The 143,533-nt window shown below is 38.0% G+C and overlaps 16 protein-coding genes across 16 annotated transcripts; 8 read left to right on the top strand and 8 right to left on the bottom strand.

Moving 5' to 3' along the window:
• The first annotated feature begins 65,330 nt into the window (after positions 1-65,330).
• K441DRAFT_672087 (uncharacterized protein) lies at positions 65,331-65,785 on the top strand. Its single transcript, XM_067650517.1, has one exon. The coding sequence runs from the start codon at positions 65,385-65,387 to the stop codon at positions 65,622-65,624; it is 240 nt and encodes a 79-aa protein (XP_067496122.1). The 5' UTR covers positions 65,331-65,384; the 3' UTR covers positions 65,625-65,785.
• Positions 65,786-65,788: 3 nt separating this feature from the next.
• K441DRAFT_672086 (orotate phosphoribosyltransferase) lies at positions 65,789-67,202 on the bottom strand. The gene is made up of 3 exons (XM_067650516.1): positions 66,936-67,202; positions 66,714-66,849; positions 65,789-66,569 (listed from the first exon to the last, which is right to left on the bottom strand). Exons 1-3 carry the CDS (start codon positions 67,054-67,056, stop codon positions 66,080-66,082), a joined length of 747 nt encoding a protein of 248 aa, XP_067496121.1. The 5' UTR covers positions 67,057-67,202; the 3' UTR covers positions 65,789-66,079.
• A 28,659-nt stretch (positions 67,203-95,861) lies between these two features.
• K441DRAFT_672084 (uncharacterized protein) lies at positions 95,862-97,624 on the bottom strand. The gene is made up of 2 exons (XM_067650515.1): positions 97,097-97,624; positions 95,862-97,039 (listed from the first exon to the last, which is right to left on the bottom strand). The coding sequence occupies exons 1-2, from the start codon at positions 97,346-97,348 to the stop codon at positions 96,017-96,019; spliced, it is 1,275 nt and encodes a 424-aa protein (XP_067496120.1). The 5' UTR covers positions 97,349-97,624; the 3' UTR covers positions 95,862-96,016.
• Positions 97,625-97,688: 64 nt separating this feature from the next.
• On the top strand, positions 97,689-98,951 carry K441DRAFT_672083 (light chain 3). The gene is made up of 3 exons (XM_067650514.1): positions 97,689-98,225; positions 98,335-98,541; positions 98,594-98,951. Exons 1-3 carry the CDS (start codon positions 98,136-98,138, stop codon positions 98,654-98,656), a joined length of 360 nt encoding a protein of 119 aa, XP_067496119.1. The 5' UTR covers positions 97,689-98,135; the 3' UTR covers positions 98,657-98,951.
• Positions 98,952-100,131: 1,180 nt separating this feature from the next.
• On the bottom strand, positions 100,132-104,168 carry K441DRAFT_649970 (aminopeptidase 2). The gene is made up of 11 exons (XM_067646963.1): positions 103,844-104,168; positions 103,476-103,785; positions 102,961-103,419; positions 102,854-102,910; positions 102,627-102,667; positions 102,399-102,528; positions 102,277-102,340; positions 102,203-102,228; positions 101,414-102,135; positions 101,144-101,356; positions 100,132-101,087 (listed from the first exon to the last, which is right to left on the bottom strand). The coding sequence occupies exons 1-11, from the start codon at positions 103,873-103,875 to the stop codon at positions 100,490-100,492; spliced, it is 2,652 nt and encodes an 883-aa protein (XP_067496118.1). The 5' UTR covers positions 103,876-104,168; the 3' UTR covers positions 100,132-100,489.
• An 83-nt stretch (positions 104,169-104,251) lies between these two features.
• Positions 104,252-105,364, bottom strand: K441DRAFT_672081 (uncharacterized protein). Its single transcript, XM_067650513.1, has 2 exons — positions 105,157-105,364; positions 104,252-105,106 (listed from the first exon to the last, which is right to left on the bottom strand). Exons 1-2 carry the CDS (start codon positions 105,195-105,197, stop codon positions 104,704-104,706), a joined length of 444 nt encoding a protein of 147 aa, XP_067496117.1. The 5' UTR covers positions 105,198-105,364; the 3' UTR covers positions 104,252-104,703.
• Positions 105,365-105,944: 580 nt separating this feature from the next.
• Positions 105,945-107,177, bottom strand: K441DRAFT_35949 (uncharacterized protein). The gene is made up of 2 exons (XM_067641371.1): positions 106,725-107,177; positions 105,945-106,668 (listed from the first exon to the last, which is right to left on the bottom strand). Exons 1-2 carry the CDS (start codon positions 106,919-106,921, stop codon positions 106,149-106,151), a joined length of 717 nt encoding a protein of 238 aa, XP_067496116.1. The 5' UTR covers positions 106,922-107,177; the 3' UTR covers positions 105,945-106,148.
• Positions 107,178-108,436, bottom strand: K441DRAFT_35948 (uncharacterized protein). The gene is made up of 3 exons (XM_067641370.1): positions 108,027-108,436; positions 107,584-107,941; positions 107,178-107,526 (listed from the first exon to the last, which is right to left on the bottom strand). Exons 1-3 carry the CDS (start codon positions 108,233-108,235, stop codon positions 107,434-107,436), a joined length of 660 nt encoding a protein of 219 aa, XP_067496115.1. The 5' UTR covers positions 108,236-108,436; the 3' UTR covers positions 107,178-107,433.
• A 524-nt stretch (positions 108,437-108,960) lies between these two features.
• Positions 108,961-110,506, top strand: K441DRAFT_649963 (peroxisomal membrane protein pex16). Its single transcript, XM_067646962.1, has 4 exons — positions 108,961-109,151; positions 109,207-109,242; positions 109,291-110,125; positions 110,177-110,506. Exons 1-4 carry the CDS (start codon positions 108,998-109,000, stop codon positions 110,298-110,300), a joined length of 1,149 nt encoding a protein of 382 aa, XP_067496114.1. The 5' UTR covers positions 108,961-108,997; the 3' UTR covers positions 110,301-110,506.
• Positions 110,507-110,709: 203 nt separating this feature from the next.
• On the top strand, positions 110,710-112,029 carry K441DRAFT_598516 (26S proteasome-like protein regulatory subunit; the record flags this gene model as incomplete). The annotated part of the gene is made up of 3 exons (XM_067645119.1): positions 110,710-110,893; positions 110,990-111,261; positions 111,400-112,029. 3 exons carry the CDS (start codon positions 110,710-110,712, stop codon positions 112,027-112,029), a joined length of 1,086 nt encoding a protein of 361 aa, XP_067496113.1.
• A 246-nt stretch (positions 112,030-112,275) lies between these two features.
• K441DRAFT_691607 (uncharacterized protein) lies at positions 112,276-113,232 on the bottom strand (the record flags this gene model as incomplete). The annotated part of the gene is made up of 1 exon (XM_067652492.1): positions 112,276-113,232. The coding sequence occupies one exon, from the start codon at positions 113,230-113,232 to the stop codon at positions 112,276-112,278; it is 957 nt and encodes a 318-aa protein (XP_067496112.1).
• A 3,259-nt stretch (positions 113,233-116,491) lies between these two features.
• K441DRAFT_35904 (SWIRM domain-containing protein FUN19) lies at positions 116,492-117,997 on the top strand. The gene is made up of 2 exons (XM_067641365.1): positions 116,492-116,568; positions 116,647-117,997. Exon 2 carries the CDS (start codon positions 116,810-116,812, stop codon positions 117,944-117,946), a length of 1,137 nt encoding a protein of 378 aa, XP_067496111.1. The 5' UTR covers positions 116,492-116,568; positions 116,647-116,809; the 3' UTR covers positions 117,947-117,997.
• Positions 117,998-118,748: 751 nt separating this feature from the next.
• On the top strand, positions 118,749-120,342 carry K441DRAFT_598501 (CDC50 family protein-like protein; the record flags this gene model as incomplete). Its single annotated transcript, XM_067645117.1, has 6 exons — positions 118,749-118,845; positions 118,904-118,940; positions 119,011-119,107; positions 119,186-119,975; positions 120,028-120,190; positions 120,246-120,342. The coding sequence occupies 6 exons, from the start codon at positions 118,749-118,751 to the stop codon at positions 120,340-120,342; spliced, it is 1,281 nt and encodes a 426-aa protein (XP_067496110.1).
• Positions 120,343-120,886: 544 nt separating this feature from the next.
• K441DRAFT_683214 (uncharacterized protein) lies at positions 120,887-121,719 on the top strand (the record flags this gene model as incomplete). Its single annotated transcript, XM_067651669.1, has 2 exons — positions 120,887-121,381; positions 121,519-121,719. The coding sequence occupies 2 exons, from the start codon at positions 120,887-120,889 to the stop codon at positions 121,717-121,719; spliced, it is 696 nt and encodes a 231-aa protein (XP_067496109.1).
• A 1,007-nt stretch (positions 121,720-122,726) lies between these two features.
• On the top strand, positions 122,727-123,299 carry K441DRAFT_683213 (uncharacterized protein; the record flags this gene model as incomplete). Its single annotated transcript, XM_067651668.1, has 2 exons — positions 122,727-123,021; positions 123,142-123,299. The coding sequence occupies 2 exons, from the start codon at positions 122,727-122,729 to the stop codon at positions 123,297-123,299; spliced, it is 453 nt and encodes a 150-aa protein (XP_067496108.1).
• A 294-nt stretch (positions 123,300-123,593) lies between these two features.
• On the bottom strand, positions 123,594-126,989 carry K441DRAFT_598509 (WD40 repeat-like protein; the record flags this gene model as incomplete). Its single annotated transcript, XM_067645118.1, has 2 exons — positions 123,594-124,815; positions 124,867-126,989. 2 exons carry the CDS (start codon positions 126,987-126,989, stop codon positions 123,594-123,596), a joined length of 3,345 nt encoding a protein of 1,114 aa, XP_067496107.1.
• Between the last annotated feature and the right edge of the window lie 16,544 nt (positions 126,990-143,533).

Here is a 143,533-nt window from a genome sequence, read left to right as displayed (position 1 = left end):
AGGATTTGTTAGGAGTATAGTTATGTATTTAAAGGACTATAGTCCCTACCTAGATAGTTCTTCTCTTTATAGTAAATCTTAGAATATAATTAGAGTTAATCTATTAGGCAACTACTCCACTAGTTATTATTATATATTGTTAACTTCTTATTACCTATATACCTAGCCTATTAACAAGTCCACCGTAGTTCTTGCTATAAGGCTTTATTACATTTTAGAAATATTAATAAAATCGCCAAGTTGCAGTAGTATATCACCCTATATAATTACACTAATATTAATCCAATTTATATATATAGGGGCTTATTTTATAGCTCTATTTTAGCCTATAAAATTATAGAGCATATATTAGTAGGGCCATAGGAAGTAGCTATAAGACTTAAATTAAGACTCTTATAAGGGGACTTTATATATAGGGGGCTATAAGGCACGATTGTAGGGAACAGATAGATTGTAAAGGAGATAAATCCTTAAGGAGGTAAGGCCTTTAGGCTTATAGAGACTATATACTATAGGTATATGCCTTTAATACGTAACCGGGACGACTATTTAAGGAGCGCTTAGGGGTTATCCTAAGGGCAACCTAAGGTAACCACAATAATATCCCCTTACATTGCCCCCCCCCCCCCTTCTTATAGTAAAGGGAGATTATAAGGGCTTGTCTGTTACGGGACACCCCTGTGACACCTTATACACGTCCACCTGTTTCCACCGACTTAGCAACTAGAGACTGACCACGAGACGGCAATTTGCGGCAATCTGACGGCAATCTGCCATATTCTGCCATATTCCGCTAAGTTCCACTAAATCCTGCCAAGTTCTGCCAGGACCACCACCTAAATTCTATTCTGCTCCGTGTACGTATTAACTAAGCAACCAAGCTAACAATATATACCCTTTCTTCCTATTTCCCTACCTTCTCTCCTTACGCAACGTCTTGACCTTATCACATAGTTTATATATATAGCTTAATAGTATCTACTTTGCTACATATTATCACCGCTTATACTTACTCCGTAATACTACGTTATGTTAACTACCTATACCACCGTTAAAATGCAGACTAAACCTAAAGCCCCCATAACAACCGCCGGTATTATATTCACACTCTAAGAATAATTAGTAAAAATACAGAAGTCTTTTATAAACGCCCTCGTATAGAATTAAGCCACTTTAAATTAACGATAAGCCAAATAAGAAGCACGACACTAATAATTAATTAAGGACCTCTAAGAAGAAGTCCGCACCCTTAAGATGCCTACGCTAGGACCTTAAGACCGAACGCTGTCTCCGGAAATAAATACGCGGAACGCGAGCCCCGAACCTATAGTAGTTACTTACCCTAAACCAACTACTACACCGCAACAATCTAAACAACTACTAAACCCTCTAATATTTACTAGTAAATAATAAGAACTCTAATTATTTCTAAGCTAGCTTAAAAATAAGCTAACTGGTAATACTAACCGCTACCTAACCAAAGCTAACTAACTCTGCTACGCCCTAAGTTAACTAGGAGGAGACGTAGCTAACCTTATTAAACCCCTTTAACCGAACTTAGTACTAAGTCTAGTTATACTTCTTAAAGCNANNTANGGTAACCNAAACCGNTAAGCTACTNCTTAGANAAAGATAAACTANATAACTTAAGGAANGAAAAGCTTTCTAGTATACTTTTCCGAATTCAACCGTTACGCAAAGGAAATAGGCTAGAACAACTCCGCACTAATTAACAACCTTATTAAATCCTTAAGCTCTAAACTAAAAACCTCCCTAATAGGCGTAGACCTACTAGGAGCCCTTAATGCCTGCGCAAACGTTATTAATAAACGGTATAATGATATACTACGCCTAACACTAAAGCCTACCCCCCGATACAATACGACAACCCTACGAACGTCTACTAAGTCATCGTCTCAGCCTAAGCACCCCGACGCTATAGATATTAACACTAAAATCCTAGATTACGCCCTACTAGGGTCCTCTGAATAAGAACGACGCCTTAAGCTAGGCCTCTACTTTAAATACGGAAGAAAGGATTATATCTTAAAACACTACCTCGTCCCCCTACCTACGCACCAAAACGATTTACAAACAGCCAATACTAATAGCCGTTCACCGCATTAATCTTCCGGTTACCGTCCCCAATCTTCATCTAGTTCCAGCCCTACGTTTAGTAAGCACCATTTATAAGGACAAAGCTCCAACCAACGCTCTATAAGAACCCCGCCCTAATTACCTCTAAAAAAAAGGTCCTAGAGCTAAGTCGCTCTCCAGAACAGCTCTACCTTAGGATTTTGTTAAACGCATTTAATATTACAAACTCCGACTCTTAGGACCGTAGTATAACTATTAACTGCCGTCTTTGGTAGAATAGTTAATAGGCTAATACTCGAATCCTAATTAATATAGGAGCTAGCGGTATAGGATTTATTAACAAGATCTTTGCGTAAGATAATGGTTTTACCCTAACCCCCCTTAACTAGCATATTAATATATTTAGATTTAACGGTAAACGCACCGTCTTAGGCCGTATTACCCACGTAGCAGCCCTAAGACTCTAATACCTAAACCACAAAGAACTAATTAAGCTTTTTGTTACCACCTTAGGTTACCTAGTAATCCTTAGACAACCTTAGATAAAGCTATATAAGGTAACTATTAACTAGGATAACCTTAAGCTTCTATTTACCGCCTCCTATTATAAGCAGAAGTGCCTTATAACTTACTGCCCTAACCCTAAACTAAAACCTAGGAAATCCACTAAGATCCACTAGCCTAAGATTTCTACTAATATCCACCTTACGCCTAAGGAATCCACCAGATTCCACTAACCTAAGAATTCCACCGAATTCTACCGATATAAGATTTCCACCAATATCTACTAAAGATCTGGAAATCCTACTAAACCCCATAAACTAACCCTAACTACTACACCACCCCAAACTAAGTAGAAGCTTAAGCTTAGTATATAGGAGTACTAAAAGAACTAGTACCCTATAATAAAAAGAATACTTAAAGAACCTAAACCTAAATCTAATACTAACTCTATACCTAATACTAAACCTAAACCTAAATAAGAAACTATATAAGAGACTATAGACGATCTAAGAGAGCTTAACACCCTGGATATCCGCATGATTAGAGCTACTCCGCTAGCTTAGCTTACTAAGAAGCCTAAATATACAATTTTCGCTATCATGATGGCTGATATTAAGAAAGCCTTAGTACTAAAGAAGCACACCAACCCTATTACGAAGGTACCAGCAGAGTACCATTACCGCTTAGACGCATTCTCACGAAAGGAAGCTAATAAGCTACTAAAACACCAACTATATAACCACAAGATTGTACTCGAAGAAGGAAAGTAGCCTGGATTTGGACCCCTATATAAAATGTCCCAAAACGAACTCTAAGTGCTATAAAAGTATCTGGACGAGAACCTAAGTAAAGGATTTATTAAAGTAAGCTCTTTACCTATAGCCGCACCAGTAATCTTCGTTAAGAAACCTAGCGACGGTTTATACTTCTGCGTAGATTACCGAGCCCTTAATGCTATTACTATTAAGAACCAATATCCGATCCCGTTAATATAAGAGACACTAAACTAACTAAGTAAGGCTCGCTACTATACAAAGCTTAATATTATCTCTGCATTTAACCGCCTCCGTATAGTAAAGGGAGATAAATAGCTTACCGCATTTCGTACTCGGTATAGATTATTTAAATACTTAGTAACGCTATTTAGCCTCGCAAATGCTCCGAGCTCGTTTCAATATTACGTAAATAACACCCTACGCCCCTACCTAGACATCTTCTGTACTGCTTATATCGACGACATCTTAATATATAGTAATAACCTAACCGAATATTAGAAATATGTTAACCTTGTCCTATAAGCCCTATACGGAGCTAGTCTATAATTAGATATAGATAAATACAAGTTTTATAAAACGGAAGTCCTATACCTTAGGCTTCTTATTTCTATAGACGGCATATAAATAGACCTAAAGAAAATCGAAGCAATTATAAACTAGCAAAAACCTAAGAACGTTAAGGACGTAAGAGCCTTTATAGGATTTACCAATTTCTACTAATGGTTTATTAACAACTTCTCCGCCCTAGTTTTACCCCTTATAGCTCTAACCTAAAAGGATAAAGCCTTTATCTTTAACAAGGAATATAAGAAGGCCTTTACTTATCTAAAGGTTATATTTACTACCGCGCCCGTGCTTTAACACTTTAACCCAAACCGAATAAGTGTTATAGAAGCTAACTTATCTAACTACGTTACTAAAGGCATCCTGTCTTAATATAACGAAGAGGGAGTATTACACCCCGTAGTATACTACTTAAAATAACTAAGCCTAGCTAAATATAACTACGAGATCTACAACAAGAAACTGCTGGCTATTATTAGATGCTTTAAGCAATAGCAACCCAAACTAGAAGGCGCTAGATTCCCAATTAAGGTCCTTAGCAATCATAAAAACCTATAGTACTTTACAACCATAAAACAGCTAAGCCACCGTTAGGCCCGCTAGTTAGAATACCTATCTTATTTCCAATTCTTAATTATATACCGCCCAGGCGTTTAAGGCTAAAAGCCTAATGCCCTAACCCAACGCTCGCAAGACGCGCCAGCACTAGAAGAGGCACGTTCTTACCAAAATCAGACCCTACTTTACCCCAAACTATTCAACCCTTCTACTAAAGATCTTACGGTACAAGTCCTCAAAATAACTAATTAATTAATTAAACAGATTATAACTAATAAATACCCAAATAACGAGTTCATCTAAGAGACGCTTAAGCTAATTTAAGATAGCGTTAGACGCTCTAAGAAGATCTCTCTAAGTGAATATAAAGCTCGCGGAAACCGCTTATATTACCAGAACCGTCTAGTTATCCCTAATTACAATAAACTTAAGCTTAAGCTCCTTAAACACGTATATAACCTACTAGTAGCCGGCCACCCAGGCTAAGAAAAAACCCTAGAGCTACTCTAACGGGAGTACTACTGGCCGAACATATATAACACGATATAAAGGTACGTCTCTAGCTATTATGTCTACTAACGAGCTAAAGCTTTATATAAGACATATAACGGCCTTCTAAAGCCACTACCTATTCCAGACCGAAGATGGAAAGACATCTTAATTAACTTTATTATTAACCTCCCTGTAAGTAAGGGCTGTATAAATATTATAGTAGTTATAGACCAACTATCTAAGATAAGACACTTAATCGCCTGCCCTAATATATTAATACCTACCGTTGCCCAACTGTTCCTGGACCACGTATAGAAACTCCACGGACTCCCTAAAACAATTATCTCCGATAGAGGCAGCTAGTTTATCTCTATATTTTAGAAAGAACTAACTACCCAACTCCGCATTAAAGCACTATTGTTTACGGCATACTACCTAGAAACGGACGGTTAAATAAAACGTGTAAACGCTATAATGGAACAGTATATTCGGATATACACGTTATACTTATAAGATAACTAGATTAACTAGCTTATATTTACTAAGTTTACCATAAATAATTCCGTTTCGGAAACTATAAAGGTCTCCCCATTCCTAGCCAACTACGGCTAGTATCCACAAATAGGTTTCGAACCCTTTAGTAATATTCCTCGCCCTACTCGTTACGCCTTATAAGTTATAGAAGCAAATGAATTCGTAGAGAAGATAGAGGAACTATAACAGTTCCTTACTAACGAAATAATATAGGCTTAATCTGTCTATAAAGCCGCAGTAAATAAGAAACAAACCCTAGCACCAGCCTACTAAATTAGTAACTTCGTCTGGCTAAATATAAGAAATCTAAACACGAAATAACCTGCTAAGAAGCTTAATTAGAAGAACGCTAGCCCTTATAAGGTCGAGAAGGTTATCTTCTCCTACGCCTACCAACTAAAGCTCCCTAATACGGTTAAAATCCACCCCATATTCCACACGTCAGTCCTCCACCCTACTACTCCCGCATTAGACGCCCTACCCAGACAGATATAAGACCCTTCCCTACTAGTTAAAGTAGATGGTGAGAACAAGTACTTTATTAAAAGAATTAACGACATTAAGTATAATAAACGGAAACGTTAATATATGTATCTTATAAAATGGAGAGGCTTTACTAAGCCCTTATAGGAACCTGTTAACTCTATAGGACTTACATAAGCCGCAGAAGACTTTCACGAACTCTATCCAGAACTACCACAGCCCTATCTCGCAGAAGCTCGAGTTTAAAGGGGGGGTACTATTACGGGACACCCCCGTAATACCTTATACACGTCCACCTGTTTCCACCGACTTAGTAACTAGAGACTAACCATAAGATGGCAATTTACGGCAATCTAACGGCAATCTGCCATATTCTGCTATATTCCGCCAAGTTCTACTAAATCCTGCCAAGTTCTGCTAGGACCACCACCTAAATCCTATTCTACTCTGTGTACGTATTAACTAAGCAACCAAGCTAACGATATATACCCTTTCTTCCCGTTTCCCTACCTTTTCTCCTTACGCAACGTCTTAACCTTATTACACAGTTCATATATATAGCTTAATAGTATCTACTTTGCTACATATTATCACCGCTTATACTCACTCCGTGACATTGTCCTAGAAGGGGTTTAGAAAGAGATTAGTATCTTACTATATATTATCTATCTATTTAACCCTTACTTTAAACTCCTAAAAACCTTAATAAGGAAAAAATATAATTAGAGAAAAGACGTGAGGATTACTAGGAGACCTATTAGAAGCCTGTTAGAAATATACTAGTAACTATTTAGGCTAACCTAAGGATTTTTATATAACTCTATATCTAAGCCTTTACGCCAGTTTATAATTAATTATAAGTATTATAAGCAATTTGGTATTCCTAGTATAGTTCTATAGAACCTTTTAGTATAGGATTTAGTATATAGGACCTTAGCTTACCGGCTTATAAGGACGCTTCCCCTATTAGTAATAATAGAGTGTAGCTAATTTACTTTAAGAAAATATTACTCCTTAACTAGGTTGGCGAGCGCTTATATATTAATTATCTTATTAGTAAAAAGGTATTAGATGTTACTTTAAAAACCTATTAATAAGTATAAGGACCGAATTATATATTTATTCTTACCTATTTTTTAAGGGCGGGAGATCCGTAATAAAGTCTATAGTATAATATTGCTATAGCTTACTAGCGGGGGGAATAGATTTAAGTAAACCCCATAGCTTATACCTTTAGATTTTATATACTTAACACTTCTTATAGTAGCTAATATACTCCTTTACTTCCTAATTAAGCTTTAGCCAGTAGTATTTACACTAAAGTAATTCTACTATTTTAGCTTAACTATAGTAGCTATCCAGAGAATTATTATAATTCTTTATAAGAATCTTCTGTCGTAAATTTGCTTTTTATAGTACCTAAACCTTACTATCTTTATATAGTAGGCCTATTAGGTCTAGTTCCTAATAATAGCACCTAGCAGCTTTCTTTCCGTTATATTTCTAGTCTACTTCTATATTAAAGATAGTATAAAAAGCGTCCTTCTATTATACCTTATAGATAAAATCTATTAACCTTTAAGATAGTTTCTAAGTAAAAGCTATTTTATCCTATACTACTCTAAGTATAAGACTAGATAGTACTATAAATGTTATAACTTCTTAGTGTATATATATTAGGAAGGCCGCTATAAAGTTAAAGTCCTTTAGTTATTATAGGGCTCTAAGTTTTAATTACTCTATAGCTTTGCTATTAGTTTAAGGGGATAGCTTAGTAATTAGAGGTAGTATATTACTAGGTTCTAAGAATATATTAGGGATATCCTATCTAGGTATATTTAGACCCTTATTAGCTACAAACTAGGTACTAGCTAGAATATTAGTAAAAGCTAATAAAGTTTATACCGCCTAAGACTTAATATATAGAGCTATAGGTGCTTAAATATCCTATACTTAGAGCTTATTCTATAATATAGGGAGTAAAATATCTATTATCTATTTTCTTTCTCCTATTTTAAAGCCTTTAGTATAATCTAGCTATTATAATAGTCTATTAATAGGGTTATTTTCCCCTAGCTTATATTTAATCTTAAAATTAAATTATATAAGCTCCTCTGCCTATTTAGCTTATTAAGGTATAAGCTCCTTTATAGTTATAAAGTAGCGTAGATTATAATAATCTAAGAGTATATAAGTGGTATAGCTCGCGTACTTAAGGTAATATTACTACTATTTAAAGTAGTTAACTATAGCTAGTAGTTCCTTATTGTGGGTATAATACCTAACTTTAGGTCCCTAGAATTTTCTATTATAGAATACTACTAGTCTCTAGTAGAGCTAGCTAGCATTTAGATTCCTATTAGGTTATAGTAGGATACTAATAAGGGCAAAATTTAATATATTAATAATTATTATTAATAGCTAATTTAGGTTAAAATGCCGTAGTAATAAAGCTTCTATAAACTTTATATATAGTTTTTAAAAGGCCTCCTAAACCTTTTTAGGCTATAACTATAGTTTATAATATTTAGTTAGTTCCTTTTTAGTTTTCTTCCATACTACCTTTAAGCTTTTTACTCCTTAGATTAGGTCTTAAAAAGCTTCTATAATATAATTAAATAGGTATTAGGCGATGTCTAAGTAGTTATAGATAAAGCGCCTATAGAAATTAGTAAAGCCTAAAAATACTTAAATATACTAGTAGCTCTCTAGCTCTAGCTACTCCTAGATTATCTATACCTGTATTAGGTCTATAACTATACCTATAGGCGTTATAATATAACCTAGAAACTTAACCTACTTAGTATTAAAGATATACTTTAACGCCTTAGCGTAGAGGCCCTAATTATCTAAACGTTCCAGCACTTTACGGACGTTTTACTTATATTAATTCTCGTCTTTTAAGTAGATTAAGATATTATTTAAATAGATAACGTATATACGGTTAACTAGTCTCCTTAAGGCTCTATAAATATATAATTGGAATATTATAGGCGTATTAGGTAGCCTAAAAGGCATTACTAAATACTTAAAGTAGCTATATTAGGTCTTAAAAGCAGTCTTTTACTTATCCCCATTTTTAATACGGAGCCTATAATAGGCATCTTATAGATTTAACTTTATAAAGATCTTTGCCCTAGATAGTTAATCTAGTATTTTACTAACTAGTAGTAATAGGTAATAGTTCTTAATTATAATCTTATTAAGACTGTAATAGTCTATGTATAACCTTATAGTTTTATTTAGTTTTAAAATAAAGAGAATAAGTACGCCTACTAGCGACTTACTAGGCTAGATCTACCCCTTTTCTAGTAAACTATTAAGGTACTTCTATAGGATCTTAAGCTCTTTATAAGAGAGATTATAGATAAAAAGGTTTAGCGGCTATATACCTTTTTTTAGATTAATTATATAATCGTATTTTAAGTTCTATATAAGGAATTTAGCCTACCTACCTAAAAATACCCTTAGTAAGTCTCTTAGGCCTAATGGGATATTTAATAGATTAGGGTTGCATTTATTCTCTATATTATTATTAGGTAGGTCTTAAAGCTCCCTTTAAATACTTGCGGGCAGCGTTACGCGCTATAGTAGTTACTTATATATAGCTGTTACTATATATTAAACTGTTTTATACAGTAGCTAATAAAGAGTAGGGAAATCCTTAACATAGTATTTAAGGTGCCGTAGTATACTCTCCGCGTATTGCGTAAGCTAGAGTAACCTATAACGGTTAAAGTATCTTATAAGATCTTTAAGATCGCCGCCTTTTTGTAATATCTCCGCGACCTATTTAGTAGTTTCTTATAGGGTCTCTATTATAAAGGGGTTATTACCTATACTAGGCTCTATACCCATATTACTATTAAATAGGGGTTAGATTTAATACTCCTTTAGGTATAGAGCGTATAGTATTTTACCTAGGGCTATATTCTCTAGAATATCCTTTAGGCTTATTAGTAATATACGCCCTTTTAAATATTTATTATTCTACTATTTAAAAGCTCCTGTTTTAAAGAATATTTTAAAATCTACTTTTATAAGTTAAGGGTATCTAAGGATAAGATTATAACCTATAAAGTTAACTACCTTAGTATGGTTATATATATCAGCTACTAATACTATAAGCTTATAAGTACTATATAGTTTAATTTAATACTTATCTAGAAAGCCTATAATAGGTTTCCGCCACTTTAGTAATAGGATAAATTTATACTCTTTACTAAATTATATTATATAAGATTAATTTTAGCGCCGCTATTATATAGTGCTTAGAACTAATATATCTCGCTTATAAAAAGCACTGCTTCTAGCTTAATAGTAATATAGAGAGTCTCTCCTTCTATATCTTGCCTTAGTTATAGCTAGAAAAGGTCTATAACTAAGGCTTTTCTTTTTTTAGATTATTAGTACGGTTATTACCCTACTTATTTTTCTAATAGAATTTACCTCTAGAGTTTTCTCTTAACTTTTTAGAGTATTTCTATAAAGGTGCTAAATAGGTATTAGGTTAGCCCTAGAAGTCTTTCCTATTACTTAAGGCCCCTAACTTTAATCCTTTTAAAGTTCTCTTTAAGAACAGCTTCTTTAAAGGTTAAATCTGCCCTATATTACTATTAAAGTGCTTACGCTTTTAGTAATCCCTTAGCTTTCTACTAACGTAATCTATAAGCCAGTGGTACCAACAAGCGAGTAGTACTACTTAAAAACTTACTAAAAAACCCAAAAATCGTTCTTTAATATCTTAATAACGGCTTAATAATAATTTATAAAAATTCAAAATTAGACTCTTTTACCTATTTTAAGACCTCTATTAAAGTTTTAAAGTAATTAGTTTAGCCATTATTAGTATATTAAGATTTAGCTTTTAAATTTAAGCCTAAATATTATATCTTAAGAATTACTTATTAAATTACTCTAAAACTTTAATAGAGGTCTTAAAATAGGTAGAAGAGTCTAGTTTTAATTTTTTTAAAATTTATTATTAAGCCGTTGTTAAGATATTAAAAGAACGGTTTTTGGGGTTTTTGGTAAGTTTTTAAAGTGGTGCCACTCGCTTATTGGTACCACTGGCTTATAGATTACGTTAAAAGAGATCTAGTTCCTTATTATATCTTAGTGTTTAAAACCCCTTATTTAAAATCTATATATATAGTAATCCGTAATAGGGCTCTTACGCGCTTTACTTTATTATAAATTACTAGCTTAATTCTAGCCTAGATAAACCTAATCTTCTCCTTCTTATAAGTACTACCGTCCTTATTTTTAAAGGGCTTTAAATTTATTTATTAAGTATAAGTTTCTATAAAGTTTATAAACTAGCAGAAGTTATAGCGGTTAAGCTGTGTCCTATTCTAGAATAGCTCTATATTATTATATTATATAATATACGGATCCTAAGTCTATTTCTTTAGGAAGGTTTATAGCTATAGCTATATAGTAATTTACTCTTTATTAAGCTAATTAAGTATAATCTAGTTTAGTAATTAGTCTTTAATCTTACTAATAATCTAGTATATACGCTCTTTAGTATTATTTTATATTATTAGTATTTTAAAGAAGTTATCTACCTTATAAACCCAATTGTTTGTTACGGAACCCCACCGTAGGGGCCTCCATAGGAGAGCCCCGTGCTCTCGCGTACACCTTACGTATAGCTTATATCAGCTACGCGTAGGTATATCACCTCCTTACGCCCTCGACCCTTACAATCGATCGCGTAACGTCTTATAGACTCCTCGAATACATACGCTCTGTAGCCACTACCCCTGTCCCATAATATTACGTTGCGCCTTTTTACCACTAACGCTTAGCCTATAACCAATTCTATATCTCTGTAATACTACAGGCGCTACTAAAAGCAGCGTATCTATAAATTACCTTACTTTATACTTCTAAGGAACCCATAATAGTAAGACAATATTTTTTATTAGCTACTATATTAAACCTAAAGAACAATCTAATACCTATACTTAACCTATAACGCCAATTAATCCTAGAAGAATTTAATTTATTAGCCTTAGCCTTAACCCCTAAGGAGATAGACACTAATAATGTCTTATTTTTTTATTAACTATATAACTATAGATAAGTAAATAGAAGGGCTACTACCTATTAAAATCGAAATATAAGACGCTAAGACGTTTATAAAAATAGTAACGTAGTTTATAAGCGAGCTGGCAATACAAGCGAGCTAGCAATACAAGCGAGCTGACAATCTCAAAACTCACCAAAAATCGGGAAAATCGCACTTTAATATCTTAACAACCACTAGGTAATAATTAATGCAAATTTAATAGCGGCCTATTAATGCAATAACTAGCTTATATAGGAAGTATTGGAAATCTTATATAAGCGGAAGTAGGTTAAATAGAAAAAGGCAATTCCGCCCTCACTTTCCTATTTAACCTACTTCCGCTTATATAAGATTTCCAATACTTCCTATATAAGCTAGTTATTGCATTAATAGGCCGCTATTAAATGTGTATTAATTATTACCTAGTGGTTGTTGAGATATTAAAGTGCGATTTTCCCGATTTTTGGTAAGTTTTGAGATTGTTAGCTTGCTTGTATTGCCAACTCGCTTATAAACTACGTTAGTATAAGAACCTAATAAATACTACCGCCTTCTATAGAACTACTACCTAAAGCTTATATAAGCTAAGATGCGTACTACCTAAGATTATAATATTATTTAAGACCTATAAGCTTATAAGGCGCTCGCTAATAATATATATTAAAAAATTAAAGATAACCTTTACGTATCTAAACGCGACATCTAATAATTAAAGAAGGTTAAGATTATACTAATTGCTATAGTTACTAAAAAAGAAGGTATAATTAAATACCTATAATCTTAGCTTAATAAGTATATTTATAATAACGTTAAATACCTCTTTACTGTATATAACGCCACTTAAGTCTCTACGCCCCTGGCAACTTTACCTACTTAACACTTAATAGAGGGTTAGCGTTAAGCAGCTTTACCTAATAGGAACCCCTACTAAAGCAGTAATAATAAAAGCTATAATAATTGGACCTAAGCTACTACTATAGGGTCTAATATATATTACTCTAATCCCCTAGTTTTTTAGGGAAACTATAAGGAATATAGCCACTAGAAGATATAAATCCGCAAAAAACTAACTTAAAGCGCCTACCTTTTTCCTATAGAAGATACTAAGATTAGCTATATTATTAGGCGAATAAAGGGTATACTATTTAATAGACTCTTTACCTAATAGGAAACTAGTAGCCCCTAAAAGTAGTAGTTTTATTAAGAAAACCTTAATAATCTTAACCTAATATACCGCAACTATAACCTACTAGCTACTAACCGAGCTAAACTACATGCCCTAGAGATAAGCCCTACTAAATTATTTAATAAGTTTTATATTAAATTTTGGGAATACACTAAAGCCCTCGCCTAAGATAATACTAAAGACTAGAAAGATCTCCTTAAAAAAGTTACTTATCGCCTTAGTTACGTAGCCGCTAGCTATAACTATAATAATATTTATAATATGGTAGCAGCCCTATGGAAGATTAAATAACAACTAAACTAGATTGCTACTACTAACCCTTACTTAAAGATCTCCCTATAAAAGCCCTTTGGACCTATTAAACCTATATATATTAAGCTACTAACGCCTATTACCTTAAATACTACTAGAGTTAATATTAACCTCTCTATACTAACCTTTTTATAAAAACTCCTAAACGGAGAGCGCGAGCTACTCTAAAAACTAGGACGCTGCTATAAATACTATTAAAAAGGCTGCTATTATAATAACCTAAACTGCCTAATAGCTAGGTTTAGTAGCCGCCGCCTAATACTTAACCTAATACCCTAAACACTAAATATATTACTATATACTACTACTATATAAGGTAAAGATATAATAATAGCGGTAGAGTTAAATACGGAAGCAGAAAATGCTAAGTCCTAGCTCTAAGTTATAGGTAAAGACGCCCTAATAACGGAGGGATCTATATATCGGCTTGCTTAATAGATAACTTAGTAAAGATAAATAGACGGAAATATATAGTTTTACCTATAATAGGAACTACTACTAAAAAATAATATAAAAGCCGTTTTATAATTAATTACGGAGCTACTAATAAATTTATAGATATCTAATTTATGTATACTTATAACCTACCTACCTTACCTCTTACTAAAGCCCGCGCCCTATAACTTGCTAATAGTAGTTATACTATATAGAAGATTACCTATATAGTATAACTCCACCTAAATATAAATAGACACTAGGAAGAACTCTAGGCCTATATTATACCACTTACTAACTACCCTATTATTATTAGAATAAACTAGCTTAAATAATACAACCCCGCTATTAACTAGAAGAAGAAAGAAGTAATCTTTAACTCTAAATACTATAGAGAGACTTGCCTAGGATATAGTCTAGCCGCCTCTATTTACTCCCTAGAATATTAACCTAAGGAACCCCTTATTACCCTACTTATAACTAACTACTACTATATAAGTACCCTAGCCTTCTACCGCATAGTATATAGAAAAGGCTAGACCGTTACTATAGCTTCCTAATTATAACTATATAAGCTTAATAAAGAATAGGATTACGTCCTCTATAGTAATAGAATAGATATAGTTAACCTTTTAGAAGATGACGCCCCTATAAAACTCTACGGACTTTTACCTTTAGACTTTAAGAAGTTTATAAAGCTTAAAAAAGGACTTACTAATAAAGAACTCCGTAAGCTCCTCCTTAAGAGGTACTATAACTTTACCAATATATACTTATAAAAGGGCGTAGATATACTCCCCCTATATTAACCTAATAACTATACCATTAATATTAAATAAGGAAAAACGCTACCTTATAAGAGACCCTACTTAATATTAAAAGACGAACTTTTAGTTATAAAAAAGTATATTAATAAGCACCTTAATAAAGGATTTATTCGTCCTAGCATATTACTAGCAGCCGCCCCTATCCTTCTCACTAAAAAGCTAGGAGGAGGTATTTAATTCTACGTTAACTATAGAGGACTTAACGCTATTATAATTAAAAACTAATACCCAGTACCGCTTATACGTAAAACCCTTAAGCGGCTTAATTAAGCTAAAATCTATACTAAGCTTGATATTATTACCGCCTTTAACTATCTCTAAATATAGGAAGGTAATAAATAGAAAACCGCATTTATATTACGCTTTAGCTAATTTAAATATACCGTTATACCCTTTAGCGTATATAACGGCCTATGCACCTTTTAAAGCTATATTAATAACGCCTTATAGAACTACCTTAATTACTTCTACTCTATATACCTAGACGATATACTTATTTATAGTAATAACCCTTCTAAGTATACTAAACATATTTAAAAGGTCCTATAGCGCCTTAGGGACATAGGACTTTATATTAATTTAAAGAAGTGTAAATTCTTAGTTATAGAAGTAAAATACCTTAAACTAATTATTACTACTAAGGGTGTCTGTATAGACCCTAAGAAGGTATATATAATTACTAAATAGCAAGCCCCTAACTGCATTAAGGACGTATAAGCCTTTCTTAGGCGTAGTAGCACTATTTACAGCAATAATATAAATAAAGGGCCTTTATATAAAAGGAAGAAAAACGTACCTACGCTTTACCTAGACGCCTAAATATAAGAAGGTGTTCTAAGACCTTAAAAATACCTTTACTAAAGCACCTATCCTAGCTTACTTTATACTAGGATAACAACTCTATCTTAAAACTAACTCCTTAGACCACGTTAATGTAGGCGTTCTCTCTTAGATAGGTAATAATGGTCTCCTTTACCTAGTCGTATTTTATTTGTCTAAGCTTATACTATAAAAGTATATCTATAAAATCTATAATAAAGAACTCCTTATAATTATATAAGCATTTAAAGAATTCTAACTAGAACTCTCCTTAGTAAAGTCTAATTAGCTAACTAAAGTCCTTATAGACCATTGTAACCTTAAGTACTTTATAACTACAAAGTAGCTAAACTAACGCTAAGTATATTAGAACGAGTTCCTCTCTAGTTTTAACTTTAAAATTATATATAGACTAGAAGTATAAGGTACTAAACCTAATAGCCTAATACGCCGCTTATAAGACCTTCCTTAGTCTAAAAATAACCCCTATAATTAGTTCTAATAATAGACGATCCTAAAAGTATAAAATTTAGCCCTAGGCATACTACCTATAATAAAGCCAACTATACCTTAGCTTTATATCATAGAACTAAAGTTACCTCTTAAAATTAATAAGATTATCACTATAGTATATAATACCTCTATTAACCTATTACTATATTAACTTATTATTTTAAAGACCGCTAGCGCCTATACGCTACCTACTAGCCTCTAAAGATTAGGCTAGATTAATATAGCAGCCTTAAAAGTAAAAGAAAATAGGCTCTATTATAGAGGCCGCCTATTTATCCCTAACTTGGAAAATCTATAATAGTAACTAATCTAAATAGCCTACAACCTCTAATTAAGCGGCTACCTAGGTAGAGAAGGAACCTATAAGCTTCTTTTATTTTTTTATTTTTTATTTTTATATCCGTTGTATTATACTATATACAATACTACGCATGCAGCCTCTAGGCTATGGCGCTATAATTCTATATACATGAATCCTTTCTACGCAGCTTAATATATACTAGTAGTTATATCCTAGTAGTTTATAAACCCCTAAACTAGGAGTTTATAGTTCCTTAGTAAACTAAGTTACTGCAACTACTAGGGAATGAGAAAACGGTAGGAAAAACTATAAGAAATCCTAACACCTGTCCCTATCCTTTTGCAATTTATTTTTATCTCTTTTGCTCTCTAATATCTTTTTAAGAGCCTAGTAGGAGTTGCCTCCTTCTAGAATCCTATCTGTTTTATTCTTCTATAGAATCTTCTTCGCGTACTAGTTTAGCTGCTTTAAGAGTCTCGCAGTCTTTACTATTAGTAAAGTGTTTTTCTTTACAATTAATGTAAAGAGGGGTAGTGTGCTTGCAAGGCTTGCCCATTGCTATATAGGTAGGGTAGCAGTGGTCTTTAGATAAATGTGCAGCCGCACAAAATCTATAGGCCCTAGTAGAGCATCTATCTCCTATATGGCCAAATTTTTAGCAGCTAGTGCACTGCGTAGTAGGAGAGACTTTAAGGTATTTTACTACCTTAGTAGCTGTACCTGCAATTGATATCTCTTTTTGCTTAAGGATTTCTTGTCTTTTTTCTTCGTTCTCTATAGTAAAAACTATAGAACCAAATCTGGTCTATAGATTATGTCTTTTTTTGCTAGATAAGATCTATCTAGGTAGTCCTTATATCCTTATAGGATTAAAGGTCTCAATTTCTTCTTTTAGAAGCCTGGAGCCTCCTTCTCCTAAGAAAGGTAGGGTAGGAACCCTATAGGCTACAATTTAAACCCAAGGTTCTAGTTTTTGTTCTCTTTAAAATATAAAGTAGTTATGCTAGATATCCTTATATTTAACTAGGAAATCTGCATTATACCCTTCTGTAGTTATAAGGAGAATATTTTGTTTTCCTTTAGTTCTAGCTATAGACGCTAGTACTGGCTTTTCTACTTACAGTTTTAATACAAATAGTTGGTTAACTTTATTCCGTATAGAGAAGGTATCTAGAGGTTAGTCCTTTTTGTCTGTAATTAGGACTAGCTTCCTTTCTTATAGCTGCTTTTTCTTACTTTTAGTAGAAGTAGAACTCCTACTAAAAGGTAAAGAGGTAGAAGGTGGTAGTGGTGATAGTAAAGAGGGTAGGGAGGACGAAGAAGGGAGGTCCTTTAGCCTCTCTGCGTAAGTTTCCTTAGTAAGAGCTACCTCCTTACGGAGAGCTCTTACTTCTTCTACTAGTTCTCTTAGGACATCTTTTGCCTTTTCTTTTCCTTGTATAAAGGGGGTTTCTCCTACTAGGATACTCCGTGTGTAGTCCTCTAGCTATTTAACTTATTCTTTTTCTTTTTTTCCTTCTTCTTCTAGCCCTTTATAGGCCTAAGTTAGGCTTTCTAGAGCTTTTTATAGGTGTTGTTTTAGAGAAAGGGAAGGGAAAGGTATACTAGGTATACTATCCGTAGTAGTTATATAAGGCAGTATTGCCAGAGTGTACGGTAGGGAGTAGGTAAGCCGAGCATGAGTCACATAGGGAGTCGATGGAAGAGGACGATATGGTAAAGAGTAGGCAATAGCCTAAGTACAGAGACGAACCAATAGGGGAGGAAGGAGGCTGTAAGCCCGAGGTGCTTATAAGGAGGTGCCAAGCCTAGCCTTCGGCTAGGCCTTGGCTACCCCTTAGAGCTCCTAGGCGATGCAGCCAAGTAAGGGACCAAAAGTACCCTTACAAGTCGTTAGTTTTGTTATCTTTTTTATAGGTTTTTAGTTTTGGTTTTAGTTTTCATTTTTAGGAGAAGACTAAGGATGTCCTCTTTTTTCTCCTGCCCTAAATAGGCTAGAAGAAGAAGAGGGGAGGGAAAAAGTAAATATATTAGACTAATAATCACTTATTTCTAAAGGAGGTTTTTTCTTTAGCCTATTAGGCTTTGGCATTTTATAGGGGGGTTTCCTAGTTTTTACTATCCTTATACCCTTTCTCCTTACTAATCCTACTAGAAGATTTCTAAGGAGATTAGGCTAAAAGGTAGTAAAAAGACTAGCCGCTATTTTATAGTTTTGGTATTGGTATTGGTATTAGTAGTAGTTTTAGTATTCCTGTCCGTGCCTCGCTTATAAGCTAGGGCCACCCTTAGAGAAAAAAAATTTTGTTGGGAAAAGGGGGTAAAACGACAAATAAATCCACCTCTAGCTCGCTAGGCAGTAGGAATTAGGTCTTGAAAGTTGGAAAATCGATTGTTTTTGATAGTAAGATAGGTATGCGTAAGTTTTGGAGTGTGGCGCTACCTTTTGGTAAGGTTGCATATGCGGTGAAGGTTTTATAAGCTTTTTAGCTAATACTACTTCTAGCTAAAAATAATAGACTTAGTTAAACGCTTTATAGGCGCCTACTATAATTATAAGTGCGCTAAGGCCTTTAATATAAAGTACTAAGGACTACTATACCCTCTACTAGTACCTATATAACAATAGGCAGATATTGCTATAGATTTTATTATTAACCTACTACCCTATAAATAATACGGCTATACCTATAAGAACATCCTTATAATAATATACTAACTTATAAAAGAGCGCCACTATGTCCTAACTGTAACGAAGCCTTATAGTAGGAACTACGGTAAACTTATTAATAGGCTAAGTATATAGGTAAATAAAAAGTTAATAATATAATAATAACTAGTAGAGTGATTGCCTAATAGATTAACTCTAATTATATTCTAAGATTTACTACAAAGAAGAGAACTATTTAGGTAGGGACTGTAGTCCTTTAAATACACAACTATACTTTTAAAAAATCCTTCTTTATATATAACGCACGTCTTATATATAAGGTACGTAAGTTTCTCTTATTTCTTTTATTTAATACGTAGTATATTATATAACCTTAGTTACTATTTCTTATTATATAGTTCTATCGGCTCTATTCTAAACTATACTTCTATTAACTAACTAGCTACTTTTAACCCCTCTCTTAGTAGTCGTAATATTGTATTTAACGTGTTTATAATACTATCTCCCTCCTCTTTATCTTCGTCCTTAAAGATTCCTAATATCTCTAAGTTATTTACTAGAGGTGTAATATCCGTCTAATTAATTTAGTTAATATTATTACTTATTATACCTAAAGCCTCTTCTTCTTTATACGCGCAACGTTATGCTCGCACTATTACTACTATATTATTGCTTAGTGAGATTATACTATCTCCGTATTCTTACTGTTTAAAAAAGGGGTTAGTTTATATTGCGTTGGCGAGCCCATCTTCTTAACAACTATCCTCTTATATAGAGTATACTAAAGCAAACGTTTGTTCCTCTTATAATGTTTATTTTACTTCTAACACTAAGTATACACGTCCTATTACTCTTAATAGTTTTTAAGTTCCCTAAGTAATTTATTATAAGGTCTTATATTTAATCTACAGCTATAAAACTTAATAGCGACCTAGCGCAGGCTCTTATTAAGCTTAAGCGCTCTTATAATACGGAGCAAAAAGCCCTAGATACTTATATCGCAGCGTTTACTTAGTTGCTTTGTCTTAAAAAGGTTCGCAAAAAGGTCTATTTTAAGGAGTAGAAACTTATAAAGCAAGGTTTATAAAAACTTAGCAATAAAAAAACGGATTCTCTTCTAGTAGTAGAGGAAACAGTTCCAAGTAGCATGGTAGCTACTCCTCTTAGGTCCCCCGTAGGTAATTTTTTTTTTTAGTAATCCTTCTTTATTAATATTACCTAACCTAATCTCTTCTAATACTCCTATACCCTTCTTATAGCGTTCCTTAGATTCTTTAGTAGTTTCTAGGTAGTCCTATTATAGCCTATCTACTTAACCTTATACTATATTTTATTGTTAATATCCTTATAACTAATAATCTTTAAAACTTGCTATTTGTCTTCTTTTTATCCTCTATACGTGTCTACTTCGTAAACTAGTAGCTTAATATTCCTATATACTGGCTTTAGCATTATAATATATTATATAGGGTAGATATTTATCTTAGCTAGTAGGTTTAACTTAAATATAACTAGTAAAATCCTCTATATAATTTTAAAAGGTCCTAGTCTAACGTAGTTTAACTTCTTATTTAGTCGTTAACTCTTAAAAATTTTGTATAGTAGCCACACTTTACCCCCCTTTTTAAGATCTGGTCCCTTAAATCTCTTAGCATTATAGTACCTTTTTATTCTTTTTTATACCTTTTTCACTAATTCTATAAGGTCTATATAAAGATTTATTAATATCTTTATTCTTTCTTTAGCTATACTACTCGTTTTCTTTACTTATTATAGTAATAATAATAATTTTAGCTTATATCTATAATTTGCCTTAAATAGTAATATACCTATTTCTTTTTATAGTGTTATATTATATATAAACTATATAACTAGTAATAACAATACCTAATTATTCTGTGCGTAATTAATATAATATCTTAGATACTATTCTAGCGTCTAATTTAATTTTTTTTATTTATCTATCCGTCTGCGGATAATACGCTATTAATATTACTACGCAAACCCCTTATTCCGCTAAGAATACCTCCTAAAATACTACTATAAATCTTAGATCTCTATCTAATATAATCTTATTTAGTGCTCTGTGTCTTATAAATACTTCCTTAATATAGATTTTAGCAACATTCTCCACTAAGATTTCTTCTATGCATACTATAAAGTAGCCCTATTTAGTTAACTTATCTACTATTACTAAGATTATATTATACTCTTATCTAATAATAGGATCTTTTAACTTTAGTAACTTAATAATAAAGTCCTATAATATAATTTCCTATAGTCTTTCTAGTATTTTAATAGGTTGTAGCCCTCCGTATAGCTTATACCTTATTAATTTATTCCTTTAGCAATTTAAACGCTCTTTTATTACTTTTCTAGGTATACCCTAGATTCTATTAATAATGTATTCTTCTTAAAGTCTTAACACTAAGCCTATCGCTCCGTTATATCCTTAAGTTATTCCCTTATAGAAATCCTCTATAAAATACTCTACTATGCTTTTTAGGATATACTTTACTTTTTAATTTTTATATATATCCATCTATAGATCTTCTAGCTATGCTTTTAGAATTCTTTATACCTAAAAGCTCTCTAGTATCTTATAGACTCTTTCTAGTTTATTATCCTCTTAAGTTACTACTAGTTTAGGGTAATTATATCTAATTAATCTATCCTTATCTTTACGTAGTATTGCTCTTAATAGCTTCTTATTATTCTATAATTTAGCCTTTCTACTAAATATGTCTGCCCTTGCATTCTCGGTTTCTTTAGTATACTAAATCTTAAAATAGTATTCTATAAGCATTTTTACCTATTTAACTTATCTATAATTAAGTTCTTTTATTATTAGAAACCCTATTAGGTTCTTATAATCTATCTTAACTACAAATAGTTTCTCTACGCCTTATAAGAATACTCTCTATTTTTTTAGTGCTATAACTATACTTAATAACTCCTTATTATAGATATTATAGTTTAACTCTAGTAGTGTTATCTTTTAACTATAATATGCCACTAGATGCTATATATCTTTATACTTTTATAGTAAGTATACTCCTAGTATAAAGTCTAATATATCTATTTCTATAATTATATCTAACCCTAGTTAATAGATCTTAAGGATTAGCTCCTAAGTAAACAATTCCTTAAGTTCCTTAAATAGCTTTTTTTATTTATCTCCCTATACCTATAATTCCTCTTTCTTTATAAGCCTAGTAAATGGTTTAATATTTTTTTAACTACTACGCTATAAACCTTCTATAGTGGTTATAAACCCCTAAAAATAACCTTAACTGCGTTATATTCTTTAGTCCTTACTAACTTACTATAGCTTTAATCTTCTTTAGGTCTATACTTGTCTGTATAAATAGAGGTTATAAATATCTAACGTGGAGCGTATGCGGTAGAGGCTGTATAGCGTAGCGTAGGTCACCTGACTACCTACGGCCCGATAGATAGCCCGACCTTTACTACCCCTTTCTCTCTCCTTAAGTAGACAAAAGAAAGACACGAATAAACTAAGAACCAGTTACCTTATATTGCAATTACAGTACCCCCTAGGTGATACCGACACTAATTAGTAATATTATAGATTAAAATCCGGTGGTATTCGAGGCTCGGCTGATTATTGGTTAGCGAAAAAGTTACGTGTTCAGCTAGCCACCTATAGGATATTCGCGTATGTCCATAGCGCCACTAGCGCCAAGCTATAGACATACGCGTATTAAGGGCCGCCCGCTAATTAAGCCGCTAATCGACGCTAACCATAGGGTAATTAGGGCCATTAGGGCCCCAAATATATATAAAAAAGTCCTCCCTGCGTGATCCTCAATCGCGGCAGTACGTCTACTATTATACCTACTATATAAGATAGCGCTGACTAACCGCGTAGAGATTAATATCGCCAATAATGCCGAATTACGCGCCAACGCGCAGTATGTCCTTACCTTTACGCGTAACGCTAGGCCTAAGAATATATCTTTAGCGTATAACCTAAAGTAGAAAGAGTTTAAGGTAAGAAGAGTATAATACCCCCCCTCCTAAAAGTATCGCGGCCCGCGGCTAACGCGTTATCTAGCTCTAGGCCTTCTATAAACAGAAGCAGTACTATAATAGTAATACCGTTACGGAGAATAAGCTACTTCTTTTCCTTATTAAAGAGGTTGCGGGCTAGCCCTTAAAAGGGAAGAGCCGTAAAGCCGACATTGACGTACCTTAAGAGGAGACGCGGCTCTTATGGCGGTTAGTTTACGGCTATATTACCGCTCTAATAGACCTCTATCGGATGCAGAAAGCTATAGGAATAAATAGCCACCCGTTTCCGCGGGAGGACAGCGTTAGGGAGTACCTAAAGACGCTATAGCGGAGGGATGCGTAGCGTAAGAAAGAGCAGTTCGCTAATAAGGGTAGAGATACCCTCCTTAACGGCTATACCGAGGACGAGTTTTAAAACATCTGCTGTAAGCTTTAGGCTAGGGGCGCCGCCTTATTGCCAGAGTGCTACTTCTATACGCTTGTTAATATCCTACTAGGCCACTATATACTTACTTATAGCGGCGATAGACGCTCCGCCAAGATCTTAGATTTATTTACCTTTAAGTTTAAGGGCGAAGGCCCTATACGCTATATGCCCCTAATATTTACTATATACGCAGGTAAGTAGAACTAGCATAGCCGCCTTAAGACTATTAGAGCCCTACGGAATAGGAAGCCGCTCGTTTATATGCTTAGTAGGCTAGCTTTCTATCTCCTATACTATTAAAATCTTAGTACGGAGCCGTTTCCAGACTTTAGTAGGCGCTTAGTATAGTATAATATACGCCTAATTAAGAGCAGTATAAGGAACCGCGAGGCCGCCCTCTTATATAACTTGTAGCGAGATTAGGTTGCAAAGGCCTTTTAATACGTTAGCGTCTTCTTAAAGAAGAAGACGCATATTAGGCAGAGCGCCGGCGCTAAGACGGCGGAGCTAAAGGGGGTTAGCAAGGACCAGATTTAGCGCGCTAGGAGGTAAAACTAAGAGTAGATAGTAGGCTATTACTTAAACTCTCTCCCGCGAGAGTTTATAAGGTTAATAGTAGGATACCTCTTGCAGATAGGCTGCTTCGAAATTCGCCGTATAGGTATTACGCCGCTTAACGTACTGCTATTAATAATATAGCCCAAACTAGACAAATAAAAGGGCCGTTTTAGCCTATAGCTATACTAGATTAATAATCTTGCCGCTATAGGGGTTATAAACCTTCTCTTTTACCTCCGTAAGGTTATTCTACAGGACTTAGTAGCCCTTTATAAGATGTTCCTAAGCCATCTAATATAGAGCTACCCTATTTTTTAGTATAAAGCGTATAAGGCCTTTACGTGGGAGCTGGAGCCCTACCTATAGGAAGAAGAGGGGAGCCTAAACTAGCTATTAATTCTCTACTAGGCTATACTACTTCTTACTAACTAACTAAAGGCTTTACGCGCCGAAAATAAGTAGATAGCTAGTAAGGTTAAGGGCTTATTAGACTATCTAAATAAGTCCTAGCAGGCCTAGTCTTTATAACTTTAATTACTAACGTCTGGCGGCCTTATATTTTAACTAGAAGCCCCTTTAGCTACAGCTACGACAGTAGTAATAGCAACAGTAGTATAGCCTTAGGGCCGGTCTACTAACCCCCCGCGTTCGCCTATAGAAGCGGCCCTTTTAGCTCTATCTATTACGGGATCTAGTAGATATACGTCCGCCTAGGCAAGCGCTATAGGCTCTCCTTCCCGTATAGCTTCGCCGCTACCGCCGCTACAGCTATAGCTGCAGCTGTAGCCGCAGCTAGAGCCGCAGTCCCAGCTAGAGCTAAGGTCTAAGTTTCTACCTATATACTATATAAGCCGCGCGGTAAACTCCGTATAGGCCCTTTAGCGTAAGTAGACCAAAGGGCTAGGAGGTAACCCCTTTATAGCAGCGCTAAATTCTAAATAGGGTAGTAAATGGCGGGCCAGTCGGCGGAAGGAGGTCTAATAGTACTCCCTACAGCTTAAAGTTATTAAGGAGATTAAGCGGGTTACGCAGGCCTAAAAAGTTAGCGAGAAAGCGGCTATATAGCAGGTTAATCTACGGTAGGAGTAGATAAAGTGCTTACTAAATTAGCTTTATAAACGGCTTTAAGCGGGTAGAAAAGCTTTAAAATAGTTATATATATTATCTATATCTAACTTCTAATAAGATACTAAGGGGTCCTATTATAGCCTTCATCTATAGCCCCCTAGGGGCTTATTTTAGTGCGATATAAGTTTAATAGGGTGCTTTGGGTGCCCGTATAAAAGCGGCGCGTAACTTAAAACGCGAATATCTCCATCAACCCACGGCCGATTCTTACCATTCTAGTGCGAGTAGAAAGCGCTTAGCAGGCTCTACGCATAGCGCTTAACGGGTGTTAAGAGCGCGGTGTCGCTAGCGATCAAAAATTGACTGTAGACATACCATTAATATTATAGATTAGAATCCGGTAGTATTTAAGGCTCGGCTAATTGTTAGTTAGCAAAAAAGTCACGTGTTCAGCCAGCCACCTGTAGGATATTCGCGTATGTCCACAGCGCCACTAGCGCCAAGCTGTGGACATACGTGTATTAAGGGCCGCCCGCTAATTAAGCCGCTAATTAACGCTAACTATAGGGTAATTAGGGCCATTAGGGCCCCAAATATATATAAAAAAGTCCTCCCTACGTGATCCTTAATCGCGGTAGTATGTTTACTATTATACCTACTATATAAGATAGCGCTGACCAACCGCATAGAGATTAATATCGCTAATAATACCAAATTACGCGCTAATACGCAGCATGTCCTTACCCTTACGTGTAACGCTAGGCCTAAGAATATATCTTTAGCGTATAACCTAAAGCAGAAAGAGTTTAAGGTAAAAAGGGTATAATACCCCCCCTCCTAAAAGTATCGCGGCCTGCGGCTAACGCGTTGTCTAGCTTTAGGCCTTCTATAAACGGAAGCAGTACTATAATAGCAATACCGTTACGGAGAATAAGCTACTTCTCTTCCTTGTTAAAAAGGTTGTGGGCCAGCCCTTAAAAGGAAAGAGCCGTAAAGCCAATATTAATATACCTTAAGAGAAGACGCGGCTCTTATAGCGGTTAGTTTACGGCTATATTACCGCTCTAATAGACCTCTATTAGATATAGAAAGCTATAGAAATAAATAGCCACCCGTCTCCACGGAAGGACAGCGTTAAAGAGTACCTAAAGACGCTATAGCGGAGAGACGCGTAGCGTAAGAAAGAGCAGTTCGCCGATAAGGGTAGAGACACCCTCCTTAACGGCTATACTAAGGACGAGTTTTAGAACATCTACCGTAAGCTCTGGGCTAGAGGCGCCGTCTTATTACTAGAGTGCTACTTCCGCACGCTTATTAATATCCTACTAGGCCACTATATGCTTACTTACGGCGGCGATAAACGCTCCGCCAAGATCTTAGATCTATTTACCTTTAAGTTTAAGGGCGAAGGCCCTATACGCTATATGCCCCTAATATTTACTATATACATAGGTAAGCAGAACTAGTATAGCCGCCTTAAGATTATTGGAGCCCTACGGAATAGGAAGCCGCTTATTTATATACTTAGTGGGCTAGCTTTCTATCTCCTATACCGTTAGAATTTTAGTACGGAGCCGTTTCCGGACTTTAGTAGGCGCTTAGTATAGTATAATATACGCCTAATTAAGAGCAGTATAAGGAACCGCGAGGCCGCCTTCTTATATAACTTATAGCAAGATTAGGTTATAAAGGCCTTCTAGTATATCAGCATCTTTTTAGAGAAGAAGACGTATATTAGGCGGAGCGCTAACGCTAAAACGGCGAAGCTAAAGAGGGTTAGCGAGGACCAGATTTAGCGCGCTAGGAGGTAAAACTAAGAGCAGATAGTAGGCTATTACTTAAACTCTCTCCCGCGAGAGTTTATAAGGTTAATAGCAGGATACCCCTTATAGATAGGCTACTTTAAAATCCGCCGTGTGGGTATTACGCCGCCTAACGTACTGCTATTAATAATATGGCCCAAACTGGACAAATAAAAGGGCTGTTTTAGCCCGTAGCTACACTAGATTAATAATCTTGCCGCTATAGGGGTTATAAACCTTCTCTTTTACCTCCGTAAGGTTATTCTATAGAACTTAGTAGCCCTCTATAAGATATTCCCAAGCTATCTAGTATAGAGCCACTCTATTTTTTAGTATAAGGCGTATAAGGCCTTTACGCAAGAGCTAGAGCCCTACCTATAGGAAGAAGAGGGAAGCCTAAACTAGCTATTAATTCTCTACTAGGCTATGCAACTCCTTACTAACTAACTAAAGGCTCTACGCGCTAAAAATAAGTAAACAGCTAGCGAGGTTAAGGGCTTATTAGACTATTTAGATAAGTCCTAGCAGGTCTAGTCTTTGCAGCTTTAATTACTAACATCCAGCGGCCTTACATTTTAACTGGAAGCCCCTTTAGCTGCAGCTACGGCAGCAGCAGCGGCAGCAGCAGTATGGCCTTAGGGCCGGTCTACTAACCCCCTACATCCACCTATAGAAGCGGCCCTTTTAGCTCTATCTATTACGGGATCTAGTAGATATACGTCCGCCCGGGCAAGCGCTATAGGCTCTCCTTCCCGTATAGCTTCGCCGCTACCGCCGCCGCAGCTATAGCTATAGCCGCAGCCGCAGCTAGAGCTGCAGTCCTAGCTAGAGCTAAGGTCCAAGTCTCTACCTATATACTATATAAGCCGCGCGGTAAACTCTATATAGGCCCTTTAGCGTAAGTGGACCGAAGGGCTAGGAGGTAACCCCTCTGTAGTAGCGCTGGATTCTAAATAGGGTAGTAAATGGCGGGCCGGTTGGCAGAAGGAGGTCTAATAGTACTCCCTATAGCTTAAGGTTATTAAGGAGATTAAGTGGGTTATATAGGCCTAGAAAGTTAGCGAGGGAGCGGCTATATAGTAGGTTAATCTACGGTAGAAGTAGATAAAGTACTTACTAGATTAGCTTTGTAAACGGCTTTAAGCGGGTAAAAAAGCTTTAAAATAGTTATATATATTATCTATATCTAACTTCTAATAAGATACTAAGGGGTCCTATTATAGCCTTCGTCTATAGCCCCCTAGGGGCTTATTTTGGTGCGATATAAGTTTAATAGGGTGCTTTGGGTGCCCGTATGATGGCAGCGCGCAACTTAAAACGCGAATATCTCCATCAACCCACGGCCGATTCTTACCATTCTAGTGCGAGTAGAAAGCGCTCAGCAGGCTCTACGCATAGCGCTCGACGGGTGTTAAGAGCGCGGTGTCGCTAGCGATCAAAAATCGACTGTGGATATAGGGTAATATCTACAGTCGCTGAACGCACGGGCCTCATCACCTGCGTAATTGTGACTCAGCCGCTGAATCAGCTATACAAACGTAACTGTGGACATACTATTGTTATTACGAAGAGAGATAACACGCGATCGCTCCTATTAAGGCCCGTTAATTGTGTCGCGTTTGCTAAGAAGAACCCTTTTTACTAAGGCCCTAGGAACTTAAAGAACCGACTCCTACTAAGGCTTCGTTCGGTTCGCGTCTATTATATAAATTAACCACTTAATAAGGAGAGCCCTTCCTACTAAGGCCCTGGGAACTTAAGAACCGACTCCTACTAAGGCTTTATTCGGTTCGCGTCCACCACGTAAATTAATACCTAGTATGACCTCTTTACTAAGCGCCAGTACACCTAGCAGCGTCAGCAGTACCCCTACTTATACCCCTACCTACACTACAACCTACACTACGATTTATACTAGTTAATTATATCCGACACAGGAATCTAACGCCTAGGCTGGGGCAATAGGATTACCCTAACCAATAAGACTACCGTAAAAGACATTACTAACTATATTGACTTTAAAATTAATAAGTATACTAAGCGTAACTTTAAGGATAAAAGCTTATAGGAATTATACTAAGAGGACTTTAATAATTTCGAGGTATAGACATTTAAGGACGCTTATAGGTCCGTAATTAAGGAACTTAAATAACTACTCCGACGTAATAGAGTATGGGTCTTTAATAAAAAGAGTAAGTTAGTACTATAAGCACTATATAACGTTGCCTACGAGGACAACCCTATAGAATAGTTAGATAAAGAAATTAAGCTATACATTAATAATAAAGGACCCTTTAATTTGTACGTTATTAACCGCCGTCTTAAATTACGTTTATTAACCCCCTTAACGTTACTTACCCTAACCCTAGCTATTTTAAATAACCTCCCTACAGCCAAGCCCTCCTTACCTATGAACGTCACGGCTCCCCTAACGAACGTTACGGCTCCCCCTACGAACGCTACGGCTCTCTCTACAAACGTTATAGCTTCTCCTATAAACGCCATAGCTCCTTTTACAAAAGTTATAGCCACTATTAACTACGGCAGAGACTTAGTAACCCTGGTAAAGATATATATAGAGGAAAGTAAATATAGCGGAGAGGATAATAACTTTAACCGTAAGCTTATAATTTTTAACAACCTTTATAATAGAGTTGGTATACCATAAAAGGCAAAGATTAAAGGCTTTCTAATAATGCTACGTGGTATTACTCTTAACTTCTACTATAAGAATAAGGTAACCTATACTACCTTTAATAGTATCTGTAACACTATACGCAACTACTTTAAAGGATTAGAATATAAGCGTGGAGTTCTAATAAAGTGGAACGCTATAACTTTTAAGACAGTAATAATAAAGAGCGAGGGCAAGTCTATAGAGGACTGCCTACAGCTACTGCTTAACGACCTCCGTCATTTATAGCATGGTTTTGACGCTAACCTCCACAACGACGATTTCCTATATAATAAGCTCATTGTCGCTTATTAAGACGTCGCTACTTACTAGGTAGCTTGCTTGAACCCACCTACTACACTTACTAGCCTTATAAACAGCCTACGATTATTAATTGTTACTTATAAGAAGATTAATGGTACTATAGGATAACCTACTAATATGTTTTTATAGCCTATAGAATAGCCTACGGACGTGTTTTTTACTAACCGTTACTACTACCAACTAATATCCCGACTAAGTTTATTAAATAATCGTTACGGTAATAATACTAGGACGTGCTTCGTGTGTAAGAAAGGAGACCGTTAGTTAACTAAGTATACTAAAGAAGAATGTAATAAAGCAAGAGAAGGATTTAAGAGATGTGTTTACTAGTACCTTGCGGATAATAATATTGACGACGATTTTAATAAGGATATAACGGCTATAGTACTTAATATATTAACTCCTAGTAGCAACTTCTTCTATAACGACTACGGTATTAAGCACTTTATGACTTTAAACGGACCAATACTAATTGAAACCGCTAAGAATATAGTTACGTTTATAAATAACGACGCCTTTGCCTATAGCCTTACTGGTAGCGTAGAACCTAGTGGTACTAAACCCAGTATAGTAAGACGCGGTGATAATGGTAATAGGAGTAGCAATGATAAGGGTAAGAGCGCCACCTACCTCTATAATAATAACCCTCCTAACCTTACTGTTGATATTGACTTCCTTAACTGTTATTTTAATGATAACGGATAGGACTTAGCCCTTTTACCTGTTTTCTTCTATGGACACCTTAGTAATACCTTATACGCGCCTACCTGTTTCCACCGCAATATCCGCAATGTTTACAATATCCGCAATATCCATAACGATATCCGTAACGTCTGCAATATCCGTAATATTCGCAATACCCAAAATATCCGCGATTACTGCCCCGAGCACCCGTTGACCTATATACTTCTCCTTTATACTTTCTTACCTTCTTTCCTTTTTATAAATGTTGCCAGTGTCTATATAAATAGAGGTTATAAATATCTGACGTAGAGCGTATGCGGTAGGGGCTGTATGGCGTAGCGTAGGTCACCTAACTACCTACGGCCCGATAGATAGCCCGACCTTTACTACCCCTTTCTCTCTCCTTAAGTAGATAAAAGAAAGACACGAATAAACCAAGAACCAGTTACCTTATATTGCAATTGCAGTACCCCCTAGGTAATACCGACAATACTAATATAACCTAGTTTAATAATAAATCTAACAAAATCGGTCTTTCTAGTAAAAAACTCGCATTTCTTAATTACTACTAGCATTTATTCTTCTTATAGTCTCTTTAAAACCTATTTAATATATTTCCCGTATTCTTCCTTAATTATTAAGTAGATAATAATAATATTAAGGTATACTATAATAAACTTATTAAGGTGTTCTCCTAACACACTATTAATTCGTTTCTGGAATATTACTAGTGCATTTGTTAATCTAAATTATATAACTAATAGTTTATATAGTCCTTCCTTTAATCTAAAGGCTGCCTTTTATTTATTACCTTCCTTAATTCTAATCTAATAGTTCGCCTATCTTAGATCTATCTTTATAAAGATTTACATATTACCTATCTAATCTTAGATTTTGCTAATTAAGGGTAAAGGATACCTATCCTTTTTAGTAATGCTATTTAACTGTCTATAGTTAATATATAGCCTAAGTTTTCCGTTCTTCTTTAGTACAAATAATACTAAATATCCTACTAATAACTATAATGGTTTAATATATCCCTTTTATAAGTTCTCCTAAATAAACTCTTTAAGTGCTCTTAACTCCTCTTATATAAGCTTATAGGTTAAAAAGAACCTATCACGGCACTGACCTAACGCATACTGTTTTATACTGTCTTGTACTATTCCCTACTATTAGCTAGCCCACCACTAGCGACTTGGCGGCCAGCCCTACTATTTATATACAATACCCCCTTTCCACCTTCTTCCCCTCTTTATACCACAACGTAGTTATTTAGTCTACTTTATTGCAGCACTGTGACAGTTTGTGGTATCTTTAATTTACGCCCCGTCGCGATTACTGATTCCCCGTACCCTAGCCAATTAACCTCCACCCTAAAGTAATTGCGACCTACACGCGCCTCTACTAAAACTAATACGTCCCCAGTACAGTCCTAGAACAATCCTTAGTTTTTACCTAGCGCCTAGATAGGCGACACTAACGACGCCAAAATGGCCGAAACCTAGAACCCCCGCGATGTTTTCGCAGACCTATTTATAGAGATATACCCCAATATCGCGTGGACAATCCGCCGCTCCCCACCGTACCCTAAGACTTTTAAGCCCAGCAAAGCTTACCTTACCCTTATTAACTATACCAATAAGTTCCTTAATAACATTAAAGTAGGACTACAGTATATATATAATATAAACACCGCCAATAAGAAAGCTAACGAAAACCTTAGTGCCCTTATCGCTTCCTAAATAGGAACTATTAACTCCTAGGCAGAGACTATTACCGTTCTAAAACAATTAACCCCTATAATAATAGTAGTAACCCAGCAGAAAAAACGGAGATCTAAAGACCCGCCAATATTTAGCGGAAAAGGCACCCTACTAGAATGATAAGCTAATTTTAAAACCTAGTATATTAAGATTAAGGGAGTCTTTAACCGGGACTAGGACTACTTTAACACAGTTTAGTCCCAGATCCTTTACATCTCAAATATACTAGAGGATAAGGCCTATAAGTTTATTAAGTAGGGCCTAGAGCTTATACACAAGAACCTAAATAATATATCTGCGTGGAAATGGCCTACCAAGGAAGATATGCTTAAAGACCTTACTGCCCACTATAAGGTCCTTAATATAACCTAGGTTATAAAGAATAAGCTTAACTATTTCCCCTAAGGCGAGCGTAATTACTAGTCCTAGAAGGGAGAGCTTAATAAGCTAATAGTCCGCGCCAAGAAGACAGACGAATAGAAGGTAGACCTACTCTAAAAGTTTATCTCTCCAAAGATAGAAGAGCTGGTACTTAGACTAGCCTATAAAATTAATAACAGCGACTATACAGGTTAGAGTAAGTAGATAGATATATTTACTAAGAACCTTGTAAACTATACACACTAAGCTAACCTTAAAAAGAACGCTAACCACTACCTACCTACCCAAGCCCCTACCCCTATATTAACCCTAACCCTAGCAGTAACTAAAGAACCTATAGACCTTAATAGAATCTTAGACACGGAGCGTAAGCACCGCATTAATAATAGACTATGCCTTGCCTATAGCCTACCCGGCCACTAAAAGGATACCTATAACCCTACTAAGATAGTAAACCTAGTCCTAATGCCACCCTATTAAATAACGCAAATAAATAACCGCGGACGCGGCAATTGTAGAGTCTATTATAGACGCGGCGACTATAGAGCCTATTATAGCCGCGGCGGATAACCCCCCCCCCTTTAACCCTACGGCTTAGTTACTCTAAACTATGCCCTATATAGGAGCCTAACCCGTTAACAACGCCTAGTATTAGCGACTTCGCGCTAGCGAATATAAATATAGCCACGTCGTTAGCGAGGTATTATTTTCCTATACCCTAACTAAAATAAAGACAGACACTACCAGCCAGACGGACACTAGACCGCCCCGCCAAGACAGCCTTATACCCCAGTTATTAAAAGGTAAACCCTTAAACTAAGTCGCGCCTAAGGGTCTAAACCATATAAGGAGGAAGACGAGAAGATTAGGTCCCTATTACTAGATTAATTAGTCTTTTCTATTAATAAACTACCACTTAATCTTAGATTAGCAAATAGTAACAAGAAATTAATCCTTATTTAAACCCAACTCTCCTTATTACGTAACCTATACCCCTAAGTTTATATTAATANNGTAAGCCTAGTANACTCNNGTAGTACTNNAATAGCATTTACNNACGNAGAGTCTATTNTAANAAAGTATAACGTTATAACTAAGAAGCTGCTAGCACCTAGGCCACTGCGCCTCGCAGATAGTATCCCAACTTCGCTTATTACGGACTACTTTACCGCCTAAATATTAATTAGCCTCTATACTAAAGCTATGCTCTTTTTTATTACTAAACTCTCGCCTACTACCCTAATTATCCTAAGTATGCCCTGGCTTTAGAAGCACGAGCCCCGTCCCAGCTTTAGGAAACTTAAGATCTGCTTTAACTTAGACTACTACTCTAGGCACTACCTCCTGTGGGGAATAGCCGACGTTAGTAGGGACGCCCTATGTGGACACTTAGTACTACTAAGCCTAGTGCCTAGAACTATATATAAAGCCTTAATAGTAAAAGACGTTTCTAATAAAGGGGAGCCTATATAGCTATAAAGAAACGAGATAGTAGAAGACTGGACTAACCTAGTACTTAAGACCAAAATAATAGGCTAGCCAGCCCTACCGAGACTAAGAAAGAAGGTCTGCTTTACGCCGCTACTATTAAGAAACTAACCCTAACCTAGGCACTATTTAAACCCTAGCCGCCTAGCCCAACACCTAGAACTAAGCCATATACTATATACGCATACTATAGCTTACGTTATAGTAAGGACTAGCTATAGAACTACTAAGACCTAGATAATAGAAACCGCGCCACCACAACGCCTAACCTTACACCTATCTCCCGCGCGTACCGTATAGGGCCACCGCCTCGTTTCCGCCCCCTTGGGCCGACTAAGCTATACTAGCCCAGCCGTAGCACCAGAGAGCCAGATACGCCCCAACCTAGACGATATTAAATGCACCTATACTATTAATTTTACCCAGTTCTATAAATAAAAAGACGTAAAGGTAATAAGGATCTATATAGCGGAGCTAATAGAACTAGTTAAATAAAATAAGCACCGATAGCTGCTTAAAGAGCTGCCTATAGGCCTAATAGAAGTACCAAACTTATTAAAAAGGTCTTTCTGCTGGCTGGTAGAAGGCGACTATATAATAAAGGAAGCCTATAAAGCGCTCCCCCCTTATTTCTACAACTTCCTTAAGACAAATCTAAAAACCAAACCTAAGCTTTTACGTCGGAAGATAGTTAACATTAATGTTAAAAAATTCCTAAAAGGCAAACCAGGATTAACCCGTAAAGACATTCTATAATACCTACTAAAGGAGTTTAGTAAATATATTAAGTACTTTCTCCCTAAGAATGTAGATAAGCTGCCCCCTTACCGACCATAGGATTATAAAATTAAGATTACCCCCGGAAACTAGGCCCTATACTATAAAAATAGACCACTCTTACCTGCTAAACTTAGGTGTATAAAGAAGTGGATTGATAAGATACTAGATAAGGGTTTTATTCACGAATTGACCTTACTAGCTACCACACTACTCCTCCTTACTGCTAAGCCTAGCGGCGGTATATAAATATATTATAACTACTAAGGCCTAAACACAGTTACTATTAAGAATTAATACCCACTACTACTAATCCACAAGACACTTGACGCACTTTATAGCGCTAAGTACTTTACTAAACTTAATATAATTGCTGCGTTTAACCGGATCTGGATTATGGAGGGCTATAAATAGCTTATAGTATTTATTACCCAGTTCGGACTCTATAAGATGCTAATTATACTATTTAGCCTCTATAACGCACCCGCTACGTTCTAAAACTATATTAACTATATTCTACACAACGCCCTTAACGACTACTGCACTACCTACCTTAATAACGTCCTTGTCTTTTCTAAAACACGCGCCAAGCATATTAAGTATATAAATGAAGTCATCTAAAGACTCGGCAATGCTAGACTTTAGATTAATATTAATAAGTCTAAGTTCTACTCTACTAAAACAAAATACCTTAGCTTAATTATCTTAACTAATAGCATAACTATAGACCCTAAGAAGATACAGGCCTTATAGAAATGGAAGGACCCAACATCAATTAAAGAACTATAATAATTTCTTAGCTTCGCGAACTTCTACCAACAATTTATCTAAGGCTACTCTGCCATCGCTATACCTATAATAAAACTTCTAAAGAAGGATATCGGATGGCTATAGGGACCAGAACAAGCCAAATTGTTTAAAGCCCTTAAGGGAGCCTTTACTTCAGCACCAGTATTAGCATACTATAACTATATAAAGAAAATAGTGGTAAAAACAGACGTATTAAATTAGGCTTCCGGCGGAGTCCTTTCCTAGTATAACAACAACGGAAAATTAAGACTGGTTACATTCTTCTCCGTAAAGTACTCCGCGCTAAAATATAACTATAAGATCTATAATAAAGAACTCCTAGCTATTATTAAGGCTTTAGAGAAATAGCGTCCTAAGCTATAAGGGACTAAGGAGCCGTTTAAAATTATTACCGACTATAAGAACCTATAGACATTTATAACTACTAAGTAGCTAAACTAGCGCCAAGTCTAGTAGGCAGAGTTCCTTTTATAGTTTAACTTTATAATTATATATAGACCCGGTAGCAAAGCTACGCTCCCTAATACCTTAAGCCGGCTACTAGAAATAAGGCCTAAGAACGCTAATAATAAACGCCTCCGCTACCGAGCCTAAGTCGTTATACCGCCCTAGAAAGTTAACCCTATAATCTTAAAAGAATTACTATATAAGTCCCGTAACTCTAATAACGCGGAGTTTATAGCCGCTCTAGACCCCAAAATAGCCGAAAAGTCACTAGACGAGTTAATCTGGCTAAAATACTAGGAGAACGAACTCGTAAGAGATATAGTGGCAGCCCTATATAATTGGAAAGCTCGCCATTAGCCAAAGAAAATTAGGAAATTACTTTATTACGATAAATTAGAATGCAGTATTATTGACGGATAGATCTACTTCCGCTAACGTCTCTTTATCCCTAACGCCCTAGACCTCCGCCTAGAAGTTACCTATTGCTCTTATAGTAGCGGCCCCGCTAGTTACCCTAGCTGGGTTAAGACTCTTAACCTCTTAAACTAAATATACTAGTAGCCAGGAATCTCCCAGTTCACGGCTACCTTCGTTAAAAACTATGCCCTATACTTTTACACTAAAACCCCCTATTCTACCCCGCCTGGTTTCCTAAAGCTACTAGAATTACCCACCCGCCTATAAACCNATATCTCGATTAACTATATTATAACGCTACTAGTATACTAACGCTACGGCAAGGTATATAAATATATCCTTATTATTATAGACCGCCTAACTAAAATATAATACCTTATTCTAGTAATAGGACTCTTAATAAAGAAGTTAGTTAATAGCTTTATTAATAACGTATATAAGCTCTACGGTGCACCAAGCACAATTATCTCCAATTACGGTATATAATTTGTTAGCAACTTCTAGCAATAACTAAGTAAACGCCTTAAGACAACCTTACAACTAAGCTTAGCCTAGCACCTAAAAACGGACGGCTAAACCGAAATTATTAACGCCGCCGTAAATAAATACCTTTGTGCTTTTATTAGCTTTATATAGGATAATTAGGTTAACTACCTACCGCTCGCCAAGTTTATTATAAATAACTAAGTTAATAAGAATATAGGCATCTCCCCGTTTTTTGTAAACTATAGCTTTAACCCTTACCTCGGAATTAAGCCTACTAGCCCCTATCTACTAACACTATCAGTATAAGTAAAGAAGGAGTTCTTCCGCATAGACTCTATAGCCAACCGCTTTAAGCGGATATTAATATAGCTTAAGGCCCTAGCCTGGATTTTATAGTAACGCTATAAAGACAATACTAATACCCATAGGGATAAGAGCGCGTTATTCTACGAAGGTAATATAGTTATGGTTAGCTTAGAAAATATAAAGATAAATAGACCTAAGAAGAAATGGGACGATAAATAGGACGGCCTGTACCCCGTACTCGCAGTATACTAAGGGGTAGTTATAGTAGACCTCCCGGACTACATCTGAGTAAACAAATCCTTTTATATATTTAAGGTCCGCCTCTAAGCTGCTAAAGAGATCCCTAGCTAAGTAAATATTAATACCGTAGAGCGCCGTAATATATAAGGACGAGTGGCAGAAAGAGATAATAACGGCAATATAGAAGATAAATGGGAGTTTAAGAAAATCCTTAATATACACAACGAAGACCCCTAGGGCCTAACTTATAAGATTAAATGGAAATATTATAAGGATATAACTTAGCAGCTAGAGGAAGACCTAAAGGGTTGTAAATAAGCTATATAGCGCTTTTATAAGCAACACCCTAAAAAGCTAGGACCCCTAGACTGGGCATGAGATAAGGAAAAGTTACGCCGAAGTCACGGCCGACCACCACATTAAAATTTGTAGTGGTTGAGATGTTATAGAACTTTAACCGGCAGTTAAAGTTGTCTAATTAGCTAAATTCTTACTAAAAAACGCCATACGGACCGATTTAGGTGGCGGTATGGAGTTCTACCGACCTTACTTACTAAACTAACTAATTAGGATTTTCCATGCCTGGTATAGAAAATCACCATTAGCTTAGTTAAGGGCGGTAAGCGGAACTAATATCTTTATGGTAGAAAATAGGCAACCCCGTATACTGCCTATTTTTAAGTTATCTATTTAGTTTGGGGACCAAACTATCTAGGGGAGAGGAGTACTATTACGGCACTAACCTGACGTATACTGTTTCATACTATCTTATACTATTCCCTACTATTAGCTAGCCCACCACTAGCGACTTAGCGGCCGGCCCTACTATTTGTATACAATACCCCCTTTCCACCTTCTTCCCCTCTTTATACCATAACGTAGTTATTTAGTCTACTTTATTGCAGCACTGTGACAGAACCTTAAACTTATTCTTAGTTTTAACTCTATCTTATAGTCCTATACTATATAATCTACTAACTTTTTACTTTTTAAACTCTATAGTTTCTTACTATACTTATAGTATCTTTTTAGTATATAACTTAAGCCTTGCTTAGTCTCTTTATATATTGCTTTAACTTAGTACTATACTAACTTAGTCTGTTATTACGTCTTATAGCGTTAAGTATTCCTAATATCGACCTAACCTATAATCTAATTAATCTTTAGATTGTATTCCTATAACTAAGGTATCCCTAATACTGCCTTATCCCGTCCTAATAGTAGGATATTAAAAGACATCTTAATTTGTCTCCCTTTAATGGTTATCTAAATAGGTCCTATTTTAAGATTAATAATCCCTCCTTTATAGGTTATTAGATCTCCTAAAATTATAACTAATAGGTAAGGCTGTTCCTTCTGCCTATAAGGTAATCCTATTTTTTTAACTACTACTAGTAATATATAATTCCGCGTTACTCCACTATCTATTAGTGCAACCTTCACCACACATACAACCTTACTAAAAGGTAGCGCCACACTCCAAAACTTACGTATACCCATCTTACCATCAAAAACAATCGATTTTCTAACTTTTAAGACCTAATTCCTACTGCCTAGCGAGCTAGAGGTGGATTTATTTGTCGTTTTACCCCCTTTCTCCCAACAGAAAAATTTCTCTAAGGGTGGCCCTAGCTTATAAGCGAGGCACGGACAGGAACACCAAAACTACTACCACTACTACCAATACCACTAATACCAAAACTACAAAATAGGGGCTAGTTTCCCTACTACCTCTTAGCCTAATCTCCCCAGAAATCTTCTAGTAGGATTAGTAAGGAGAAAGGGCATAAAGATAGTAAAAACTAGGAAAACCCCCCTATAAGAGACACAATGCCAAGGCCCGGTAGGCCTAAAAAGAAACCTCCTATAGAAATAAGTGATAATAAGTCTACATTCACCTTTTCTGGCCCTTCTCCTTCTCCTGGCCTATTTGGGACAGGAGAAAAAAGAGGACATCCTCAGTTTTCTACTGAAAAAGAAAACCAAAAACCTGCAAAAAAGACAACTAAACTGATGACTTTTACGGCTGGNATACCTAGTATATCTTTCTCTCCCCTTTCTCCAGAACAACACCTATAAAAAGCTCTAGATAGCCTAATCCAGGCCTATAAAGGGCTAGAAGAAGAAGAAGAAGAAGATAAAAAGGAACAAGTTAAATAGCTAGAGGACTATACACGTAGTATCCTAGCAGGAGAAAATCCCTTTATAAAAGGAAAAGAAAAGACAAAAGATGTCCTAAAAGGACTAGTTGAAGAAGTAAGAGCTCTCCGTAAGGAGGTAGCCCCTACTAAAGAAAACCTACGGAGAGAGGCTAAAAAAGACCTCCCTACTTCGTCCTCTCTACCCTCCTCGTCACTACCATTTCCTACTCCTTCTACTTCTACTAGAAGTAAAAAAAGCAGCTACAAGAAAGGAAAGCTAGTCTTAATTACAGACCAAAAGGACCAACCTTTAGATACCTTCTCTATACGAAACAAAGTTAACCACTATTTGCATTAAAACTGTAAGTAGAAAACGGGTTTTAGCATCTATAGCTAGAACTAAAGGAAAACAAAATATTCTCCTTACGACTACGGAAGAGTATAATGCAGATTTCCTAGTTAAATATAAGGAATCTGGCATAACTGCTTTTACTTTTAAAGAGAACAAAAACTAGAACTATTGGGTTTAAATTATAACCTATGGGGTTCCTACCCTACCTTTCTTAGGAGAAGGAAGCTCTAAGCTTCTAAAAGAAGAATTGAGACTTTTAATCCTATAAGGATATAAGGACTACCTAGATGGATCTTATCTTAGTGTAAAAGACACGATTCCATAGACCAGATTTGGGCTCTATAGTTTTTACTATAGAGAACGAAGAAAAAAGACAAGAAATCCTCAAGTAAAAAGAGATATTAATTGCAGGTACGCTACTAAAGGTAGTAAAAATACCTTAAAGTCTCTCTTACTACGCCAGTGTAATAGCTGCCAAAATTTGGCCATATAGGAGACAGATGCTCTACTAGGCCTGTAGATATTGTGCGGCTGCATATCGTATCTAAAGACCACTGCTGTCCTACCTGCTTAATAAGCGGCAGGCCTTGCAAGCATACCACCCTCTTTGCATTAATTATAAAGAAAAACACTTTACTAATAGTAGAGACTGCGAGAGAAATCTTAGAGCAGGCTAAACTAGTACAATAGTTACTAGCCGTAGAAGACTTTATGGAAGATTAAAAAATTAATAGGAGTCTAGAAGGGAGGTAACTCCTACTAGGCTTTTAGGTTAAAAAGATAGTAGAGAGCAAAAGGACAGAAATAAATTGTAAAAGGACAGGGACAGGGGGTTAGGATTTCTTATAGTTTTTCTTACCATTTTCTCATTCCCTAGTAGTTGTAGTATCTTAGTATTTTTACTAGGAAACTATAAACTCCTAATTTAGGGGTTTATAAAACTACTAGGACATAGCTACTAGTATATATTAAGCTGCCTAGAAAGGATTTATGTATATAGAACTATAGCGCCATAGCCCAGAGGCTGCATGCGCAGTATTGTACGTAGTATAATACAACGGATAAAAAATAAATAAAAAAATAAAAAAATCTATTAGTGCTTTAAACTATTAATTTTACTATTTAACTTATAAATTTAGGTGTTATCCTTAAATTCCTTTAAGGGTTTAAGGCTCTACTACTAGCTCCCTCTAATTCTATAGGCCTTTACTTTTTCTAACTATTAGCTACTTAATCCTTATGCACTTAGCTTGCTTTTTAGCTAATACCTAATTTGCTTTTTATCCTTAATATATTATAAACACGTGTTCTCTAGGTATTCCTACTACTATTATTTATCTAAGCATTCTTCTATAAGGAATCTTTTTAGTTAAAGTATTAAGTCGCCTAACTTCTAAACTTCTATTAGATGCTATTTATATATATACTTAGCATTTCTATACTATTACTTATCTAGCGCCCAATATATCCTGATAGGGTATTTCCAATTCTTTTCTTTTGGACTTTTATATATTTTATATATATTGTCTATATATACAATCCATAATAGCGTATAATATACTAGGTGCTTTAGGTTAACTCTTAACTTATCTTTATCCTTAAGTTTAAACCTTTACCATGTTAATCTAAACGTTATAACTTTATTTATAGGTACTAAGATACGCCTTTTACTTCTCTAGTCCTCTAATTATTCCTCTAGATCTTTTAATATTATAATTAAGGCTTCTTTAATATAACTTATTGCCTTTTCTATAATAGGGTGGTCCGGAATAACTCGCTTATCTAACTATATATAGAAATCTTCCTACTTATTGTTATATTATTGCCTATATTACTTTTAGTATATATAACGGAGCCTGGTAGCAAGAACTATGGTAGACTCGTTAATAGGCTAGGTGTATAGGTAAAGTAGAAAGTTAACAACGAGTAATAACTGGTAGAGTGGTTGCCTAATAGATTAACTCTAATTATATTCTAAGAATTACTATAAGGAAGAAACTATCTAGGTAGGGACTATAGTCCTTTAAATACACATCTATACTCCTAAGAAAGTTATTACTCTATCTGCTCTATCTACTCTATTTACTTTATAATAGATCTTATAGATTATATAAATTACACAAATTACATTACATAACTCTGCTTACTATTCCTTATTACATAGCTCTATTAAATCTATCCTAGACCGTGCCTATATTAACTAACTAGCTTCTTCTAACTCTTTTCTAAGTAGTTATAATATTATACTTAAAGCGTCCGTAACACCATCTCCCTTCTCTTTATCTTTGTCCTTAAAAATACCTAGTATCTTTAAGTTGTTTACTAGAGGTATAATATCCGTCTAATTAATTTAGTTAATATTATTACTTATTATACCTAAAGCATTTTCTTCTTCTTCTATAGCTCGCCGGTCCCGTACTATTACTATAATATTATCTCTTAGTAAGATAATACCGTCTCTATATTCTTGTTATATAAAAGAGGGATTAGTTTATATTACGCTAATAAGTCCTTTATCTCGGCAACCCTCTTTATATTTAAAGTATACTAGAGCAAATATCTAATCGTCTTATAATGTTTACTCTATCTTTAACGCTAAGTATACGCGTCCTATTACCCTTAATAGTCTCTAAGTTCCCTAAGTAATTTATTATAGGGTTTTATATTTAATCTACTACTATAAAGCTTAATAATAAGCTCTTAGTTACTCTTACTAAACTTTATTATTCCTATAATGCTAAGAAAGAGGCTACTAATACTTAATAATATACCCTTAATTCTCGTCTTACTATATCTACTTAATTAATTCGTCTTAAGAAAGTTTGTAAAAAGGTTCGTTTTAAGGAGTAGAAACTTATAGAATAAGGTTTATAAAAACTTAGTAATAAAAAAACGGTTTCTCTTCTAATAGAGAAGGAAATAACTCTAAGTAGTTCAGCAATCGTTCTTCCTGCGTCCCCCTTAGGTAGCTTATTCTTTAGTAATCCTTCTTTATTAATATTACATAACCTTTTCTCTTTTAATACTCCTGTACCTTTTCTATAGCGTTTTTTAAATTTTTTAGTAGCTCTTAGGTAGTCTTATTATAGCCTATCTACTTTACTTTATACTATATTTTATCGTCTATATTCTTATAATTAACGATTTTTAAAACTTACTATTTGTCTTCTTTTTATCCTCTATATATATCTGCTTTATAAACTAGTAGCTTAATATTCCTATATACTGGCTTTAGCATCGCGATATACTATATAGGGTAGATCTTTATTTTAGCTAGTAGGTTTAACTTAAANNTAANNNGTNAAATNNTNTNNNTAATTTTAAAANGTCCTAGTCTAANNTNGTNNAACTTCTTACTTAGTTATTAACTCTTAAAATTTTTATATAGTAGCTATACTTTATCTCCCTCCTTAAGATCTAGTCCCTTAGATCTCTTAGCATTATAGTACTTTTTCATTCTCTATTATACTACTTTTACTATTTCCGTAAGGTTTATATAAAGATTTATTAGTATCTTTATTCTTTACCTAGCTATACTACTTATTTTCTTTACTTATTATAGCAATAATAATATTCTTAGCTTATATCTATAATTCGCCTTAAATAGTAATATTCCTATTCCTTCTTAAGGTGTTATATTATATGCAAATTATATAACTAGTAACAATAACACCTAATTATTCTATACGTAATTAATATAGTATTTTAGATACTACTCTAGTGTTTAATTTAATCTTTCTATTTAACCGTCTATCTGCGGATAATATACATAAAAGTTACTACTTAAACTCCTTATTTCGCTAAGAATACCTCTTAAAATACTACTATAAATCTTAGGTCTCTATCTAATATAATCTTACTTAATACTCCATATCTTATAAACACTTCTTTAATATAAATTCTAGTAATATCTTCCACTAAAATTTCTTCTATATATGCTATAAAGTATCCCCACTTTATTAGCTTATTTACTATTACTAAAATTATATTATAATCTTATCCAATAATAGGATCTCTTAATTTTAGTAACTTTATAATAAAGTCCTATAATATAACCTCCTATAGTCTCTCTAGTGTTTTAATAGGTTATAGCCCTCTATATAGTTTATATTTTATTAGTTTATTTCTCTAGCAATCTAGATATTTCTTTATAACTTATCTTACTAGTTTCTAAATTCTATTAATAATATACTTCTCTTAGAGTCTTAACACTAAGCCCGTAGCTCTATTATATCCTTAAGTTAGTTCCTTATAGAATAACTTAATAAATTCTTTTATAATGTTTCTTAGTACGTATATTACTTTTTAGTTTTTGTACTACTCTAAGTCTAAATCCTCTACCTATACGTCTTAGATCTTTTATAATTATATACTCTCTAATATCCTATAGGTCTAACTAATTTCTCTTATTACTATAATTTTCGGATAATTATATCTAATTAATCTATCTATATCCTTTTACAGTAAAGCCCCTAATGGCTTTTTATTATTTTATAATTTAGCCTTTTTACTTAGAGCATCTGCTCGTGCATTATCTATACCTTTAGTATACTAAATCTTAAAATAGTATTCTATAAGCATTTCTACCCATTTAACTTATCTCTAATTAAGTTCTTTTATTATTAAGAACCCCGTTAGATTCTTATAATCTATCTTAACTATAAATAGTTTCTTTATGCCTTATAAAAACGCTCTTTATTCCTAAAGTACTATAACTATACCTAATAACTCCTTATTATAGATGTTATAGTTTAGTTTTAGTAGTATTATGTAAGCTTTGCAGTGTGTGGGAATTGAACGAGCGACTTAATTGTAAATCTATGGAAATCAAGTGGTATAAATACATAAAAGTAGACCCCTAACTCCGGAACCCATGACTCATATCAAACGTATCCGAGACATATGAGGGTAGTGCTGACGCAGGTGAAACAGGGTAATATGCAAGGTCCGCTAGTCGGTTACATATTATCTTCCGGCTATAGTATACCACTAGGTACTATCTATCCTTATATTTCTATAGAAAGTATACCCCTAGTATAAAGTCTAATATATCTATTTTAACCACTATCTCTAGTTTTAGTTAGTAGATTTTAAGGATTAGATCTTAAGTAAATAACTCCTTAACCTCCTTAAATAGTTTCCTCTACTCTTCTCCCTATACCTAAGGTTCTTCTTTCTTTATTAACCTTATAAATAGCTTAATATCCTTTAACTATTAAGCTATAAACCTTCTATAGTAATTATAAAACCCTAAAAATAACCTTAACTACGTAACGTTCTCTAGTTTTTACTAATTCACTATAGCCTTAATCTTCTTTAGATCTATACTAAGTTGGCTTAGTTTAATAATAAATCTAATAAAATCTGTCTTCCTGGTAAAGAACTTATATTTTTTAATTACTACTAGCACCTATTTTTCTTATAGTCTCTTTAAAACCTATTTAACGTGCTCTCCGTGCTCTTCTTTACTTATTAAGTAGAAAATAATAATATTAAGGTATACTATAACAAATTCATCTAAGTATTCTTTTAATATATTATTAATACGTTTTTAGAATATTACTAGTATATTTATAAGCCTAAACTGCATTACTAATAGTATATATAGTCCTTCCTTTAACCTAAAGGCTACCTTTTATTTATTACCTTTTTTAATCCTAATCTAATAGTACGCCTATCTTAGATCTATCTTTATAAAAATTTACGCATTACTAATCCTATCTTAGATTTTGCTAATTAAGGGTAAAGGATACTTATTCTTTCTAGTAATGCTATTTAACTGTCTATAGTTAATATATAACCTAAGTTTTCTATTTTTCTTTAGTATAAATAGTACTAGATAACCTACTAATAATTATAATGGTCTAATATATCCCTTTTATAAGTTCTCCTAGATAAACTCTTTTAGTACTCTCCCTTCTTTTTCGGTAAGCTTATAGATTAGAAAAAACCTTAAACTTATTCCTAGTTCTAATTCTATCTTATAGTCCTATACTATATATTTTAATAGCTTTTTACTTTTTAGTAACTATAGTTTTTTACTATACCTATAGTATCTCTTTAGTATATAACTTGATCCTTTATCTATTTCTTTATAGGTCGCCCCTACTTAGTACTATACTATCTTAGCTTATTATTACATTTTACGGCGTTAAGTATCTTTAATATTAACTTAACCTATAATCTAATTAATCTTTAGATTATATTTCTATAACTAAGGCATTCCTAATACTGCCTTATTATTCCCTAATAGTAATATATTAAAAGACATCTTAATTTATCTCCCTTTAATAGTTATCTAAATAGGTCCTATTTTAAGATTAATAATGCCTCCTCTATAGGCTATTAGATCTCCTAAAATTATAACTAGTAGATAAGGGTGCTCTTTCTATCTACGTGGTAGCTTTATCCGTTTTACTACTACTAGTAAAATATAGTTCCTTATTACTCTACTATCTATTAACGCTTTAAACTGCTAATCTTACCACTTAATTTATAAATTTAGGTGTNGTCCTTAAATTCCTTTAAGGGTCTAAGGCTTTATTACTAGCTCCCTTTAGTTTTATAGGCCTCTACTTTTCCTAGCTATTAGCTATTAGATCCTTATATACTTAACTTACTCTTTAGCTAACACTTTATTTACTTTTTATCCTTAATATACTATAAATATATATTTTCTAGGTATTCCTACCACTATTATCTATTTAAGCATTTTTCTATAAAGAATCTTTTTAGTTAAAGTATTAAGTTTCCTAACTCTTAAACTTTTAATAGATGCCAGCTATATATATACTTAGTATTTCTATACTATCGCTTATCTAGCGCCCAATATATCCTTATAGAGTATTTCCGGTTTTTCTCTTTTAAAATTTTATGTATATTGCATATATTATCCACATATATAATCTATAATAGTATATAGTGCGCTAAGTACTTTAGGTTAACTCTTAACTTATCTTTATCCTTAAGTTTAAACCTCTATTATACTAATCTAAATATTATAACTTTATTTGTAGGTACTAAAATATATCTTTTACTTCTCTAGTCCTCTAATCGTTCCTTTAAATCCTTTAACATTATAATTAAAGCTCCCTTAATATAATTTATTACTTTTTCCGTAATTAGGTAGTCCTAAATAGCCCTCTCGTCTAACTATATATAGAAATCTTCCTACTTATTATTATATCTTTGCCTATACCACCTTTAGTATAGCTATTAGAGTGTATACAGTTTATTTATAAGAAAGTATCTTCTTATTACTACGTTATAATAGCCTTTTATATACTATTCCTTAAACCTAGTTAGGATCCCTAGGTCCTTTTTATTTTTTAATTTAATAAGCCACTTAGCTCTTAACGTGCCTACTTTTGGCCTATTAGTAATTCTTTATACTAGTACTTTGTTCTATATATAACCTAGTATACTAAATCTTATATCTAGTTTCTATTCTTACTATATAAGGATTCTTACTCTAAACTTATCTATAGTTTTTTGTTGTTTACGTCTTATAATTAAATCCTTAAAGTTCTCTTACTTCTTAACTATAATATTAACTTTTTAATCTTTAGGCTAAATACTACGTTCCCCTAGTAAGTTTTCTAGGTCTATATATCTATCTCCTAGTCTAACTACTATTTATATTATAGATTCTCTAATCTATAGTAAAGCCTCTTACCTCTTACTTATAGGTGTCCTTATTTATACTCCAAATTCTTAGTCCCTTAGATTCTTTAATCCTAAGCTCGCTTCTTTTTTAAGCTATACTCTAGCCTTAGTCTAACTAGGCTTTACTAGTATTCTTATCTTATCTTAAGAGTCTTATACCTTTAGGAAACTTTACCCTAAGCTTATTTATATATTACTAAACTAAGCCGTTACTCTACTTTATCGGTTATCGTCTATTATAGGTCCTTAAGCATACCTTATTTTATCTTAAGAATCTTAGTTATCTCTTATCTTATCTTAAGAATTTTAAGCCTTTAGCCTTTTACCTTTATTAAGTAATAAGCTAGCACTAGCAGTTATCTACTTACTTAATCGCCTTTAGATATTATTCCTTTTATCTTATAAAGCGATAGATGCCGTATCTAACGGTATTATAATACCCGTTACTAAACCTTACTCTATAGTGGTTTTAGTCTCTACTTCTATTACATTATTAAAGTTTAGATACCCCCAGTTAGTTCCTTTTTTTTTCTTATCGCTATTAATTAATAAGTACTCTAACTCTATTATTATTATTATTACTAATCTTTATCCGTATATTACTATAATATCTTAATTTAGCTTATAGAGTTAATCTTATTCTTTATCTAACTCTTTAGTTCCTTTAAGTCTTTTTAACTCTAGCTTTTATAGCTAATAGCTTATGCCATACTTAGTATCTTTATAAATTTAGTATGCGTTATTATAATAAAACGTAAAACTTCTAATTAAATACTCTTTTGTTCCTTATAGTATACTATTATTTTTCTATACGTATATATTATATACTATTAGTCTAGTTCCCTTTATTATATAGTAACTCTAACTACTTTTATAGTCTCTAGTAAAATAACCCTATTTTCCGTAATTTATATAAGCTCCGTCTTTAAACCATTGCTTTTGCTATAAAGTTTGCTTAAACGTCTTCTGCTATTAAGATTTTTAGTTTAGCCTATGCTCCCTAGTCCTATAATTACTTAATCCTTAACTTCTAGGTTTTTATAGTTATTTCCTCCATCTTTTATAGGGTTCTTTAGTACTACTTAGGTCTATTAGCTCTACGCCATACCATAGTTTCTAATTTAGCTTTGGTTATTACGTACTCTGTATTTTATATAACTATAAAACTCTATCTTAGCCTCTCTTAGCCTATTCCCTTTAGAAGATCCTATTATTAATTTTAATTACTTAATCTATTAATTCCCTAAGGGTGTCCGCATCTTCCATTAGAATAATTACGTCCTAGACTTTAGCCTTAAGTCCCTATTTATACTGTGTTATAAGCGCCCTATTGTTCCATTTAACCTATATAGCTAATATCTAAAACTGCGTTGTATACTTAATTGCTAAGGTTCGCTATATTAGGTCCTAAAGCTTTCTTTCTACTATAGTTATTGCTTTTAGGTCTCTAAATATTTGTATTAATTGTTCCGCGAATCTAGTCTAGTTTATAAATATATATTATACTTTCTAATTAGTGGTCGTTATACTATTATCTTATATCTCCATAAGGTAGGGTTTAAATCATTTAAGCGCCCTTCTCGTTAGGAATAATCCTACGTACGCTACTTAATCTATAGGTATCGCCAACTTTACTCCTTCCTATATAACTTTAAAGTGCATTTATATAAGGAATCCTTTAAGCTTTGATCTCTCTTCTAAGAATCGTTTAATTAAAGGTAACTTAACCTTAGCTACTCCTATTCCGTTAACCCTATTTTTAAGTGCTATATTATTATCTATTAACTAATCAACTATTACCTATAACTATCCGACTATAACTAGTTACGAGTTAGTATCTACTATACTAGTGTCGTTACCTAACCCTAAGGTCGTTGCTGCCGTTAATGGCGTTATTATAGCTGCTTTTAGTAGCATATTGTTTAACTTCTATTACCGTAACTATGGTAGTAATTATATAATAGAGCCTTATAGCAAGAATTACGGTAGACTCGTTAATAGGCTAAGTATATAAGTAAAGTAGGAAGTTAATAATAAATAATAACTAGTAGAGTGGTTGCCTAATAAATTAACTCTAATTATATTCTAAGAATTACTATAAGGAAGGAACTATCTAGGTAGGGACTATAGTCCTTTAAATACACATCTATACTCCTAAGAAAGTTATTACTCTATCTACTCCGTCTACTCTGTTCGCTCTATAATAGATCTTATAGATTACACAGATTACACAAATCATATCACGTGACTCTGCTTACTATTCCTTGTCACATAGCTCTACCGGATCCATCCTAGACCGTGCCTATATTAACCAACTAGCTTCTTCCAACTCTTCTCTAAGTAGTTATAATATCGTACTTAAAGCGTCCGTAATAGTATAGCTGCTAAAGTATATACAGCTTGTCCGCAAAGAAGTATCTTTTTATTACTATATTATAATAGCCCTTTATATATCGTTCTTTAAACCTAGTAAGGATTTCTAGATCCTCTTCGTTTTCTAGTTTAGTAAGCTACTTAGCTCTTAATATGCCTGCCCTAAACCTATTTATTATTTTTTATATAGGTACTCTGTCCCTTATACGGCCTAATATACTAGATCTCTAGTCTAGTTTCTTTTCTTACTATACGAGGATTCTTTACCTAAACTCCTTTACGGTTTCTTTTAGTTTGCGTCTTATAAGTAAATCCTTAAAGTTCTCTTACTTCTTAATTATGGTATTAACTCTTCGATCCTATTACTAAGCCTTACTTATAATTTCTTTAATAGTCCTTATTCTATTGCTAAAATCTTAGTTTTATAGGATTTTTAGTCCTAAGCTAGCTCCTATTTTAAGCTTAGCTCCAGCCTTAGTCTAACTAGGCTTCTTTAGTGTTCTTATCTTATCTTAAGAATCTTATGCCTTTAGGAAACTTTGTCCTAAGCTTATTCATATATTACTAAACTAAGCCGTTACTCTACTTTATCGGTTATCGTCTGTCGTAGGTCCTTAAGCTTATCTTATCCCATCTTAGGAATCTTAATTATCTCTTATCTCTTCCTAAGAATCTTAAGCCTGTGGCCTTTTGCCTTTATTAAGTGCTAAAGTAGTTTATTATCCTACTTCTCTTGCGTCTTATAAAGCGATAGATATTATATTTAGTAGGGTCTTAATCCCTACTAATATTCCCTATTCTATAGTGGAATTATCCTCTATCTTTTTTATAATATCTCTAAGGTCTATATACTCCTAGTAAGCTACTTTTATTACCTTATTATTACTAAATATTTTACCTACGTCGGATTTATTATCCTTAATGTCCAATCTATAAGATAGTTTATTAGTTCCTCTAAACTTTAATAATTTTAGCTCCTATGGCCAATAGCTTATATTATACTTAGCGTCCTTATAAATTTAGTATATATTATTATAGTAAAACGTAAAACTTTTAATTAAACACTCTTTTATTCCTTATAGTATATTATTATCCCTCTATACGTATATATCGTCTACTAGTCTTATTCCTTTTACTATATAGTAACTTTAACTACTTTTATAGTCTCTAGCAAAATAACCTTATTTCCTACAATTTATATAAGCTCCTTTTTTAAACCTTTTTTCTTACTATAGAGTCCGCCTAAATATCTTCTACTGCTAAGATCCCTAGCTTGGCCTCTACTCCTTAGACCTTTAATTACTTAATCCTTATCCTCTAGGTTATTATAGTCATTTATTCTATTTCTTATTTTCTTTAGTACTGCTTAGGTCTATTAGCTCTACGCTATACTATAGTTTTTAATTTTAACTTTATTATTACGTACCCTACGCTTTATATAACTATAGAACTCTATCCTAACCCTTCTTAGTCTACTCTCTTTAGTAGATTTTATTATTAATCTTAATTACCTAATTAATTAATTCCCTAAGAATATCCGCATCTTCTATTAAGATAATTATATCCTAGACTTTTACCTTAAGTCCTTATTTATACTATACTATAAGCGCTTTATTATTTTATTTAACCTATATTGCTAATATTTAAAACTACGTTGTATATTTAATTGCTAAAGTTCTTTATACTAGGTTTTAAAGCTTTTTTTTTACTATAGTAGTTACTTCTAGGTCTCTGAATATTTATATTAGCGTTTTATAAACCCGTTTTAACTTAAGAATATATACTATACCTTCTAGTTAGTAGTCGTTATGCCGTGCTCCTATACCTCCGTAAGGTAAGGCTTAAACCACTTAAGTGCTCTTCTTATTAAGAATAATCCTGCGTAAGCGACTTAATCTATAGGCGTTCCTAGCTTTACCCCTTCTTACGTAACCTTAAAGTGCATTTATATAAGGAATCCTTTAAGTTTTAACTTCTCCCCTAAGAATTGCTTAATTAATAGTAACTTAACCTTTACTACTCCGATCCTATTAATCCTTTCTTTAAATATTCTATTATTATCTATTAATTAATTAACTATTTCCTATAACTATCTAACGGTAACTAGCTAAGAGTTAGTGTTTACTATACTATTGTTGTTACCTAATCCCAATATAGTTGCTGCTGTTAATGGCGCTATAGCTGCTGCTTTTAGTAGCATGTTATTTAACTTTATTAATACCGTAACCTTAGTAGTAAATATATAATAAAGCCTTATAGCAGAAACTACGGTAGACTTATTAATAGGCTAGGTATATAGGTAAATAAGAAGTTAATAACGTAATAATAACTGGTGGAGTGGTTGCCTAATAGATTAACTTTAATTATATTCTGAGATTTACTATAAAAAAGAGAACTATCTAGGTAGGGACTGTAGTCCTTTAAATACACAACTATACTTTTAAGAAATCCTTCTTTATACGTGACGCACGTCTTATATATAAGGTACGTAAGTTCCTCTTATTTCTTTTATCTAATACGTAGTATGTTATATAACCTTAGTTACCATTCCTCGTTATATAGTTTTATTGGCTCTATCTTAGACCGTACTTTTATTAACTAACTAGCTGCTTCTAACTCCTCTCTTAGTAGTCGTAATATTGTACTTAATGTGTTTATAACACTAACTAAAGGCGTAACTATTAGCGACGTTACTAACGCCTTCCTTTATGAAGTTTACCGACTATATAGGTTACCTAACTTAATTACGTCCAACTAAGGTATATAATTTAATTATAATATATAAAAATAAATCTACTAACACCTTAGCATCTCCGTTAAGATATCTATATCCTTTTACTATAAAACTACTAAGTAACTAGAAAACGCTAATACTAGTATAAAAGCGTACCTACGATAGGTAGTTGCCTATAGTTAAAATAACTGGGTAGATTACCTCCTACTAGGTAAATTTACAGCGAATAACTACGTCTTAACTACTATAGGACTTACCCCGTTCTTCGCGAATAAGGGTTATTACCCCTAATCTAGTATAGAGCTACTAGAACCTATTAATAAGAAACTACTATATAAAAAACGCCTTAAGATACTACTTACTAACTAGTATATAGACTATATAAAAAACCTACTTAACTACTATAAGGGAGAAATGGCCTAGGCTTAAGTAAAGTAGGCCTATTTCGCTAACTATTATAAAACGCCACTACCGGAGATGTATATTAGTAACTGGGTATAGCTAAATATACGTAATATCTCTATATAGAGGCCTATAAAGTTACTTAATTATAAGAACCTTAGCCCCTACCTAATTAAATAAGTTATTAATAGGGGAGCCGTATATAAGCTAGAACTTCTACCTACCCTAGCTACTTATGGGATATAGCCTATATTTTACCTATAGCTACTATACCTTTATTAGCCTAACCCTTTACCGGGGTAGATATAGCCTAAACCCCTACTAGTATCAATCTAAAATAAAAACGAAGATAAGAACTATAAAGAGTAGACCGTTAAACAAATTATTAACTCTAAATACTTTAGCAAAAGTAGAGGATAACGGCTCTACTATAGAGCTATATATATAGGATTCAATATAAATTAGCTAGAATAGTATCTATAGGAAGACTTTAAAAATACAAAGGATTTAATTAGCGACTTTTACTACGCGAACCTAAAGAAACTAGGCTTAAGTAGAGATTTTATACCTAATCCTTTATAGGAGCCCTTATAGAGTTAAACCGTTATATATTACCACGTAAGGGTAAATTACTATTAAATTGCCGTTAGATTATAGTAAAGTGCGATTACGTAACTGGAATATTATTAAAATATCTAGAAACTTTAACCGGCGGTTAAAGTTATCTAATTAGTTAGATTTTTAGATGCCAAGCCTTATTATATAACGTTATTTTAAGCCTTTAGTAATACCCCCCTTTTCTTCTTTTCTATACCTTAAGTGTCCCTTCTATATATATATAGTAACCATAGCGTCGCCAGAGCTCCGCCTCTATAGAAGGGGGGGTAGTATTATAGAACCCCACCGTAGGGGCCTCTATAGGAGAGCCCTGTGCTCTCGCGTATACCTTATATATATCTTATATTAGCTACGCGTAGGTATATTACCTCCTTACGCCCTCGACCCTTATAATTGATTGCGTAACGTCTTATAGACTCCTTAAATACATACGCTCTGTAGCCACTGCCCCTATCCCGTAACATTGTCTAACTATTAGGCGTTAGGTCTATGGCGAAGTTCTAAACTACTAAAGGCCTTAGCTAGTTAGTCTATATCCTTTTTTTTTATAGTGTAGAAAACTCTTTAAGTCTTCTATACCTTCTTAGGTAGGTATTAGGTAGCCCCTAGAAAGCCCTTAGCCTTAGCTAGGTTATAAAAGGTTTTATCTAGCCTAGATTAAGCTTTACTAAATCTAAACCTACCCCTAGAGGTTTCTAATATATTTATTAATAGCTCCTTCCCGTATAGCTTTTAAGAGCCTTATAGCAGCTTCCTAATATCTATTTTAGAGATAATTAGTTTAGAGCTCTTAACTTTCTAACCTTAGCCTTAGGGAAGCTTTGGCTATAGAGGTAGTATTAGTACTAGTGGCCAGTATAGATTTCCTAATAGGGCTTAGGTCTTAAGTTAGTAGTTAGGTTAGATTACCTAAAGGGGTAGGCCTACTTAGCTTATAAGCAGTTTATACACTACTACTATACTAATTATAGGCCGGTAGTCTTTTAGAAGGGTTCCGGTTAGTTTCCTAGTTAAATATATTAATATATTCCTTTAGTATTTTTAAATTAGGGGAAGATCTTAAAGTTATTTCTAGCGCTTAACCTTCTAATTAGCCTAAGTAGGGCTAGGGGGCTCTAGTTGCTTTCTAGTAGCGTTATAACCATTATAAAGGGTATCTACGTTTTTCTTAGCAGTAGCTGTAGTTATATAAGAGTCTTTAAGCTCCTAGCGCATCTAGATATTAGGGCTTATTTAGCCGTCTTACCTAGAGGTTTATATTATCGCAATCTCTTACTAATAGAGAAACCTTTCTACCTTAGCGCGATGGCTTTCTATAAGGTACCTATAGAGTTTCTATTTAGGTTGTTATAAAATTTTAAGGGAGGATAGTAGTGGTAAATAAAAGATATAAATAAATAATCTAGTTCTTAAGCTAACTGTCCTTCTAAATAGAGTAGGAAAGATTTAAATATAAGGGGACTTTATAGATAGGGGGCTATAAGGATATAATTGTGAAATAGAATAGATTAGTAAGCGTAAGCTTTGCAATGTGTGGGAATTAAACAAGTGACTTAATTGTAAATCTATGGAAATCAAGTAGTATAAATACATGAAAGTAGACCCCTAAACTCCGAAGTCTATAACTCATTTTAACCATATCCAAGACATACGAGGGTAGTGCTGACGCTAGTGAAACAGGGTCTAGTAGTCGGTTACAGTAAGAGAGATAAATCCTTAAAAAGGTAAGGCCTTTAGGATTATAGAGACTATATACTATAGGTATATACCTTTAGTACGTAACTGGCGACTATCTAAGGGGCGTTTAGGGGTTGTTCTAAGGGCAACCTAAGGTATCCGTAATAATATCCCTTACAATCTGCTTATATAGCCGTAGTTTTAGTAAAGGGTATTCTAGATAGCTATCTATTAAAGGGCACCTGCTTCTTAATACCTAAGGGCGGTCTCCCTAAGAAAGCATAAAGTCTTTATTATCTGCTATTACTAGGTCTTAATACGTTCGTCCATTTTAGCTTACTATTATTCTATATAGTAGGGTGCTACTAAGCCTAACGCTTTTATTTATATCTACTTCTTTATAGAATACCTTTAAAGCTACTACTAATACAATCCAGACGACTTAAAAAAGATAAAGCTAAGTTAGAATAGGAAGCTTTTAAGGGTACTAGATTTACTATAGGCTTAGTAAAGAATATTAACCTAACTAGATCCTTATCTCTATATTAGGATAATTTTCCTCCTAAACTAAAGAATCTTAAAGAACTAAAAAAGCTTTTATTAACTACTAGCTTCTAAAAGGCTATAGAAAAAGAATATAACGACCCAAAACGCTAAGGTATATTTAAAACTGTACTAAAAAAAGAAGTATATAATAAGCAGATCCTTTTACTAAAATAAATCTTTAAATATAAGCTTAATAGCGGCGGTTACCTATAAAAGCTAAAAGCTTAACCATATATCCGTGAAGACTTATAGATTACTAAAGAAGAGACCTATATAGCAACTTTAGCTACTCGAATATTCCGTGCCCTTATGGCTATGGCAGCCGTATTTAACTTAGAAATCTAATAATATAATACTATAAATGCACTTATAAACGCTAAGCCTATTAAACTAGTCTACTGCTACTCTTTAGAAGAATTTAATTAAAATAGATATATCCTAAAGCTAATTATAGCGCTATACGGATTAAAAATATTAACACTACTTTGGTATAAAGAACTTACTAATACACTAGCTAAATTTAGATTAAAACTAGTCTTAGGTACTAACTACCTATTTATCAATAAACGACTTATTATCTTCTTCTGTATAGATAATATCGCCGTTTTATTTGCTAAAAAGGACATTTAAAAACTTAAGGGATTTAAAGCTAAACTACTATACTAATACAAAATCCGTATACTAGAAGACCTATAATAGTTCCTAGGAATTTAAATTAAATAAGATTAAGTAAGTAGATGTAATGGGACTAGCTTAGTTATAGTAGGAACGTCTTAGTAAAACACTTAACGGATAAATTCTAACGCTTTAACCAAATTTTACTAAATTTTATTAACTTAATTAATTCCTACTAAGTTCTACTAGATTAATTAAATTTTACCAAAGTCTATTAAAGACTGTGTGCGTATATATATACGCATTAACCGCTAAGACCCCTAACTATTTAATTATAAAACCCTTACATTATTCCTTTCTCTTCTTTACGCAATGTCTTGTTCTCTATAAGAGCTATACCCCTAGATTTAGATAGAATATATTTATTCCTTTAAATCTACTCTAAAGTAATCCTATAGCGATTAGTTACTCGTTTAACTACTAAAGCGGAACTTCTCTCCCTATTTATTACTGCTGTTAAAGTTATCTAGTGGCAACGATTCTTTAAGGCAATTGGCTTTAATTTAGAACGCGAATTTACCCTACTATGCGATAATATGCAAACCGTACGCCTACTAAGATGTAATACACTAAAACTTAATACCAAGCTTTGATATATTAACGTCTATTAGTACTAGCTTAGATAGAAAGTCTAAGATTTAAAAAATCGATGTTTAGTAGGTTCCTATAGCTAAAATGCCTACAAACGGCCTTACTAAGATCCTACCCCATTAAAAGCACGAATAATAGATAAAGCAATTGCATTTAGTGGATATTTAACATTAGATTACTATTCTATTAAGTAACTAGCACTATTGCAATATTTGCGATATCTTTAATATTTACAATGTCCGCAATATCCGCAATATTTGTAATATTCGTGATATACCGTCAAAATTACCCTACCCTTTGCTACTACTAAATTGTATCTAAATTTCCTATTATGGTATAGTCTCTACCTTTATTTTTGTTTTCTATAGCTTTAACTACACTGTTAAATTTGGAGGGGTATATAACTAACTACGGGTACTAAAGCTTTCGCTATCTTATAACTTTCTACCCTATCTCTTACCATCGCATATCTTACTACTTATTTCTATTACCTATTTCTATTACCTATTACCAACTAAGTAGCGCTGTCTATAGTAGAGATTGTGGATTATTATCGTTAGCCCCTTACTACCTACCTCGTGTATATATAGAGACTTTAGAGCTACATTTCCAATTAAGTCGCTCGTTTAATTCCCATACTGTAAAAGCTTACAATTACTATATTATAGTAGTTAGCTTTCCGGTATTCCTTTAGGCTTTACTTTAGTTCCTTTCTTTTATTTATTTTTATTCTTATTCTTATTAGCCTTATATATATCTCCTTTACTTCTATACGCCGGCCTAAGCTTTAGTACGGCGCTATTTCTCTTTTACTTTTCCTACCTACTTTACTAGTGCTTCTTCCCTACTTTAGGGTTACTAGGGAGCCCTTTCTTAGGGAGCCCTAGGGCCTTTCTATAGCCTACTTAGGTATATCTTAGGTACTTTATAACACTACAGTTGCGCTCCTTAAGCGCCCTCTGCATTGTGGTAGCCCGGATATATATCTATAGTGGGGAATTTTCGTTTCTTTCTCGAGCAGTGCTGTATCCGTTCGCTTATACCCGCCCGTTATTCTCTAGAGGTAGGCTGCTTAGGCTTTCTAAAGTGGCTTAAGGAGCGACTTAGGGGGGCCCTTTTTGGTTTTTCTAATGGCCCAGATACTAGGGCCGTGTGTCATAGCTATAACCTAATATAATTGGAGCTTTAATAGCGGTAGGATCGTGGGACAAGAAAGGCATAATTAATATAGTAGATAGGCAGTTAAAGCGCCGTATAAGGAAGGTAACTTAATACTATACTAAGACTCGCGATAGGCCTATATTAAGGGCGGGCGCAAAATAAACGATAGAAAACAATATAGGCGTCGCTAGATAGGCCCTTTAGCATTAACACTATGCCAAGACTAGTAATAATTACTAACTACTATACTAGTTAAATTTAATTGCAACCATTAAAATGTTAATTTAATTAATTTAATTAACTAGGCCCTCTACTTCTAAAGCTTTCTATTAGTTATATAGGGTGACTTACTAATAAGTACTACTTAAGTAGGTTATAGTAATATTGGTTAATAAAGCTTGTTATTAGAATAAGGAAGGGTAAGAAGCTTAAGACTCCTCACTACGCTAGTGCCGCGGCGACACATGACGACCGCTTGCCTTATTCCCGACACTAGTAACTCTTTTTTTATGGTTGCCATCTATATATAAATACTACTTGACTAGCGTAGTGTTATAGGACTATCCTATAATACCTTATATACGCCTACCGATTAAGCCTAGTTATAAGACCGCAACTTGCCGTAATCTACCGTAATCTGCTATATTCTGCCACGCTATAGAATTCTACTAAATTCTGCTAAGCTATAAACTTTTGCTAAATTCTGCTAAGCTATAATAGCGTATAGTACGTGCCTATTAACTATTGCTATTATAATATAAGTCTTGCTCCTACTCCCTTTTAACCTAACCTTTAACTTATATATATAGAGTATTTATATTAATAAATATCTCTAGAGCCTTATTTAGGTTTACCTTTATTATTATATTTACTAGGTTGTCTTAGCCGTTAATCTATTAAATCTTAAAGAGTTCTCGCCGTTTATAAGATTGCTAAAGTGCCATAATATTAATTATAAGGCGCTTTTTCTTTGTGGTACTAAGCTTAACTAAATACTTATAGAGGGAGTATAAGTCGGTGTATATAATTATAGGGATAACGGGAAGTTTAAGTCAATCTATAATTATCTTTAGGGTAGTTCCAATTGTAATTACTATATTAACTCCGCTAACTATTTTATATATCTCTAATGCTAGAACGCTTTAAGTAACGCGCTTACTCTTAGTTAAGCTTTAATAAATAAGATTGCCGTAGATTATAAAGTTATTCTCTCTAGTAGATTTATTCGCGATAATAATCTTATATTTTAGCTAGGAGCTAAAATCTTTATTATTTATAAATAATTTATTAATAAATATAAATAGCTTAATAGTGGGAAGATTAATAGGCACGTAGAGTAGTCCCCAGTTAAGATAGTTTATTTATTTAAAAAAAAACGCTTATTTAGGGTAAGAACATTATCCTTAGTTGGTTCCTAGTATTAAGCGGCAATAAAGAGATTAAAGGAAGCCTTAAGTTAATAGATAAAAGTAATATAAGCTTTATAAGCGCGTTGCTCTATATATCCTTGCTTTAGAGAATTAACGTTAATAACGTTAATCTTCTTACCTTAACCCTTCTGGCGTAAAGTAATAGAATCCTTATTTAGGGAGAGGATGCATCTATTAAAAAGTAATAGTGTTGTTAAATTAAGCTTTTCCTTTAGCTTTACTATAAGATTTACCTTTACTAGCTTATCTTCTTTAAGAGCTAAGAATTGGTTGTCTCCTAAGATAATTATATTATTAGTTTATATGCCGACAATTCTAAATAGAGTTCCCGTAGTTATAATAAGGAAGTAGGGATTAAATATAGAAGTAGTTATTAAAAGCTTCTCTTTATAGTACTTGTTATAGGTAGCCTACTAATAAGTTTCTGCCTCTATAATTCTATATAATGGCTTAAGCATAACTATAATCATATCTTTAGGATACTAGTGGCGAATTTACTCCAAAAGGTATGCTAATATTAAGCGCTAAAGGTACGTTTCTAATTAGGTATAGGCTTAAGTAATATTTTATAAATAAACCGCTATTCTATTCTTTATTAAGGAGGGAGCTAGTGTAATAATAACTTGCTAACTAGCTTATTAAATTATAGAAGATTATATAAAAATCACCTCTTTACTATTATTATTATAACCTTAGATAATAAGCCTTAATTTCTTAAATGGGGCGTTAATAGCTTTGCCTTTAATCTTATTAACTATTCTTAACTTAAAGATATAAACTTTATTAAACTTAGTAGGGTTATACTTCTTAAATTTAAAGACTTCTCTTATAATAAGACTATCGATCTCCTACTTATTAAATACTTAGAAAGGAGCTCTAAGAGTTATAATATAACCTTTTTTTAAAGCTATTTTATAAGCTTAAAGTTAGCCTTCTCCTTGGCTATTATAAAGGCCATTAATAACTTAACTTTATTCTTAATGGCGGCAACAAATTGCTCTTTAAAATTAATAAGATGTTAGCGATTTTATAATCCTTTTAGGCGACCTCTACCGCGTTATAGTTATAGCACCTCTACTATAATTATATTAGAATTGTAGTCGCCTTCTAAAGCACGTTAATTGTGGTTCTTCTCTAGGGTATCCTATAAAGGCTTAAAACTATTATCCTTATAGTAAGGCTTAATAATAGTTAAATAGAATTAAGTAGGTCTATAAGGCATCTAAATAGTATAAGTTTAACTATTAATTGTAATGAGTTAATATGGGCCTAACCACCCTCCCTTTTTACACCATATATATACCTTAGACTAAAGTAGTAAATTAAGCGTAGTTAAGGTATTTAGGCCATTTCTTATTCCTAGTACGTTATTAACCTAGTATATAGCGTAGAGACGTCGTACCTCCTTTATTGCCTTACAAATAGCCTTAGCTTATTATATAATAGAGGGAAATAGTAAAGAATTATTAGTTATTTAAGGGTAGGCGCTAAAGACTAGTAATATAGGTATAAGTCTATCTAGGCTAGCGGAATTATTAACGGCTTTAATAGCCATTTATAAGGTAAGTTCTTTGCTAATATCCTCTAGTTTTAAAGAGATAATCTTATATACGCGGCGTAATAGCGCGTGATATCGCTCTACTTTTCTAATACTATTATATGCCTTAATAGGGACTTCCTTAACCTTAATTGCTATTGCCTTTGTTTATTATTAAAACTCTATAAATAAGAAGTTTTTTTCCTATATTATAGATAATTTAATTAGGGGGTTTTAGGTAGATATTAATCTAGTATAATTATAGGGTATCTTATATATTCCCAGCTGATATATCCTTTAAGAAATATGCGGCTTAGAAGGAGGTTAAGAAGTTAATAACTTAGAGTACTAGCTTGCCGCTAAGATATATAACATTAACAATAATATAAAAGTTAAAGTTGTAGTTATCTTTAAGGATGAACTTAAATTAGCTAGGGGACTTCTAGTTTATTTAGTAGTAATAGTAGTACTTTATAAGATACTTAATTGCCTTAACTTTAACTTTATAGCCTACTTACTAAAGAACCCTAAGTAATTAATAAACGGATAGGTAGCTAAAATAATAGTGTAGTTAATATAACTCTAACTTAGTTAGGTGGCTTTAAGTAATACTCTTTTCTAGTTAATAAAGGAGCAACTAAGGGTAACCCTATTTGCGTACAATAGGTACCTAACTATCTCCATACACAAGCATATTCTTAAAGTTATTAAGCTTAACACCTAATTTGTTTATATCTCTAATGCAAAATAGAAATAAAGTATTTGTAGGGATAATATGGAAAGTAATGCACCCTAAGGGGGTTTGGACCCTAATTGTGCTAAGAGAGATTATAGTACCCTTGCCAAAATAAATTGTATATTAGCCTGCCGTTAAATAGTTAATTTAAATAGAGTTATTAAGCTGCTAAAGGGCTTAAACTTGAGGTTCTTTTGCTATAGATACTCCTGCGGCTCTAGTATCTGGCATAATACTATAGAAGATATTTGCCGAGTATTTATTGTTAAAGGAGAACGCGAAGCTCTCCTTTAGCTTATTAAAGATATTTAACTTTGTAATAGAATGGAGCGTAGATTGGTTATTAAGAATAGTAACGGTTTATACGCTATCTACCTTACTATACTTAGTAAAGTATTAGTTAGGTAAGTAGCCCTTAATTTCTATATCTATAAGAAGCTATTTGGCCTTATTAACCTTACCCTTAAGATCTTTTACGCCTTTATATTAAACTAGAAAGCTTTAGAAGTAGGCTATAGTAACCTTATAATTTCTAATATTTCTTATACTCTAGCGAAACTTATTATATACCTCCTTTTATTTATTAAGAGAATACCTAGTTAACTAGTAATTTGGTTTCTTATAAATATAGTACTTTTTCTAGTAATTACTTTAAAATAAACCTCTATAAGGACCTCCACCTTTACCTTATAGTTATTAATTATACCCTTTACTATATTGCCTACTACGACTACTATATGTTTAATTAGTCCAGTTATAATTATATTGGTTAGCCGGGTTGGCTAGGTTAATTAAAGTAGGTTAGAGTTAGGTGTTAAATTGCTATACTTTCTAAGAGCGTAAAGCGGTACTAATAGAGGATCTTAATTAAGTATACGCTTCTTTATAAGTATTTGCAGGATTAAAGAAAGTAAGGTTATATCCTTTAATGCCTTAGTATACGCTAATAACTTAATTATATAGGCTGAAATCCTCTTAATATAATTCGGATAAACCACGCTAAATTGTCTGAAGTTAATTAAAGAGCTTTTAAAGATAATCAAGCCGAGAAACACTTAGGTTTGTAGCAATAATTCTTAAAAAAGTAGTCTCTCTCCACTCCAATATATACTGCTACTTATTCTTTTCTATTTTAAAGTGGCATCTTATCTTATATATTATTTGGTTAAAATTATATCCTTTTCTTACTAAATAATTATAATAGAAGGTACTGGTGTGGCCCTTAAGCATAACGGAATAGGTGTTATAATATTAGTTAGGTTCTAGTTTAACCTTTTAGTAATAGTTATAGAAGATACGCAGCTTTAAATTAAGGATATTATATAGTTCCCTGCTAAACTTCTTCTCTAGGTCTAAATAGAGCTTTATAAGCTCTGTAAGTAACTTTAAGATGCCTTTAAGTAGCGCTAGGCCACGTTAAAATTATATTAGAGATTAAGGAGGTAGGGATTATATTATAGGCTATAGTAGGGATGTAGAGCTTAATAAAATAGGGTATAGTACTTAATTCTACTATGGTAGAGTTTAAAGGTTATTAGGCTGTAAAGCAAGGGGATCTTATACTTGCTTAGGTTAAGGGGTAGTAGTTAAAGTTACGGGTTAAATTAGTAAATACTAAAGAACTAAAGACAGAGGTAGAGGCGATAGATATAGAATGTTAGAACTCGTGCCTAGAGTAATGGAATTAGAATACGTCTCTAGTAGTATATTACTTGGATTCTATTATAAGTTAAGCTTCTTTATAGTGTATAGTTAATACTTAATCTCTTATAGAGTCCATTTATGCTCTTCTTTTATATTAATAATATGCTCCTAAATATTATCTTTAATAACTCCCCTATCTATAGGGACAAATACTCTATACTCCTAAAGGAAGTTATGGAAGTCCTATATAATATCCTTATTTATAGGAACCTATGTTTCCTTTATCTATCTAATAAAGTTCTCCTTTATATAATACTATAGCATAGTATTATTGTATTTACTGTCTTTATAGTATACTATGCGGTATAATAGGAATCCATTTAGGTCCTATTACTTAGCGTTTACGAAGTTAATTATAGCTCTATTCTCTATTTCTGGGTTAATGTTATTCTTATACTTTTTTAGGTAGGTTAACGCTATAATAGCTGTTATTAAAGGTTGTTTAACACATTTTAATAAAAAAAATTAAGGAAAATAAAGGTTGTTTAATATATAGTTAGGTAGTAATTATAATCCTGCGGTCTGCGAAGGTACACTAAAGGTATTAAGATGGTTATTCTAACGCGTTTTAGACGTTAACTTAGGACCCTAGGTTTAGTAACACTTCTAACCTAAAGTACTTAACTAAATCTTTATAAATGTGGTTGTTCTACGTAATAGACGCAACTTAGTATCTCCTAGTACTTAGTGATACTTCTGTTACTAGTTTTCCGCAAGTCTAAGGTAGTATAGTATTGCCGGGATCCATTCCATATAAGCGTATATAGCACTCCTATATAAGACTGTTTCTTCTATTCGAAAACCTAGCTGCTCTATGGTTAACTGTGTATTCAACCACTAATTAGCGTCGGTTATATAGGGTGACTCACCAATAACGACTACTCGAGTAGGTTATAGTGATGTTGGTTAATAAAGCTTGTTGTTGGAATAAGGAAGGGCGAGGAGCTTAAGACTCCTCACCACGCTAGTGCCGCGGCGACACGTGACGACCGCTTGCCTCATTCCCGACACTTTCAATTCAATTAATTCGAGGCGTTAATCGAACCGAATCGATTGATTTGCAAGCCTGATGATCAGAGGCTAATTGAACTACTTCACCGTCGAGCAGTCTACAACAGTGGTTGAAAGAACAATAACGGAGTTTCTGGATGCCCACTCAATCGCCAGGGTGATCCGGGAAAGCGAGATCAAAAGTACAGATATTATGTTTAAGCATGCTTCTTGTCAGTTGGACCTGGAGATGCTGAGGGAATTTCTCGAGTCCTATAGCTGCTATGACCTACTGCCTCCGCTCAGTAACTGCATCCAAACGATCCCAAAACTCAGGAAAAACCTTCCGGTCGGCGTCAGCGCAGCACTAGACATCATCTTCCCGTTGTTATTTCCGAACGATCCCCTCGTGGGACAAAATCATCGCACATGTCCTGACGCTCTGATGTGCTGAAAGATTGTCGGGTTGATAAGAAAATTGATAAAGCCACCAAAGGAATGAAAGTTGGCCGAATATGAGCTAGAAATCATCAGACTGCTGCTTCAAGCCGGAATGGTACGAAGTGGAAAAGACCAAGTAGCTTGATAGCTTCTTTCAAAGTTCTTCTGAAGAATGCCATTAGTTTATGCGTCATCCGAGCTCCAGCTCTTATAGATTATCAGATAAGTTGCCTGCGTGGTACTTTTATCTATTGCCAAATTCGGGGTGCTACTACTTTGCCATGTCCCCTATAATTTTGGTCCTATTGTTCTTGTCGAAGCGGATTTTGCAACGCTATTAGCTTAACTTTTAGGGGTTGTAAGATCGGAAATCTTCACACGATGAAACGTGTAGCTCAAGGTTCAACAGAAGTCTACGACACCAATGCCCTCGTATTTGTGTTTCATCAGTCAAACCGTTTTTAACCTTCAATCACTAGCCAGATATCTCCTCCTATATTCCTCCAACCTCTTTATATCCCCCTCGTCCCCTTTACCCCTCAACACCGCAATCAGATCGTCCGATGTTACAATACTCGCCGTTTGCACGCCAAACTCCCGTTTAATCTGCCCAAGAGCGCTCATTCTCGGCTCCCCATCGTCTACCCCCTCCTCCTCTTCTCTCGGTCCGGGCATTTTCTCTACCCGATCTAGCGCAACTACAAAACCCACTACCTTTCCCCCTTCCTTAGCCACTAGTCTTATTGTCTCCCTTATTGCGGTGCCGGCTGTAATTACATCATCTATGACTAGTACGTTCTTCCCTTTCAACGAGGCACCTACGATACCTCCGCCTTCACCATGGTCTTTGGCTTCTTTGCGGTTGAAGCTGTAGGAGACGGATGACCAAGTTTGGGGGTCGAGGCGGTAGAGTTCGAGTAATGTTGAGCAAGCAAGGGAAATCCCTTTATAAGCCGGGCTCCAAGTTCTCTAGTCAGCGATCTCTCTGAAATAAAAAATGTTTAAGTCATGAGAAATGTCTCAGGAGGAGTAGGGGTTTCTACTCCCGAAAAACATGTACTACGGCTCTGCCAAGGGAAAACAAATGCTAGAGAACTCTTACCCGAAGAGGATGTCTGGTTTTGGGATAGAAGGATGGGAAGAGAGGAAGGAGATGATAGTATGGGCGTAGGCAGTAGAGATGGCGGAGAGGAGGGGGGAGGTGTGGAAGGAGCCGGCGTTGAAGAAGTAGGGGGATTCTGCGGGGTTAGGAACATCAGCAATCATGGGTATAGATGCGAGGACTGGAGTGAAAATCAAGACTTGTAGGAACTAGAGTACGTACGTCGGCCGGATTTGAGGGTGAAGGTACCGAAGGTAAGGACGTTGGCGGAGAGGCAGGATTGGAGGAACGCGGTTTTGTAGGCAGGTATAATGGAGGTGGTAGGCTGGGTCGAAGCAGCCATCGTAGTAACTCGGACCAGATTTCTGGATTGTAGCAAGATTTATAGGGAGCGAAGTCAGCGCCCGAAATCTCTACACGATTCTCATAAGGAATCTCGTTCCCAGACCGTGCACTAAACCGTTTGGGTCAAACCTTCGTTAGAAAACGATCGCGGGGTAATTGAAGGCCAATAATAATCACCCATACACCCCTTCAAGAGGTCCCTTCAACCAACCCTTTCACAAAAATGCAACGCTCTACCTTTTCCCACTTCCCGTTTAATCTTCCAGGCGCTCTAGGAATCAACGGGAATGTGTTCGTTATACATGAGGTCAGGTTTTGGATAGGACTATCTTTTAGCACGATTACGATAAGGTGATCTGTGCGCTAACACTAAAATTAAAACCAGACCTGCGGAGGATAGATTATCCTATCCGGTCGGGCGGATAATAATCCTATCCAAGGATAGCCCGGATATCGGATAATATCCAGATAACATCTAGATATCCGCAAAATTTTAACTATAAAACTAAACCTTTACCGCCTATTGTATAACGCTATAAATATAGCTAGTACTAGTAAAATTTACCCTGAAAACTTTAATAATAATAATTCCTTTAAAGTTAACATACTTTCCGCCCTTTTAAGTGGCGTTAAGACTAAAGCTAATACTAGTTTAATCCTAACTACTTATATAATATAGATCTTAAAATAAGTCTCCTTAATTTATAAATATACTTATACGGTAATAAAGGAAGAAAAGGCTTATATAAAGAAACGCTACTTTTATAAATACTGTCCTCCTTAAGACCTAAAAGGATACTATTCCTTAACCATTAGATTATAAGGCTATTTTAAAAAATATATTATTAAACGGAATCTAGTAGAGAACTAGGAGCGTATAATAGTAAAAGATTAGGGGGAGAGATCTCTTTTAGAACTATATTAAAAGCTTTTAGTAAGAGGAAAAGTTTAAGGTCTTAAGGGCGAGGTTCTAAAGCGTATAGTATATTAAAATACTATAAAGTAAGCACTTCTAGATCTAATTATCGTAAAACGGCTTCCCTTCTTATGTATGAAATGGCTAGAGTTTTATACTTTCGTAAAAGCATTAAATTAAAAAGCACCCTTAATTATTCCTATATACTACTTAACAATTATAGCCTAGATTCTTAAACACTTTACTAAGAGTTAAGATATTATATAAAAAGTACTTTAATCTATAAAAACAAATATTTACCTTACTGTGGATATCTGAACCTCTCTAAGTTATTCCCTTTTTCTTAAAATCTGTGCTAGCTTTATTAATATTTAAAATAAATACCGGAACCCCTTAATTGCCCTTTATATAGTATCTAGTTAGAGTAGTATAGATTAATAGGAGGCGCTTTATTCGGTTCTTATTAAGTATAGCATTAAAATAAAGATTAAAGCTCTTATTAGCGATAATGCCGGATTAAACAATGTTCTCTATTATACGATTAGCTAATGGCTTAGCCTTAAGTATAAAATTAACTGGATTGCAACGTATTAAAGAATTTACTATTAGGGGCACGTTATTAATTTTATTATTTAAGCCTTTTTATTTAGTTTAAAAAAGGATAAGAAGCTTATAAACTTGTATAATAAAGAAAATAAGAAATAGGACGAAAAAGAAGAGAAGAAAGAAGAAGAAGTTATATAATAAGTACTACCGCTAGTTAAAAAAAAAGAAAAAAAAGGATAAAGAATTAGAGCTAGCATTAGACAAAAAGTGTAAAAGAGGTAAAAATATTTAAAATATTATAGGGCTAATAGGAAAGCTTTATAACTATATTGTTTATATCCGCAGCTTAGCTAACTATATAATATGGTTTACTAAATATACTAATAAAATGGTTCCTTTTAATAACTATATAAGATAGAATAGCTGGTTTTTTATGCTATATATAGCTCTAGAGGATAAGGTAAAGGCTAGGCTTTAACTCTATATAAAGCACTATAAGGATAACTTAAAAAATAATATCCTCTTAATAAGCGAATGGATACATCTTTATATAATTTATAATTTCCTTTAATCTTTCTATAAAGCAACTCTATTTCTTTAAGGAGATCGTATAATACTTATAACGGGGTCTAGTAGCAAGAACTACGGTAGACTCGTTAATAGGCTAGGTGTGTAGGTAATGCAAGAAGTCAATAACGTAATAATAACTAGTGGAGTGGTTACCTAATAGATTAACTCTAATTATATTCTAAGAATTACTATAAGGAAGAAACTATCTAGGTAGGGACTAAGGGTCCTTAAATACACAACTATACTCCTATAAAATCCTTTTTATACATAATATACGTATTATACATAAGGTACGTAAGTTCCTTTTATTCCTCTCGTTTAATATATAGCATATTATATAACCTTANTTACTATTCCTCATTATATAGTTCTACGGGTTCTATCCTAGACCGTGCTTATATTAACTAACTAGCTTCTTCTAACTCCTCTCCTAGTAGTCGTAATATTATACTTAAAGCGTTTGTAATACTATCTCTCTCCTCTTTATTTTTATCCTTAAAGATACCTAGTATCTCTAAGTTATTTACTAGAGGTATAATATCCGTCTAATTAATTTAGTTAATATTATTACTTATTATACCTAAAGTATCTTCTTCTTTATATACGCAATGTTATGCTCGCACTATTACCGTAATACTATTACTTAGTAAAATAATACCGTCTCCTTATTCTTATTATGTGAAAAAGGGGTTAGTTTATATTACGCTAGCAAGTCCCTTATCTTAGCAACCCTCTTTATATTTAGAGTGCACTAAAGCAAACGTTTAATTGTCCTATAATATTTACTCTACCTCTAACGCTAAGTATACGCGTCCTATTACTCTTAATAGTCTTTAAGTCCCCTAAGTAACTTATTATAGGGTTTTATATTTAATCTACTGCTATAAAGCTTAATAGTAACCTAGCGTAGGCCCTTACTAAGCTTAAGTGTTCTTATAACGCGGAACAGAAGGCCCTAAATACTTATATTATAGCATTTACCCATCTCCTCCGTCTTAAGAAAGTTCGTAAAAAGGTCTGTTTTAAGGAATAAAAACTTATAGAATAAGGTTTATAGGAACTTAGCAATAAAAAAACGGATTCTCCCCTAATAGAGAAGGAAATAACTCTAAGTAACTCGGTAATTGTTCCTCCTAGGTCCCCCTTAGGTAGTTCGTTCTTTAGTAATCCTTCTTTATTAATACTACCTAACCTTTTCTCTTTTAATACTCCTATACCTTTCCTATAGCGTTTTTTAAATTTTCTAGTAGCTCCTAGGTAGTCTTATTATAGCCTATCTACTTTACTTTATACTATATTTTATCGTCTATATTCTTATAACTAACGATCTTTAAAACTTACTATTTATCTTCCTCTTATCCTTTATACGTATCTGCCTCGTAAACTAGTGGCTTAATATCTTTATATACTAGTTCTAGCATCGCGATATATTATATAGAATAGATTTTTATTTTGGCTAGTAGGTTTAACTTAAATATAACCAGTAAAATCCTTTACGTGATTTTAAAAGGTCCTAGTCTAATATAGTCTAACTTTTTACTTAGTTGTTAACTCTTAAAAATTTTGTATAGTAGCTATACTTTATCTCTCTCCTTAAGATCTAGTCCCTTAGATCTCTTAGCATTATAGTACTTTTTTATTCTTTACTATACTACCTTAGCTATTTCTATAAGGTTCTTATAAAGAATTATTAAAGTTTCTATTCTTTTTTTTAGCTATACTACTCGTCTTCTTTACTTATTATAGTAATAATAATATTCTTAGCTTATATCCGTAATTTGCCTTAAATAGTAATGTACCCATTTCTTCTTATAGTGTGGCATTATATATAAATTATATAACTAGTAGCAACAATACCTAATTATTCTATACATAATTAATATAATGCCTTAGATACTGCTCTAGTATCTAATTTAGTCTTTCCGTTTAACCGTCTATCTGCGGATAATATACAGTAGAAGTTGCTGCTTAAACTCCTTATTCCGCTAAGAATACCTCCTAAAATGCTGCTATAAATCTTAGATCTCTGTCTAATATAATCTTACTTAATACCCCATATCTTATAAATACTTCTTTAATATAGATTCTAGCGACATCTTCCGCTAAGATTTCCTCTATATAGGCTATAAAGTATCCCTACTTTATTAGCTTATCTACTATTACTAAGATTATATTATAATTTTGCCCAGTAATAGGATCTCTTAATTTTAGCAACTTTATAATAAAGTCCTATAATATAACCTCCTATAGTCTCTCTAGTATTTTAATAGGTTATAGCCCTCTATATAGCCTATGCTTTATTAGTTTATTTCTTTAATAATCTAGGCATTCCTTAGTAATTTTCCGTGCTAACCCCTAGATTCTATTAATAATGTATTCCTTTTAGAGTCTTAACACTAAGCCCATAGCTCCGTTATACCCTTAAGTTATTCCCTTATAAAAGTCTTCTATAAAATACTCTGCTATACTTCTTAGAATATACTTAGCTTCTCAATTCTCGTATATATCTACTTATAGATCTTCTAGTTATACTTCTAGAATTCTTTATACCTAAAAGCTTTTTAGTATTTTATAAATTCGTTCTAACTTCTCTTAAGTTGCTATAATCTTTGGATAATTATACCTAATTAATCCATCTGTGTCTTTTTATAGTAAAGCCCCTAATAGCTTCTTATTGTTCTGTAGTTTAGCTCTTCTACTTAGAGTATCTACTCGTATATTGTCTATACCCTTAGTATACTAAATCTTAAAATAGTAATCTATAAGTATTTCCGCCTATCTAACCTGTCTTTAGTTAAGTTCCTTTATTATTAGGAATCCTATTAGGTTCTTATAGTCTATTTTAACTATAAATAGTTTTTCTATTCCTTATAGGAATGCCCTCTATTTCTTTAGTGCTATAACTATACCTAATAACTCCTTATTATAGATGTTATAGTTTAGTTCTAGTAGTATTATCTTTTAACTATAGTACGCCACTAGGTACTAACCGTCTTTATATTTTTATATAAAGCATACTCCTAGTATAAAGTCTAATATATCCATTTCTATAACCGTCTCTAACTTTAGTTAGTAGATCTTAAGGATTAGTTTCTAAATAAATAACTCTTTAAGTTCCCTAAACAACTCTTTTTATTCCTTCTTTCATACCTATAGTTCCTCTTTTTTTTTATTAATTAAGTAAATGGCTTAATATTCTTTAACTACTATACTATAAACCTCCTATAGTAATTGCAAAACCCTAGGAACGATCTTAGCTGCGTAACGTTCTCTAGTTCTTACCAATTCACTATAGCTTTAATTTTCTTTAGGTCTATGCCTAATTTACCTAGTTTAATAATAAATCTAACAAAATCGGTCTTCCTTATAAAGAACTCGCATTTCTTAATTGCTATTAGCATTTGTTCTTCCTATAGTGTAACGGAATCCCCCAAGAGGTACATATCCGATAAGACGGTAGGAGGTTTCATTTATGTCCCATCTATGTTCCAGAAGACACAGTCAGACAGGTTAAGGGCGAAAGGTTTTACTAGCGTCTTAGAAGAAACATATAGGAAGCTAGTTCCCCTCTAGAGAAGAACTAGCGATTAGTCTCTAAATAGAAGTGGTTAAAAGCATTTGTCCTTTAATACATAAAACTTATTCTACCTTTAACTTACCTTTAACTTACCTTCTACTTACCAGTAACACTATTAATTAGATAATTATACGTTCCGGTTAGGCTGGCCTCTTATAATTCTAATTGCTTATAATCCGTTAGGAACGTACGGCTATTAATTAATGATAACGGACTATACTCCTATACCCCACGAAGTAACACCCTTACCACAAGAGGCTTAAAGAGTCTCCCTAGAGGAGCGCATTCCCTTTTCCTATAAAGAAGCTACAGCTAGTCCGTCTAACCTTGCGAAACCCTTAAAAACAATTACCGCTGGGGAGTTATCGGAGCGGTCGCTATACAAAACCCTATAAAAAACAAAGGAGTTAGAGATATAATTAAGATAAGTATATTAAGACTACTAAGAACAATTGCAAGGATAATTGGGGGAAGTATAAACACCCTAGACACAAAGCGGACTTAAAGGGGTAACGCCATACTATGCTATAACGTTAGAAAAACCTAAATTCCGTATAAAGGAACCTAATAAGTACTATGGTAATAGTCTTCAGAACTATAATTGTTTTATCTAATAATATAAAACTAAGTTTCGGCTAGATCCAAAATGTTACTCTAATGAGTATAATCAGATACTAATTGCTTTTACCTTCCTATATAGCACCGTTAAGAGTTTATAGACACGCTATAAGAAGAAACTTACTATACCCCTTAAATTTAGCAAACTTAGGACCTAGTTAGTTAATTAGGTCCAAGACCCTACTAATTAAGGGATAGACTATAACTAGCGATACTATAACGCCAAACAGCGGGATAGTTAGACTATGGTCTAGTTCGTAAACTACTTAGAAGAACTAGAAGACAATATACCCTACTTAAATCTATGGGATAACGCTATATAACTTTACCAGCTACTTACTAAGCTATAACCTAAGATTTAATAGGCCATACAAGAGAAGGGCGAAATTCCTACCTCTTAAAAAAAGCTTATCTTTAAAGCTACTTAGATTAAGAGTACTAAAAGAGACCATCTAGGCAAGTAAAAGGAACGAGACGCCAATAATAAAGAGCGTAGGACTAGACCTAGCTTTAATAACAGGGGCAGATTCCAACCTAACCGCTCTACAGAAGGATAACGTAAGTAGGCCTTATAGCCCCAGAGCAACGCTAATTAACTTTAAAATAATAATAGGCAAAGACCTAATCCACAGAAGGGGAACTAGGAGATACGCACCTATTATAACTGCGGTAAGAAGGGCCACATAAGCCGCTTCTGCTAGTAGAAGAAGTAAGAGTCGGCTTAATCGGGAAAAGAGATAGCCTAGTAGATCTTTACTCCCTTATACTAGGCTAGTAAGAGAAGGAGGGAGTAAACTGCTATATGGTTATTCCTATCTCTATTTAAGTTAATAACAAATAGGTAACATAAGACTGCCTTATAGACAGCGGCGCAAGTATAGGGTTCATTTCTCAATTACTAGTAAAAAAATTAGATTTGGACCTTAGCGGCTTGTAGGTGCGTACCGTTTAAAGCATCGAAGGCTACTAGATTCCATGCTATAGGGAATAGGCTTTTTCCGTGGCTAGCTAGAACCGCAATAGTCTATAGGATATGCAGGAGATGCGCTTCTATGCTGCAGAAATTAAGGGGTATAACCTTATTTTAGGATACCCATAGCTTCGCCAAGTTAATCCGGACATTAATTGGCCTTCGGCCTTATATTAACATCAGAAGTCTTAACCGCGCATTATAGTTAAAAATTAAGAGACTTTCTTAAACCATATATAAGAAGAAGGGTGGGTATATACTATGTATGCCACTCTTAATACCAAGAACGGGGACACAGGATATTTATTTTCGGATATCCGGCTATACACAGTTAAGGAACTAGAGATTCTACAGGAATATACGGACTTAGAGAATATTTCTAGTAAAAAGGCTATATAAATCTTACCTAACCCTATATTAGTTAAGTATAAGATAGATATAGGGGATAAACAACCTCCTTTTAGACTACTATATAACCTATTAGAAAATAAGCTAGCGGTACTGCGTTAATATATAGTAAACAATCTTTAGAGAGGATAAATTTAGCCCTCTATAAGCCCGACAGGGGCACCAATTATATTTATACCTAAGAAAGACGGGACCCTTCGCCTCTATATTAACTATCAGGCGCTAAATAAGATTACTATAAAGAATTGCTACCTATTACCCTTAATAGGGGAGCTTATTAATAGGCTATTAAGCATAAAGATATTCACGAAATTGGATCTAAAAGATATATACTATTAAATCCGGATTAAAGCCGGCGATAAATAGAAAACGGCGTTCTAAATACGGTACGGCCACTTTAAGTACCTAGTAATACCATTTGGGCTCACTAACGCACTAGTGATATTTTAGGCCTATATTAATAAGGCATTATTAGGCCTATTAGACACAATATATATAGTCTACCTTAATAACATTATAGTCTACTTTAATAACTACGAAGTATATACGCACTACATATAAATAATACTAGAAAAACTATGGGAATACAAGCTCTATATAAATCTAAAAAAGTGCACATTCTATACTACTAGCATTAATTTTTTAGACTTTATTATTAGCGTTAACGGAGTATTAATAGAGAAAAGTTGGGTGGACGCCATTAGGGAATAGCCCTACCCTATAACATTTAGAGAAGTACAGGTTTTCTTAGGCACGGCGAACTTCTACTAAACGTTTATTGTTTACTACTTATAAGTAATACTCCTAATTACTAATCTACTAAAAGGATTTAAGAATAGCAAGAAGTTAGGACCCTTTATATTTAGGGAAGCTACTAAGTAGGCTATAGACTGGTTAAAGGATTTGTTTACGTCGGCGTCTATCCTAATACACTTCTACTAGGAGCTACATATACACCTTAAAATAGATACATCTAGCTTTGCCCTAGGGGCAATTATATCTTAATTAAAAGACGGAAAATAGCATCCTGTGGCGTTTTAGTTAAGGAAAATAACCCCTATAGAGCAGCGTTATATAACGCACAACTAGGAACTACTCGCGATAATTACAGTAATAAAGCACTAGCGACATTATTATATAGGAAGCAATTATCCTATTAAAGTCCTTACAGACCATAACAACCTAGAATACTTTATAACTATAAAGGTGTTAAGTAGTCAATAAGCGAGATAGGTAGAGGCACTATTGCAGTACGACTTTAAAATTACGTACCGCCTAGGGAAGACAAATCCTACTAATAGGTTATTAAGACGTCCGGATTATAAGATAGGGAGGATCTAGGACAGTATAGGGGAAATAATCCCTATATTGTAAAATTTGCTTAGGAAGAAAGAAGACTCTTTCTTTAGAACTATAGAATTTCGCGGTAGGGTAGAGGTCCTAGTAATATAGCTACAAAGCGACATAATTATAAAGCTGTAGGATATAGTTATAAACTAGGTTATAGACTAAGCAGATATTATAAAGTTAGCGTACCCTAGAATTAGCGAGAATTCTACAGGATATGCTAGAGGTGCCACAGCACCTTTAACTTAACGGCGCATCAGCTACGAGTTTTCGGATTTAAGGGGGATAGGTAAGATACCTATCTATAGTATAGCACACTGTATAACAGTAGGAGAATCTACTAGCACTAATAGTTTAAAACGTCTCGTGCCACGCCTTAAGTCTATAATGGCGGCAGGCGAAATAGAAGCAAGTGATCTACACAAAACCTTTCTAGATCTTCTTCTTTAAGCTTAATAAAGGGACGCCTTCGCCTCTAGGGAGAGGTAGAAAGATATAGTAAAGACTAACTTAGCCAGAGTTACTAAGAAGCTATAGTAGCAAGACTAAAAGGGTCTGTTGCGCTTTAAGGGTGCTATATATATCCTAAAGGACTAAGCGATTTAAGACGAAATTCTAAAGGTCTTCTATAACGACCCTCTTAGGGGTCACTATGGTGCCAATAGAACCCTTAAGGCCGTTTAAAGGAAATACTTTTGGGATAGAATATCTAAAGAGGTTAAGGACTATATATTAAGGTATAATACGTGCTAAAGGATATAGATATCTAGGCATTGCCTATATGGCGAGTTATTAGTGCTTCCTATTCCATAGGGACCCATATTAGAATTAACAATGGATTTTATTACAGGCTTACCCCTTACTAAGATAAGAACTAGAGAGGTTGCTAACGCTATTCTAGTAATCGTTAATAGGTATACAAAGTTTTTAGGATACTTTACTGTTATAATAATAATTACGGTAGTAGAACTGGCAGACCTATTTTTAAAACAGTGGCTCTTATTTAGCACGCTAAGGGGAATCGTGTCTAATAGAGGTACCATATTTAATAGTGTATTTTAGTCTTTATTCTATCTCTTATTAAAAATACGGTAAAGGATAAGCACTACCTTCTACCTGTAAACAGACGGGCAAATAGAGCGTCTAAATGCGTTGTTAGAACACTACCTCCGCTACTATATTAATTATTAACAGGATAATTAGACATTGTGGTTAGCTTTAGCGCAGTATATATATAATATAAGCATCTACAGCAGCATAAAAATAACCCCTTATAAAGCATTGTTTGGGGTAAAAGTAAATAACCCCTAGAACGTTAAGGACATTATTCCTAAAAAAGAGGCACTAGTAGCGTCTAAAAGAATTAAGTAAATAAGAATTCGCAGAGAGGAACTTAAAAAGCACTTGCTAGACGCCTAGGCCGTGCAAAAAAGGTACTATAACGAAAAATATATACTAAAAGAATTCGAGATAGGAGACGAAGTCTTACTATTTATAAAAAATATTCAAACAAAACGTATTAAAAAGAAGCTGGATCACCGGTAGCTCGGACCCTTTAAGATAGTTAAGAAAACTAAAGGAAACTAAGCTTATAAATTAGAATTACCAAAATCTTATCTAATATATCCTATATTTTATGTTTTCTTGCTAAAGCTATATTAAAAAAGAGATAGTGCAGAACCGCCCCTACCTAGCGAAATTAATAGGGAACTAGAATAGAATATAAAAGATATTTTAGACTAAAGATAGCGCTAGAAGAAGCGCGAATTTTTAGTTTATTAGAAAGGATACTCCTAGGCGTATAACAGTTAGGAACCTAAGGAGTACCTTTAGCCGGGATATAACACTATAATTAAAACCTTCCTAAGAACTAAAGGTAAAGACTTAGAAATAGTTCCGGATATACTATAGGTAAAGCAATAAGGAAGACCCCGTAAATTAAAACTATAGGATTAAGTATAGGCATTAAGAACAGAAACGTTTCGCCATTATAATAGGGATCCTAGAATTCTATAAGAGGAAGCCTATAGGGATCTATAGGAGAACCACTAGGGATACTGTTTAAAGAAGACGCTGTATAAGAAGGAGTAGTAGCACTATAAGAAGTGGCCTTGGGGATTTAGAAAGATCCCTTAGAGATAAAAGGAGAGTATCTAGCCTAGCACCGGAGATACGTAGTAAAGTTAATGGTATAAAGAGGAGCAAAAGAACAGCCTATAAAGAATTAGAAATTTTAAGGAATTATAAGGCACCTATAGGAATACTACCCGTTTATTATATATAGGGATTATAGTAGTGTACTGCGTTTATATAAATTATCACCGAAGCTTAGAATAAAGGCATCCCTAAAGTATAAAGTCAATTCCCAATAATAGGGCATCCTAAAGGCACCCAAGAGGCACTATATAAAGCTATTCTATAAAAAGAAGGAAAGAGCTAGGTAATAACTTAAACACTAGCAGTAGTAATAGGAGTCTCCTCTTCTATCTTAACGTTATTATTAACGGTATTATTAGCTCCTCTATCCCTAGAAGCATTAGCACTTCCATTAATATTCTTCTTAGAACGACGGGTACTAGAAGGACTAGCATAGGTAGGAGACTGGCGAGGAGAATATTTATCTTAACCTTTATCGCTATCCTTAGTATTCCTAGGTTCCAAATTAGCGTCTAAGCAGGGATTAGAGAGATATTAGCTAAAGAAGTTAGCACAGTTCCTAAGTAAGTCACTAAAGAAACTTACCTAGCTAGAGTAGCCCACGTAAGAGTATAAATATTATTATTAATAAGGACGAGCTATTCGTATATACGCTCTTAGATACTATATATCCAAGAATATTACGTCTCTATAGTAGTAGAAACCCTTATAGAATTAAAGAGTCTGTAAGTAAGGGAAGATACCTTCTATCCCTACCTATTACTATTAGGATATTAGCGGAAATCTTAGATAGCGCGTTAGAGCCTATGAGTCTTATGTATATAGATAGCGGGGATTTAGTATAATTAGCGAAATCTAGAATAGGACGGAATGGGAAATACTAGGACGCAGGTCTTTCTCCTACTGCAACAATAGAAGTACTTAGATTTGTTTTTACCGGAGTAAGGCATCTTATAGACGTAGGAAGGATCTTGCGTAAGAGCATAAACGTAGCAATAATAGCATTTTAGGGAAACTGCTGTAGGAGTAATAGACGCTATCTGGGGCGTCACTAAGAGATTAATAATACTGCTACCGGTCTGGGGACGCGTAGAAGGACCATAAGCTATTATAAGAGAATACTTTAAGAAGTTAGCATCGTTATAAGAGATAAGGTAGGGATCCTATTACTTATAGATATATTAAAAAAAGATAACGAGGTAGTAATAGAAGTATGGCTAGAGATATAGAAGCTAAAAGGTAAGATATAATAAAAACAGCCTATTTAAGAACGAGACGAATAGTGTTATTAATAGAAGGACAAAAAAGAGATAACGACTTATAAACAGAAAGAAATTAAAATAAAAGACGTTATTATTAAGGCCTATTTAGGTAAATGGAAATAGTAGTTAGTTAATATATCGCACCAGATAACCTCTAGATCTATTTATAATAAATTCCTAAAATTAAAGAGGTAAATCCCACTAAATTTTTATTATTATTATTGAAACCCTATTACGAAAATACTATAAGAAGCTAGGGTAGGAAAAGAGTAGAGGAATAAAAGATAAAGTAAAGTTCCGCGCTAGTAAAGAGCTAGTAATAAGTCGTATTATAAAGTACCTTTCCACTAAGGGTTTCCCTAGTGGTTTTAGCCGGAACTCTATAAAAGCTTAGTAAAGGCGAAGTCTTAGAGGACCAAGACCCTAGAAAGGAAGGTAATTATAATAGAATCCCCCAAGAGGTACATATCTAATAAGACAGTAGGAGGTTTTATCTATATCCCATCTATGTTCTAGAAGATATAGTTAGATAGGTTAGGGGTAAAAGGTTTTACTAGCGTCTTAGAAGAAATATATAGGAAGCTGGTTCCCCTCTAGAGAAGAACTAGCAATTAGTCTTTAAATAGAAGTGGTTAGAAGCATTTATCCTTTAATACGTAAAACTTATTCTACCTTTAACTTACCTTCTACTTACCGGTGATACTGTTAATTAGATAATCATACGTTCTGGTTAGGCTGGCCTCTTATATATAGTCTCTTTAAAACCTATTTAACGTATTCCCCGTATTCTTCCTTAGTTATTAAATAGATAATATTATTATTAAGGTATACTATAACAAATTTATCTAAGTACTCTCTTAATATATTATTAATACGCTTCTAAAACATTACTAGTGCGTTTATAAGCCCAAATTATATAACTAATAGTTTATATAGTCCTTCTCTTAATCTAAAGGCTGCCTTTTATTCGTTACCTTCCTTAATTCTAATCTAATAGTATACCTATCTTAGATTTATTTTTATAAAGATTTACACATTACTGATCCTATCTTAGATTTCGCTAATTAAGGGTAAAGAATACCTATCCTTTTTAGTAATACTATTTAACTATCTATAGTTAATACATAGCCTAAGTTTTCCGTTTTTCTTTAGTACGAATAGTACTAGATAACCCGCTAATAACTGTAATAGTCTAATATATCCCTTTTATAAGTTCTTCTAGATAAACTCTTTTAATACTTTACCTTCTTCTTTAGTAAGCTTATAGGTTAGGAAAAACTTTAGATTTATTCCTAGTTCTAACTCTATTTTATAGTCCTATACTATATATTCTAATAGCTTTTCACTTTTTAGTAACTATAGCTTCTTACTATATTTATAGTATCTCTTTAGTATATAACCTAACCTTTTCTTAGTTTCCTTATATATTGCTCTAGCTTAGTATTATACTAACTTAGTTTATTATTATATCTTACATTATCGCGTATCTCTAATATTAACTGTCGGGAATGAGGCAAGTTGCCGTCGCATGAAGCATATTGCCGTCACGTGTCGACGTGGCCCTAGCGTGGTGAGGAACCTTAAGTTCCTCACCCCTTTCCTTATTCCTATTAAGAAGAATTAACCAATATTACTATAACCCTACTTAAGTAGTCATTATTAGTAAGTTACCCTATATTTCCAACACTAATTAGTGGTTAAATATACAGTCAACTATAGAGCAGCTAGGTTTTCGAACAGAAGAGACAGTCTCGTATAGGGGTGCTATATACGCTCATATAGAATAGATCCCGGCGATACTATACTACCTTAAACTTACGGAAAACTAGTAACAGAAGTGTTACTAAGTACTAGGAGATACTAAGTTGCGTCTATTATATAGAACAACTACGTTTACGAAGATTTAGTTAAGTACTTTAGGTTAGAAGTATCACTAAACCTATGGTCCCAAAATTAACGTCTGAAACGCGTTAAACAACTACGCATACAAAGATTTGGTTAAGTACTTTAGGTTAAAAGTATTACTAAACCTATAGTCCCAAAGTTAATGTCCAAAACGCGTCAACAACATCTTAATTGCCTACCTTTTAACAGTAAACCTATAAGATTCTACAAAGCTAAAAACCCTACCTACCTTTAACGTACGACACCCCATTAATTCTATACCTACTATAGCGTCAACCTACCCAAAGAAGTACAAGAAAAGCATTAACCTGGAGATATAGGATATAGACATTAACCCTATAAACGCTAAGGAACAGGACCTAAACGGATTCTTAGTATACCGTATAGTATACTATATAGACAGTAAATATAACGATACCGAGCTATGGTGTTATATAAAGGAGGACTTTGTTAGATAGATAAAGGAAATATAAGCTCTTACGAAGAAGGACGTTGTATAAGACTTCTATAACTTCCTTCGGGAGAATAGAGTATTTATTCCTATAGATAGGGGTGCTATTAAAGATAATATTCAGAAGTAAATTATTAACGCAAAAGAAGAGCACGAATAGACTCTATAAGAGGTTAAGCACCAACTATATACTAAGAGGAAGCTTAACTTATAATAGAATCCAAACAATACGCCAATAGAGACGCACTCTAATTCTATTACTCCAGGCACAAGTTCTCACGTTCCACATCCATTGCTTCTACCTTTATCTCCAGCTCCCTAGGATCCACTAATTCAACTAGCAACGTTAACTACTACCCCTTAAAAGCAAGCGCAAGATCCCCTTACTTCGCGATTTAATAACCTTTAAACTCTACTATAGGAAGATTAGGTACCACGCCGTGTTCTACTAAGCTCTATATCTCTACTGCAGCCTATAAAGCAATCCCCATCTTAATCTCTAATACAATTTTAACGTGGTCTAATACTACTTAGAGGCACCTTAAAAATGCTTATAGAGCTTACAAAGCTCTATACGGACCAGGAGAAGAAGTTTAGTAGGAAACTATATAATATCCTTAATTCGAAGCTGCGTATCTTCTATAACTATTACTAAAAGGTTAGATTAGAACCTGACTAATATCATAACGCCTATTCCGTTATGCTTAAGGGCCGCGCTAGTACCTTCTATTATAATCGTTTGGTAGGAAAAGGATATAATTTTAACCAAATAATATATAAGATAAGATGCCACTTTAAATTAAAAGAGAATAAGCAGCAATATATATCGGAGTGGAGAGAGACTACCTTCCTAAGAATCATTGCTATAAACCCAGGTATCTCTCGGCTTAATTATCTTTAAAAGCTCTTTAATTAACTTTAGATAATTTAGCGTGGTTTATCTAAATTATATTAAGAGGACCTTAGCTTACGCGATTAAGTTATTAGCGCATGCTGAGGTATTAAAGAATATAATCTCGCTCTCTTTAACCCTATAAGTACTTATAAAAGAGTATATACTTAATTAAGATCCTCTATTAGTACCGCTCTACGCTCTTAAGAAGTACAGCAATTTAACGCCTAACTCTAACCTACCTTAATTAACCCGGCCGACCAATATAATTATAACTGGACTGATTAAATATATAGTGGACGTGGTAGGGGATACGGTAAAGGGTATAATTAACGTTAACTATAAGGCAATTATAGAGGTCCTTGTGGAGGTTCACTTTAGAGCAATCGTTAGAAGAAGTGCTACGTTTATAAGAAGCCAAATTGCTAGTTAACTAGACACCCTCTTAATAGACAAAAGGAGGCATATAATAGGTTTCGCCAGAGTATACAAAACGTCGGAAACTAAGAGGTTACTATGGCCTACTTCCAAAACTTCCTAGTTTAATATAAAGGCGAAGAAGATCTTAAGGGTAAGGTTGACGAGGCCGAATAGCTTCTTATGGATATAAAAATTAAGGACTACTCTCCCGACCAATACTTTACTAAGTATAGTAAGGTAAATAGCATACAAACCGTTGCTATCCTTAATGACTAATCTACGCTCCATTCTATTATAAAGTTAGATATCTTTAATAAGCTAAAGGAAAGTTCCGTATTCTCCTTTAACAACAGATACTTGGCGAACGTCTTCTATAGCATTATACCAGATACTAGAGCCGCAGGAGTATCTATAGCAGGAGAGCCTTAAGTTTAAGCTCTTTAGTAGCTTAATAGCTCTATTTAAATTAACTAATTAACAGTAGGCTAACATACAATTCGCTTTAGCAAGGGTACTGTAATCTCTCTTAGCATAATTAAGGTCTAAACCCCGTTAGGATATATTACTTTCCACATTATCCCTATAAATACCCCATTTCTATTTTGCATCCAAAATATAGATAAATTAGGTATTAAGCTTAATAACCTTAAGAATATGCTTATCTAGGGAGATAATTGGGTGCCTATTATACGCAAGTGGGGTTACCCTTAGTTACTCCTTTAATAGCCAAAAAGGAGCGTTGCTTGGAGCTACCTAACTAAGTCAAAGTTACGTTAACTACACCATCATTTTGGCCACCCATCTATTCACTAATTGCTTAGGGTCCTTTAGTGAGTAGGTTATAAAGTTAAGGTTAAGGTAATTAAATATCTTATAAAGTACTGCCACCACTACTAAATGAACCAGAAGTCCCCTAGCCGATTTAAGTTTACTCTTAAAGACAACTATAACTTTAACTTCTGCATTATTATAGATGTTATATATCTTAACGGCAAGCCAGTACTCCAAGTTATTAACTTCTTAACCTCCTTTCAAGCCGCACGCTTTTTAAAAGATATATTAGCTAGGAACGTATAGGATACTCTTTAATTATGCTAGATTAATATCTACCTAGGACCCCCTAATTAAATCATTTATAATATAGGAAAGAACTTCTTATCTACAGAGTTTCGATAATAGGTAAAGGCAATAATAATTAAGGTTAAGAAAGTCCCCGTTAAGGCATATAATAGTATCGGAAAAGTAGAATAATATTATACGCCATTACACCGCGCATATAAGATTATTTCTTTAGAACTAGAGGGTACTAGTAAAAAGCTTATCCTATAGATAGCTATTAAGGCTATTAATAATACCGCTAGCCCAGATAGGCTCGTACCTATATTGCTAGTCTTTAGCGCCTACCCTTAAATAACTGATAATTCTCTACTATCTCCCTCTATTGCGTAACGAGCTAAGGCTATTCGTAAGGCAATAAAGGAGGTATAATATCTCTACGCTACGCGCTAGGTTAACAACACACTAGGAATAAGAAATGGCTTAAATATCTTAACTACGCTTAATCTGCCACTTTAATCGGAGGTACGCGTATAGCGTAAAAAGGGAGGATAGTTAGGCCCACATAAACTTATTATAATCGATAGTTAAACTTACACTTTTTAGATGCCCTATAGACCCACTTAATTCCACTTAACTATTATTAAGCCCTATTATAGGGATAATAGCTCTAAGCCTTTATAGGATACCCTAGAGGATACCCCAGAGGAGAACTACGATTAACGTGCTCTAAAAGGCGAAGGCGATTCTAATATAATTATAGTAAACATACCGCAACTATAACGCGGTAGAGGTTGCCCAAAGGGATTACGAAATTGCTAACATCTTATTAATTTTGAAGAGCAATTCGTTACTACTATCGAGAATGGAGATAAGCTATCGATAGCCTTTATAACAGCTAAAAAGAAGGCTAACTTTAAACTCGCAAAACAGCTCTAAAAAAAAGGCCACATTATAACTCTAGGAGCTCCTTTCTAAGCATCTAATAAGTAGGAGATCGACGGTCTTATTATAAGAGGAGTCTTTAAATTTAAGAAATATGACCCTACCAAGTTCAATAGAGTCCGCATATTTAAGTTAAGAATAGTTAATAAGATTAAAGGCAAAGCTACTAATACCCCATTTAAGAAGTTAAGGCTAGTCATTTAAGGTTATAACAATAACGGTAAGAAAGTAATCCTTACGTAATCCCCTATAATTTAACGAGCTAGTTAACGAGTTATTATTACGCTAGCTCCCTCCTTAATAAAGAATAGAATAGCGGTTTACCTATAAGATATTACTTAGGCCTACACCCAATTAGAGACGCGCCTTTAGCGCTTAATACTAGCATACCTTCTAGAGTAAATTCGCCACCAATATCCTGAGGATACGATTATAGTCATACTTAAGCCATTATATGGAATTTCAGAGGTAGGAACTTATTGGTGGGCTACCTACAGCAAGCACTATAAGGAGAAGCTTTTAATAACTACTTCTATATTTAATCCCTGCTTCCTTATTATAACTATAGGAACTTTATTTAGAATCGTCGGCATGCAAACAGATAATATAATTATCTTAGGAGATAACTAATTCTTAGCTCTTAAAGAAGATAAGCTAGTAAAGGTAAACCTTATAGCAAAGCCAAAGAAAAGACTTAACTTAGTAATACTATTACTCTTTAATAGATATATCCTCTCCCTAAATAAGGGCTCCATTACTCTACGCCAGAAGGGTTAAGGTAAGAAGATTAACGTTGTTAATATTAATTCTCTAAAGCAAGGATACGTGGAGTAACGCGCTTATAGAGCTTATGTGGCTTCTATCTGTTAACCTAAGGCTTCCTTTAATCTCTCTGTTGCCACTTAATACCAGGAACTAACTAAGGATGACGTTCTTGCCCTAAATAAGCGTCTTTCTTAGCAAATAAACCATCTTAACAGGGGGCTACTCTATGTGCCTATTAACCTTCCTACTACTAAGCTCTTTATATTTATTAATAAATCGTTTATAAATAATAAAGATTTTAGCTCCTAGCTAGAATATAAGATTATTATTACAAATAAATCTACTAAAGAGAATAACTTTATGATCTACGGCAACCTTATTTATTAAAGCTTAACTAAGAGTAAGCGCGTCACTTAAAGCGTTTTAGCGTTAGAGATATATAGAATAGTCAGCGAAGTTAATATAGTAATTACAATTGAAACTACCCTTAAAATAATTATAGACTGGCTTAAACTTCCTACTATCCCTATAATCGTATACACCGACTTATATTCCCTCTACGAGTGTTTAGTTAAGCTTAGTACTATAAAGGAGAAGCGTCTTATAATTAATATTATAGCACTTCGGCAGTCCTATAAGCGTTAAGAACTCTTTAAGATCTAATAGATTAATGGCTAAGATAACCTAGTAGATATAATAATAAAGGCAAACTTAAACAAGGTACTAGAGACGTTTGTTAATATAAATACTCTACGTATATAAGTTAAAGGTTGGGTTAAGAGGGAAATTTAAAAAAGTTAAAATCTTATAGAACTTTAACCGCCGGTTAAAGTTGTTTAATTAATTAGATCCTTACTAAGAGCGCCATACCTAATTAATTTAAGTGGCGGTGTAGACTTCTGCTAACCAATTAGGATTTTCCATACCCGGCATAGAAAATCGCTATTAGCTTGCTTACTACTAGCATCTTAGCGGCCTACCCGTCTTCACGTTATCTACTAAATTCTGCTAACTACCGCATTATTATATATCGTCTAGTTTTGTTATATATTATCTGGTTTTATTATATATTGTCTAGTATTATTATATACTGTCTGTTTATATATATATATATAGCAACCATAAAAAGAAGAGTTGCTAGTGTTGGGAATAAGGCAAGTTGCTGTCATATGAAGCATATTGCCGTTACGTGTTAACGTGGCCCTAGCGTGGTAAGGAACCTTAAGTTCCTCACCCCTTTCCTTATTCCTATTAAGAAGAATTAACCAACATTACTATAACCCTACTCGAGTAGTCGTTATTAGTAAGTCACCCTGTGTTTCCAACATTAACTTAACCTATAATCTAATTAATCCTTAAATTATATTCCTATAACTAAAGCATTTCTAATACTGCCTTATTATTCCCTAATAGTAATATATTAAAAGACATCTTAATTTATCTCCCTTTAATGGTTATCTAAATAGGTCCTATTTTAAGATTAATAATACCTCCTCTATAGGCTATCGGATCTCCTAAAATTATAACTAATAAATAAGGGTGCTTCTTTTACCTATGCGGTAGCCCCATTCTTTTAACTACTACTAGTAAAATATAGTTCCTTATTGCTCCACTATCTACTAATACTTTAAACTGTTAATCTTACTATTTAACTTATAAATTTAGGTGTTGTCCTTAAATTCCTTTAAGGGTCTAAGGCTCTACTACTAGCTCCCTCTAGTTTTATAGGCCTCTACTTTTCCTAATTATTAGCTGCTAGATCCTTATATACTTAACTTACTCTTTAGCTAATGCTTTATTTACTTTTTATCCTTAATATACTATAGATATATATTCTCTAGATATTCCCACTACTATTATTTATCTAAGTATTTTTTAGTAAAGAATCTTTTTAGTTAAAATATTAAGTTTTCTAACTCCTAAACTTCTACTAGATGCTAGCTATATATATACTTAGTATTTCTATACTATTACTTATCTAGCGCCCAATATATCCTTATAGGGTATTTCTAGTTTTTCTTTTTCGGATTTTTATGCATTTTATATATATTGTCTATATATATAATCTATAATAGCGTATAGTATACTAGGTGCTTTGGGTTAACTCTTAACTTATCTTCGTCCTTAAGTTTAAACCTCTATCGTATTAATCTAAATATTATAACTTTATTTGTAGGTATTAAGATACGTCTTTCGCTTCTTTAGTTCTCTAATTATTACTTTAAATCTTTTAATATTATAATTAAGGCTCTCTTAATATAATTTATTGCTTTTTCCGTAATTAAGTGGTCCTAAATAACTCTCTTATCTAACTATATATAGAAATCTTCCTATTTATTATTATGCCTTTACCTATACTACCTTTAGTATAGCTATTAGAGTATATACGGTTTATCCGTAAGGAAGTATCTTCTTATTACTATATTGTAATAGCTTTTTATATACCGTTCCTTAAACCTAGTTAGAATCCCTAAATCCTCTTTATTTTTTAGTTTAGTAAACTACTTAGCTTTTAGCGTGCCTGCTTTTAGCCTATTAGTAATTATTTATACTAGTGCTCTATTTTATATATAACTTAGTATACTAGATCTTATATCTAGTTTCTATTCTTGCTATATAAAGATTCTTACTCTAAACTTATCTATAGTTTCTCGTTATTTACGTCTTATAATTAGATCTTTAAAGTTCTCTTACTTCTTAATTGTAATATTAACTTTTTAATCTTTAGGCTAAATACTATGTTCCCCTAGTAAGTTTTCTAGGTTTATATATCTATCTCCTAATCTAACTGCTGTTTATATTATAGATTCCCTAATCTATAGCAAAGCCTCTTACCTTTTGCTTATAGGTGTCCTTATTTATACTCTAAATTCTTAGTCCCTTAGATTCTTTAATCCTAAGCTCGCTTCTTTCTTAAGCTATACTCTAGCCTTAGTCTAACTAGGCTTTACTAGTATTTTTATCTTATTTTAAGAGTCTTAAATCTTACTTATCTCGCTTTAAAATTTTTATACCTTTAGGAAACTTCGTCCTAAGCTTATTTATATATCGCTAAACTAAGCCATTACTCTACTCTATCGGTTATCGTCTGTTATAGGTCCCTAAGCGTACCTTATCTTATTTTAAGAATCTTAGTTATCTTTTATCTTATTTTAAAAATCTTAAGCCTTTAGCCTTTTGCCTTTATTAAGTAGTAAGCTAGCACTAGCAGTTATCTACTTACTTAATTACCTTTAGATATTACTCCTTTTATCTTATAAAACGATAGATATCGTATCTAATGGTGTTATAATACCTATTACTAAACCTTGCTTTATAGCGGTTTCGGTCTCTACTTCTATTACATTATTAAGGTTTAGATACCCCTAGTTAGTTCCCTTTTTTACCTTATTACTATTAATTAATAAGTACTCTAACTCTATTATTATTGTTACTAATCTTTATCTATATATTACTGTAATATTTTAATCTAGCTTATAGAGTTAATCTTATTCTTTATTTAACTCTTTAGTTTTTTTAAGTCCTTTTAACTCTAGCTTTTATAGCCAATAGCTTACACTATACTTAGCGTCTTTATAAATTTAGTATATATTATTATAACAAAACGTAAAGCTTTTAATTAAACACTCTTTTATTCCTTATAGTATACTATTATCCCTCTATACGTATATATTATATACTATTAGTCTAGTTCCCTTTACTACATAGTAACTTTAACTACTTTTATAGTTTCTAGTAAAATAACCTTATTTTCCGCAATTTATGTAAGCTCTATTTTTAAACTATTACTTTTACTATAAAGTCCGCTTAAACGTTTTCTACTATTAAGATCCTTAGTTTAGCCTATGCTTTTTAGTCCTATAATTACTTAATCCTTAACTTCTAGGTTTTTATAGTTATTTTCTCTATCTCTTATAGTTTTTTTTGGTACCGCTTAGGTCTATTAGCTCTACGCCATACTATAGTTTCTAATTTAGCTTTAGTTATTACGTACTTTACACCTTATATAACTATAAAACTCTATCCTAACCTTTCTTAGACTATTCCCTTTGGAAGATCCTATTATTAATCTTAATCGCTTAATCTATTAATTCCCTAAGGGTATCTATATCTTCTATTAGAATAATTATATCCTAGACTTTTGCCTTAAGTCCCTATTTATACTATACCATAAGCGCCTTATTATTCCATTTAACTTATATAGCTAATGTCTAAAACTAGGTTATATACTTAATTGCTAAGGTTTGCTATATTAGGTCCTAAAGCTTTCTTTTTACTATAGTTATTACTTCTAGGTCCCTAAATATTTATATTAATTATTCCGCGAATCTAGTCCAGCTTATAAACATATATTATACCTCCTAATTAGTAGTTGTTATACCATTATTCTGTATTTCCGTAAGATAGGGTTTAAACCATTTAAGCGCCCTTTCTATTAGGAATAATCCTGCGTACGCTATTTAATCTATAGTATCGGTATCACCCAGGGGGGTACTGCAATTGCAATATAAGGTAACAGGTTCTTTAATTCATTCGTGTCTTCTTCGTTATCTACTAAAAGAGAAAGAAAGGGGTAGTAAAGGTCGGGCTATCTGTCGGGCCGTAGGTAGTTAGGTGACCTACGCTACGCATACAGCCCCTACCGTATACACTCTACGCCATCCATCTAATACAATATTTATAACCTCTACTTATATAGATACTGGCAACATTTACAAAAAGGAAAGAAGGTAAGAAAGTATAAAGGAGAAGTATATAGGTCAACAGGTGCTTAGGGCAGTAATCGCGGATGTTTTAGGTATTGCGAATATTACGGATATTACAGACGTTGCGGATATCGTTGCGGATATTACGGATATTATAGTGGAAATAGGTAGGCGCGTATAAGGTGTTACTAGGGTGTTTATAGGGGAAAATAGGTAGAAGGGCTGATAACCAAGCATTATATAAGGTTGTTCCTCCTCCTAGGTTTAGTTACTATTGTCAGCTAGGTTGCCAAGGGTCGTACTGCTGCTACTAGGTAGGCTGCTAAAAATTATACTATTACTAGGTAGGTTACTAGGGTATAAGTACAACGGGTGTTTAAGGGTAGTGCTACTGTTAAGTAGCAGTTAGTGCAGCTTACTGGGGTATAGATGCAATAGGTGGTTAAGGTATTATAGGGGTATTTATAGAGGGAGCTGTAACGTTTATTAAGGAAACCGTAACGTTTGTAGACGGAGCCGTGACGTTTATAGGCGGAGCTTGCGCAGACAGAGCTTGTGCGGACGGGGCTTGCGTAGGCGGAGCTTGCGCGGACAGAGCTTATATAGACGGGGCTTGCGTAGGCGGAGGTTTGTGCGAGCTTAGCTGCCATAGATCCTTAGCTTTAGTTAAGGAAGAGGGTAAAACTAGCGGAGCTTACGCGGATAAGGCTTATGTAGGCGGAGCTTATGCAGGCAAAGCTGTAACGTTTATAGGTAAGGGAAGCTCGGCTATAGGAAGGTCATTTAAGACAGCTAAAGCTAGAGCAGTAGACAATATTAAGGGAGTTAATGAACGTGATTTAAGGCGGTAGTTTATGGCATACGAATTAAAGGGTCCTTCGTTATTAATAAATAGTTTAATTTCTTTATCTAACTATTCCGTACGGTTGTCCTTATAAGCGACGTTATATAGTGCTTATAGTACTAACTTGCTCTTTTTATTAAAGACCTATACTCTATTACGTCGGAGTAGCTATTTAAGTCTTTTAATTACAAACCTATTAGCGTCCTTAAATGTTTATACCTTAAAATTATTAAAGTCCTCTTAGTATAAATCCTATAAGCTTTTATCTTTAAAGTTATAGCTAGTATACTTATTAATTTTAAAATTAATATAGTTAGTAATATCTTCCGCAGTAGTCTTATTAGTTAGGGTTATTCCGTTAGCCCAGTTTAGACGTTTAATTAATATAATAACTGGCGTAGATTATAGTGTTCGTGGCTTGCAAAGGCCATAGGAGGGAAGGGGATACGCTAGCGTTTAGGGCGTATTATTAACGTAATTTTTAACGTAGCGGATCTGCAATAAAGGTAGCAAACAGTGTTGGGATTATAGGTAGGTAGGTGCTGCTAACGCTACTAAGGTGTACTAGCTTAGTAAAGAGGTTGTACTAGGTATTAATTTATATAATAAACGCGAACCGGACGAAGCCTTAGTAGGAGCTAGTTCTTTAAGTTCCTAGGGCCTTAGTAGGAAGGGTTCTCCTTAGCAAACGCGACGTAATCGATGGGCCTTAGTAGGAGCGATCGCGTATTGTCTCTTAAGTGGTTATTTTGCGTAATGGACGCAAACCGAACGAAGCCTTGGTAGGAGTCGGTTCTTTAAGTTCCTAGGGCCTATATAGGAAGGGTTCTCCTTAGCAAACGCTACATGATCGACGGGCCTTAGTAGGAGTGATTGCGTATTATCTCTCTTCGTAATAACACCTGGCTAATCTATGATATCAACTAATTAGTGTCGGTATCACCTAGGGGGGTACTGTAATTGCAATATGAGGTAACAGGTTCTTTAATTCATTCGTGTCTTCTTCGTTGTCTACCAAAAGAGAAAGAAAGGGGTAGTAAAGGTCGGGCTATCTGTTGGGCCGTAGGTAGTTAGGTGACCTACGCTACGCATACAGCCCCTACCGTATACGCTCTACGCCATCCATTTAATACAATATTTATAACCTCTACTCGTACAGACACATAGGTATTACTAACTTTACTCCTTCCTGTATAACTTTAAAGTGCATTTATATAAAAAATCCTTTAAGCTTTAATCTTTCTCCTAAGAATTGTTTAATTAAAGGTAACTTAACCTTAGCTACTCCTATTCCATTAACCCTATTTTTAAGTACTGTGTTATTATCTATTAACTAACTAACTATTATCTATAACTATTTAACTGTAACTAGTTGCAAGTTAGTATCTACTATACTAGTGTTATTACCTAACCCTAAGCTCGTTGCTGCCGTTAATGGCGTTATTATGGCTGCTTTTGGTGGTATATTATTTAACTTTTAATACCGTAACTAGGTAGTAATTGTGTAATAGGGTCTAGTAGTAAGAACTACGGTAGACCCGTTAATAGGCTAGGTATATAGGTAATATAGAAAGTTAATAATATAATAATAACTAGTGGAGTAGTTACCTAATAGATTAACTCTAATTGTATTCTAAGAATTACTATAAGGAAGGAACTATCTAGGTAGGGACTAAGGGTCCTTAAATACACAACTATACTCCTATAAAATCCTTCTTATACGTGATATACGTGTTATACGTAAGGTACGTAAGTTCCTCTCGTTCCTCTCGTTTAATACATAGCATGTTATATGACCTCGCTTACTATTTCTCGTTATATAGTTCCACGGGTTCCATCCTAGACTATACTTGTATTAACCAACTAGCTTCTTCCGACTCCTCTCCTAGTAGTCGTAATATCGTACTTAAAGCGTCCGTAATAATACTAGAGAGGGTTCTGGAATTAGTTAATATTCTTAAGGATATAATATAGACCGTATTAGTATATTATATAATACTCTTAATATTTCTTTAGCTAACTTTTCTATAGGTAATAGCTACTAAGGCTAAGGATAAGTTTATAACTCCTTAACTTTAATATACTAAGGAAAGGCTTATAAAGTACATTAAGAAGCTAGATAATTCTCCCTACTATCTAGCGGCACGAGTTCTTAACTTAGAGTGTTATACGGCTTTCTTAAAAGATTAGAACGATTATATTACCGTTAAAGGAAAAAAGAAGCTTTTTAGCGTATAAAAGCTCTAGGAGAGATTCCGTAAGAAAGCAATACTTTTAGGTTTAACTATATTATACATAACTAAGAAAACTTAAAGGTTGCCTTTAGAGTCTAAAGAAAATCTCTCTGCCTTCTATAAGGCTTATCTTTAGTATTATTTAAAATATACTTATCTATAGAGTTTAAATAAGTTTAATAACTACATTAATAAAAATCTAATTCCGCTTAATAGCTATATAATAGCTATATAATAGTAAAACTAGCCTCTTTAGTATATAAGATTTCCATAACTCTTATAGCTTATAATTGAAGTTCTCTTAATACCTAGAATAAGCAATAAGCTAAAGAGAGTATTTTTAGGTTTTTAATGTCGCGTTCTATGGGATCGTACGAGTACTACTCTATAAATACTTAAGGCATTAGAATGCGCGAAGGACTAGGCAGCTTATAAGATTCTAAGTATTCTCTTATAATCGTATAAGGGAAAGTATATAAGGGGTATGTTATATAATACTAAAGGGGGGTAGGGGGGTATATAAATAAAATAATTTTAGGTAAAAGGTAACCATTAAAGGTATATAGGTAGCATAGGTAAATATATGCTAACTTTAAACTTAATAGATTATAAGTTTAAATCCTACTAATATCGTCCTTTATTAAGAATTAGGAAATATAATTATCTAGTATACTTCTTGTCCTACCGTATAATAGATTCTCTGGTAATATTACCATACTATAAGTAAACTCTCCTTTCTATATAATATACTTATATAACTAACTACTCTTAGGATAAGTAAGAGAGGGTAGAAGCTTTACTAGCGATTAATGTAGAGGCTTAGGTTGGGGGTGTGTTAGAGAGGTAGGTATGGATAGGGAGGCCCTTATATATAAATATAATTCTAATTTAGAGCCGTAGGTCTCTAAATATAACTATAAGTAATCTATATTACTTATATAAGGCAGAGAGCTAATTAATACTAGCCTTACGAGGCTTATACGGCGACTTTACGTCGTCTAGTAAGCCCTTACCCCTTTACTGAATGTTAGAGTCTCCTAGGGTTCTATAGTGGGTGCTGTGGAAATTATAAGTGGCGGGATTATAGAGCTCAATATTTGTTATATAATATAAATTCTTAGCCTATAGTGGCGGCAGCGGGAGTATTAGAGGGTAAGGATCGGATTATGGAACTAGGGGATAATAAGAAGTAGAAAAAAGTTACTAAATTTAAACTACTGGGTCTTCTCTCTTTTTTCCTATTTTTATTTTATTTTATAGTATTTTATATAAAGAGAAATATAAATAAAAAGGTAGAAAGAAGATATCTAATTAGTAGGAAAGCTAAAGGTATTTACTAAGGCTCTATATAAAGCTCTATACGAAGCTCTATATACGGAGGCTCTGCACAACAGCTTTACGTATAACAGTTCTATATATAACGGCTCTACTACAAAGGCTTTATATAAAAGCTTTGTGTAGAGCTTTATATAGAGCTTTGTGTAAAGCTTTATGCGGAGCCTCCGTAGAGCTTTAAGCGAAGCCTCCGTAGAGCTTTAAGCGGAGCCTCCGCAGAGCTTCAAGCAGAGCCTCCGCAGAGCTTCGAGCGGAGCCTCCGTAGAGCTTCGTGCGGAGCTTTTGCTAAGCTTTAGTAGAGCTCTGTGCGGGGCTCCCCCGCAGAGCTCTTATAAGCCTTATATCTATATAATATTACTTATCCTTAGGATATTTAGATAAAAGTGGTACCATTTTAAAGCGCTTTATAAGCTCTATAAATCTATACTAATAGAAAAATTATTTATTTAATATTGGGGGGTGCATTACAAGTGTAAGTATATTAGGGGTTTTTACCAAGACTATCCGGAGACTATCCGGATAGTCTCCGGATACTATCAGCTGATAGGTCTATTATCCGAGAGGCCTATCCGGCCTATCCTCCGCAGGTCTGATCAAAACAACGCAGTGTTTGCGAAATACCGTTTTGTAGAAACGACGGCTGCTAGCTACTATATATTAAGCGACTCAACTCTAAAGATTAAACTTATATATTAATTTGTATAAGATTTAAGCAATATTACCGGCCTTAAATTCCTGAGCACGAGTTGTTGATTCTATTTGATTCTATTGATTTGATTAGCTGCCTCTTATCGATAACCGTAGGACCCATTTATCGTGCCAAGGGATAGTTAACCCAAAAGACGACAAAGAATCAAGAAGTTTCAGGAAAGTTTACGCTAATTTTGCGATAGATAATAACATCTGAGGATTAAAATCTATTTGACATCTTCATCTCCTGATCTGTAAATGCATACTTGTACATATATATATATTTCATACACGCCGCGTTTACTATATACATTTTTATTTTTTGATCTCCTTGCGGAGCGTCTCTACACCCACTCCCTTGGGTTTTTTAGTACATCAACGAGCCTCTCCTCACGACTTCCCTTTTCAGGTGAATGCATGTATTGCCACCTCGCGGTAAGCGGCAAGCTCATCAAGATGCTCTCGACACGGCTGCCCGGGGTATTTAGCCCAAAAGCAGTCCCGCGGTCATGCACGAGATTGAACTCAACATAGCGCCCGCGCCGGATCTGCTGCCACTGCTTCTCCTTCTCGGTGAAGGGGAGGTCCTTGCGGCGCTTGATGATGGGGACATAGGACGGCAGGAACGCGGAGAGGCAGTCCTGCACGAAGGCGAACAGCTGCTCCTGGTCCTTCTCCGTCTCGTCCAGGTCGTCGAAGAAGATGCCGCCGACGCCGCGTGTCTCGCCTCGGTGCTTGTTGTTGAAGTATTCGTCGCACCATTTCTTAAAGCGCGGGTAGTACGACTTGTCGTGCTTTTCGCAGGCCGCTTTGATGGTGTTGTGAAAGTGGATTGCGTCTTCGTCGAAAAGGTAGCTCGGCGTGAGGTCGGATCCGCCGCCGTACCACCATGCGTTTGTGTTGCCTGCCTCGTCGGCTGTCTCGAAGTAGCGGTAGTTGAGATGCACAGTCGGTGCCATGGGATTGGAGGGGTGGAGGACCAAGCTCAGGCCTGCGGCGAAGAACGGGAGTGAGTCAACGTCTGGGTCTAGAGCTTTGTGGTCCGCGCGCATCTTAAGAATAGCGGGGCGTGGGAGGCGCCCGTATACGACAGAAGTGTTGACGCCGGCTTTCTCAAACACATTGCCTTCTTGTAGCACGCACGAGATGCCTCCGCCTCCCTGCGGTCGATCCCAGGTATCGATGTGAAACCGCTTGCCATCAATCCCCTCCAGCTCCGCAACGATTTGCTTCTGGTGCTGCTTTATGAATTCTTCCATGCGCAGACGCATTGGCGATTGGTCTGTAATACCGGATTCACGCTTGATGAGGGCGTCCTTTTCCGCCATGCTAGGGCCATCGAGTCGTTCAGGTTTGTCGCCAGTGGCCTGATCGGTGGCATTAGCGCCTGGTGCGGAAGATAGGTTCGGAGTCGGGGGGCTTGCCATTGAGTAGATTAGCAAGCCGATAAATGGGATGCCGATGAAAAGGCGGGTTTTCGGCGCCCATACGGTGCTCTTGCCAAAACCTGAGCGGCCTGAATTAGGAGACTTTGGAGGCACATCGGACATGTGCCTAGCTGTCTGCCCAACTGATCTTGGGGTGAAGAAGTCTACTCTAAGTAGACCCCTCCGTCCATAGTTCTGGCGGAAGAATGGAGGGCGTAAGAGGCGGAATGAGGGCCGAACTGGAGCCATGGTGCATCCAATTGCTGGCGGAGAGGTAATGGGCGCTATAAATTACACATTGGAGGGTGAAGAAGGTCGACTGCAGCTCCGTCGACGTAAGAAATAGTGGTGGGACAATACAGAGATGGGGCAGAAATACGGCTTACATGGACGCCTCATCACACTTACTAGGGCTTCTCACAGGTGCAGACAGAGCAAACAGAGGCCAGGTCACGTGGGATACCTTGGGAACATGATAGAGGAGAAGGACAACTACAGTATGGGATAATCGAGAGGGCGGGAGTGTGACTGCGGCCTGATCGGAGAAGTGATGTCTACCGGAGTGAGTCAGGATAGTCATGTGTGAGAGGGCGTACAAGTGACTTGGATGGTGCGGTGAATGAGCGCTCGCACAGCCTTCCGCGGGAGTCATTGCGGCGATGGGGCAACAGATTAACGGTGAATCAAAGGGCTCAAGTGGCATAATAAAAGCGCATGACCCCGACTGAGAGACAAAGCCCTTCTCTTGTCATCTTCAACGCTCTTTACCTCTGATTACCTCTCAGTTCACTACAGTGTCGCTGACTAAAAAGGTACCGCCTCCGGACAGCGACGACGCCGCCTTGTTGCGCACTTTCACCAGCCTTGCCTTACTCTTAGTTACCCCTCCACTGCTGCCTTCCCGCATCCAACCTCCACCACCTACTTCAACTTCTCTTCCTCACCGCCATCTTCTCCATCCACCACAAACTTTTCAACCACGCCCAAAATCCCTTTAAACACTTCACACACTACTACAAACATCAAATCTATCAATATGCGCTCAAAGTTTAAGGACGAGCACCCCTTCGAGAAGCGCAAGGCGGAAGCTGAGCGGATCCGACAAAAGTACAACGACCGCATCCCAGTACGTCTCACAGTTCCTTTTGCATCTCTATTTTCAACCAGACGCACCTCTCCGGCTCTACCGATATGAAGGTTTCCAAAGGACTTGTGCTAACTGTCGTTGCCTACAGGTAATCTGCGAGAAGGTGGAGAAGAGCGACATTGCGACGATCGACAAGAAGAAATATCTTGTCCCAGCGGATCTCACAGTAGGCCAGTTCGTCTACGTAATCCGGAAACGCATCAAGCTCTCCCCAGAGAAGGCCATCTTCATTTTCGTCGACGAGGTCCTACCTCCGACCGCCGCGCTAATGAGCTCGATCTATGAGGAGCACAAGGTACGAAAATCCAGCCTCTCTTTCAAAGATTATCTGCTAACTATGGCTATAGGACGAGGACGGCTTCCTTTATATCACGTATTCTGGCGAGAACACCTTTGGAGAAGCCCTCTAAATCAATTTTGTAGCTTTTTCCTGATTATTCCGGTTTCATTTTGCTTGCTGCAGAGGGCGCTGTGACGGGCGTTTGTAGGATATAGCTTTGATTGCTTCTTACCAAACACTATAACAACTTATCTGAATGCAACGGAGCGCTAGGGCATGTAAGGGTTCTCTTTGACGTACACCATCCGTTCCCTTTCACGAGAAGCATGATTGAGGACTGAGGGGGCGACCGGTGATGCGGATGAAATGGCTTTCCTTGTCTTTGCATCTGCCCTGCGACTCTACATAGGCTAAATCAGATCGGATTCTCACTCGGCGTTTCTAAACCTGCTCTCGCAAGCTCTGAAGATAGCGCAGCAGACTCCGTGATGCCGTGACTGTGACCTACCAGCATCCCAAGAGCGACTCCAAAAAGCTGTCGTGGCGCCTATCACCCAGCGCGTCCAGCCATGCAGCAGAAACCACCGTGAAGGGCTCGTTGGATCCGATAAGTCCTGCCTAACCCCTCCACTACTCTACCGTCCGAATTCAGTTACGTGCGTGTGCCTGGCCTGGCCTGGCAAACAAGCTCAACCCCAAGCTCCACACCTCGGCAGTTCCCGCGAACGCTCGAGAAAAGTTCCTCTCCACAACCCACTCCCACACTCCCGCACACCCAAAAGTCTTAAAGCGATCCCACTAGCCTGAATACACGTTCTGCAGCCTCCCTGCGGCCACGTCTCGTACCAGCCCAGCCAACCTAGCTGCAGCTCTTCCCTTCTCTGCTCAACGCAAACCATGGCCTACGCCTACCTCATCTCCAAGTCCGTCCCAGCTCCCAACTAAGCTGCCTGCTTGGCTTTCTGCATACTGACCTGTCGTAGGACCCTCGACCCACTCTTCGCCATCGGTGTTGGTGCCGCTGCAGCCGCGGCGCGGATAAAGCGCGAAGAGAAAGCAAAGGGGCGTACGACGGCGGAGACGGCGGAGGTGTTAAAGAAGAGGGTAAGGCTTGCTTTTGGAGAGGGTACGGGAACGGAAAAGAAATGAGGGATCAAGTCTTCAGGAGGATGAATGATAGAGGGGTAGTCGGGGTGGTTACGCGGACGGGAGGATAAAGAGGTGAATGGGATGGGATGGGACTTAGTTCGCTGGAAGGAAGAGACGGGCTTGCGTGGAGGCTACAACCTCTAGAGGACTTGGGTTTCACCGGCCATACTATCATCTAGCTTGCATCTACTTCACCCAAGCCGAATCTAAGAACGGAGCTCCACGCCGCGGGTTCGACCTCATCAAGCGATTCCGGCTCGCCATCCAGACGAATGGAAAGAGAACGGAGGAAGGGACATGCAGGAAAGGCCGCTCCTCTCATGCATGGGCAGAAATGGTCTATCCTACCAGCATTGCGTCCGATCTTGTTGCAATTATGCGTCCAGTCTGGTTTCCAGCGCTTGGATTTATCACATCCGTTCGAAGCATTCGCAGACGGGTTGCTTCCTAACAAGTCTCGCTCTTCCACTTCGCATACTCGCGTCTTTCATTACGCTGCTACCTGAAGACTCGTCGAGTCATGTGCTTATTCTACGGATATTCTAAATGCTCTAGGCAGACATTGGCATGAATAGGACGGGATCATTCACTCGCAACCAGCAGACCTGGCACGATACTTGCGGGTATCGTAGGCAGCCAAAGTCAACCAATGCTTGAAGCCCCTGGGAGCTCGTCCGTCTTGCAGCAAGACGAACAAACAGCAGAACGTAAATAGAACACCGGACATTCAAAACACCGTATCATTTCCACCACTCGTAACACGTCTTTTTCTGTGCACCTCTCTCATGTATCTTATTTTGCACCTTCGTACACCTCACAAATACCCATTCGCGCCCAACCACTCCCTCACAACCGCCTCATCCCGCATGCGATACAGCGCCTGCCCTCTAACCGTATCATCCACAACGCCCAACCCACGATCGAAGCCCCTGCAATCCTTGCCGGCAAAGAACCCCTTAATCTCATCCGCGACCTCCAGACTAGCAAACTTAATCAGGCCCATGCGCAGGAAGCGCTCCAGTACGACCATGTTCCCGCTCAGGATGGGGAAGACGACGTCGTCCCAGCGGTCGCGGACGAACCTCCACAGCTCGTAGCGCACTTTAGAGTTGGTGGCCATAGCGAGGGCGCCCGAGTGCTTGTCCTGCACCGCGACGGCGGGCGAGAAGAGGAAGGCCAGGAACTCGGCGGCCAGCTCGGGCGTCTGCACACGCCCAAGCGCTTGCAGGCAGATCTCCTTGCCGTCGATCGAGCTCGTCGTGCTGTACTCTGTCTTGACGGCGTCGTAGGCCGCTTGCCCGCCTTGCGTCACAGCGATGCGGAAGATGGCGCCACGGAGTGAGGGGTGGACGGCAGATTTGTCGGTGCCCGAGGTGTAGAGCTCGAAGCGGCGGGTGGCCTCTTTGATGACGCTGGAAGGATATATCGGTTAGTTGGAAGGGGATAGGGGATATTGGAGAGGGCTTACCCTTCGTGGCCAGCGACGCCGGCTGCGCCGATGAGCAGGACGCGGAGTTGACCTGTGAGATAGTCTTCACTGTCCTTGAACTCCCAGCCGATCTTCTCGACAGCCGGCGTCACAAGTTTCAACATGAACTTCTTCAAGGCGTTACTGACGTCGTCAACTCCGGAAAAGGTCGTGCGAATATTGCCAAGGTTGGTCAGGATCTGGGACCAGACACTGTTGAGGCGTCAGCACATATAGTTATATTAGTGACTTGCAAACTGCAAGACATACAGGTAGTTGTCCTCCTCCTGGAAGCTCTCGATTAGTGCAAGGAAACCGGTGGTCTTCCCATGGCCAGATACTCCGAGTGCGTAAGCATCACCAACGAGTCCAATCTTGTCTTCAATGCTCAAACGACCCTTTGCCGCACCCAGTTTCCGCAGGCGCTCTGGAGGATAGTTTGTTCGATAAAACCCTGTCTGGTTTACGTTAATCTTATAGAATGATTCATCAACATCTCGAATTGTCTCTTCCTTGCTGGTGATTGCGGTGACTTTATGGGTAGTAGCGTTAGGGCCCGTCTGCAGGCCAAGAGGAATCCACCAGATGGTTTCATCTTCCTCAGGTTTGATATCTCCAGTCAACAAGAAGCGTTCTTGGCGAACGCCGATCTGACCAGGCTCCTCTGCTACTGTCACGACTGGAAATCCAATCTTCCGAATCCAGAAATCCATGAAGCTGTTCACATCTTTCCCGGACGCTTTGCTCAACGCAGACCACAAGTCGTTTGTTGTAGCGTTACCAAACTCGTGGGCGTGGAGGTAATCAGACACACCCTTCAAGAAAATATCGTTAGTAAGGTGAGCGCTCAGCATGCGAATGACGGAGCTGCCTTTCATGTAGCTGATGTGGTCAAATATTTGGTCAACCTCCAGAGCATCCCGAACCGGAACTTCAATTGGATGTGAGTTTCGGAGAGAGTCTAATTGGAAGGCTGCTTGGACAGATTCAGACTACGTTAGAGATTGGTTCGTTAGTAATCTGCGCGGAATATAAGCTACCTCTAGATCTTGAACGTACGACAAACTGTCCCCAGACGTTCCATTCTGTGATATAAATTAGTCACGAGCATATTTAAGCATGAGAGAGCGTACCTGGATAGAAATGGTCAATTGCCAACCATCCGACCCACGTTGCGAAACCCTCGTTCAACCAGAGCTGTATTCAATGTCAGCAAAGCAATAACACCAGCCTCGGTATTCCAGCTGTTACTCACTTCATTCCACCAGTCCATTGTAACTAGGTTTCCGAACCATTGATGGGCAAGCTCATGTGCTACAACATATGCAACACGATTCTTGTAGCCCTGAGCCGACTCTTTTTCGTTGAAGAGCACAGCCGTGGTCCTGCAACATTCGTCTATTAGCATAGTTTATACGAGGGTAGCCCAGCCCATGTTGTTTCGCATAAAGCGACATTGAGCATTGTAATTTCAATAATTTACCTGTAAGTAATGAGGCCCCAGTTTTCCATAGCGCCGTGAGACTAGGAGACAACGGTTAGCTAAAGACATGCAACTTGATGGCACCAATGAGGAAGACGTATAATTGGCTAGGGAATTGGCTCGTATCCTTTTATATAGGTGTATGAGGATTAGAGGGGAAATGGTCTCAAAACCTCACTGACAACGCCTCGTAGGATGGCAATGAGAGACTGAGAGATGCGACCTACAAATTCATGAACAGCTAGCAAATCAACTTTTGGTAGAGGATACTCAATCCGGAAGATCTGGGCGTGTTAGATAACCTGAGTGAAGCTGAGTTCCTGTGACTGCAAACCTCTGAGAAGTAATCAACAATTTGATGGGCGTTCTCTAAAGCAAAGCGACCCTGGTCTTTCAGCCCCTTGGTGGTATAGACTCTCACTGGAAGATTTTTGCCGTTGTACTTGCGCCTTGTGAAATCTTCGACATATTCAAAGTCTCCAACGGCCCAGGCTAGAAGATATGTGCTCATGATGGGGGTACGCTCAAAGGCCACGACCTTCATCCTACTCTTGCTGCTCTTCTTGACCTCCTTCTCAGGCATATTGCTCAACGCAACCTGGTCTTCAGGTATTTCGAGCTCGACATCGAAGGTAGCCTTCAGGTTAGGCTCGTCAAAACATGGGAATGCTCTGCGGGCATCACAGGACTCAAACTGGGTGCTGAACATGTAGTGGAACTCGTCGTCCTTTGCGACGGACGGCGCTGGAGTCACTGTGGGCTTGTATCGCGAGCGGTAGAAGCCTGCCATGAGCTAGGGGTAAGATTAGTCTTATTCTTTAACGTTATAAGTTCTGTTCAACAACGAACATTGTTTATGGTCCCTTGGAATTTGATCACAAGGGAGGCTTTGGACGTGACGGGTAGCTCATCGCCAAATACAAGCGTAGCTCTCTGTTTACCCGCACCGTACGAAATATCTGAAGCCTTGAATGATTGTTCTGTCTTTGTGTGCTCTGTCTTGAGCTCCGCGCTGTGGATTTTGAGCTGGTTCGCATTGAGGACTATCTCTTTGGAGCTCTTCTTGATCTCGAGGTCAATTGTGACGGCCCCTTGGTAACTGAAAGCTCCACCATGCTCGAGGTCATAGAGGGAAATAGCATAGTGAGAAGGCTTGACCCTGAAATGGGGTATACAAGCGTCAGTTTCTGTATCAACTGTGATACGGACTGACTCACGAATCGGGGAGGATATCTCTATCGGAAGCCATGATGGTGCGGTGACGGTTTAACTCAGCAGTATAGAACCTGATTTGAGCGCTAATAGGAGTGTTTCTAGGCTCTAGATAGGGAGCTTTGAGCCGTGATGGGGTTCGTGTGGAGACCCGTTGCCTACTGAAATTCCCCGTGGAGGAACAAAAGCTTCTTCTAAAGCTACCTTTGTTACCTATCCCAGCGCGAAGACAATGCCTCAACAAGAACAATAATGAGGCCAGATTTTAAACGGCTTTTAAAAACTCTAAAAGCGCAAAATATGCAGTTAGCCGGCGAACGTTTTCAGTTGTTTGGCGGTCTACCCGCACCTGCGGCTTGTTGCGGGCCTTAGTATGCTCACGCGACCCCGCTAAGATCATCTCAGCAACCCTGGACGGGATATAAATGCAGTATATAAATTTTTTTAAACTATATGTCTAAAATGTAATGAAGCGGGCGAAGATTATATTTCATAATAGGAAGCTGAGAAGGCCTCATTCGAGCTCTTTCAGGCTTGTCAATCTTGTGTTTCATCCAAAATGGAGTATTGAGAAGCCTTGACCAACTGTACAATATTTGATAGTTGAGAAATTCTCTGTGAAATCGAGTCGAGCTGCCTAAATTACCCAGCGCCTGTGCCAAATAAACCCCAATTATTCCACTCAAAGCCCAGTAAGCCGCAATCATAACGCCGCCCGTGCCCCTTGTTCCCACCGTGCCCGCTCAAATGCATTTGAGAATCCACGTTCGTTGCTAGTAAACCGAGGTCATGAGAACCCTGAAGCAATGCACAGACTTGCTATCGCTGATCTCGAGCCATCTGTAGATAGTAAGGGATTTCAGAGTCATATCCGGACGAGGACATCCAGGCATGGGATTCTCCATTCTTTCTTGCCAACCAAGCCCTTAGCCCATTCAAAGCCCGTTCCTCCGCTCACTTGCGATACCGAGGGAGCCTTCCGACGTACCCCGTCCACTGCAGCCTTGGCTATTATTTCCGCAGTACTATTCACTGCTGACACAATAATAGATGCGGTTTCAAACATACTGTCTCGGACCGGGCTTGTCTCATTTGATGGTAAACTCGAGAACTGATCAGATGAAAGCCGAGGCTCGAACCATGCTGTGTGGAAGTCGAAGAGCGAGACGACGAGAATTGCAAGTAGTAGAGAGCAGTAGACGCAAGGGCGGTTTAAGAAGTACGTAGCGGAGATGAAGAGGACAAGGTAGACGGGAGAGGCATTTGTCCTGGTGCCATAGTTAGCAGTTTCGCTTCTATCGGCAAGGCGGGAACCCACAGGAAAAAGAGGATGGGTATCCAACTTCGAAGACAGAACATCGCAGCCTTACGGTTCGTCCGAAGACGGAGATAATACAACTGCGGATTACGCCGAGTTACTGCCCGTGTTTCGAGTAGAATTAAGTAAAAATATTAGAGAGAACGTAGAGAACAGAAGAAAGTGTGGGTAGGCAGTTGCCTGTAGAAGTAGGTGAAGGTTGTAAATGATGTGAAAGGTGCCGGTTATCCTTGGCCCTTTCGTTGTCCACCAGCAAGGGTCCTAATTGGCGTGACGTCCGAAATCACCGCAAGGCTCAGCAACTTCATTCTTCCATCACTTCTCTAACGTCACGCATAACGAACCTAGTCCTATAGTAGACATCTTCTCAATCCAATCCGTCCGAATTAATGTAGGTATCCTATGTACAGATTCTCAGATGAAACTTCTCTGCTTTGGCCATCTACCAGCATCAATCGAAGAGCTCCAAAAAGTCCTCCAACTTGTATAGAAAGGCCGGGAATTAAGTGCTGAATAGACAGCGGAGGCTTTCAAAGCAGATATCGATAATGAAGACTTTGGACCACATTCCAGATGAGACGCCATCCCTGTACCATTAACGCCTATCAGACACCGAACAGCCACGTTCCGAAAATCTAAAGTAAGGAGAAAACTAGGCTTATATCTGTAGCCTTTTGCGCTCGTTTCCCGTTGTTGGCTTCGTATACTTTAGTCTGTGATAATCTTGTTTTATCTTTGTTAGGTAACGGCGAGCTCCCAATATTGGCTTTGTCAGGTCCCCATCAGTACCATGTAAAGGAAACCTTCGGCGGTCCTCCCATGCGCGGCAAAGGAACTGTCGAGTTTTGACGATATCCTTTCTGAGCTCCTTAATTTGGCCTTCGCGCTCGCTTTCAATGTGCCGTATGTATTCAGTAGGCACTTCGATCGGAGGGACATATCCATCCCGGAGCGCTTCTGCTACAGGTCGGCAACCGATTTCCGAAACGTATCTAGAGTGTCATACCTTGTGAGCGAAAATTAAACTTGAAAGTAGCATAGGGAAGTCCGTCGTCTTCAAGAAGGTCAATGACGTCGTATAAGGCTCTTGGAGCTACCGCGTCACCGTCCTCATTCTCTTCGTCATCACCACCCTGGCGGAGCTCTGGATCTAAGGTGATCAAGTGAGAGAGCTTTTCTTGTGCAACATCGGCTGCAGAGACGCTCGGAGGATCGTCCCACGTGCGCCTGTCTTCGTCCGTTGCTTTTAGTGATCTTTTTTCGGCGAGTTTCCTCAGCCTGCACCGATATACCTTGACCCATATTGTACCACATTGATCATAGCCTTCCCATTCATTATTGTTCAAATCGATTTTGTTAACAGGGGTGAACCGCCATTTACGGATGCATGGCTTTTTGGCCTCATTGTAGTATTCCAGGCTGTCCATCATGACTGATGCCCAAGCTATCCTTTCCCGAGGTAGTAGTTCTTCGTTCCATGCGTTGTGGCTGCGGCCGTCCATCTGAAACTTTCTATGGTCTTAGTGAGTTATTTGGAAAAGGTCTATCGGAATTGGAAACATGCATACATGTGGATGCGTTCGGAAATAAAGTTGGTCCAGAAGAACTTGATGCCAAAGTGTCCGTCTTCGATTGCCACAGTACACTCTTTACCTGATGGCATGGCGATTTCTTCGACTTCGCGAATCGCCCTCCATGGGTTAGAAGGATTGGGTGGAGAGCGCAACTGGAAAATATTGCACTCAACAGATCTAAATTTAGGCATGGCGTGGTGATAGATGGAGGTTTCCGTTTGATGTAGAAAGTTGGAATAAGGTAGAAAGAGGCAGAGGACGCTATTTTTTGGCGCATCGTGGAGAATTGTGACCGTCTGTGGCTTTCGAATTCACCTGTCGGCACCTTATAGTCACGGTAGAATTCATCATCAAAACGTGTGAATGATGAAGACATAGGACTAACGCGACAGAGAGACGCACACACCTAATAAAGAGGTAAAATAGTCGCAAAACATACCATTTTGTACCATTGAAAGACGACATGCTTCTATTCTATTATTATGATATTTTCAAGTTTACATATCCTAGTAGCTCGACAAACCAGACCCTTTCTATTAGTTAATTAACGGTCGACATCATCAGAGTACGCATTTTATCGGTGATGAAATAGTGTATCGTCAGCGGTAACACTCCTCCGTCACAATGTCTGATACTTCTGCTTTGGCCGTCAATATTCGAAGCCCCATGAGAATTTTCGATTGCATGTTATCCAAGAACTCCTTTAGAATGATAAAGCAGTCTCTTCTTCCCACCAAGACTTAAGCGTTTTAAGCCGTTCAGTACGCTCACGAGCCATTTGCTTTCCGGTCCCCGTCTTCAAAAATTAGTATTAGAATGTTAGAATGTTAGAGTGGATAATCGCAGATCACACCTTCATCATATGCTCGAGCTTGAGAAGCTTATCATTATAGTGGTCTATAGCGACCTGCATAGGTTTTCCTTCTTGCTTGGCACCACAATACGTGAAGCATCTACCTACGCCAATGGCACCGATGGCATCGAGCCTGTCCGAGTCCTGAACAATGGCCAGCTCGGGATATCGCTCCAGTGCACCTTTGGTTAGGTGTGGAGTCTTCACTTCCGTGGTATAGGAAACATATTTGGCGATGGTTTGAACCTTCTCTGCTAACTCTTTACTGGCTCCTCTTTCCAGCAAAAGCCCTGAGATCTGGTTCTCGATCTCTTGTCCTGGTGGGGTGTACTTGTGGTCGCCGACGTCATGTAAGAGCCTAGAGAAGCTTCAGTATGCCTGGAACACGCTACAATCCCCTCCTCAGAAGAGAGTATATTAGTTGTAGCAGGGTTTTGACTTACGTTGAGAGGAAGATGGCGGTCAAATCGTATTGTAAACCCGGATTGGCCTTCAGCTCCGAGGATAGAATGCGATTGGCGTTCGAAGTGACACGTAAAATGTGGGAATAATCATGAGAGGCATCATAATGAGACATGTAATCTTTGACGAAGTTATTTACAGATATGAAAAGCTCTTTGCTTTCAGTCGGAATTGGAAGAGAGTTCTCCATTCTACCGAAGATCTTTGTAGTATTGTTGAAGATTCGGTGTTAGGAATTTTACAAGTTTAGAAGTTTAGAAGCTTAGAAATATGAAAAGCAGTGATTTTGAAGAAGAGTCAGTGTGAATGCAGGAATAGGCGGCCCTTGGCGCCAATGCTGGGGACGGCGGTGAAGCTAGAATGAAGTAGTGATTTTTACTAGTCTTTCTAGGAGGCAAGGGGCCATAGGTACATATTGGTGATACTAGCTTTGTAATTCACAGTAATACAGTAGCGGAGCAGAGCAATACAGTGTTGCATTGTACCACTCAATTCAGGGAGCAGTGTTTGTTACGAGAGAGGTGCGATGTCACATTTCGGAAAACGATTGGAGAATTCCCTGGTTCTCTAAGTAACACTTGGTAACAAGTGCATGCCCACGGTTCTCTGGGAAGCATCAGTAGCATCATATCGAAGGCATTGCTGCCTGGGAGCCGGAGAGCCCTCTGGCCCTCAGTTGAAGAGAAAAAAAAACAAACTCATAAAGATTTCTGCGCAGTGGATGTCAATATGGCCATCGATAGAAAGATCTCATAGAAGTAAGTATAAATGAAATGAAAAGGCGCCAGGGCCCAGAGCCCCTTGTGAACAAAAGACGATTCCAGCTCTAGAAGGAATCCTTGTATTACCTCGGCCGCGCGAGCGAAGCGAAGCGTACAAGCTCCGAATCTCTACTCAACCTCCTCCACGCCTCCCCGTCAACCAGCAATCACTCCGCCAACATCTTGATGTGATGAGCATGTACAAACAGGCATCTCAGCGATTGCCTGCGGCCTTATCGTTCCCTCCAAAACTGCTGGGGATGTACGGCGAGTTCATTACCAAGAACGCCAGCGCGGTATCCCAGATTGAGTCTGCGCTGCGTTCTTTGACGTACATAATCCCAGGTGCGCCACTCGAACAATCCTGTTATACTCAGACAGCATACTGATTGTTTCTTAGGACGGTTTCGTGAATCAGAAATCGCGTCGGAATCATGTGGGTATCCTTTCCCGTGGAAGTTGTACACTCTAACGATATCTACAGTGCATAGCGGGGTTCAGCTCCTTTCTCTCTACCATGACTCCCTACTATCGAAGGCGATCGCGCGCCTACCCGGTGCGCAAAGACTCCATTCGACGCCTCACAATCGATACACAAAGTTTTGGTCGCAGAAGTCCCCCACTTATAAGCGCATCGCGATCGTACTTCAAATGATACAATACACCGAGTTGCTGTGGGAGATGGCAGCAAAGAGAAAGGGAGAAAAAATACGGTGGCGCGTTGTAGTGCTCCTCGAGGCAATCAAGGCTCTCTGCCGGCTGTTGCTGCTCAGATTGACTAACTTCAGACCGCTCCTGTCTCCCCCTCTTCCCCGGAGGGAGATCGACCCAAGCACATTAGAAGAGTCCTCATCGTCGGTAGACGGGATGGACACTCCACCGAGTGAGCACTCTGCGGAGGCCGAGAACTGGACCATGCCCAGGACAGGACTGTCGATGCCGGGTCTACCGGATTCTTCTGATATTTCTAGCTATTTACTGTCTAAGGTCCTTACAGCCGATGATATTAAGCCCCCGAAATCATTGCTGCATAGGGTGAGCGGAAAGGGCGAAATTGCAGAATGCTTGTTCATCCTCAGGCCGGTAATTTACGCCCTTGCGATGCAGCATTGGAGCGGTGATAGGAAGAGCTGGCGTCCATGGTTGCTTGGGCTGAGCATCGAGTATGGAGCAAGGCAGCTAGCTAAGAAAGACTTCCAAGAGAGACTCGCCGGCGGGCTGAGGGGCTTGACTGGACTTGAGAGAGAGGAACTGCGGAAACGGGGCTGGGCCCTGGGTTGGTGGATGATGCGTGGGGCGTTCTATGAGAACATCACCAAGTATGTTATACCAATAACAAGTTGTTTGCCGTTAGTGCTAACAAATATCAGGGCCTGGATTCATTCTTTAACCGGCAAACTCCGCAACAAACCTCTCCTAGATATAGTTGGAGGAGTGATTGAAGACTACGAATTCCTTTGGGATCAATATTACTTTCCGACGGCAACTCTATAAATTTCCTTTGGGTAAATCATTTAAATTTTAGTTCTGCTATCACTTTTGGAAAGCAGTTCGATATTTTGTAAGATTATGGGTCTTGATGTGGGTACGAATTTTCGACTTCAGAGCCGTAGGGAAATTGGGCTTGAGACCATTGGACCTGGGAATAGAGGTGCAGCTCGTAGAAACAGTTCTGAGCGTAATAATAAACACTTTGCAACATATTCTATGCTGTCCTAAAGTATTATATATTCATGATTCTAGATGTGGCCCGTGCGAAAATCGTCAAGCTTCGAGAACCTCGCAGAGCCTCATCAAATCAACATCAACCACACACTCTAACCACAAACCACTCCAACCGCCCTATCTCCCCATTTCATCCGCCTTTCCTCAGTACCTCCTCTACCCTTCACATTCCGCAGCTATGCCTGCTACCACAGCAGAAACATTATCGCTGGTCACACGAAACGTCTCCGTCGCACCTCTTGTCCTTCTCTCCGCAGCAGATCACTATGGACGGCAAGCAAAAGGCACAAGGAAACGGGTCGTCGGCGTATTATTAGGGCAGAATGATGGGAAGAACGTGCGGGTATCCAACAGCTTCGCTGGTGCGTCTAGCTTCCTCACATGCACCTTTCACTCATCTACCTAATCACCAAGGCAGCTTTCCCCGGAGCTATAACAACTTCTAACATCTTATACAGTACCGTTCGAGGAAGATGAAAAGGACCCGTCGGTGTGGTTTCTAGACCACAACTACGTAGAGTCGATGAACGACATGTTCAAGAAGGTGAACGCGCGCGAGAAGCTCATCGGATGGTATCACACGGGGCCGAAGCTGCGGGCGTCGGATCTAGAAATCAACGAGCTGTTCAAGCGATACACGCCGAACCCGCTGCTCGTCATCATCGACGTGCAGCCCAAGGAGGTCGGCGTGCCGACAGATGCGTATTTCGCTGTTGAGGAGATCAAGGATGTGAGTTCGCCGCTATCAGCCCATGCGTTTCCATTCCCTTCTCCCGACGCGCGGACACGGCGGCCTGCGGTTACGCACTGCGCATACGCAATCTACTTTAGAGGCGGAAGAACTAATTCCGGATTTGTGACTCTATAGGACGGCACGACGACGTCCAAAACCTTTGTGCACACGCCCTCGATAATCGAAGCCGAAGAAGCCGAGGAAATCGGCGTGGAGCACCTGCTGCGTGACATCCGCGATGTGGCTGTGGGCACGCTGTCCACGCGCATAACGTCGCAGCTGCAGTCGCTGCAGGGCCTGCACCTGCGGCTGCGCGACATCGGCCAGTACCTGCAGAAGGTGCTTGACGGCGAGCTGCCCGTCAACCACGCCATCCTCGGCAACCTGCAGGATGTCTTCAATCTGCTGCCCAACCTGTCGACGCCGAAGCCCGTGCCGGTGGGGGGCGCGACGAACGGTGTGGGGCCTGCAGCGGGTGCAGCAAGCGCAGCGGATAATTCGGAGCTGGCGCGGGCTATGAGTATTAAGACGAATGATCAGTTGATGGCAATTTATATGTCCAGCTTGATTAGGGCGATCACGGCATTCCATGATCTGATTGAGAATAAGATTCAGAATCGGCAGCAAGCGGAGGAGAAGGAGGGAAAGAGCAAGGAGAAGGAAGAGGTGAAAGAAGGCGAGAAGAAGGAGAAGGCGAACGGGGCAGGCAATGGCGAGGCGAAGGAAGGGGAAAAGGGAAAGGAGGCGGATAAGAAAAAGGGATGAGAGAATTAGAAAAATAGAATGAGGGGAATGACTAGGAAAGCTTGGTTAGGGAGAAGGACGGGTGCATAGGAGTGTAATATATGACACTTTTGGCGCTGGGCGGATGGGACATCGATCTGGTTGTCTAGTCGACTTGGTCTGCATTCTACATGCGCCGTCAATGGCATGATATAGATTAAACCGAACTGCATGCGTCTCCCTCGTGCATTCAGCTCCCCCCTCTCCCTTCACACACCTGAGATCTAATCAATCCCCCCACCCAGCTGCCCACCCCGCCGCCTCTTCAACACTGACATCCCGCTCCTCTACAAAGCCCTTGAACAGCTCACACCATTCCCCGAGCACGCATGCCAGCAGATGCTTGCACACGGGCGGCGTCCCCCCTCCCAGCCCCACTCCGCCAAACTTCCACCCCGCCCCAGTATCCCGCCCCTGCTCCCCCTCATCGAGCGCCGCCCCCGCCTCCCCCTCCGTCCCCACCACGCTCGCCGGAAACGCCGCAAACGCAAACGCCGGACACGAGCAATTCCAGGCCCGCAACCGCACCTCATAGCTACTCGTCGCATCGATCGAGGTCCCGTACCGCGAGGTGCGCCGCTGCGCCGAGCGCACGTAGTAGACATACGGGCCAGCATCAACCGGCGCAGACCCGCATGCAAGCTCCGGGCTACGAGGCACAGCCCCGCGAGGCCGCGGCGCCGCATCCTCGCCTGCAACTCCTTCCACGCCCGAATCCCCCGCCGTCTCCGCATCCTGCGCCGGTGCGCCGGCCGTGCGGATTAGGCCGCTGACATGGCTGTTTGGGGATGCGTTTGCGTCCTGCGAGGCTGTGTGCACGATGCTCGGCGCTGCGTCGGTGCTGCTGCGCTGCTCGGATGGCGATGTTGCGCGAGGGGCTGGTGCGGTGCTGGTGCTGGTGTTGGTGGTGGTTTTGGAGCCCGCCGCCGCGCTGACGTCGCTGCGGGACGCGCGGGTGTGGATCCGGAGGCGCGTCACAAGGTGGCGGTCGAGCAGGTCGAGCGCGGGTAGGAGTTCGTGCGGGAACAGGACGTGCAGTGTGAGCAGGAGGTTTTTGGAGGATTGAGGGAGGGTTGCGAGAGGATTCGAGGTGGCGGTGGTGTTGGCGGGCTGTGGTGGTGGGAGAGCATTCACGAGGGCCGTTAGGAGGGTGCGCGGGTCCGGGAGAGGGTGTGGAGGTGGCATTGCTGTGGAGGTGTGGCGGGCATCCTGAGGGGACGAGTTGGGTGGGATGGAGCAATTGGTTTGGCGTGAGCTTCTCTTCTTCTGGAGTGAGTCGTGATGGTGTTCGAAATGCGTGCACACGTGATCACGATCTATGGGCCACAAGCGATCGCTTTTAGGTGTGGTACTAATTAAGAGAGCGTATTGGAGGGTTCACGGGGTTCACGGGGTCTGTAATAGTTGGCATTATGGAATTGGACATGTGCCATTGCTGGTGTGGAGTTCTCCGCTCCCCGGCTTCTCCTAGTGTACACGCGCACCGTCATGTCGCGGTCCTAAGGCCCTATTGCGATATCCACCATATTCGACCCATCCAGTGTCTTTTCCATCAAACTAAAGGAGCAATCCCTTCCGTTAAGTAGCATTGGCATGCATTGATACTTGGTCCGCTTTGTCCAGTGCAGAATGACACATATTACAGAGGCTCTCAACTGCAGCAGTCTCTCGTCCGGTGTGCTGACCGGACGGCGCGCGGATGCCTGTTCAGGCGGTCGGGGTCGCGTCTCGAGCCAGACGCCGTTGACGACGTGGTTGCGGTTGGCGTAATTGCAGGAGGCACTGCGGCTGCTATTCCTGTCGCGGGATTCAAGAGTGCATGAAGCCAACTGTTGGACGACAGGCTGTGAAGCGTGGCAGGATGCAGGGACCCCGAGGGCTGCACCACAACACCCCCAGGAACCTGGGAGAAGTCAGGGCAGCAAACCACGGGGGGTGGCAGCCGACATTGGCCTATCGGGATCGTCAATCATATGCGGCCCGGAAACGCAGATCGCTGCTGGTGTCGTGCATTGCCTGGCCAGTCCGGCCTGGACCCTCGCGTCCAAACAAACGGGCGAGGGTGTTCTCGATTCAAAGTGCTGTTAATGCGTCAATGGTGGAGTCAAGCGACCATGAGCTGGGAGGGCTAGAACAAGTAGCGTAGGCGGGAGCTGATGGATCTCATTGCAAATTGGAGGATCATCGTCCCCGGCTTGCGGTCGAGGCCCAATTGCGGGCATCGACGATTGAAATTGGCCGACTGACGGCTGCCGTCGGCTTGAGCACGCAGACCCGCAGTGAAAAACACCAAAGGCAGACGGGCAGACACACAGTACGGGCAGACAGGTTGGGACTCCGTCTCGGTGGCCAAATGGGGAGCGGGCACGATGCCCTATGTGTTCGCGAGCAAGGCCGCCCATCGCAGCCCATGTAGCCCATCGTAGGCGCTCTGTCCGCCTCAAAATAACCTTAAACCCCACACTTGTCGTAATCGTCGCCATCGATAACTTCCGATAAGGATAAGCCCCAGACTCCGAAACTGGTCATGGGCAGCATGACCCTCTCCTCCTCCCTCCATATCCCCCCATATCCCCCCGTATCCTGCCCTATCCCTCCACAGCCATAGAACCATCCCCATAATGGTGTGACCTGAGCATCTCGTGAGGCCTTCAGCTGCTCCATTGGGTCAGGGCGTGAACCGCGCCTGTCAGACACTGCCCGTGGGGGCTTGCTGCTTGTCTCAAGGCTCAGTTGAGGCAGGCCCCATCTCTCACATGCGACACACACTCACCTTCTCTCTGAGCGCTGTAGAATTTTGCCATAGGGCACGGGAACCACCAACGCCAAAGACTCGTCAGATGGCATGTCGGCGTGTCATGGGCAATATCTGCAATATCTGTAATTGCTGTAATTGCTGCGACCGCTGTAATCTCTGATGCAATTGACCTGCAGGCCCCATCTAGTCTGCAGGCTGCCCGCTGCACGACATGTTTTACTCGCCCAACACCTAACAAGCCGGCATCAATTGAAGCCGCGTGGCTGGTGGCCATGGGCAGTATGCTATAATAGGGCCCTCCCAGATCGGAAATCACAAGACCGCGTAGTTGCCCCTCATCGGACAAATGATGGAGCTGTTCGTGTTGCGAAATGGCGGCTTTTCGGACTTTAGCCCCCAGACTTCGCCAGACACCACCCTCTTTTGAAAACCCGCAATGTCCGGACTAGTGCTTGGTGAGCGGCATTTGCCAGGGAAGGCAGCAGTAATTGGGTAGGCACTGATTCAAGCGACGATTCGGAGACCGTCCGCGAAGGCACTCGCGACACGAAAGGGCCAAGTGGAGCCCATCAAAGCCCATCAATCGCCCCAGCAGCGGTCAGGCTTGCTCCCTGCATTCCAGCAGATTCCCTCAGGACTGCAGGCGCAGAGGGAAGAAGGATGCATTGATGATGGCGACTGCGCTCGGCCTGGGCAGCAAACGAACAAGCGAGCAAACGAGCAACCTGGGTCCGGAGCTTATTGGCAGGTGGAGAGAGATTGATATTAGGCGGGTACCGTACTTATGTGGGCAATGTGTGGTTGCCCATGGGCACTGCTGCGACACGTGTAACTACAGTGCCAGAGGGCCGTCCCGCGGGGCCAATTGAGGTGCGACAGCTGGGCGCGGCGTTGTGAGCAGTCACAACAGTGCAATTGTCGAAGTGCAGTGCCAATTGAAGGCCCAATTCGGCACGGCACTGGGGGTTGGCTTTGGGGCAGCATTGGGGCAGCATTGTTCGGTGTTGGTGATGACGGGGTTTGGATGGATTTGGATGGATTGCGGTGGGTTTGGGGCGTGCCGGAGTGGGTGTAGTCTGGGTGCAGGCTAGGTTAGGCTGGGTGTGGGTGGGCTGGCTGCACGGACGGATGCCCAGGTGTTTGGCGTGGGTGTGCGCCGCCTTGCCTCTTTGCGCAGGGCGACAAACAGGGAGCATATCGCGGAGAAACTGCTCAGCCCTGACTCACCACTCTTCTCTGACGGCCGCTTCGTTCGCAAGAAACAACGACCCAGCCTTGGTCTCCCTGGTGTGCCTCGCCGCTTGGAATTCCCCCATCGCCGCGCCATTGGCCCAATGGCCTCCGACTCTGCCACCGTCGGGCAGCCTTTCGCTAGCCTTCCACCTTCTTCCTGGCCACTGTCAATTCGTCAGCACTCGGCCGTGGAGAGCGCGCGTAAGATATTGATGATGCCTGATACAGATCCTGCTGAGCTGTGCTGTCGCAGCTGCCCGCCCTTGCGGCGCTTCTTTGTCCCATTGAGCGCCGCCTAATTGTCTGCTATGAAACCAGTCATCTGCCTTTCTCTGTCATTCTTTGCTGCAGCCTGGTTCTTTGAAACACAGCCTACTAACCCTACTGACCACCCTTCAAAAACCTGCCCTTGTCCCCCTTCTTTTTGGAACCTTTGGCTCTCCGTGCTACTCGCGCACACCAACTCAATTCAAAGTCTGACTCCAGTCGCCATTGACTAATCGCACACGCTTTCACCCCGATCGGATGGTGTAAGCATTGTCCAGTCATTGGTACTTTCCACCGCGTTCCACGGTCACGCCCCATTATCACGCTCTGACAATAGCAAGACGTATATAACCTATTGTCCGCCTTGCCACAGCACAACACATCCTTTTGCAATATTGCTCCGAATTATCTTCCAAACTCAATCCTGCTGCCTGAAGGCGGCTATTTATTTGCGACCTCGACCAATTCGACTTCCGCTCCACCACATCCACTGTAGTCTCTACAATGATGTCTTCTTCGCATACTCCGTCCAGCGACAACCGGCTCACCGTGTCCTCGCTCCTCTCACCACCGGAAATGAAGCGATCGGAGTCGTTCAGTTCCCCAATGGCACCCAGAATGGCACGAACACCATTTTCCTCCTTCTCTTCTGATGTCTCGCGACCATCAATTGCCGACCGACTGTCATACCAGCCGGTACTGTCAACAAATCGAGAGGCATACGCTTCGCCTCCAATCTCGCCGTTCGACCCACACTCACAGAAGGAGAACATTGACTGCAGCGAGGAGGTGGAGGTTAGAGATCCGCAGCTGTTCGTCCCCAGCGATGCAGGCACCTCAATTTCTCCGGACGAACCCCTCTTCCCACCAGACCCAGTCGACCCGACTGCCGAAAACTTGATCAGGGAGCATATGAGCTCGCCACAATTTGCGAGCCTGGCAAGCAAACCTGCGCGAGAAGACTACCTCCTGGCAATCTCTCTAGTGTCGAACGTGGGAAAGAGCTACAGTCGCGATCCAGTTGCCTGGTTTCTACAGGAGCGCGAATTTGAGCAACGATATGGAAAGCCCAGCAGGGTGCAGAAGCGACCAATGTTGAAGAAACTCGCCCCTGCGCCATCGTCAGGCCCAAAGAAACAGAAGATTGCGCTTCCCCGTCTACCTCGCACTCCTCGACCTGTAAAGCGAACCCCACAGGCTCGCGTCTATGACTCATTCGATCAATTCCTCCCAGCCTCATCTCCCAAGCCCGCAAGGCTACCAACCAACCGCGACGACACCGACTACAACGCATTGTCGGACTACTCACCACCCGTCGACCTACCGAAAGGCAACAGCAAGGCGCTCAAGGCTGACTGGAAGGGTCAAATGCTTGATCTCTCCAACGACCCTGACAGGCATCTTCTTCATGAGGCTGAGGTCAACCTCGCCGCCACCCTTCGCCTCTCTTGTGCTACATACCTATGCAGTAAGCGAAGGATCTTCCAGGCTCGCATCGAAGCCCTTCGCATTGGCAAAGAGTTCCGAAAGACCGATGCTCAGCAAGCCTGCAAGATCGATGTTAACAAGGCTAGCAAGCTCTGGTCTGCCTATGAGAAGGTCGGTTGGTTTAGGAAAGAGTACTTTGAGAAATATATCTAAGTAAATTGTAACTTTTTATTTTCCGAGCATGTCCGGCCATGCATCCCGTTAGACTGATGCAGCCTCGGCGATCATTCGCTTTCACGACTTTTCCTTGATTATTCATTGCATATACATGAACGAGGGTGTTCGTCGGAATCCTTTTTTCGGATCAATTTGGTACTCATGTCTGGGAAGGGAGGAGACCAGGCCTTCCCCGATACATCTACGTGTTATGACTGGCGCTTTTGCTTTCTGGCGGGACGGATGGACACTCATGCATGAGCTCATGAACGACCATGGCTCTGGTTACGGTGGCGTTTCTATCTCTCTTTGTTGGCGTCTGTATGCCCCCCTTGATTTCTGATACCCACACTCTATCCACCAATGCTTCCAAGTAAGCATTTCTCTTTAGTATATGACCTGCAGAATGTAGCCCTTCACGTTGAGCACCCGGGTCTAGATCCCGATCGCTAGGCTTAGAATAAAGAATGATGTTCTAACGAGGCTCAAATTCCTCGAGTTGATTGTTCACATTATTTCTCTATGCGAGGTGGCTCATACTTGACAAACTGTTATTTCGTTGTAACGTACTCTACAGAATTAGATATATCAAATGAATTGATCTAACTCCGGATCTTACTGCGGCGATTAGGTGGGATTGACGCTGTGGCTTTGACACTAGCATGNCAGCAACTAAAATTGGACATGGCTGAGACCCCAGTCAACTTCAAACGCTGCATACAACTGCATCACCAACGCCAGACACCACCAAACCAAACCTTTCACAGTCGAATGCGCGGATCTGCGCGGATTTGACAAAATGTCACAAACTCAAGCAGTGCAGCAGTCGGATTCGATAGAAGCCCAGGATCCACGTGCTGAGGATAAGAAGAAGACGAAGAGCAGGAGGCCCGCAAGTGCGCGATACCACTCTTAATCCCCGAATCGACAGAACCCATACTAACTGCTCTGAAGATACTGCATTCCGGCAGCAGCGTCTCAAAGCCTGGCAGTAAGTATATACCATACCGTACTTCAAAGCATCGCAAACGGAGAGCCTAAAGCTAACTACGAGGCCTCAGGCCTATACTAACCCCGAAAACCGTGCTGCCTCTCTTCTTCGTCATCGGCATCCTATTTGCACCTATAGGAGGACTTCTAATATGGGCCAGCTCACAGGTTCGTTGACTACCTAGATAGTATCCTTCGTCCGGTCCGCATGGTGGGCAGAATGCTTACACATGGAGGCGCTATTAGGTTCAAGAGATCGCTATAGACTATACGGATTGCTACACCAAATCACCGAATACAACGGCCAATGTTAACATAACTGAAGCAAGCGGAGATCTTGACCCAATACCTTCCAATCGAGTTACAGCTCATTTCAAAACCGCCACTGCTTCAAACCAAGCTCCTAGATGGGGTCATGCTGACGAGAACTACACCTATTCTTCGCAAGTTACACAATTGGAACATGTTTGCATAGTGGAGTTCACAATCCCGAACGAAATTAAACCTCCCATCCTGTTCTACTATCGTCTTACAAATTTCTACCAAAATCACCGCCGATATGTCAAGTCCCTGGATACCAATCAGTTGAAGGGAGATGCACAAAGCGCATCGCAGATCAACTCTGGAGATTGTGAACCTCTCAAGCTGGACCCAGCCACCAAGAAGCCTTACTATCCTTGCGGTTTAATCGCGAATTCCATATTCAACGATACCTTTGACAATCTGACTGCTCTCAACCCACCCTCTGGCACGGCAAAGACGTACAACATGACGCAAAACGGTATTTCCTGGAGTAGCGAAGCCGACCTCTATGGGAAGACTAAGTACACGGCGGACCAGGTTGTGCCGCCGCCGAACTGGCGGGATAAATATCCGCATGGCTATACCGACGAGCGAGGCTTACCGGATTTACATACGGATGAGGCTTTCCAGGTTTGGATGAGAACAGCTGGCCTACCTACTTTCAGTAAACTTGCAATGAGGAATGATCATGATGCCATGCCAGCCGGAACTTATAGGGTCAAGATATGGGACAGTATGCTACACTTTTATTACTATGGAAATGCAGCCGGCTAATGGGTTTCTAGATTTCTTCGTCTCTGAATTTGGTGGCACGAAATCTATCCTCCTTTCCACGAGGACGGTCATGGGTGGAAAGAACCCATTCCTAGGCATTGCTTATATTGTCGTCGGAGGTATCTGTATATTACTGGGCGCACTATTCACTGCTACCCACCTTATCAAACCAAGGTAGGCCTATTTGAACCGCTAACAAAGGATATATTCACTGACTTCTTTCACCCAGAAAACTTGGTGACCATACATATCTTACCTGGAATAACGAACAGCCCAGTACTGCAACTGCAACCGGGCGAAGCATTGGACCGGGCGGCTCGGCATGATTATGACGGCATCCTCTCATGAGGGTAGGGCGGGAGTTCATTCTTTTATTTAAATTACACCGGTTTCCAGGGTTTGGGTGTTGTACTGTACTATGGAGTTCAGGATTCTTCTGCGCAAATATGAGACAAATTTTCTTATTCTTAGTTCCCTTGTTTTGAGAGTCTAGGTGCTTACAAGTGTTTCAACAGCTTCTCGACCATTCGGCCATGCTGTGACTTTCACTAATACCTCTTTGTAGACGAAGACCATGAGACATTATAAAGGGGAACTGTTTACAGCTAACCCCAGATAGTCCAGAGAGCGCCACTATCAACCTTCCAGAAGGTTTCCCAAATATGTCTGGATCTCCTTCTAGAGATTTAAGAATCCAGACCACAATGATAGTGAAGATATAAACCGGATATCCCTTGCCAGACTTTGCGGAAATCAGCACTCACAAGCCTTCAGACGCCTTCAGATGCCAGCTTCAATATACGCAGTGCCCAAAGAGTACTATCTTGGAACTAACACACATTCTTCCAAACCTGCTCTATCCCTGCAAGCATGTACAAGCCGCTTCTCCTTGCCTCGCTCAGCCTCCTGGCTAGCGCAACCGACTACAAGCACTTCGACTGCGGGACCGACTCATCAGCCGCAACCAAAGACTTCCTGGACACGGTCCAATCCCTCCACAGTAACACGCCCCACGGCTCGCCCGCCGCGCGCGCCGCCTCTCTTCTCGCCCGTGACGCCAGCCCCATCACCGTCCTCGCCATCTTCCACATCGTGACCTCGACGACCAAGAAAAACGACATCACGCCGCAGATGGCGCAGGACCAGATGCACGCGCTCAACGGGGCCTACAACGCCTACAACATCCGATTCTCGCTCGCCAACCTGACCTGGACCATCAACGACGCATGGGCCCTCAGCGTCACCGACGCCGACGACCTCGCGATGAAACAGGCGCTGCGCCAGGGCACCTACGCGACCCTGAACATCTACTTCCAGACGGACCTGGCGGGCAGCATCCTGGGGAAGTGCACACTGCCATCGAGCGTCGGCAGCGGCGGCGGCGCTGGGGGGGGGGGGGGGGGGGGGGGGTGGGGGGGGGGGGGGGGGGGGGGGGGGGGGGGGGGGGGGGGGGGGGTCCCGTCACGGCGTCCGTCTACGCCAACGACGGGTGCAACGTCCAGGCCGGCACGATGCCCAACGGCGCCGTGGCGGGGTACAGCGAGGGGAAGACGGCGGTGCACGAGACGGGCCACTGGCTCGGGCTGCTGCATGTCTTCGAGGAGCACAGCTGCGATGGCGAGGGCGAGGGCGACTTCATCGCCGATACGCCTCAGCAGCGCTCCGGCACCGATGGGTGTCCGACCAGCCCGCCCAAAGGATAGCTATCCGCGGGTTTCCGGGCTGGATGCGGTGCACGATTATATGGATTATAGCGCTGATGCGTGTTATACCGTGTTTACGGCACTGCAGCAGGCGCGGATGGCGAGTATGTGGGGGATGTATCGGGAGGGGAAGTAGGGGGCTGGTTAGGTTAGCGTTGAGGGGTTTTTGGTCGAGCTGTTTATGTATATCCTGCGTCTTTGCGGAGGGGGGAGGGGGGAGGGGTGCACATATGGGTTTCCAGTCTTGACGTCACGAGTCTCGGTCTAAAGCGTATATGTCTCATTTCAAAACTATCAAAACGGCCCTGTTTCTCTTGGTTTACGTGATTTGGGCAGGGCAGGCAAGGTGTTTTGTTTACTACTACGGCCTTGGTCTGCCATTCCTATTCTCAACAGCGGACGAAGTATTGGGGTAGGGCTAATCTTTTGACAGCCGGCGGGAATGGATCTACACGTCCCACAGCACACCCGCTCCACGCTTTAATTGTCATAGGATCTACATTCCTGAGATAACCCTAGCGTGCGCATTCCGCGTCTGGGGAAATGCATGCGATTTTGGCGCCATTGTGGAGTGACGCGCTGTGCAGCGTGTGAGTTTGTCTAACCCCCTTAAAAATATTCCGCATTACCCGTTGCCCTCATGGCCTCGATCCTCTATCCTTCCCTAGGCCCACCCGATCGCTATTCACTGTCGCAGTCTCGGATCCAGCTAGCGCACAATCTCAACCCAACACCGTAGAATAAAGACTATCAGTCTAGCCATGCAGCACTGAGACAAACCACGGCCTGGACAGCTCTACGCAGAGGTCGCAGTGCTCGGCTGTTCTTCTCTTGATCCACGCTGCTGGGTACCGTTGGGGGACAAAAGATGATGAAACCGGGTGAAAGAATATCTCGATACGGCAGAACCAGCATCATAATCATCCTTGTTTCTTCTTATCCGAGTCAGGAAGACCGATAAAGCCAGCTTGAAACATGCGACATATTTATGCAACGGGAAGCTCGCCATGGGACCGGAGTCGAGCAGCTCGAACCCAGACGTACCGCGTCGCAGGACCAGAGCAACGCGACCCGCAGACGCCGCAAGAGAGCACCACGATGAAACCCTCGTCTTGGAACGAAGCGAAAACTCCGCCCTGATTCTCTTCTTCTGTGTCTCCAAATGCGCCGCGACCCCCCGACCTCACCTACCTCCTCGTCCTAATCAAAGCGCGCCCGACGAGCTACGACATCGCTGCTCTTTCTGGGACGCCTCCAGGACGCCTCCACCATCACCTATCGCTCCTAAACCGACAGCACATTGTAAGCGGCGCTGTGCAAGCTCTCTGCTGCGCCATTTACGGCTGACGCGCCGGGAAGAGGTTGGCGAGATCAGTTTCGAGTCGTGGTTGGACATCTAATTTAAGTCAATGGAGCGAATAGCTTGTAGGACCGGATTCAGCCGTGAGGAAGATGTGCACGCGGTGGTGAAGTGCATTGGTGCTGTCTCATCAGTCGGTATGGCCGTATGGGTTCTGGTTCTCGGTATTAGTGTCGCGGTACGCAGAGCAGCGAGAAAGCGGGATGAGGAAGGGAGATGAAGCAAAACTGCGGATGAAATAAGGATTAGCTGCAAGAGTACTGTGGATGACGTGAAAGATGCGTGCTGCATGCAGTAACAAGACGATTTGGCCTTTCTTTTTAAGTACAGGGATGGGTATCGTTATGCCAATGATGATAGTGATGATTTCATAAAACTATTAGACCCGCACCAAAACTTAGGTCTTCAGTGTGAAGAGCTCTTCTAGACACCTCGAATACTTGCCGTGTCAACATGCCATGCTTGCCCCGCCCCTTCCAAGCCGTGTAAAATAGCAATATACTTTCCTTTCAAGTTAGAGCGGGGACGGCGGCCGATCTATCCAGAGCGAATGGTAATAATCCGCCAAATCGTTCATCTCATCTCCCAAAGTTGCATCTTCAATGGACTCTTCGCTGCCTCTCCTCCATTCCGCTCTCTTCGCCGCTCTTCCATTTTTGGACCCTCTCCGGCGCTCAAGGGCCTCGTACCCCAACGCTCCAACCTCCCACTCGCGATCACAAGACAAACACCACAGCACATCAGTCTCGGAGCTCACAACGGCGCGGTTCCCACACCGGAAGCACTCGAATCCGCATCGTTCACACAGCGCTTCGCGATCGGTTATGGTTTGCGGTCCGCCGCCGACACTCGGCCGAGCAGGCCGCCCACAAGTTGTACATTTCGTCTTTCCCGCCACGACGGTGATATCCGAGCCCACTTTCTTCCATGCTTTCCTTAACTCATCGGGTATCCGGTCAGTGCTACGTCCCGAATCCCCGGCTTCTTCGCATGTAAGCTTCAGTATACTGTCTTTGCAGGCCAATAAATCGCATTGCTCTCCTGGGCTATCGACTAAATTGCGCTGTGAATCAAGTGCTTTCTCGCGGAGCAACCACGCATCATCGGCTGAGTCGTATGGCCCTGAGTAATTGATACCCTGTATGGCTTGGCGGATTGGAAGACCGCCGAAAGGTACGATTTCTATTTGGTCTGAGCGAACAAGCTCGGCTGCAATAGCAACGCCTGAGTCTGGGTCAACCAGTAAGTCTAAGGTAGATGAGGAAGCCGGTGAATTGGAACGGGTGGGAGACTCTGGAGAGTAAGTAGAGGCTGAAATGAGGCGAAGAGGTTCCATTTCCTTGACAGTGCAATCCTCTCGGCCGACCTGGAGGACATTAATCGAGCCGTTAACCTCGCCAACAAGTAAGCTGGTTTTATCGGGGCTGAAAGCGCCAGACATAACGCCAGAGTCAAGCGTGACGAGGTCCTTGATAAAGACATCTTCAGGGGAACGTGTGATATCCCAGACTTTAACCACGCCATCGGACGAGCCGGTGTAGAGGCGCGTGGCGTTGTCGCCCCAAGAGCAAAATCGCATACCTGTATCAAGCATTTCACGATGTTCATGTTCATCAAGTGGCTGCAGCGGTTCGCCGTGAGAGAGTGTATAGAGCAAGTCATTCGGCCGGCGGATGTCCCAGATGTAAGTTTTACCGTCAGTGCAACCGGCTGCAAAGTACACATCATTGTGAGGACTGTAGTTTGTTAAGAGCTAGCAGTAACAGGGCGTTGGAAGCAGTACTAACCAGTATACCACATCGTTCATGTCCAGTGCAGGACATTCTAGCTCGAATACCATACCGTACTTTGATTCTGCCCGCCAGTCATAGAAGCGGACAATTGAACGGCACCCTCTATTCACATTAGTCCCAGCGACGCATCCAACTGCAAACAATGGCGCTTGGACCTGGTGAGGATCAAAAGCGCAATCAAAAACGTTACGAGTATTGCCGTGGACCGTGAGCTGCTGCTGTGTTTGGACATCCCATAAACAAATCTCTCCATTAGTATTGCGCCAATCTTCCTTGAAGTTGGCGCCGAAGCCTGCTAGGAGCAGCCTGCCATAAATTGGCTCAAATCGGAGGCAAGTCGGCATAATCTTCATGTCAGACCTTTCAACTGCTTTTTGGGACGTGTAGGACGTTATCCCTGACCGCTCTTCTTCAGTGTTAAGGATATAATCAAAATCCAACACTTTAATGGCATTTTTTGAGGAGCGCCTACAACCCGTGGCGAGAAGTCCTTTGGGGCTTACGGATATCAAGTCGACGGGTGCTTTGTGCTCAAGAGAGCCACAGCAAAACGTTTCTTCGCTTGTGGTGTCCCATACTCGCACAATTTTGTCATAACCGGCTGAAAACATCCGCCCACCATCCGGCGAGAAGTCAACCATCGATATTGTCGTAAATAGGCGTGGATCTTGAGACACATGCATGGAATGACTAGAGTTAACGCCAGCTGGGGCCTTTTTTCGCATGATATGGTGATCTGGTAGCTCCAGCAAGGTCTTGTTCTCTACATCTCCCAAGAGAAGATTGTTCGGCCGATTATACTGCATGCTGTTGTCGTCCACCAAACAAGCAGAGCCTGCAGCAAACACCCGACCATTCGGTGACCAGGCTACGGTGTTCACATCACTTGAAGTTCCAGTGAAAGAATATGCAGGCCCTATCGTATCTGCCATGTGATTTTTGATCCGAGTAGAAAGAGGGTTTGACGCCGTCGCCCAGCCTCTTCTTGCTTGTATCCCCAGTTCGCGCTGCCTCAGCATTGTAGAAGTCGACATCTTAGCATTTTGCTCGGATCTCCGATCCGGTTTGACGGGTCCAATCCTCTCAATATGCGAGTGGCTATTAAGCAAGCCAGCAGCGGCATCCTTAAGAAATGCTTCAACGCTTTCACGGTCACGGGTCCCCAAGCGTCGGCCCTTTCTCCCATGCCACGCAATCTGGTAGATTCTGTTTTCTGGGACATTCTTCAACATCCGTTGTATCCGTTTGCGAAGACATCGAGATGTTGGTAACTTGGATGGTGAAAGGATTCTGATGATGCTGCTTTCCAATATCTCCATCTCTTCTTCCTGAAAATCAACGTGAACAACAGCGCCTTGCCACTTCAAAACGGCATGCGGGCTCCACTTTCCATTTGCAAGGCCATGATGCAATGACTGCCGTTCTTCAAACCTTAAATAAGGTAATTTGTTCTCAGAGTCGGCGTAGAAATATGGATCCGACGTTGAAATAGCGATCGAGGCAATCTCCCGCTGGCTGTCCATAGGAAGGATTCTCTTTGTAACAGGAAAGCTTGAGTCAATCGAATGCTCCAATCTTGTCCCCTGTGGTTCCTCAGTCGATCGTACTCTGACTGACCTGTTCCGTAATTGCGGCTGAGACTTATTGCTTTCCCTTAATGCTTCGAGCGCGGGTGGTGGTCGACCGCGTCGTAACGCCAGGTGTTTGGGTTGAAGGTCCTCTGTTGCTGGGGTAGCGCTAGGTACTACCGAATCATCAGGGTATGTCGGCTGAGAAATGCCAGACATAATTGAGTCTTCAGAGCTTGGTCGAGCTGTAGAAATTCCAGGAGTGTCTTTGGGCGTGGTATTAGGGTCATCGGAATCGTTCTCAGATGGAAAGGCCAGGTGAACTAAATCGAGAGGAACATCTGATACACCCGCACTATTATTGCACAGCGCTCTTGAATATCGGCTTTGCACAGTATAAGCATTCCTGCCAGGGACGTGTTTTCCAATTTCCGACCATGTCCATCCGAGAACTTCTTTCATATAGATTATCCGATCATCCTCCTCTTTGGAGAACTTTTTCCCTTTAGGATTACCACCAGATTGATCGAGTGAACTATTAGGCGCCATGGGTTCGTATGGTAGTGAATATCTAGCGACTTTAGAGTTCGTTCTATCGTTTCTGTTCTCCGCAAGCAGTTCAGGTGGAGTTTGGGTTGACCCTGTGGATTTGTTTCTGGAGGATCTTCGGGTCAACCGAGCAGATATGGCTGGAACTGTAAGACCAGCAGTATCAGGGCTAGACGTCCTATTAGGAGTGAGATCGTCGTATTCCTTAGAACGAGCTATGGATATCTCGTTCTCTTTCAATATGCCATCTGCTTTCCTTTTTAATGTTTTGTGCCCACCCATTGACATCAGGGATGACGAAGCAGCACCAATTTCACCGGTTTTATTTAAAGCGGACAATCTTGGTGGTTTTTGTAGTGGCTCCGCTCTTGATTTGAATGCTTCAAGCAAGCTAGCTCTTTCAGTCTCATCGGGAATCTCCGACCCGGGTGGGAAATATTCGAGGCCCTTATTAGAGGTTCTGATTGTGCTCTTGATTTCTTGAAGCCCCGCAGTGCTCTCCTCAAGATCAGCCAAATCTGAACTTATCCAATCTTGATCACCTCCAGATGCGCCTTCAGTGAGGACATTTTTGTTACTCTTAGTAGTCTGATGAACAGTAAGAGGACTGCCCCGTGTACCATTCCTAATCGAAGACCTTTTGGTCTTTTCGTTCGCAGCATCATTTTCTGAAAAACTGCTGTACGCCTCGTTGCCCTCTTCCTTCCCCAGTCCTTCGCTAATATTACGACCAAAGTTTGGACGACCTTCCGAGTTCCTCATCGCAGAATGAAGTTTCCTTCGCTTTTCTGCCTGTGTCCCTTGCCGAGCTAACCTCTCCAGAACCACGGAGTTGCGTTTCCATATTTTATCCTCTGAGTCGCTGTTCACCGCTGGTGATTTACGATGGTTTGAGCGATCATGCTTTGACGGAGCTGACTTTTGGGTAGGCGGAGTCTTGCCTACGAGGCCCCTGACGTTCTTCGGCAACGGCACAGGCGTATTTCGCGGACGAGGGCTAAAAAAGATATCGGCGGACGGCAGACTCTCGTCGGAGTCATCATTACTCCCAGTCAGATCTATAACATCTGAAGAAGATCTACTATTCAGTTAGTTAGCAAGAATGTAGCAAACAAACGCCTTTGCGGGAGCTTCCTTAAAGAAAATCTACGAAGACCGACGCGTGGAGTTTGAGGAATTACACTCAGAAATGGGTAAGAAAGAGTGTGGAAGAAGCAAAAGAACACACCTGTCCGCCATATGGCTCTAGTATTCCGAAACGCGTCCATGCGTTTGTAGTCCTTCCTGTGGCGCGTTAAACGGTCAAACAATAGTTCGTGATAGCGACTTTCGTGGAGTTGGGATCTACTTGGGCGCGGGAAGAGTCCCAGCAACTTTAAATTTTAGCGTGCCTCTTGCCCTGCGCCCCGACCCGCCAGATGAAGCGCAAACACGGAGTCATTTGCTTCACTAACATCACTGAGCTAAGAGTAGTTGGTTTGACCTTCACGTAGTTAAATTGGATATCAATATTCACAAGTGGCTGCATAAGGGCAGCCTATCAAAGAATCTGGATGTGGTTCTTCTCCATGCCTTGGAAAAGACCTTTGGTTATCAATATATTACACATAATGCACAGTGGTACTATTTACCTAGCTTTACTTGGTATGGCTATTTAAGAGATGCTGCAGAGTCTTGTTCTCGACATCACCATTTCTGGCATGATTTGACTCAACAACTGACATACTAGGCACCGCGACTTCCTCTCTAGGTTCAACGTCCTGCGGCATTGAATTCCTTTCTCCCACGAATGAAGCACCAAATGATACTAATAGTAGCAAACCCAGCAAAAACAACGCTAGTGTAGTTCATTGTTTGCGCCTGAACAGGTAAACTAACCGGCATGCAAAATAGCACTACTGCCAAACAGATCCAACAGACTGTAAGGATATTGATAGCGAAGCTAAATTTGCCCAGCGAAAATGAAGATTCCTTACTATCTTGCCCCTACGCAAGACCGAGACGAGTATTGGAAGGCCGTAGGGTGTTGAGAGGTAGATTGTCGCGACGCCTGTGAAGTTATTGAAAGCAGCTGAAGAAGCATTTCAATTTTTCCACGTGATTATATCAGCTAAATTCTATCCGCATTAACGTTTTATATTTAACTCTACATTCTAATTTCATCAATAAGCTACTACAAGCGAATATCTATTTCTCGTTCTGTTTTCTTAGAGACTAATTATCATTATGCAGAGTATTTCTTTCACGTGACTTTACCGTCAAGCAATAGGTGGCTTTAATGGTATTCGAGGCTCGGCTGATCGTCGGTCAGCGAAAAAGTCACGTGTTCAGCCAGCCACCTGCAGGATATTCGCGTATGTCCACAGCGCCACCAGCGCCAAGCTGTGGACATACGCGTATCAAGGGCCGCCCGCTAATCGAGCCGCTGATCGACGCCGACCATAGGGTAATTAGGGCCATTAGGGCCCAAATGTATATAGAAAAGTCCTCCCTACGTGATCCTCGATCGCGGCAGCACGTCTGCTATTATACCTACTATATAAGATAGCGCTAACCAGCCGCGTAGAGATTAATATTGCTAATAATACCAAATTACGCGCTAATGCGCAGCATGTCCTTACCCTTATGTGTAACGCTAGGCCTAAGAATATATCTTTAGCGTATAACCTAAAGCAGAAAGAGTTTAAGGTAAAAAGGGTATAGTTCCCCCTTTCTATTAAAAGTATCGCGCCTTATAGCTAACGCGTTATCTAGCTCTAAGCCTTTTATAAATAGAAGCAGTACTATAATAGTAATACCGTTATAGAGGATAAGCTACTTCTTTTTCTTATTAAGGAGGTTATAGGCTAGCCCTTAAAAGGGAAGAGCTATAAAGCCAATATTAATGTACCCTAAGAGGAGATATAGCTCTTATAGAGGTTAATTTATAGCTATATTACCGTTTTAATAGACCTCTATTAGATATAGAAAGCTATAGAAATAAATAGCCACCTATTTTTACGGGAGGATAGTATTAGGGAGTACCTAAAGACGCTATAGCGGAGGGACGTATAGCGTAAGAAAAAGCAGTTCGCCGATAAGGGTAGAGATACCCTCCATCGGGAAAATATTCGCAGGATGAGATTCAAGTAGACTTTGGTTTTCGCGTTTCGCGTAATTAACATGCAATTTAACTAACTCGACACGCAATTAACCAACTTAACACGCAATTAACCAACTTAACATGCAATTTAACTAACTCGACACGCAGTTAACCTACTTAATATATAATTTAACTAACTTAACACGCAGTTGACCTACTTAACATGCAATTTAACTAACTTAACACGTAGTTAACCTACTTAATATATAATTTAACTAACTTAACACGCAGTTGACCTACTTAACATGTAATTTAACTAACTTAATACGCAGTTGACCTACTTAATATGCAATTTAACTAACTTGATATGCAGTTAACCTACTTAATATGCAATTTAACTAACTTAACACGTAATTAACCTACTTAACATACAATTTAACTAACTTAATATGTAGTTAACCTACTTAACAACTTTAAAAGCTAACTGTATATTTCTTGACGTGCGATTAAGGTAAAGTTATATACTATATATTTAACTATTATATATAATCCTATACAATCTTATACAATCTCATACAATCTCATACAATCTTATAGTCTTATTACTTGGAGGCTCTGCACAAGGCTCTACACGAAGCTCTGCGTACAGAGGCTCTGCACGAAGCTCTGCGCATAGAGGCTCTGCACAAAGCTCTGCACGAAGCTTCGCATAAGGCTCTTCACGAGGCTCTACACGAAGCTCTGCGTACAGAGGCTCTGCACGAAGCTCTGCACGAAGCTCTGCACGAAGCTCTGCACGAAGCTCTGCACGAAGCTCTTGCACGAAGCTCTGCACGAAGCTCTGCACGAAGCTCTGCACGAAGCTCTGCACGAAGCTCTGCACGAAGCTCTGCACGAAGCTCTGCACGAAGCTCTGCACGAAGCTCTGCACGAGGCTCTGGCACGAGGCTCTGCGCGAAGCTCTGCGCGAAGCTCTGCGCGAAGCTCTGCGTACAGAGGCTCTGCACGAGGCTCTGCGAGAAAGCTCTGCGTACAGAGGCTCTGTACGAGGCTCTGCGTACAGAGGCTCTGCACGAGGCTCTGCGCGAAGCTCTGCGTACAGAGGCTCTACACGAAGCTCTGCATCGGGTCCCCGCTATATTCCCGATAGCCTCTACACGTGCCTCTACCCTATGTAACCACCTTATTTTTTACCCTTCCTTCCTTCTTTATATCCTCCCTACCTAGGGAGGCACCAGAACGGCAGCCAGCAGAGGACCGTTGCTAGAACTAGACGACCGTCGCCAGAACTAGATGACCGTTACCAGAACCAGACGACCATCGCCAGCCAGACGACCGTCGCCAGAACCAGACGACTGTCGCCAGAACCAGACGACCGTCGCCAGCCAGACGACCGTTACCAGAACCAGACGACCGTTGCCAGAGCCAGACGACCGTCGCCAGAACCAGACGACCGTCGCCAGAGCCAGACGACAACGACTAGCCAGCCAACACTATAAAACGATTCGATCGATTGATCGAAATTAAGGTAGCACAGACAGGTAGGCATAAACAGGGTAGATGCTAATAGGGTAGGTAGATGTAGACAGGTAGGCAGATGCAGACAGGTAAGCAGATATAGATAGGCAGGCAGATGCAAATAGGTAAGTAGATGCAGATAGGCCAAGTAGATATAGATAGGTAGGTAGATGCTAACGGGTAGGTAGATGTAAATAGGTAGGTAGATATAGATAAGTAGATGTAAATAGGCAGGCAGATGCAGATTAGGTAAGTAGATGTAGATAGGTAAGCAGATATAGATAGGTAGGTAGATGCTAACGGGTAGGTAAATATAGATAGGTAGGTAGATATAGATAGGTAGGCAAATACAGACAGGTAGATGTAGATAGGTAGGCGATGTAGATAAGTAGGTAGATACAGATAGGTAGGCGATGCAGGTAGGTAGGTAAGTCAATAGGTATAGTAGATAGGTAGAAGAGAACCATCGCTATATTATATTAAATTATCTAAAATAATAATATTTATTTTGCTAGCCTTATAAATAGCTTTAAAATAGCTTTTATTTATTTAAAATATGCTATTAGTATAAAAGAGGTAAATATAATTATGGTTGCCAAATGCGCAGATTACTAGCAGGTTACGCGCAGGTTGCGCGCAGGCTGCGCGCAGGCTGCGTGTCAAAAAAACACGATATAGGCTAGTCGGTCGAGTTGCCAAATGACCTCAACTGCGCGCCAATTGCGTCAACCACCAACCATTAAGGCCATTGAAAGGGTACCATATTTTGCCGATGTCCTTAACGGCTATACTAAGGATAAGTTTTAAAATATCTACTATAAGCTTTAGGCTAGGGGCGTCGCCTTATTACTAGAGTGCTACTTTTATACGCTTATTAATATCCTACTAGGCCATTATATACTTACCTATAGTAGTAATAAATATTCCGCTAAGATCTTAGATCTATTTACCTTTAAATTTAAGGGTAAAGGCCTTACGCGCTATATACCCTTAATATTTACTATACGCGTAGGTAAGTAGAACTAGTATAGCCGCCTTAAGACTATTAGGGCCCTATAGAATAAAAAGCCGCTTATTTATATACTTAGTAGGCTAGCTTTCTATCTTTTATACTATTAGAATCTTAGTATAAAGCTATTTCTAGATTTTAGTAGGCGCTTAGTATAGTATAATATATGCCTAATTAAAAGTAGTATAAGGAACTGTAAAGTAGCCCTTTTATATAACTTATAGCAAAATTAGGTTGTAAAGGCCTTTTAGTATATTAGCGTCTTTTTAAAAAAGAAGACGTATATTAGGTAAAGCGCTAGCGCTAAAATAGCGGAGCTAAAGGGGGTTAGTAAGGACTAGATTTAGCGCACTAGGAGGTAAAACTAAGAGTAGATAGTAGGCTGTTACTTAAACTCTCTCCTATAAGAGTTTATAAGGTTAATAGTAGAACACCCCTTATAGATAGGCTGCTTTAAAATCCGCTATATAGGTATTATACTACCTAACGTACTGCTATTAATAATATAGCCTAAACTAGACAAATAGAAGGGCCGTTTTAGCCACTATACTAGATTAATAACCTCGCCATTATAGGGGTTATAAACCTTCTTTTTTACCTTTATAAGGTTATTCTATAGGACTTAGTAGCCCTTTATAAGATATTCCTAGGCTATTTAGTATAGAGCTACCCTATTTTTTAGTATAAGGCGTATAAAGCCTTTATGTAGGAGCTAGAGCCCTACCTATAAAAAGAAAAGGAGAGCCTAAACTAGCTGTTAATTCTTTATTAGGCTATACTACTCCTTACTAATTAACTAAAGGCTTTATATGTTAAAAATAAGTAGATAGCTAGCAAGGTTAAGGGCTTATTAGACTATCTAAATAAGTCTTAGTAGGCTTAGTTTTTATAGCTTTAATTACTAATATTTAGCGGCCTTATATTTTAACCAGAAGCCCCTTTAGCTATAGCTGCGGTAGTAGCAGCGGTAGTAGCTATATAGCCTTAGGGCTAGTCTACTAACCCCTTATATCCACCTATAGAAGTAGCCCCTTTAGCTCTATCTATTATAGGATTTAGTAGATATATATCCGCTTAGGTAAGCGCTATAGGCTCTCTTTCCTATATAGCTTCGCCGCTACTACTACTATAGCTATAGCTGCAGCTATAGCTATAGCTAAAGCCGCAGTTCTAGCTAGAGCTAAGGTCTAAATCTCTACCTATATACTATATAAGCCGCGTAGTAAACTCTATATAGGCCTTTTAATATAAGTAAACTAAAGGGCTAGGAGGTAACCCCTTTATAATAGCGCTAAATTCTAAATAGGGTAGTAAATAATAAGCTAGTTAGCAAAAGGAGGTCTAATAATACTCTCTACGGTTTAAGGTTATTAAGGAGATTAAGCGGGTTATATAGGCCTAGAAGGTTAGTAAGGAAGTAGCTATATAGCAGGTTAATCTACAGTAGAAGTAGATATAGTGCTTACTAAATTAGCTTTATAAACGGCTTTAAGCGGGTAAAAAAGCTTTAAAATAGTTATATATATTATCTATATCTAACTTCTAATAAGATACTAAGGGGTCCTATTAATAATAGATTTAATTTACCGTCTAACTTAGTCCCCCTAATAGGTCCATATAGACTAATTCCTATAGAAAAAACCTCCTTATCTAAGAAAAACCCTATTTTTTAGGTATATAAAAAACCTCTAAGGGAAATATAAGAGGTAATACTTCTAAATAGCATCCATACTATATTAATAAAAGAAAAAATACCGTTAGGTTACTGCTCTAAGACTCTATAGGAGTGTCTAAAATACCTATTTTACCCTATCTGCTATTTAAACTATTTTTACTATATCTATATATTGCCTATATAAAGTTATATACCTATCCCTAGCCCCTTTTCTAAGTCTCCTATAAATATTTCCTAATAATAATAATGCTTTTACGTTCCGCCTAGGCCTATATACTAAAGTCTCTTATTTATTCCTTTATTAAAGGGTTTCTATAATAGGGTATATATAACTTAGTATTACTTTTACCCTAGGGCCCAAACCTAGGCCCTTATACCTATTTATAAGGTATAAAAAGACACTCTAGTATTTAGGGGGGATTAGTTTCTATTAACTAAATACCTAGGTTACCGGGTAATATTAAAATAGGGGGGCTTTACTACGCTTAGGGCGTGGATTGTATGCGTATATATATAGGTACTATATAGTATTTATAGTATTTATAAAAGGGAGGGGGTATACTAAAGGATAATACTTATTAATTTAAATAACCGAACGTATATATTAGAGATATAGTAGCTATATTTAAACTTTTACTAGGGCTTACCCCCTAGCGAAATTTTTTTACACTACTACTACTATATCGCTGCGTAGGCGCTACGTAGCCGTATATACGTCTCTGCGTTTACTCTAGTAGTTTATTAATATAATCTAAATAGAATATTAATAGTAGCTACTAGGTTCCTAGGCTCTACCATATAGAGGTATAAAGGCCGATTTTATTAAGCCTAGGGGTCCTATTATAGCCTTTATCTATAGCCCCCTAGGGGCTTATTTTAGTACGATATAAGTTTAATAGGGTGCTTTAGGGTGCTTATATAATAGCGGCGCGCAACTTAAAACGTAAATATCTCTATTAACCTATAGCCGATTCTTACCATTCTAGTATAAATAAAAAGCGCTTAGTAGGCTCTACGCATAGCGCTTAATAGGTATTAAAAGCGCGGTATTACTAGCGATTAAAAATTAACTGTGGATATACTATTAGTATTCGAGGCTCGGCTAATCGTTAGTTAGCGAAAAAGTTAAGTATTTAGCCAGCTACCTATAGGATATTCGCGTATATCTATAGCGCTATTAGTGCTAAGCTATAGATATATACGTATTAAGGGCCGCCCACTAATTAAGCCGCTAATTAACGCCGACTATAGGGTAATTAGGGCCATTAGGGCCCAAATATATATAGAAAAGTCCTCCCTATATAATCCTTAATCGCGGCAGCACGTCTACTATTATACCTACTATATAAGATAGCGCTAACTAGCCGCGTAGAGATTAATATCGCTAATAATACCAAATTACACGCTAACGCGCAGTATGTCCTTACCCTTATATATAACGCTAGGCCTAAGAATATATCTTTAGCGTATAACCTAAAGTAGAAAGAGTTTAAGGTAAAAAGGGTATAGTTCCCCCCTCCTATTAAAAGTATCGCGCCTTATAGCTAACGCGTTATTTAGCTTTAGGCCTTTTATAAATAAAAGCAGTACTATAATAGTAATACCATTATAAAGGATAAGCTACTTCTTTTTATTATTAAGGAGGTTATAGGCTAGCCCTTAAAAGGGAAGAGCTATAAAGCTAATATTAATATACCCTAAGAGGAAACATAGCTCTTATAGTAGTTAGTTTATAGCTATATTACCATTTTAACGGACCTTTATTAAATGCAGAAAGCTATAAAAATAAATAGCTACCTATTTCCGTGGGAGGATAGTATTAGGGAGTACCTAAAGACGCTATAGCGGAGGGATGTATAGTATAAGAAAAAGCAGTTCGCTAATAAGGGTAAAAATACCCTCCTTAACGGCTATACTAAGGATAAGTTTTAAAATGTCTACTATAAGCTTTAGGCTAGGGGCGCCACCTTATTACTAAAGTGCTACTTTTATACGCTTATTAATATCCTACTAAGCCACTATATACTTACCTACGGCGGTAATAAATATTCCACTAAGATCTCGGATTTATTTACCTTTAAGTTTAAAGGTAAAGGCCTTACGCGCTATATACCCTTAATATTTACTATACGCATAGGTAAGTAGAACTAGTATAGCCGCTTTAAGACTATTAGGGCCCTATAGAATAGAAAGCCGCTTATTTATATACTTAGTAGGCTAGCTTTTTATCTTTTATACTACTAGAATCTTAGTACAGAGCTATTTCTGGATTTTAGTAGGCGCTTAGTATAGTATAATATATGCCTAATTAAAAGTAGTATAAGGAACTGCGAGGTAGCCCTCTTATATAACTTATAGCAATATTAGGTTATAAAGGCCTTTTAGTATATTAGCGTCTTCTTAGAAAAGAAGACGCATATTAGGTAAAGCGCTAGCGCTAAAATAGTGGAGCTAAAGGGGGTTAGTAAGGACTAGATTTAGCGCACTAGGAGGTAAAACTAAGAGTAGATAGTAGGCTATTACTTAAACTTTCTCCCGTAAGAGTTTATAAGGTTAATAGTAAAATACCCTTTATAAATAGGCTGCTTCGAAATCCGCTATATAGGTATTACACTACCTAACGTACTGCTATTAATAATATAGCCTAAACTAGACAAATAGAAGGGCCGTTTTAGCCTATAGCTATACTAGATTAATAACCTCGCCATTATAGGGGTTATAAACCTTCTTTTTTACCTTTATAAGGTTATTCTATAGGACTTAGTAGCCCTTTATAAGATATTCCTAAGCTATTTAATATATATTACGGACGCTTTAAGTACAATGTTACGACTACTAGGAGAGGAGTTAGAAGAAGCTAGTTGGTTAATTTAAGTACAGTCCAAGATGGAACCGGTAGAGCTATATGACAAGGAATGGTAACCAAGGTCATATAACATGCTACGTATTAAACAAGAGGAACGAGAGGAACTTACGTACCTTATATATAAGACGTATATTACGTATAAGAAGGATTTCATAGAAGTACAGTTATATATTTAAGGACCCTTAGTCCCTACCTAGATAGTTCCTTCCTTATAGTGATTCTTAGAATACAATTAGAGTTAATTTATTAGGCAACCACTCCACCAGTTATTATTACGTTGTTAACTATTATCTTTGTATTTCCTATATACCTAGCCCATTAACAGAACCCATTGTAGTCTCTACTATAAGGTTCCGTTATATAATCACTACCCGGTTATAGTATTAAATATAAAGTTAAACAACATGCTACTAAAAGCAGCCACTATAACGCTATCGACAGCGGCAACTACGTTAAGGTTAAGGGGTAACACTAGTATAGCGGACACTGACTCGCAATAACCTATAACAGTAGGACAGTTATAAGAAATAGTTAACTAGTTAATAGAGAATAATGCAGTACTTAAATAAAGGGTTAACGGGATAGGCATAGCAAAGGTTAAGTTACCATTAATTAAAAGATTCTTAGGAGAGAGATTAAAGCTTAAAGGATTCCTTACGTAAATACATTTTAAAGTTACACAAGAGGGAGTAAAGCTGGCGACACCTATAGATTAAATAGCGTATGCAGGATTATTCTTAACAGGAAGAGCACTTAAATGGTTTAAGCCTTACCTTATAGAGATATAAGTAAACGGAATAACAACTACGAACTAAGAGGTATAGTTTATATTTTTAAGCTAGAACGGATTTATAGAGCGACTTACACAAATATTTGGAGATCTAGAGGTAGTAACTACAGCGGAAAAAAAACTCTAAGATATTACGTAGTAAATATTAGCAATTAAGTATATAACGTAGTTTTAAACATTAGTAATATAAGTTAAGTAGAATAATAGGGCGCTTATAGTATAGTACAAACAGGGACTTAAGGCTAAAGTCTAGGACGTAATTATTCTAATAGAAGATGCGGATACCCTAAGGGAATTAATAGATTAAGCGATAAAGATTAACAATAGGATCTACTAAAGGGAATAGACTAAGAGAGGTTAGGATAGAGTTCTATAGTTGTATAAGACGTAGAGTACGCAACAACTAAAGCTAAATTAGAAACTATGGTATGGCGTAGAGCTAATAGACCTAAGTGGTACTAAAGAAGCCTATAAAAGATGGAGTAAGAAACTATAAAAACCTAGAGGTTAAGGATCTAGTGATTATAGGACTAAGGAGTAGAGGCTAAACCAGGGATCTTAATAGCAGAAGACATTTAGGCGGACTCTATAACAAAGTTAATAGTTTAGAGACGGAGCTTATATAAATTATAGAAAATAGGGTTACTTCGCAAGGGATTATAAAGATAGTTAGAATTACCATATAATAAAGGGAATAAGACTAATAATAGAAGACACACACGTATAAAGGGATAATAGTGCACTGTAAGGAACAAAAAAGTATTTAATTAAAAGTTTTGCGTTTTATTATAATAACGCATGCTAAATTTATAAAGACGCCAAGTACGGTATAAGCTATTAGCTATAAGAGCTAGAGTTAAGAGGACTTAAAGGAACTATAGAGTTAGATAAAGAATAAGATTAACTCTACGAGCTAGATTAAGATATCACAGCAATATACGGATAATAATTAGCAATAATAACAATAGAGTTAGAGTACTTATTAATTAACAGTAATAAGGATAGTAAAGGAACTAACTAGGGGTATTTAAACCTTAATAACGCAATAAAAGTAGAGACTAAGACCACTACAGAGCAAGGTTTAGTAACGGGCATCATAACACCATTAGATACGGTATCTATCGCTTTATAAGATAGAAGGAGTAATATCTAGAGACGATTAAGCAAGCAGACGACTGCTAGTGCTAGCTTACCACTTAATAAAGGTAAAAGGCTAAAGGCTTAAGATTTTTAAGACGAGATAAGAGATAACTAAGATTCTTAAAGTAAGATAAGGCACACCTAAGGACCTATAATAGACGAAAACCAATAGAGCAGGGTAATAGCTTAGTTTAGTAACATATAAATAAGCTCGGGATAAGAGTTCCCAACAGTATAAGATTCTTAAGACGAGATAAGTAAGATTTAAGACTCTTAAGATAAGATAAGAATACTATAGACGCCTAGTTAGACTAAGGCAGGAGCTAAGCTTAAGTTAAAAGTAAGCTTAGGATTAAAGAATCTAAGGGACCAAGAATTCGGAGAACGAATTAGGACACCTATAAGCAAGAGGTAAAGAGCTTCTTTATAGATTAGAGAATCTATAGCGCAAACCATAATTAGACTAGGAGACAGATATATAAACCCAGAAGACTTACTAGGGGAACGTAGTGCTCAGCCTAAAGATTAAAAAGTTAATACTAAGATTAAGAAGCAGAGAGACTTTAAGGATTTACTTATAAGACGCGACATAAAGGAAACCATAGAGGAATTTAGAGTAAAGATTACCTTATAGTAAGAATAGAAACTAGATAAGAGATCTAGTATATTGGGACGTATAAGGGATAAAGCGCTAGTATAAAGGATTACTAATAGGCCTAAAGCAGGCACACTAAGAGCTAAGTGGCTTACTAAACTAGAATAAGAAGAGGATCTAGGGATTCCTACTAGGTTTAAGGAACGACATACTAAAGGCTGTTATGATATAGTAATAAAGAGATATTTCCTTACGGACGAGCCGTATACACTTAAGCAGCTATATTAAAAGTAGTATAGGTAACGGCATAATGATAAGTAGGAGGATTTCTATATGTGGTTAGATGAAAAAGTTATCCAAGACTACCCGATTATAGAAAAGGCTATAACTTATATTAAGGGAGCCTTAATTATAATGTTAAAGGATCTAGAGAAGTAATTAGAGGACTAGAGAAGTAAAAGACGTATCTTAGTACCTACAAACAAAGTTGTAACGCTTAGATTAATATAAGAGATATTTAAACTTAAGGACGAGGATAAGCCGAGAGTTGACCTAAGACATTAAGCATATTACATACTATTATAGATAGCATACGTGGATAATGCGTGTAATATATATAGGGCACTAAAGGATAAAAATCGGAAGTATCTAATAAGGATATATTAGATAACGGATAAGGCAAAATACTAAAACGCTAAGTATATATATAGTTAGCATCTAGTAGAAGTTTAAGAACAAGGGGACTTAATACTTTAATTAGGAAGATTCCTTATAGAAAAATGCCTAGATGGACGACAATAGTGGGAATATCTAGAGAACACCTATTTATGGTATATTAAAGACAAAAAACGAACTAAGTATTAGCCTAAGTTGGACTAAGTATAAATAGGATCTAGTAGCCAATAGTTAGGAAAAGTAGAGGCCTATAGGACTAGAGGGAACTAGTAATAGAGCCTTAGACCCTTAAAGGAATTTAAGAACAATACCTAAATTTATAAATTAAATGGCAAGATTAATAGTTTAAGGCACTAATAGATAGTAGAGTAATAAGGAACTATATCTTACCAACAGTAGTTAAAAGAATAGGGTTACTATATAGGCAGAAGGAACGTCCTTACCTATTAGTGATAATTTTAGGAGATCTAATAGCCTATAGAGGAGGTATCATTAATCTTAAAACAGGACCTATTTAGCTAACTATTAAAGGGAGATAGATTAAGATGTCTTTTAATATATTACTATTAGGGAATAATAAGGCAGTATTAGGAATGCCTTAGTTACAGAAATATAATCTAAGGATTAATTAGATTATAGGTCAGGTCGATATTAGGGATACTTAACGCCATAAGATGCGATAATAAGCCAAGTTAGTATAGTACTAAGTAGGAGCAACCTATAAAGAAACGGAAAAAGGGCTAAGCTATATACTAAAGAGATACTATAAGTATGGCAAGAAACTATGGTCACCTAAGAGTAAAAAGCTGTTAGAGTATATAGCATAGGACTATAAGATAGAGTTAGAAGAAGGGATAAGTCTAAAGTTCTTTCCAATCTATAAGCTTACTAAAAAAGAAGGTAAAGTATTAAAAGAGTTTATCTAAGAAAACTTATAAAAGGGATATATTAGACTATTACAGTCATTAGTAGGTTATCCAGTACTATTCGTACTAAAGAAGAATAGCAAACTAAGGCTGTATATTAACTATAGACAGTTAAATAGCATTACCAGAAAGGATAGGTATTCTTTACCCTTAATTAGCAAAATCTAAGACAGGATCAACAATGCGCAAATCTTTATAAAGATAGATCTAAAATAGGCGTACTATTAGATTATAATTAAGGAAGGCAATAAATAGAAGGCAGCCTTTAAATTAAAGGAAGGACTATATAAACCATTAGTTATACAATTCAGGCTTATAAACGTACTAGTAACGTTCTAGAAGCGTATTAATAATATATTAAGAGAATACTTAGATAAATTTGTTATAGTATACCTTAATAACATTATTATCTACTTAATAAATAAGGAAGAATATGGAGAACATATTAAATGGGTCTTAAAGAGACTATAAGAAGAATAAATACTAGTAGCAATTAAAAAATGCGAGTTCTTTATAAGGAAAACCGATTTCATTAAATTCATTATTAAACTAGGCTAACTTAGTATAGATCTAAAGAAGATTAAGGTTATAGTAAATTAGTAAAAACTAGAGAACATTACGTAGTTAAGATTATTCCTAGGGTTTTGCAATTACTATAGAAGGTTTATAGCTTAATAGTTAAAGGACATTAAGCCATTTATAAGATTAACAAAGAAGGAAGAACTATAGGAATAGGAAGAGGAATAAAAGGAACTCTTTAGGAAAATTAAAGAGTTATTTACCTAGGAGCCAGTTCTTAAAATCTATTAACTAGGACTAAAGACGGTTGTAGAAATGGATATATTAGACTATGTACTAGGAGCGTGCTTTCTATAGAAATATAAGAATAGATGGCACCTAGTAGCATACTACAGTTAAAAGATAACACCACTAGAGTTAAACTATAATATCTACAACAAGGAGTTATTAGGTATAGTTATAGCACTAAAGGAATAGAGAGTATTCTTACAAGGTATAGAGAAACCATTTATAGTTAAGACGGATTATAAGAACCTAATAGGATTCCTAATAATAAAGGAACTTAACCAAAGATAGGTTAGATAGGCAGAAATGCTTACAGAATACCATTTTAAGATTTAGCATACTAAGGGTATAAAGAATGCACGGGCAGATACTCTAAGCAGAAAGACTAAATTATAAAATAATAATAAGCCATTAGGGGCTTTACTGCGAAAAGACATAAATAGATTAATTAGATATAATTATCTAAAGATCGCAGCAACTTAAGAGAATAAGTTAGAGAAGGTCTATAAGATACTAGAAAGCTTTTAGGTATAAAGAATTCTAGAAGTATAACTAAAAGATCTATAGTTAGATATATATAAAAACTAAAAAGCAAAGTATATCCTAAGAAGTATAGCAGAGGAGTTTATAAAAAGCTTCTATAAGGGACTAACTTAAGGATATAATGGAGCTACGGGCTTAGTATTAAGACTTTAGGAGGAGTATATTATTAACAGAATCTAAAGGATAGCCAGAAAGGTCATTAAGGAGTGTTTAGATTACTAAAGGAATAAACTAATAAGGTATAAGCTATATAGAGGGCTACAACCTATTAAAATACTAGAGAGACTATAGGAGGTCATATTATAGGACTTTATTATTAAGTTGCTAAAATTAAGAGATCCTATTACTAGATAAGATTATAATATAATTTTAGTAATAGTAGACAAGCTTATAAAGTAGGGATACTTTATAGCATATTTAGAAGAAATATTACTAGAAGATATTACTAGAATCTATATTAAAAAAGTATTTATAAGATATAGAGCACTAAGTAAAATTATATTAGATAGAGATCCAAGATTTATAGCAGTATTTTAGGAGGTATTCTTGGCGGAATAAGGAGTTTAAGTAGCAACTTCTACCGTATATTATCCGCAGATAGACAGTTAAACGGAAAGGCTAAACTAGATACTAGAATAGTATCTAAGGCATTATATTAATCACATACAGAACAATTAGGTATTGCTATTACTAATTATATAATTCGCATATAATGTAATACCGCAGGAAGGAATGGGTATATTACTATTTAAGGCAAATTACGGATATAAGCCTAGAATATTATTATTACTAAGATAAGTGAAGAAAATAAGTAGTACAGCTAAATAAAGAATGGAGACACTAATGAATCTTTATACAGACCTTACGGAAACAGCTAAGGTGGTACAGTAAAGAATAAAAAAGTACTATAATGCTAAGAGA

Source organism: Cenococcum geophilum, assembly GCF_001692895.1.
Source record: "Cenococcum geophilum 1.58 unplaced genomic scaffold K441scaffold_119, whole genome shotgun sequence".
Taxonomy (NCBI): Eukaryota; Fungi; Ascomycota; class Dothideomycetes; order Gloniales; family Gloniaceae; genus Cenococcum; species Cenococcum geophilum.
Note: the sequence above shows the minus strand (reverse complement) of the source record. Positions and strands in the feature narration are given on the sequence as shown.

Coding starts and splice junctions, on each gene's coding strand:
- K441DRAFT_672086 (XM_067650516.1), bottom strand. CDS start 67,056: ATGGCTGCTTCGACCCAGCCTACCACCTCCATTATACCTGCCTACAAA. Junction 66,850..66,935: donor CACCCTCAAATCCGGCCGAC/GTACGTACTCTA, acceptor CTAACCCCGCAG/AATCCCCCTACTTCTTCAAC. Junction 66,570..66,713: donor AAACCAGACATCCTCTTCGG/GTAAGAGTTCTC, acceptor GAGAACTTGGAG/CCCGGCTTATAAAGGGATTT.
- K441DRAFT_35904 (XM_067641365.1), top strand. CDS start 116,810: ATGATGTCTTCTTCGCATACTCCGTCCAGCGACAACCGGCTCACCGTG.
- K441DRAFT_35948 (XM_067641370.1), bottom strand. CDS start 108,235: ATGGAGAACTCTCTTCCAATTCCGACTGAAAGCAAAGAGCTTTTCATA. Junction 107,942..108,026: donor ACCGCCATCTTCCTCTCAAC/GTAAGTCAAAAC, acceptor AAGCTTCTCTAG/GCTCTTACATGACGTCGGCG. Junction 107,527..107,583: donor AGCTCGAGCATATGATGAAG/GTGTGATCTGCG, acceptor TAATTTTTGAAG/ACGGGGACCGGAAAGCAAAT.
- K441DRAFT_672083 (XM_067650514.1), top strand. CDS start 98,136: ATGCGCTCAAAGTTTAAGGACGAGCACCCCTTCGAGAAGCGCAAGGCG. Junction 98,226..98,334: donor AGTACAACGACCGCATCCCA/GTACGTCTCACA, acceptor CGTTGCCTACAG/GTAATCTGCGAGAAGGTGGA. Junction 98,542..98,593: donor CGATCTATGAGGAGCACAAG/GTACGAAAATCC, acceptor CTATGGCTATAG/GACGAGGACGGCTTCCTTTA.
- K441DRAFT_35949 (XM_067641371.1), bottom strand. CDS start 106,921: ATGCCTAAATTTAGATCTGTTGAGTGCAATATTTTCCAGTTGCGCTCT. Junction 106,669..106,724: donor ATTTCCGAACGCATCCACAT/GTATGCATGTTT, acceptor CTAAGACCATAG/AAAGTTTCAGATGGACGGCC.
- K441DRAFT_649970 (XM_067646963.1), bottom strand. CDS start 103,875: ATGGCTTCCGATAGAGATATCCTCCCCGATTC. Junction 102,529..102,626: donor TGGGGCCTCATTACTTACAG/GTAAATTATTGA, acceptor CGAATGTTGCAG/GACCACGGCTGTGCTCTTCA. Junction 102,136..102,202: donor ACGTCTGGGGACAGTTTGTC/GTACGTTCAAGA, acceptor TCTCTAACGTAG/TCTGAATCTGTCCAAGCAGC.
- K441DRAFT_672084 (XM_067650515.1), bottom strand. CDS start 97,348: ATGGCTCCAGTTCGGCCCTCATTCCGCCTCTTACGCCCTCCATTCTTC. Junction 97,040..97,096: donor GCTTGCTAATCTACTCAATG/GCAAGCCCCCCG, acceptor GCCACCGATCAG/GCCACTGGCGACAAACCTGA.
- K441DRAFT_672087 (XM_067650517.1), top strand. CDS start 65,385: ATGTTTAAGCATGCTTCTTGTCAGTTGGACCTGGAGATGCTGAGGGAA.
- K441DRAFT_672081 (XM_067650513.1), bottom strand. CDS start 105,197: ATGTTCTGTCTTCGAAGTTGGATACCCATCCTCTTTTTCCT. Junction 105,107..105,156: donor ATACCCATCCTCTTTTTCCT/GTGGGTTCCCGC, acceptor CTATGGCACCAG/GACAAATGCCTCTCCCGTCT.
- K441DRAFT_649963 (XM_067646962.1), top strand. CDS start 108,998: ATGAGCATGTACAAACAGGCATCTCAGCGATTGCCTGCGGCCTTATCG. Junction 109,152..109,206: donor TTTGACGTACATAATCCCAG/GTGCGCCACTCG, acceptor ATTGTTTCTTAG/GACGGTTTCGTGAATCAGAA. Junction 110,126..110,176: donor TTCTATGAGAACATCACCAA/GTATGTTATACC, acceptor AACAAATATCAG/GGCCTGGATTCATTCTTTAA.